Here is a 115,141-nt window from a genome sequence, read left to right as displayed (position 1 = left end):
AACTTGGTCTTTCCAATGTTATGAAAATGTTTCATCATCCATTATTTCAATCATAAATTACACTTAGCGGATAAAGTAAGGGAATAGGTCCCAAAACATTTAATTAGTGAAAGTTAAGTTCCTGATAATATTTTTAAAAAAATTAAGTTGAAAATATCAATCTGAATAATTATAAATTCAAGAGTTTTAATTATAAATAAGTATTTGAATATCAAATATAACTCTTATATTATAATAAGAATTTTTATTTGTAACAGTTTAAATTGAGATTTACAATTTATTTTGTAAAAATTCTTGTTGGGGATCTCAGTAATTCATGCTTTTAGGATTTAATTGTCATTCTACCATAAAGTAATATGTAATTTTAGACCAAATCTTTAGTGGAAAGAAAGATTTGTTGGCTGACGGAGGAAACATTGGGTTTTATGGAGAAATTTAAGGGATGAATAATTGAAAAGAAATGGATGATGTCTAAAAAATTATAATTCTTTCTTTTTTTTTCCTTAATAAGAAAAATTATATCTTTCTTTCATTGAGAAAACCAATGCATTAAAACCTGTATTAGTCATTGAATCAATTGAGATAATAATTTAAGGAGTTAGTGATCTAACTAGAGGTCAACCCAAATCAACCAAGTCACATTTTAAATAATATAATTTGATTAAATATATAAAAATATTCATATGAAAGACTATAATATTTAAATAGAAGTCTTTAATTTTGAGTACATAAAAAATTTATCCATAAAATCTTATGCATGTCTTGTAGAAATGATAATTATAAATTTTTGATAATAATAAAATACAATAGCATTAAAATTATTAATTAAAAAATTTATATTTGATTTAGGGTTCAATATCCAGAAGAAGCAAGAAAAAAACAAAGAAAAATAAAATTAATAAAACATGAGCTAGGTCAATCCAATAATTCATCGGGTTGGTTGGGTTTGTTTGGATTGAAACTGATTTGATTGGGTTGAAGTTGGGTCATAAATGATTGAATTTCTTAATCAATCAGATCAGTTAGGTGACCAATTCACTAGTTTATGTGTCAACTAAGCTGAATTGATTGGGGTTTACAAATAATGGAGAAAATGGTATTTTTAGAAATTTGTGATAAAATGAATTAGTGCTAAATCTCAGAAAATTCAATTATTTCATTTTTGGTTCTTTGTTTTCCTTTTTTAATACTGTTAATTAACCATAATGGCTACCTGAAATTAAATTAATTTATTCAATAATTATGACAATTTCATCATAGCAGCAATACAAAGAAAATATATTTAATGTTTCTTCTTTTCTTCAGCACCAAATTCATGAAACTAAACCAAAATGATATTCATTCTCCATTATTCTCATCACAAATTGCGCTTCAACTTTGTTGATAAAAACTTCATGTAAGTATTTATTATCATAAAAAAATTATAAAGTGATGATTTTTTTTGCATGAAATATAAAATTGAGAAGAAAGTAACAAATGTTTCTATGAAGTCAAAATGCAATAAAACCACTTACAGTAATCGATCCTTATGGTTGTCTCTATTAAACGTTACACTTTAAAATTAAATAGATTAGCATTCAATAGAATTATTGCCCTCATGCCGTGCTAATTTTTTGTGTTTGTGGGTTTTGCTTCTAATTAGATATAAAATGTTAGAATTAAAAAAATTAAGATAATATGCCACTTGAATAATAAATATTCATAATATTATGGAAAAACACTACTTTTAATTTTTACACTTTACTTGCATTAGTATAGGTTCATGTACTTTTTTCATGATATTCTAGATCTTTACATTTTTTTAACATTTGTAATGTTGGTCCTTATATTTTTATAGGAACACAAACGGTCTTAATAATCTTAACATGTCAATTAATACTATTAATATTGTACTGATATGTCTGATTGATGTTGATATGAACTTTTTAATGAGATTTTTTTTTTTGAAAAAACCTACATAAGATGAAATAAGGATGCTAACATAGATTTTTTAATAATCAAAAATTAAAAGAAAATGCTTACATCATATGAAATAAAGATGCTAACATGAAATTTTTAACAAGCAAAAATTTAAAGAGTCTAATTCAACCTTTTCTATTTTATTTGATGTTTTTTTTTAATTTTTTCTCATTAAAAAATCCATGTTAGTATTATTTTAACACATAAGCACAAAATTAAATGTTGTCAATTCAATATTATTAACATTTGTGTCATATCAACATTTTTTTGAAAATGTCAAAACCAACATTACAGATGAAAAAAAGTGTGGAGATCTGAAATATTAAAAAAAAAAGTAAAGACATATTTCAAAACTTAAGCAAAGTACAAGAATCAGAAGTAGTGTTTTTTTTACTATCATATAAAAAAATAATGACAGTAATTAATAAGTCAATTAAGTTTAAGTTCCATAAAATAAAACTCCTATAATCTACTCTCCTTCCCTTAATGATATACTTTTGTTTGATCTTTATTAACTTTGACCAATAACATTCTAAAACTAAAGATGATAATTAACAAACTAAATTAAATAAGTTCCATTCACATAACTCCTAAATAATAAATCTCTCTAATATTTATTAACTAATATATAATATTAATTGAGTTTATATCCTTTCTCTTTAAAGGCATCCTCTAGGTTGAAGTGATGGAGTGAGTTGGATAGATCCATCTAAGACTCTCTTAATGTCTTGTTTAAGTTCTTCTTCAGTGTATCCATGGCCCTTACATGCAGAATATTCACTTTTATCATTATTTGCATATTTCTGTTGATTCTTGTAACATTCTTTAATTAATTTCCTCTGCAGATTTTGCAGTGATTAAGTTTGTAAGCAAATCCAATTCACCTTACACGAACAGTTCTGGGTTTGAAACCATGGCTTCTTTAAACATCATGTTTTGATGGAGACTCCATTGATTATTCTCAGAGCTTGAGCTTCCAGCCATGAAGGAAATTATGGAATAAATTATTTAAGCAAAAAAAAAAGTATTATTTGTAATATCCTCACCGTAAAACATGCGATCTTATGAAAAATGCAAACTGCATGAGTTTGCTTTGACTGATGACGTACAACACGTACGGTGTTTACAGGGGGGAAAATGAAATTTATGATTCTGTGTTAAATAATGAAAATATCGTTTTTAGGAACTAATATATGTCATGCAATCAGTGATAAATTTAAATATTCCTCTTAAGCCTTAACAAGAGAATTTTTTTTGGGCATTTTATTCTCATTCTTGTAAATTCAAATAACGTTTTGAAAACTGCACGGGAACAGTTAGATTTAAAAAACAAAAAAAAACCTGAAAGAGTTAGATAATAATATTTATTAAATTAAATAATTTGTTAAGTCCAAAATTAAAACCATACAGACATATAAATTTAATTATTGAGTTACAGTAACTATAATTTAAAGTAAAAATGACAATAGCAACAACCACAACTTAAAATCAAGTGTACAATAATTATAGATGACCCAAGCTTTAAATACTATAGTGATAATAAAGCCATTGAATTACATAACTTAAGTGAATACTATATCGTTATGCTAAAAAAACATAAAATAAATAAAAAATATATACTTTGACCTATCTAAATAAATAGAGTATTAAATATTAACAAAAAATAAAAAAAATAATACATTTGGGATGTGATGAGATCTCTCAATAATAACCTGTCCATTCTGAATATATTTTTGTTCACAAAGTCTCATCCTATTTTTATGAGGACAAAACAAATTCATCTCAACATGATCAGAATGAAATCAAGCTGATTGAAACAAGATAAACATTAACATTTCTAATTTATATAAATTGGGACTTGAGATTTTACATACTTAAGTAATCATATCCCCTTTTGTTAGGACAACTATTGGTTACCAATTTTTGTAAAAGCTTATGTTTTGGAATCAACCTAAAATACCAACCTCCTCAAGATGTATTTGGCAAAAAAAAAAAAAAAACAGAGAGAATTACACATAAGTCTCAAGACAATTAGTTACTTTTCAATTTATTGATAACTGAATTCAGGAAAATAACAATAGACCTGAGAGTGATTAATTATCTTAAATAGGTCTTGAATGCAACTCTCCCAGAGAGAAAACCTCTTAAAGATTTAGAAACATTATTTTCTTTTCCGCAATTTTAAAATTAACAATGAAAAGTTTAGGAAAGTCAGCTTATCCTCTCAAAAATCCATTTAAATATTTGAAAAATTGGATACAAAAGATCTAATTTCGTTTTTTAAAACGTATAGCTAATCAAAATTTAAATTTTTATTTCAATATTATCTATCCATTACTTTATTTTAAAAAATTCTTGAATTACAACTATATTTTAATTTTATTTATTAAATATTAGCTATAATACGATAATTTAGCACTAACAAAATGAAAAATTGAATCAATACAGAATTCTCTTATTATTTACATGAGATTATTCAAAATTAAAATTATTCTAAATAAAAATAATTTCAAAATTAATCACAACTAAAAATTAAATTATCATTTGACCCAGGAAAGGGGGAAAAAAGTTCCGTTTGGACGGGAACATACAAATGTCGGCGTGCTGACTACGAACGCATCTCCGAACACTGCTGCTTTGCACATCACAGCCGCCGGAACTCCGATGCTAATATGTGATCAAACGGAGGAAGACGATTGTCCCTTGTTGAGTGGTGAGTTGTGACCCTCATAGCCCACAATTTCTCAGAATGGACGAAACAGGCGCGAAACCCAAAAGAAGCGGTGCTCGTTTGTGCTACACGTGCAACGAAAGAAGAGCAGCCCTCAAAAGACCCAAAACTCTCGAACAGGTCCCTAATTTATCCCACAAACATGTTTCCAGACCATTGTTTGGTTTTAGTTGGAAACTTGATTGATTTCTTTCTCTTTTCTTTTATGTAACTCTGCGATTGGATGATATGATTTCGGTTGTTTCAAACTTGGGAGGAGAGATACCCAATCAACTGCATCAGCCTTGTTATGGAACTGGCACTATTTAGTTTCAGTGGGGAATTTGAGTGATTTCTTGTTTGTTTCTGTTTTGCAATTACGCAATTGCATGCTTTATTTAAAAAAGTTTTTCGAAAGTGTATAAATTTAGCGAAAGGGTTGTATGGTGTTTTTTACCAATTCCGTTTTCTCAATTGTTGTTTTATACATCCTATGTTTACCAAAGAACATCTGGATCTCTTCAATTTATTCTGGGGAGGGCTGGGGACATTTTTGTCTTCTGGAATTAGATTACTGACACTTCTGATTTTACGAACCTTAAAGATTTGCAGGGAGTGTTTTTATGATGTTTTTGAGGAGGAGATTCATCAAGTTATTGTGACTAATCAGTTATTCAAGCCAGGTGAACGCGTCGCTCTTGGTGCTTCTGGTGGAAAAGGTAAATATCTATTTAGAACTCATTGTTGACAGTTTGCATAGATCAAACTTACACTGTTAAAGCTTCCCTTGATAAAATTTCACAGTGCCGTTTCCATTGTCACTTGAATGATTTCTTGGCTTTGGCTTCTCAAAGTTAGACTAGGAAAATCTTATCTTCACCAAAGCTGGTTTTTATAGATATTGGAATTCAGTTGGATCATGTTTGGTAGTTAGTACAAATGATTAGGCTTCTTATGGAAGTCATGCTTAACTTAAATAAAGGAAGAGGCTTCATTTGCTTAGGCTATGGAAAGGAGGTTTCTTTCTTTCTTTGTTTTTTTTTTTTTTGGTCTACCAGCATTTGAACCTTTGCCCAAGTGCTTCATGGTCAAGTAATGAACCACAAAGGCAAACTTCAGCTGGTTAAAGGAGGTTTCTTTCATGGAACCCGAAAGCAAGATTCCCATTTTATCCCAAGTTATCAATTATTATGACCATTTTGTCATTTATTGAGATGTAGAATGTGCGCGTGCGTGTGTGAGATGAGATGCAGAACAGTTTTTTTGATGAGATGAGATGCAAGACATTCCTTCAAAATATAGATTTGGTCAAGCAAATTAAGATACTTAGTTTTTTTATCCTCCTAAAACTTAAAAGGGTAAATATGTAATTTAATTATATACTTCTTCCTTTCCAGCCTTGAATGAACTTTTATCGTACACACTCACCCTTCTGCTGTTGCTTCATTGTTTGGCTGTTTTTTTTTTTAGAGTTGTTTATTCTGAGTTTCATATTTGATCTTTTTATATATTGGGTTTATCGTTTTGACCAAAGTGATGAAATTCTGCAGTCTATGGCAATGCAATATATAAATTCACAGATTTTCTATTTTCTTCTGTTTTTATTTCATTCAAAACTGTTTATTTCACCATATATTGTGAGTAGTTAATTACTTGTCATTAGATATTTAATATTCTCTTGTCACTTATTACAATGTACATGTTTTGCAGATTCAACAGTCCTGGCTTATGTATTGTCAAAACTAAATAAGAAACATGACTATGGCCTTGATCTTTTCCTCTTATCAGTAGATGAGGGCATCACTGGGTATCGAGATGACTCCCTTGAAACTGTTAAGAGAAATGAAATTCAGGTAAAAGAGTTTTTACTTTTGGCAGTTTACAGTAAGTTTTTCAGTCTAGTTGATGCCATTTTTCAACAGACAAGCTAAGCTACATTGTCATATTATTTGATGTCAAATAATTTTTGTCTTGTGTCCCATATGGTCAAATGTTTTTGACTTGATTATTTTGGAATACTGTTATTCTAGTGGTTTCTTAGATTTGTCTATGTTAGTGTTGATCTCCTGCTCATTTCTTTAGGTTCTAATCCTGTATCTTTAAGTCAACTGAACTACCCTGCATTTAAGTCAAGATATTAGATACATGCTTTTTTAAATATGTCAAAATATTTCTGTAATGTTTCTTTCTTTACATTATTAACCTTTGTGGCTATACTTTGTCGACCTGTTAACTCAACTCTGGCAGTACTTTTCCCCCATTTCAGTATGGATTGCCTTTGAAAATCATATCTTACAAGGACTTATATGGATGGACAATGGATGAAATAGTGAAGGTCATTGGTTTAAAGAACAATTGCACCTTCTGTGGAGTCTTTCGTCGGCAGGTATTTCTACAAATTCCTTTAAAATTATGTGACCAATTCGCAAGCATTAATAAGAATTGATATACTTCTACTGGAGCATTTGTCTTCATATAGCTCATACGTGGATAAATTCCCCGCCATTTGTCACCAAAAAGTAGATATGTAACCTCAACATTCATTCTGGACTCATAGTTCCATCTTTGTTTCTATGAGGGCATTTTCTTGCTTATGGGCATTTTCTTGCTTATGATCTTAAGTTACAGATGAAAGTGGTGGAGAAGGTAACCAAATATGCATGACAATGTGATGGAACCAAAGTAGTATTTGTTTACTGGAGTACTGTGGCTCAAATTTGATATTTTGCATAAAGAGTTTGGGCATCTGTAATAGATGATCTTTGCCACAATAGTCACCTGCAAATGCACATGCTTGTCAATTAATGAATTTTGATTCCTCTGGAATGGTGGAGGAATCACCCATCTCTGTTTTGGCTTTGCCAAATTAATTGGGGAGCTGGCAGAAAGCAATTGTAGTATATTATCAAGCGTGTTGGATTATTTCTATTTATGATTTCTTTTCAACAGGCTCTTGATCGAGGAGCTGCATTGCTGAAAGTTGATAAGCTTGTTACTGGCCATAATGCTGATGATATTGCTGAGACAGTTCTCCTGAACATATTACGAGGAGATATTGCTAGGTTATTTACTAAAATTCAAAGCTCCTTTATTTATTTATTTTTGGTACAGAATAGAGATTTTCAGTTTGGGAAAAAAATTGATCTTAGTTATTTTGGTCTTGCATAGGTTGAGTAGATGCACTTCAATAACCACGGGTGAAGATGGGCCCATTCCCAGATGTAAACCTTTTAAATATACATATGAAAAGGAGATCGTAATATATCCTTGTTGTTGAAAGTTGTCAATGATTTTTTCTTTAGCTATTTTTCTTGCGTTTTTCTGTCATCACTTTGATCTTGGTAGCTGCTAGTCCTTGACCACTTGACTACGTATGCATATTTCAAGCGGCTGGACTACTTTTCCACAGAATGTAATGTTTATCTTTCCACATCAAACAAGTGTCATGCATATTTGTTTCTTGAACTGTCTAACATAGCATTCTCTTCAAAATGGCAGGCATCTATTCTCCAAATGCATATCGTGGTTTTGCTCGTGAGTTCATCAAGGATTTGGAAAGAATTAGGTGGGTTTTTAAGATTTAGTTTTATGATACTATGTACCTATTTTCTTTTACATCAAACTATGCTTGTGAATATTTTGCATTTATGTATTCACAGCCATATCTTGAATTGCAGACCTAGAGCAATTCTTGACATAATCAAATCAGGGGAGAATTTCAGGATTTCCACTACTACGAAAATGCCAGAGCAGGGGACTTGCGAACGGTGTGGTTATATATCTAGTCAGGTACATTTTTTTTTTAATACACCCATTGAATGAATGTGAGCCTTGGGTTCATTTGCTTTTATATGTGGAATGGTGAATCTTTACCTAAGTTTTGGTTTGTGATAGATCCCCCATAATTAAAAAGGGGGGAAGCATGAAGTGGCTGATAAGGGCTGGGAGAAGAATTGGTACGGGGCGGGCAAGACAGAATCTGTTAAGAGGGATTGTGTAGAATAAGTTCGTCAGGAAATGGGAATAAAAAGGGCAAGGAGAGATTTTGGAGTTGGGATATAATTTGGTAAACTTGTGGGAGGTTCTAGCACTTAAAAGCATAAAGATCTTGGAATATATCATTTTCTTCTATTATACCATTTTCATCTTCAATTACAGAGGGAAGTTCTTCAAGCTCTATCATTTCCCCCCGCCAGTTGTCTAGAAGTTCTATTAGTCAAATGGACAAAGGGGGTATTAATTAAAATTTATACAAATGTAATTTTTGGCATTCAACTTTTCCTTTTAGTTGAGTTCATATTTTACTTTCACACAGGTCTTATATGCTAAGGCTTCTAAACTCTGAGATTTCATCATTTGTTACACGTGCAGAAATGGTGTAAAGCTTGTGTCCTTCTTGAGGGACTAAATCGCGGTTTGCCTAAGCTTGGAATTGGAAAGGGTCGGGTCAGTGTTAATGGTTCCGAGGATAGTAATGAAAGTGATAGAGAAAAGAGTATTGCCAGCAAACAATGTGGAACTTTAGACTTCTAACATGCCCTTTGAGCTTCATGTCAACTTCAACAGAATGCTAAGAATCTGTGCCTTTCATTACTCGGGCATTTACTATCAATCAGTAGATTCAATAGCAGTTATTGCAAGTGGAGCGAGAATCTTCAGTCTTGAAGGACCTGAACCTTGACCTTTGTCTGAGATTTGACAAGAGTAGCTTGAAAGCTAAAAGGAGTGATGTGGGGTCCTTGTTCATGAAATTGTCGTCATCACCTGATAGTGAATGAAGTAGCTAGTTACAGCACGCAGATGTTGCAACTTTTCATTTTTATTTATACTTCTCATAACGAGGGCAATATTTTAAGCCATTGTAACTGGTATTTATTGATGCAACCCCATTGGAGAACGTTAATGGTTCACTTATATGGTTGAATCATTCCATTGGGATTTTGGACAGCAATTCAACTAAGTGCCTAGTAGCTCAAATTTGATGCTATTAGACCCAAAAGATTGTCAAAAATAACTGGATTACATGCTTCCTATTTCTACCCTATTTAGTATGTATTTATAAGATGCTATGACTTAGAATCATTATGAAATGGTATGACTTTTATGATTATATTTGATGGAGCATTGAACGACTTTTTGTCATCTTTATGTGGTTATAAATTGTCGTTAGAATTTTGAATTGTTGGTTAATTGTGTGATCATAAACAATAATCAAAACCAAATTTCCATTTTTTTTATTTTTAGCAAGGAATTTATTAAATTTAATTGGAAATTTAGCCAAGGAATCAATTTCCTCACTAAATGGGAAATTTTTTGGATAATTTAGCAAGGACAATGTGAGGGATTGATTATTTGCTAAATTTAGTAAAGGATAGCTTCCTCACTAATGAGACAGATATAAACAAGGGATTGTATTCCTAGAAAGGGATTATGTATCTTGCTAATTTAGTTAGAAAACATCGTTCTTTAGTGGGATGTTATATAGTTATGAATTTTAATGTTTTCTTTTATAAAGAGAAATATGTTAAATTGAAGTTAGGCATGAATAGGCAAAAAATAGTGAAATTAAGTCCCTGGCTAAAATGTAGTTTTCTAGTGTCAATGTTCAAATCCAAATTAGTTAGTAATTTCAATGAAAAATCTGTTAAATCAAAATTAGTTATGGATAAGAAAAAAATTAGGAAGAAATTAGTTCATGTTTGGTTTTCAATTTACATATCCAAATGTTTATTTGGGAGAAGCAACCATTTGTTGGATTTGGATTCCTTGCTAAGTTGTAGGTTTTCAGTAGCAATGTTCAAATCTAAATTAGTCGGTAATTTTAATGAAAAATCCATTAAATCAAAGTTAATCATGCATAGGAAAAAATTAGTGAGAAACTAATTCCTAGCTAATATATAGTTCTCTAATTATAATATTAAAATCTAAATTAGTTATACTGAATATCAAATAATCGTATTAAAAAACAGGATGTTATAAATTTATATGGTTAAAGGACCTCAATGTATTTGGAATATACTTTCTCTATTTTTATTCACTCTAATTTTTCTTCTCTATCTCTTATTTTGAAAACAATTTACAAGATTTGAACTGGATTCAAATCCACTTCAGAGTTGTAACATGCAGAAGAGAGAGAGACATTCAAAGGATATTATACAAAAGAAGGAAGAGAAGAAAGAAGAGCAAAGAACCGAAGCCAAATCCATAGCCTCCTCCTTCATGATCATGGCTAGAGACACTGCAACGTGCATAATGATTCCTGAAACAAGAAGGAGAAGAAAAAGAAGACTTGCCAATGGAGAAATATACAGAGAGAGAGTGAATAAGCAGAAACAGAAGAATCACCAGAAGCACAATAATGAAATATGAAAAGAGAGTCGAAATGGAATCAAGCAAGTCCATTAGAGTTGACCAGTAGATTATCAACACTAATCCCACCACCATTAGAGAAGGTACTAGTGGTGATGGCCCTCTCTCCATCTCTTCTCTGTAACTTTCGTGACTGTTCACATTGTTGGGTATTAATATAGGAATGAGATAGTTTAGCTTGAGTTAGTTGATTGGAGAAGAATATGGTTTGTCAGAGTTTGAAGATACTGAAATTTTTAGTTCCTACTTCTTAAGTCCTTTAAAATAATTTAAAAAATCTATGGTTTTTCAATATAAAAAAATATTTAATTGAGAGGCACTGGTTGAAGGAGTCAAATAAGTTTATCATGGAATTTTGAATTCAAGTTCTGAAATATAAAGTTGCATTAAATAAAAAGGGTTAATGGGCAAATAAAATTTTAAACTCTTGCTCAAAAATCACCCTGAACCCTGAACCATTAAAATATGTAAAATAAACCTTTACTCTTAACTTTTGTAACACCGTTGTTGTCCACACAGGTATTGTGTAACATTCATGATTAAATTTTAGGAAAATAAATTCTAAATAGTATTTGCATGGACAATAACGGTGTTAAAAAATTAGCGGTCAAGATTTATTGTGTTATGAATTTAAAAGTTTAGAGTTTATTTTATAAATTTTAAAAGTTCAGGGTTCAGGGTGATTTTCAAGCAATAGTTTAGGGTCCTACTTGCTTATTAACCCAAATAAAAATGTTGAAATCTTGGGTACATGTAACTTTAAAACTGACATTGATAAAAACAGTTTCACATAACTAATGTTTAGATTAGTCTGTGCATAGTGGTAATACTCTCAAGTTTCACAAGATACCAAATGGTGGAATAAAAAAGTATTTTTTTCTAAAAAAAGCTACTTAAACTTATATTTAATGTTTTTTTAATCAAATAAAAAAAGTGAATTGTTTATGAAAAAATTTACTCTCATGTTCCAAACAAGCAATATAAATGAAGAAAAGTCTCAAAAAATCACAAAATTACTTTGAAGTCACATGTCCTTTACTGGGGTTGTTAATTTATTCTATTGAAGTTGTTAATTGCTGTTAGATAGTTGTTAGTGAAGTTATTTAGTTGACAACTTAGCAGTAATAATTAATAACTATCCCATGTTAATTAACAACTTGAGTTAAGAATAAAACTACAGAATAATTTTGCAATTTCATGGAATTTTTTGTTTTTATATTTTGATTGTTTGTATGGAACTTGAGAGTAATTTTTTTTAATTATACCCATCACTTGCTATGCAACTTACTCTTATTAATTAAAAATCTTAACTTATTTTTATTAAGAAAAAAACATATTAAATGCTTTTTTTTAGAAGAAAATATATGCATGCATGTTATTTGTCAGCGATTGAAACTAAATTTATGGGAAGAAAGTAAAAGCTACTTGGTGAATATTCTGGTCCAACCACTTTACTTTCCACTAGAATAAGGGAAAGAGACAATTAAAGAAGACGACCAATACTTGAACTCTTTTGTTTGGTGATGCATGTGAGATAGGAGATGACCAACCTCTCCTCTACTCTCTTCTTCATATCATTCTTCCATTTCTATAAACCTTAAGACACACTAAGCCCACCAAAAAGTTTGATCAAGTCAGACTTTGAATGCCAACCATTAAAAGCTTTGATTTTGTAGATAGACATGCATTCTCTTATTCATTTATTGTAAGAGATTTTGTTCGACATATAGTCGAGTATTAAAAATAAACATTTTTTTTAGTAGTAATGGAGATTCAAAATTTAATTTGTTACATTGCAAAGAAATTGTCATTTTCACAAGACCAAAGTCCTGTGAGTAATATCAATATACTAATATATGTAATAAAATTTCAAAGGAAGCATAATTAAAAAAGTCATGTACACTATTAAAAAACAAAGTCATGTACAATTAATTTATTTCTTCTATATACTTTAGGCCAAATTGACTGGAATATTAATTTAGCTAATATTTAGCTTTTTTTTAAATTATTATTGAACTTCAGTTTCAGGGATTGGGCCTAATCCAATTGGAAACTTTATAAAATTCAAATTACAAGATTCTGCTTGATTTGGGCTTACCTCACAAAAGATTCCCAAACCCAAAAAGAGCCGAAAGAAAAGAAAGTACCAGAAATGAACAACTTTCCAATAATAGCTGCACAGTAATGATGTTAGATTCGCAAATGCAAACACTATTAGTAACAATATTCACTTGAAGATCTAACTATAAAGGTAGTATTTCACATCACTATCTGCTAGATATCTGAAAAGAGAACATTGAAAGATTAAATTACATATGAAGCTAAATAGATTTATCTGCAGAATAATGCATGTCTTCTTAGTTTTTTCTCCACGCAGAGAAATGAAAACAATGTTTTAATTTTAAATATGGAAACATTTTTTAGTTTTTCTTCTGATTATTAGATGGTCTATAGAGAGTTTATATATTTGCATACTAGCTTTTGGTTATTCGTTCTCTTTCAAGAGCATGCTTATCATTCATAACGATCATATATACTAGAAAGAATGGGTCTGACGTATACTGAAAAGAAAATAATAAACAATTGTTTAAATGGTTTGAACGTATATGGGAGAATTGCAGTTAAAGACCCCAAGACTTAATTTTATGTGGGCCCAAATTGTTTTAAAAAAATTTTAGTTCAGTTAAAAGGAGAAAAGTCAAAAGAATTTTGACTGTAAAAAAATTAAAATATCTTTCACTTATTATACAAAATTACTAGTTATTAATTTTTTGACTCCATTTGTTACTTTATGAATATAAATTGTAAATTATATAAGTTAACATATTAACAATTATATAAGACTTAACATCATTTTTTTAATTATATATAATAACTTCAATTGTTATATTGCTAACTTTACACGTTAATTTACTAATATTAGTTGTAAATTACTAACAAGTTTTGTAATTTACTAACATCAATTATAAATTACTGACACGTATTGTAATTTACAATTAATGTTATAAATTAATAAGTAAATTTAGCAAATTAACAACTAATGTTACTGATTATCTAACAAATAGATATAATTTATAAGTGATATTGGTAACTTAACAAGTGTAGTAAAAAAAATTAGCAACTAGTGATTTTATATAACAAGTGAAGGGTATTTTGGTCTTTTCATCATTGAAATTCTTTCAACTTTTCTCCCCTAAACTGAATTAAAATTTCAGAATTTTTTTTTAGACTCACATAAAATTAAGTTTCTACTTTAGTTTTAAAGTCAAAAAAAAAATTGGCCAAAAAAACATGTATAAAAAAGATTATAGGAGGCATAAAGAGAACAGTCTAAAAATATTGAATAAAGCCTTTTAATTAATAATATATTTAAAAATTTGATTGTTAATGAAACGCAATAACATCGTGTAACATATAGCCAAACTGCCCCACATCCTTAGCAGACTTTGTTTCAAAACAAATGTCACTAAGTTTTCAAGAAAACAATAACTATTCTTTTTGACAATTTTACCCATCAGCAGTCCAAAATCTATATATATATATATATATAAATAAGTAGAACCACAAGCTTGTGTTTGAAGATGCCATGTGTCCTTTAAATTTTTTTGTTTTTTTCTTTTTGTTTTATTAAAAATAACTACACTACTTCTCTTCCATATATCTATCCAAATGATATCAGGTACATGTCACTTATGATTTCATGATTTATTGTTTATTTTAAAAAAAATAAAATTACCCCTCTCTCACATAACTATCCCAACTTAATTTCAAGATTATAATAATTAAAACAATAATAATCTAACCAAAAATCAATTTTCGAATCCAATTTTATAATTAAAAAAACCACCCTCTCACATATCTCTCCACTATCCCAACTTAATTTAAAATTATGATAATTAAAACAATAACAGTCTAATCAAAGATTATTAACCAAATTCAATTTTATAATTAAAAATTAAAAAATTTTGATTTAAAAAATAAAAGTAGAACGACAAGCAGCCTTATAAGCTTGACATGTGTCTATTTTACAAAATGCTGTGATTTTGGAGAGCCACATGAGATTTTAGTTGTTATATAAATATTGTAATTTATATATATTAATTTTAAATTTCCTTATATTTCTCCTCATTTTTAGATTCCACAATCTATCCACCATCATAACTTTCCAAGTGCTATTTAAATTTAATATTAATATTTTTAAATATAAAAAAGTCTCCACCATGAAAAATCATTAAAAGAATAAAAAAATTCAAACATTATATATTCCCACACTTAAAATTTCTCCTGATTCTTAGATTCCACAATCCATTCACTTTAATCATAACTTCCCAAATATTATTTAAATTTAATATTTTTAAATATAAAAAAGTCTTCACCATGAAAATTATTTAAAAATAATAATAATTCAAACATTATAACTCCTCGTACTCGAAAATTTCTCCATACTATCGTATTTTGCCAATTTCTCTTTCCCAATTTTAAAATTTAATTTAAATAATTAGAAGAAATTTCAATTTTCATAACTTTCACACCTAATGATCAAATACCGATTTCAAGCTATCCTTACTTTTAATTCTACTATAACTATCATTACACCACTCATGCCTTCATTTTTTTTTTTTGAAAGCTAACTCACTTTTTAATAGAAGACACAAAAGTTAAAGGCTAATTACTTTGTATCATCATTCTCATGCTTGCTCTCCCTACTTAGCGTAATTGCAAGCTCTAAAGGAATATGATTGACAAGATGAAAGCTACGAAGCACAAACAGCTCCTCTTTGGTCATATGGTCAGTAACTTGATTTTCATCCTCTGCTCTTTATGATTGAACAAGTCAAATATTGCTTAGTAAGTTTTTTTTACACCCATATTAGCAACTTGATTTAGTGGTGAAGAGGTTGAGAGAATAATGGACAAGAAAAATATTTCAATATGCAGATAAGGTGGACAAGTTGTTGATCTTGTTTGGGATGTTGGGAAGTTTTGGAGATGGCATTTACGTTCTTCTTATGATGTCCATTCTTAGTGACATGACTTATGCATATAAAGACCCAAATACCATTTTGATAGATCATGATGTAAATAAGGTTCGCTTCCTCAATGAAATATTCATTCTGTGCCATATACATTACATTTCTTATTTCTTAAGTATCCCCCCAATATATACTCATTGTAAGAGTAGTTTTGATATTGCTGTTCAATTTGTTTCTACAGTATGCTTTAAGGCTTTTATATGCTACAATAAGGCTATTGCAGAAGGAATTGTTGGGCAAGAATTGTAGAAAGACAAACTCTGTAAAAAAAATTGGAATACCCGACTGACAGGCGAATTCCTTGATACTCAAGCAGCATGTTCTTCAACAACTTACCAAGTTTGTTGCTCTCATTACGGCTGATGCCAACTGATCAATTCAAGATGCTTTGAGAGAAAATGTTTCATCTCATGAAATTTTTTCTATCAAAAGCGAAGCCAATTTATTTGATAAAAGTCATTTTTGCCTTGATATTGATTTTAACTCTTCTTAGATAGTGGCTCAAATAAAAAGTTCATAATGTTGAAAAGAAGATAAAGCATGAGAGGACGGATAGAATGAGAAGTAAATTCTTAACATGTTAAAAAACAAAATCCTTATAAATTTTATAATTTCATTATATATTTTGAATATATGAATTTGTCAATTGGGGAAGTATTGCTTTTAGATCACATAGATTTTTATTTTTGTTGCTGATAACAACACTAGAAATTGAGTTAGTTGAGATAAGAGATTAGTCACACTAATTATTGAATGATACATTAAACTTTTCTTTGTGACTTTTATTATGATGTATTGTGAATTTTTAAATTTCATGTTTTGTGGTATCTTTACATTTAATTTATGGGTTAATTATTTTTTTATGAATAATCATTTTAATTTAATAACAATTGATTTTAAAATTTAAGTAAATATCATTATTTATTTAAATTATTATTAAAATTTTCATATCCTGTGCATCCCATGGGCTACATATTAATTTATTTTAAAGCTTTATAATAAACAATGATACTTTAGAAAAAGAAAAATTATATATAGGTTCCATAAAATAAACTTATTAACAAATAAGTCTTGTGAAATTTAGAAATTATAATCAGGTCCCTTAAGACCTGAGTGTAATTTAAAATTAAGGTCAAAAGACAATAATGCCCTTATTCAAAATATATTATATCAATTAAATAATATATAACTACTTAATCAGTAATTTATAACTATCACTTTAATTTTTTACAACAATAATTTCACATATTTTAATAATTAAATCGATTATGCATTACTAACAAAGTTAATACTAATTGTTTAAAAATACTTCATTATTAATTTACAATTATAATTTTAACTTTTTACAACTATAACTTCTTATATTCAATAATTAAAATGTTTGAACATTTGATATAAAAAGTTAAAATTACAGCTGTAAAAAATTAAAATACTAATTATAAATTATTAATAAAGTAATTGTAAATTACTTAATTGATGTAATATATTTTTTATAAAGGCATTATTGTCCCTATACCCTAATTTCAAATCACATTCAAGTCCCAAAAGACCTAATTGTAATTTTTAAATTTCACAAAACTTATTTATAAATAAGTTTGTCTCTCAAGATCTATACATAATTTTACCTTTAAAAAAAAAAACCATTGAATTTTTTTTAATTTAGATAATGTATTAACTTTCTTAACCTTTGTGCATGACTTCAAAATAGCAATTGTTGCTAACTCTACTGAAGCTCTATCGCTAATCTACAATAAATTCTTTACTAATCACCCTCTCTCTACCACTATCAACGATATCAAAGATCTCATTATGTGAGATTGAACTGTCACTTTTGACCACCTGTTTAAAAAAGCAAATACTTGCACTGATTGGTTGTCACATTAAGCCTCTATTGATAATTTCAATGTACTTATTTTTAACACTGTGCCCCTAAGTTGTAGGGACCAATTATAAGGACCTTTTGTACACTGACATGACTCAATAAGTCCGTTAGCACGGTCGACCATTCAAAAAAATATATATATATAGCAATTGTTGTGAAACGGGTGGAGTACTTACTACTCAGACACACATCAAATTCCAAATGTCAAAGTTGGAATCTTCCTACAAAATTCAAGATTATAATTAGAAATTAACGTGAATAAAATCATCTTGCTCATAAGCATGCCCATTCATTGAGACAAATTCCAGAAGAATCAAAAGAGAACAAAACAGCAGCGAACCGAACTCCAGAAAATGCCAATCACATAGAACACAAGTTTTGGTCACTTGTACAGCACTATCATGTTAGATCTACAAATGTTATACATTACCACTAACAATGAACACACTATGATCTAACTACAAAAGTCAACATTCTAGACTACTAACTTAACACACACGAAGATTTGACTTCAAAAGACAAATCCTTCATTAAACCTGTCTGATCAAAAGGCCGGATTGAACCGGAGACGTTGTTCATAGAAGTTGATCAGCTGAGGGGAAAAAAAAACACCCGTTAGATCACAAGAAGAAGGCATATTTCGAAGTAAAGTGCTAATCCACCAACACGCACCAGAAGTGGATTGTCTGCCTTGAGATATTTGTTATCCACCTCAACTTCTGTTCCATCAGACCTGTAAAGCTAAACCATATTAGCTTTCATTATGTGAAGAACCATGCTATGTCCTTATTGGAAAATCTCTTTCACTTTATCGCCCCTAATTATCTATGAGCAAGAAAAAGTCACTACAACTGTAGCATTACAATTTTGAAATCTCATCTCATCGTGAAAGATAGCAAATATAAATAATTGCACTAGTAAGCAAAAAAAAAAAAAATTATATGCATCAACAAGAAACATACATGATTGACAAGTTCTGTAAATTAAATGAGTAAACCAACATGCATTCGTTAAGACACGTAATTAAACAATGCCAATCATAAGTCATCTCTCACAAGGTTAGTCAGCAAAATGATCTAATGGGGTTAAATCATGTCAGCTTCCAGAAGAAGCAAGCTTACGCTCTTAGCTCAAATAGGTTATTAAATTAAGGATACCAAGCAATAAACCAATAAACCAATAAACTGTCACATAAACACTAGCCAATCATAAAAGCACAAAACCTATAACCAAAAAACAACCAAGCCTTACATGATTTTGATTGCTATGGTTATATCTTTCGAGTAATAAATTCCTTCCTTCCTTCCTTCCTTCAATAATATGAAACAAAATGCTTATTGGAAGTGACCGAGGTTTGGCAAACTAATAACACCATTTGTTTAGTGTCCTGAAAATCAGTCTTAATTTTGCATCATGAATTAATGCTTGCTATTCAAGAGCTAAACATGCATCATTTGGAAATTAATATACTTCCTTTCCTTAAATAGACACACAAAAACTGAAGAAAGCTTAAATTCAGAAAATACACTGAGTAATGTAAGATGTTTCATCAAGTCAAAGGTATAGAATATGAAAGCAGGATTATAAAGTTGGATGCCTAACCTCATGGCCAAAAAGTTCACTATAATATCTGGTATTTCGCTGGATACAGAAGCTGAATAGCTTAGCGGCTTTATAATCTTGACAATATTACAGGATGTTTTAGCATCACCCATCTTGTGACTATTATTTCCCCCAAAACCAGTAATTTCTGACCATGCTTGTTCAACTATGATTGCTTGATTTTGAGTATCATCTGAGTCTTTCTTGAACCTCTTCACAGAACCAGATTTTCTCCTCTTGGCTCCTCTGCAACGGCCACCTTGATTCAATCCCATGCAATCCACCTTAGATTGACCATTCATTTGAGCATTGCCTATTGAAGCATTGGCTTCCTGGATATGTATTGCAAGCTTATTTGAATTGATCCCATTGGCTGTCATGAATGATGATGTAGCTTTAAGCTCGGTAAGCTTAGGATCATAATCACTTTCCCTTTCAACCCTAAGTTTTGAAACATTTAGGCCCCAATTTTCATCAGCTGGTCCAGCGTTTCCAAAACTGCCACCATTGCCATTTTCTTCAACTTCATCAGCAAAAATCACAGGTTGAGGATGAGCAGGAAGATCAGTTAGACTAGGATCATTGGTGGGAGCAGATTGACAATGGTTGTCAGCTACACTCTTTGCTGAAAACTGTCTAAGGCTATAAGAAGTGGTTGAACGATGCTGCCTTTTCTTGGGTAGAGTGTGATGAACTGCATGCTTGCGCTTCCTCTTTCGATGCTTTCCTGATCTCAAACTGCAAAGTACAAAGAAGAAACATACATTCACAAATAGAGGAACCAACAAGAGTCATCAATGTCTCTAAGTGAAATCAGACATATCTTTCCCCTTAAACTCTTGCTAATCCACACAAGCACCTTGCTACCTTTGTAAGTAAAAATTTGAAAATTGAGAGAGTATGCTTTTCATATTGTTCATATGTTAACATACGATCTCTTTATCTCTAGCTAAGAGAATACAACATAAATGTGTCTACACACACACACACACACACAAAAGACGAGCTGGTAGAGAGAGAAAGGGCATACCTCACTTCAAAAGCTTCAACAACATCGGGAACTGACTGTAAATTTTCTGGGGGCTCCCAAGTGTTCGCTGTCTCGGGCCAATCGCGCCTTTAGAGTTAAAAGAAATATCAAACACATTAACCAAGTTTCACTTCCTCCCTCCATTTTTTATAATGTAATAAGAACAAAAAGACAAAGGAGTAAGAGAAACACCCACCATTTTATAAGGTACTCAAGCTGACCCTAAAATAAAAGAAAAAGGAACCGAATAAAATCAGGAGGGAAATTTTCAATAGGCTCTGAAAAAAAAAAGGAAAAACTAGAATTGGCTTCAAATATGTACCTTACGAACCCTCCTACGACGTATTGCTTCGATTTCAAAGTATCCCTCATCAAGCTTAGGACGAACAACCTCTTGGGACACTTGATCCCCAACTTCTTCGTCTTCCTCATCAGCCTCAGCTTCTTCTGAAACTTGCCCTTGAGCTTCGTCTCCTTCCAAAATGTGAAACTGAGTCTGATCGTTTACAACAGAAGGAGTTAACGGGTCATCACCTCCATTGTTAGGAGCAACAGCAAGAACATCAGCAGCAGCAGAAAAAGTTGCAGAATCGTTCGGTGCCTCCAAATTGATTCTTCCTCCCTTCATTGTGGAGCATGAAAAAGCGAAACTCGAAGGAGAATTAGCCTAAGGAAAAAGAAAAAAGCACAGTAATTTGCGAGTGGGGTTCATTGAAACTGAACTATCTTGACTATTACTAGTGGTTTAATAATGAATGAATGGTTTCCTTTGGTTTCAACGGCGTTACTTTAGGGATGAGTGGAAAGTGAAAACACAGCACAGGTCATAAAACGCAAGCCAAACAAGGAAACGACAGTGTTTCATTCATTCCAAAACATGCCTTTCGCGTGTACGGTTCGCTAATCTCTGACTCTCCTTTAATGGGGGAAACAATTCATTTATAAATAGTTAAAAATTTACTAGGATATCTTTATTCCAGATACCTTCTTATGCTTGAGTATCATCTGATTAAGTTATAAGTATCTAGCAGCAAGATTATACTAAGATGTTCATATTCTTTTCAATTTTTTTAAATGAAAATATGTTAATATACGATTCCGTAAAAATAACAGGATAAATTCATTTTCTTTAAAGATAATGCATTTGTTATATTTTCATATGTTTTAATTTAATAGAAGTATAATATAGTATATAAAAGATATATAGAAATATAATATTTTTATTTACACGATTAAAAATTAGAATTTATATAAATAAATGTATATTAACTAATAGAAGTATGCATTAATGAAATTATTATTAAAAAATTAGACTGACATTAATAATAAAGTTTACAAATTTCGATAGATAATTAATTAGTAATCATTGCATAAAATTTTATACTTTATGCTTTTTTTTAATAATTTGTACGTCTATTTTGTCTCATAGTGATTTTTTTTTGGAGCCAAAATCATATTCAGAAACATGTGGCATGCCTAGGGCTATATAAAACTCCTCTAATCCGGGTCAATCTAATTTAATTTGAGATGATGCTGTCATGTTTGATATGTATAAATATTGGTCCTTTAAGACCAAAAAAGCTTAAAAGGTCAAACTATTTTTTTGAATTAAATTGAATAAGAGATTGAACATTTAGATTAGGGCTGTGCAAAAGTCTTCCAGTTCTGTCTGGTCCAGTTCAACCCGAGATGGTCTCAGTCTTGTTCGGTCTGTATAGTCACTGGTCCTTCAGGATCAAAAGGACTAAAAAGACCAGACTATTTTTTCGGGTTGGACTGGACAAGAGACCAGGCATCCGGACCACTTGGTCCAGTCCAGTCCTATTAATTTTTTTATTATAATTATAATTAATTTATTTTTGACAAATGTTTAAAGTGTAATTGATGCTAAGGAGATGATTGCATAAAGATTTATTAAGTTTGTTTCTAAATTGTTATTGTAATATAGTGTTGTTGAATTTTGTTGAGTACTGTTTTTGTTAAAGTTTATAAATTTAAATAATTTAGACTATAACAAAAATATTTTTTTTCTTATTGTTAAAAATTATTATGGATTTATTATTATTATAAGTGTTTTTACTATCTTAATTGAGTTTATTATGTTAGAATGGATTATTGCTTCTCATAGAATAAAAAGAGGGAAAAAAAGCTAAGTGAGTACTGGACTGACATGACCAGTCTCCCAGTCCTATGGACCAAGTCCGGTCCTGTTAATTTTCGGGTTATCACTGGACAAGACTGGACTACGGGTTGCCTAACTCAGTCTTTTTCATAACAGAGACCGGACTTCGGGTTAGGGTGAAGTCCAGTGCCGTCCTGTCTTTTGTACAGCCCTAATTTAGATCATTTGATCCAATCAAGCTCTATTAATTTATTTAATATAATTATAATTAATTTATTTTTGGTAAATACTTCAAGTATAATTAATGCTTAGGAGATGATTGCATAAAAATTTATTAAGTTTGTTTCTAAATTGTTATTGTAACGTAATGTTATTGAAATTTGTTGAGTGTTATTTTTGTTAAAGTTATAAATTTAAATTATTTAGACTGTAAATGAAATATTTTTTTTTTTGTTGTTAGAGATTATTATGGATTTATTATGATTATAAATGTTTTTACTTTTGAGTTTATTAGGTTGAAATCAATTATTGCTTTTCATAGAGAAAAAAGAAAAAACAAAATAACTAAGTAAGCACTGGACTAACAGGACCAGTTTTCTAATCCTATAAACTAAGTCTGATCTTGTTAATTGTTGGGTTATCACTGAACAAAACCGGATTAGAGTTTTCTAACTCAATCCTTTTCATGAAAGATATCAAACTTCGGGTTAGATCGAAATTTAATACTGTTCACTACTTTGTGTGGCCCACGTGCCCATATTTCACTATTTGACCTGGTGAAACAATATCATATTAAAGGAGAAAACGAATCAATCAATGGAAAACAAGGTCAAAGATCCTATGGAACGAGTGCCAGTTTATGGTCAAGTTTGTGTCAAATTAAGGAGACATTCACAAAACCAATGGTTGGTGGAATGGGCCATGGATTCATGTGATCGCCCATCTAAAAATGACTATTTCAATTAAGCCATTAACTAAAATTGTCAATTGTGTAGGAAATGACAATTACATGCAATTTTTTTTTATATTGGTCAAGGGCAAATGTTTATAGGTTATTGACTATTTCAAAGGTGAAAAATATTACTTTAAATGAGAAAATATTTAAAATTAAATAACAAATGACAACTAACTTTCTTTCTATTATTTTATAAAGTCTCACAAGAAAAAAAAATGCATCAAAGTAATTTCTTCATTTTGTAGGTTTTTTTGTTTTGGTCATATGTCTATTTGGAGAAGATTTATTCTTCCTAGAAAAATATGATAGATTAAATAAGGACTGAATGAAATATTGAATTAATTTTTTAAAGAATAAATTAAAATCACATGCATCCTATCAATAGTATCCTTTTGGTCTTGTCCTTCAAAGTGCATACAAAAGAAGGCCCACAATTTATACATTTGGATGTTTCAAGACCCTTTGATCAATAGACAACCTCAACCTAACCTTCAACAAAAGTTGAAAATTCTACTATAAAATTTGACATGAATGACTAAATTCATATTCACAAGAAAAGAACGGATTATATGGAGAGGGAATTGATTAAAAACGTTGTCAACTTACAACGTTAAACGCATTATTTAATTTGTTTAGAATTTCTTTTGTCTTATATCAACAATAATTGGGATGAATGGTAAGATTGTTAATAACCCTAAAATGCTGTCACGCAAACGCTAGCCAATCATTAAAGCACAAAACCTTTGAGTCTTTGTCCCAAACATGACCAAGCTTTGCATGATTTTGATTACTATGGTTACAACGTATGAGTGATCAATTACTTCTTTCAACAACGTGCAATAAAATGCTTATTGAAAGTGACTGAAGTTTGGGAGACTAAGGGTCTAATTGATTTCTGTTCTCATTTTTTTAAAAAAGAAAATTATTTCGTAATACAGTTTTTAGAATTATTTTAAAAATAAAATGAAAATCCATTTAGTTTTGTTAATTTAAAAATAATTTTAGAATTTAAAAATAAGATAATAGTAATGATTATTGGTGGCTAATGGTGATGATTTATGAAAGAAATAGGTCAAGTTAATTATATTTTCTAACAATCAAATTTTGTGTGTTTTAAAAATAAGAAAAATAAAATGAAAACAAATTTAAAATGTTTCCATTTTTATTTTTGAAAAAAATTAAATCCAAAACACTTATTCAAATGGGTTTTTTAATTTTTTTTAAACATAAAACGAAATTTGAAAACAGAAACTAAACAGGCTCTAATAACCTTATTTCTTTAATTTCCTGAAAATCAGTCTTTACTTTGCTTCATGAATTAATGCTTCCTATTCACAAGTGAAACAATTGGAAATATAATACTTCATTTTCTTAAATTGACACAAAATCTAAAGAAAGCTTAAACTTTGAGAAAATATACTGAACCATGCAATTACGGATGTTTCATCAAATCAAAGGTATAGAATATGAAAGCAGCATTAGTCAATTAAAAGCCTAACCTCATGACCAAAAAGTTCGATATAATATCTTGTATGCCACTTTATTTTGAGTGTCATCTAAGTCTTTCTTGAACCTCTTCACAGAACTAGATTTTCTCCTCATGGCTCCTCTGCAGGGACCACTTTGATTTAGTCACATGCAATCCACCTGAGATTGACACTTCTTTTGAGCATTGCATGTTGAAGCATTGGCTTTTTGGATATGTATTGCAAACTTATTTGAATTGGCTTCATTGGCTTCTTGGTTGTGAATTGCAAGCAAGACTAAGATCATTGGTTGGACCAGATTGACAACTGTTATCAACTACGTTCTTTTGCTGAAAATTGTCTAAGGATATAAGAAGTGGTTCTTGGGTAGGGTTTGATGAACTGCATGCTTGAGCTTTATCTTTCAATGCTTTACTGGTCTAAAGCTACAAAGTAGAAAGAAGAAACATAAATTTAAAAATAGAGTAACTAACATATTCATGTCCCTCAAATTTCTAAGTAAAATCAAGCACAAAATAACAATGTGCAATAAAATGTTTATTGGAACTGACCAAAGTTTGGAAGCCAAATAACCCTTATTTGTTTAATTCCTTGAAAATCAGTCGTTACATCCCATCATGAATTAATGCTTGTTATTCATAAGTCAATACTACAATAATAAAGCTTCCACCGTTGAGAACTTGATTTAGGTAGTGTTTGAATCAGTCAATAATACTAGATATCAGACAATTTGTTTTTTTTTTTTAAAAAAACTTGGCTTGTCAATCACTTTATCCAAAAACTCACAACCTGTATGTAGGGGATAAAGGGGGAAGCTTTTAGAAGTAGTAAACATAAAGTTCTTTGGTTCCTATTGTAACATCCTAAATTTTTAACTTGGAACTTTGAGTGTTTAAGAAGGGTAAATTGGTTAAAATATGTGATTGTTAAACTAATGGTGCTTTTGGGAACTAATAAAGTTATTTAGCCTTTGAGCAGCTTTGGAAATGAGCTAAGATGTTGTACAGGTCAATTGGACTCGAGAGGGTGGCCAAAATGGTATGTAGCACTTGCTGTGCTATGTGTTGTGGTGCACGCATAACATGTCGCAGTGCACTGCTAAATTCTAGCATAAACCAAACGCGAAATGCATCTAATTTCAGAAAGGAAAAAGAAAGAAAGCGAGAGAAGCAATGGAGGAAAAGTTTGTGGCTGCTAGGGCTTGACATTGTGAGTGATTTGGAAGGATTTGAAGTTTAAATCATCATTGGGTAAGTTTCATTTCCCCTCTCCTTCCATATTATGTGAATTTCTATGAATATAGGGCAATGTAGGGCTTTGATTCCGGTTTTCTTGGATTTAGACCAAACCTACTACTTTAGTTAAGGCCTTGGGGTGTTAATCAAGCTTCTATATCTAAGTTTATGGGTTTCTTGGGGTGTTAATCAAGCTTCTATATCTAAGTTTATGGGTTTTGTATTGATTTAGAATTTTTGGTTAGGGTTTGTACAGACCTTATGTGAAAATTTGGAGTTTTAAGACAACGTGGGTAAATGGTTAGTGATATTAGTGTATTTGGATGCTAAATAAGATTATTGGAGTGTGTTGAAAATGTTGATATTGATAAAATGAGGCTTTGGATATAATGTGTACCTGAAATTTAGTAATTTTAGGATATAATTAAAGTAATAATTGACAATTATCACTTAATCGTGTAGATTAATCATTGCTCGAGTACTGTTGCACGTGTGTGACAAAAGGGTTGAGGTAATAGAATAATTTACTCTATTTGATTAAATGCTTAATTGTTTGTGAGTAGATATGTAATTTTGCCTACATATGTTTTGAAAGCATTGCATACTGTGAAAGAAGGTTTTTGTGCATTTGAAATTTTAAAACAATGCAAACTGTGAAGGTTTCTTATATGAGTTAATTGTGGCTTTGACACATGTGGTATGTACGAGAAGTGTGAGCATGATCATGATAGGGGGTGGAATTCACTCGTAGGAGGAGTAGTAAAAGTCTATATGGCATGTATCTCCTTAGTATCCAGTAAGGTACGGTGTTAGAGATTATTTCTTTAGTATCCATGCGGGATACGGTGTTGGAGATCGACACTTCATAGTATCAGTGATACAATATTGGAGTAATGAACACCTTGATTCGTCTGTGATAGGGGGAGACCATAGTCCAAAAGTGGGATATGACACCTTTGGTTAGGTGATCCTACCACTAAAGGTGAGCTCGAGCCATTGTGTATGAGCATTTCATCCAATAGAGCCTTTGATTTCAGTCGGAGTTTTATGGAGGTTCGGATTATAAAAAGATCATGCTAAAGTGGAAATGACTTGTGTTTGTAGAAATGATATGTTGAATATGTTAAATGAGTATTTTTTCTTACCTATATGAGCTTTACTTGCTTATAGTTGTGCATGTTAATTAATAATGGTGAATTATTCTGTTATTGAAATGTTTTATCTTACCTTGTAGTTATATTTTATAGATGAGGACTCCGATAAGGGTAAAGGGAAGGAAGAGACTAACGAAAAATAGAGAGCTACGTTTGTATAGCTCTTTCCTTTGACGTATTGGTTTTATAATGAATATGTTATGAATTTTATACCAATGCCAACTTAGGATTTCATGCATATTTTGAGTCACTTGTGTAAGTAATTGTGAAATGTGTGTATCTCGACCCACAATTGATATGAATGTGAATGACCAAAGTACTAATACAAGTGATGATGTTGTAATGTTTTGTGTGTGTGAATGGCCATAGTGTGCTATTTGGAATTAAATTATCCCTCTTTAAATTCACTGTGGAATGGAGGATTTGATGGTTAAATTGTGTATGAACTATTATTGTTGTGTTATAATTGGCCTATTAGGTTGTGTGTGGTCCATTTGAATTGATTCAAGTGATTCCAAAGCTATTGGCACAAGGTTGTGAGATTTAGACACCTTTGAGTGTGTTGTGGGTTGAAAATGGATCATTTTGGGTTCAGATGTCTAACTTTTTAATGGATGAGTTTTTGGGTATAAGACTAGTATCAATAGCTAGAAGGCTTGAAAAGCTACGTATGAACACTTGAATCGCTCAAATCGAATGTTGGATGGCGAAATGAAGTGCTCTAAAAATTGGTCCAAAGTGTTGTCATGACAACAAGCTCGCGCTATAGCGCATGACAGTCGTGCCGCAGTTCAACGCACAGGGAGTGACGTAGTCCTTTTGTGCTATCCATCATGGCAAGTAAGGCCTGCACTATGGCAAATGGTGCCAATTTTCTAGTATTTTTCATATTGCTCTATTATTACTTTTAAGAGCTATTTTATATTCCTATACTTCCATTATCTTATATAACTTAATTTAAACCATGATTTGAGTTCAAATGGCTTTTTAAAAAGAATTTTTTGAAGATCCCAATATTTTAAACTATTTACTTTTAAACCCTTGGATTGTGATGACGTGTCTTAGAGATTTTAATTAATTCTAATTATCATAACGGTGTGTTAAAGTGTTATCCTGATAATATTAAGATAGACATTACACCTAGTATGATTTTGATGCGCTTTGGTCTTGAAGCTTAATTGATTCAAAGCATTCACATACATAAACAAAATGAAAGAACCTCTAAATCAAGAATTAACCTTTCTGTGTACATCAATTCTCTAATATAATGCGAATACTTTTCCTTTTCCCTTTTAGACGGAAGAAAAAATGGAGGGAAAACATACATATGGGAAAGCTATCAAATAAAGTCTAAACATTCATATATCTGATAAGGTTATGAAACCAAATATTGCTGCAAATGCTTGGTTCTTCTCTTGTTCTTAAGTTTCCTAAATGCACATGCCTCAATTTGTCTAATTCTTTCTCTACTCACACCCATCATTTCTCCTATCTCTTGCAAGGTCTTCATTCTTCCATCATCCATGCCGAATCTCCATCTTATCACCTGCTTCTCTCTCGGATTCAAACTGTCCAGTACAAGTTCAAGATCCTTCTTCATAAATTCCTTTATGAGCAATTCCTCAGCTGTTTCTGCATCTGGATCCGCGATTACTTCCTGATAAGAGATATACTCATGTCAACAATATGACAATCATATGACAGAAATGTGTAACATCTGAACGGGAAAGTTTGCATGAGATTAGGACAGACCGAGGGTTTAAGATTCTGGTTGATCCCAATCTTTTGTTCCAGTGATCTAGGAGCTTTTGGGGTCATAAATACAGCATTTAGCCTCTTCATGGAGAGTCCAGCCGCCTCAGCGATTTCTTCATTATCAGGTTGTCTTCCATTTTCACTATACAATTGTTTTCTTGCCTCCTTCACTCTGTAAGAGGCCTCCACCATGTGGAACTGTTAAGCCAAAAACAACCAAAATCAATTCATTTGAACATTTGGGGCTTTCAGTTTTATATGTAGAATAGGAAATACTTTGATGCAAGGTTAAGAAGAAAGTAATTATGAATCACAGATTACACACCGGTAAGCGGATTGTCCTTGACTGATCAGAAAGTGATTTCCGAACAGCTTGTTTAATCCACCAGTGAGCATAGGTGGAGAACTTGAAACCCTTTGACGCATCAAACTTCTCAACACCTCTCACAAGGCCTCGACATCCTTCCTGTGAATCATTAAGTGGGAGCTTAATATACTTGTCACTAGAAGCATCAAGGTCACCATTAACATGATTCACAAAATATCTTACTACTATTTTATTCCACTTAAGATGACCCAACTATTCAATTCACTACCTCAAAGAATTTGTGCATTGCTATAGTGCTCGAAAGTATGGTTGTATAAAATGATACTATACGCTATTTCAAGAACCAGATATTCCATGGAATAGAAACAAAAACAATCTTTCAGACCAAAAGTGGTGCAAAAAGTTATAGGGAGCCAATTGATACTTGAGAAATTCTTGAAGGACCAAAATGGGATTTACATCTGGTAATAATTATTTGCATAAGAGTATACTGGGGAGAAAAAAACCTGTACAAGATCTTGGAGATTCATTCCAGCCCCCTGATAATTTTTAGCAATTGATATGACAAGCCGTATATTACTTTTAATCATTTTGTCCTTGCAAAAGGTGCCATAATTCAAGCGCTTTCTCAAGGTTTTCTGATCAACTCCTGCTGCTGCAGCCCATTGAGCGAATGTTGGTGGACTGCCACATCTTTCTGCAAGATCCTCCTGGAGTTTTTCTAGCTTCAGTAGGTCCTAAATAGAAAAGAAAAGTAAGTTAGGCTATATAACAAATAGAGAAATTTACTACACAATGAAAAAGATGCTTTTCGTTCTCTAGTGATTCTTTATGACTTCAAATCTTGAAACCTCCTCACGGTTACAAAATTTTATGATGGTGATATTATATGTTTATATGAGTAGCTCTACTATTAGTAAATTAATAATAATTTGCCAACTTTTTTTAATCCCTTTCTGCTCTCAAGTTACAGAACACATTGCCAAAGGAAGAGCTTCCCAGCATCCTCAATTCATAATACCACGGGAAGTGATATGTAACCTCCATCTATAACTACAATTAAACCCAAAAAAAAAAAAAAAGAAAATTGAGAGAGCATTACATAGCTATGAGAACTTTATTCTCTAAGGCAATTCTAATAGGGGGGAAAAAAATCTTCCTATGAAGTGAAAATTTTAAGGTAAAAGTTTTCAAATATGTTAAATATCAGCAAAAGAAAAGGTAAAAGAACCAGAAAGAAATCAAATCAGCCTTACAACATAGGTACTCCTCTAAACTAAATCATTTGAAGCAACTGACTGCAAAATCTAGTTATTGGAAAATTTTAGATTGACAATTGATAGAGATGCATAAGATTCATTAAAAAAAAAAAATAAAGAAAAAGAAATAGCTTCATTAAGATTGTCTAATAAATATTAAGAGATTAGGACATCTTAGACATGATCATCGTCATATGCAAATCCCACCTGTATTCCTTCCGATAGCTCAAGTTCTTCAGTTGGACTAAGAAGTTTAGTAGTGCTGGTTGTTGCTCTTATATATCGCAATGGATCAGTATAGTCTACTTCTTGCACAGTAGCACGTTTTTTTCGGCTTGAAGAGCTAGTCTTGAAAGATAGAATGTTTGTGGAAGCCCTCTCAGCTGCTCTGGCTCTTCTAGCTTTTCGCTCAGGTTGGCGCCTTGATCTTACAGCTACGTTGCCAAGAAGCTGTTCCTCCAAACGCTCAAGTTCCTCATTTGTCGGATCCACATCATCAGATTCCTCTTCATTGTTATTTATGCTACCACCTTGCTTTGTCTCTTCTTCAGTGCCCGTGGATCCTCCCACTAGACCATCTTCTGCTTCCATACGTTGAACCCATTTAAGAAGTAAGTTATCAGGTTTGGAAGAAACGGATGGTTTATACTCCGGTTCTACTGGGGACTTATTTTTGGCTAGCATAGCTGCATCCTTTGCAACCTTTAAAGCTGCTTTAGCAAGGGCAACAGCTTCAGAAGCAGCAGCAGCTATTACGGCCTCTTCATTAGTAATAAGAGATTCTGTAGCTAGAGTAGCTTTAAAGCTTGCCTGATTAGTAGCATAAAGCTAATTAGCCACTGGAAAGTTAGATATATATATATATATATATTAAACATTTTGCAAGACTAAAATTTTGGAAATACTCCATAATTAAGAACTCGGTCACAACTCACAAATTAAATATCAACTCATCTGCATTTGAAGAAATCTAGAAAAGTTTACATTTCATAACAACACTGATTAACACAAACCAAAATGAAGACCAATTGAGAAAGCAATAGGAATTCTATTTACCAAGAAATCAAGCAAATAGTGACATTCAATTGCATGTGGCCCAAAAAAAAATTACTAAAAATCGTGCTTAATGTTTTTCAACATTATTAGAGTCTAGTTCTAATGCAACAGTACACAAGACAAATACAATCACAGTATATCATGCTGCACTTCAACATCAATAGGTGTGAACCCACAAATAACTTGAACTAGTTTGTCCATTAAAAACTTCAAATGCATAATTATAGGAACATATCAGTTTCAGCATACGTAACATTATGTGTTGATCAGACAATCATGGAATTGATTTAACAACTATGTCAAAATATAATTGTGTAATTTTACCTCTGTGGGTGGACCAGTTGTACCAATATATGTCCATGGTCGGTTTGGAGTGACTAAATCAGAATTAACATCTACAGGAGTTAACGCCAACTTTTCCAAACTAAGAACTGCTGCTGACCCAGTTGATAATGAGGTAGAAGGAGATGTGGCAGATAAAACACATTGTGCTTGGAAACACAGAGTTTCTCTATTTTTTGCTGCATATTTCAAATTCCAATCAAGAATCAGGTCAAAATCTAATTGCTGTAACTGTCGCAACAAACAGTGAAACAAAGAGGACCTTCCTGATCCACTAATTAAATTATGTCTGTAATCACTCTTCACACTAACCGCTTGTGAATAGTTTTGAAGCAATGCATGAATCTTGTCAATAGTATGTTCAAATGAAAGTATCACTTAAATTATAGAAGACCAGGTTTCTTCAAGGAAATTATTATCTGAATATGAAAAATGGAAGTGAACAAATGCTCAACTGAACCAATTTGGTCAGATCAATTCAATCAGTCAAAGAACAATAGCAGTAGCAAAGTGTCTAGCCATTACAAAATAGAATCAGTTGCGATTCAGCACATAAAATACAGCTAGAGAGGAAACTCGCAGTTTTCATCAAACTTTGTCGGATGAGTTATGCATGACCCTTCCCAATTACCATATATCAACTATTCAAGATTTAATCTATAACCAAAATTAATTCTGTTTTGTGCTTTCCTCATATTTTCTCTACAAATAACTAGAATCAAGCCCACAATAGCAATTTTGTTATAATAGTGTCCAGGCACAAGTAGATTCAAAATTAGAGGATGGAATTCTGAAACAAGACAAAGATCTTGCCTCGTTCAAGCTCTTCATCTTTTTCATTTTTTTCTTCAGAAGCAAAATTAAATGATTGAATTACTGATGATTCTTGAGAAAACATGTACAACATGAATAAACATACTTCACTTTCCTCTTTCAAACTCTCACCATTTTCATTTTTTCTTCAGAAACATAACTATATCATTAATGATTGTTAAGAAAACATAAACAAGATTAAGTTTCTTAGCAATATGGCTAATTGCTTATCCAATTTATCATAATTATTTTAATTTAGCTTTGAAGAAGCACAATTAAATTTAAAAAAACGTAACATAACGACTCAACTGCCAACACATCACACAAATTATGAGAAAAGACTAAACACAAATGCATAATCGTCATAATCCCCAATGGTAACTTTCGAATTATTTTCTGGTTGCATATCCCATGTACCAACTTCATGATTTAGTGACAGACAATATGCATTTAAATCCCAAATATTCAAAAAGCAACTAAGTGGGTTCTTTTCAATTAACTTTTTGCAGCACATATCAACAAGACGGGGAATGCAGACTACTCAAAACTAAAAGTCCTTAAAAAATAACAAAAACAAAGATAGATCCAGTTCAGCCTATATCGCTATAAGATCAAAAGTGTGGTCAAATGGAAAAGACAAGAAAAAACTTACAGAGATGGGAATGCGAATGAGAGTGAGTGGAGGGAAGAGCAACATGAGGATGAGTTCTGAAGTGGATAGAGAAAGTGTCGGGCTGGCACTTGAATTGTGGCAATAAACACGACATTCTACGACCCTCGTGCGGTTGTGCTCGACCACTACTATGAAGAGAAAACTGTAGCCAGCCTGTGAATGAAGCGCAATCGAGGGAGTGTCATGGGAAGAGGAAGAAGAAGGACACAGGGATAAAGGAGAAGACTTGTGTAGGGAATTGATGATAGAGAGACAGAAGATCGGATAAGGGAGTGCGAGCGTGAGCCGGTGTTTAGATGATGAGGATGAGAGAGAAACGAGCCGAGACGCGAGACACAGCCCAATTCATTTTTGCTCAGTTTTAACATTTACCCTTTTCAAGGATTACAAGAGATTTTAGATAATTAAAAAATAACTGTTATTCTTTCCTTGGAAGTGAAAAATGAAAACTGTTATTTTTTTAATAATTTTTAAAATTTGGGACAAAGGAGGCACTGCTGTATTATTAAATAGTATATATTTCTTTAGGTGATAAATTAAAAATATATTATAATAAATAATTTTATTATTGAAAATAATATAATTACCTTACCTTGTTATTCATGAATAATAAGCATTTTTATTAAAAATCAAAAAAATTCATTAAACAAGTCAAATTACTAGTTTAAAGGTTAGCGATTGATTGTATTTGAATCATAATCAAATTGTTTATAATTAAAATAATATAATTTAATTAAAATATATTATATTTAGGTGTGTATAGATGTTTGTATGACAATGAAAACAAGTAATATTTAAATAAAAGAAATAAAACATTAATGATCAAACAAATGTGACATCCAAACTTTTGATATATTATACAATATTAATTTAAAGATTACTTGAAATATCCATTTTTAAAGATTAAAATAACTTGCACGTACACAATATAATATACTCTCCGAAGTGATAATATAAGAACTTTTCTAAAAACTTTGCTTGTTTTTTTTTTGGCCTAAAAGGCTTTGTTTAATTTAAAATATAGGATATTTGGTAGATTTTAGTTTTTCAATAATATGCTTACCTTATTATATTCCATTTGAGTAATTACTGATGATATTTTATATAAATCTAATATTTTATTTATTCCACTTAATGATATAATTGAAAAGGAATAAAAATTTATAGAAACTCAAAATTTCAACTAATTTTTTTTAAAAACCTAATAATTAGTTATATTGAGTTTGGAGAAAGAAATTACAAATTCATCATTAATTCAGCACCAATTCTTACCATCATATTTAATAATTAAATTGCTAAAATGATGTTATTTCAACGTTCAAATAGGGAAAAAAATAATATAAATATCTCCAATCTGCTCGAATCCCAATCAAAATTTTAGATCAATCAAGTGATCAATTTATCGATCTGACCAGCCAGTTCAGTAAGGTTTTAACATGATCAAATGTAATATACCTTGTGGTTTTCTTAGTGGCTCTTCATTTTAATAGGGGTTTATTTTTCTTGACTTCACTTGGACTAAAAAACTCAACCAAAAGAATTATTTTGTGTCTCCTGCCATTTTTGTCTTTTTGACATGCTATCTTCATTTTTTTTTTTTGCAAATTTTTAATCAATTTCTTTTTGGGGGTTTCCCACTGGTTTCCCTCTTAATATATTGTTAATCTATTTCATCATTTCATCTCTTTTCGCACAGCTAAAAACATGAGAATAAAGGTCAGACATGTTTGATTATGACACCCATAATAATAATAATAAAATGGTCCGTTGAATGATTAGTCGATCCATCAATGACTCAAATCAATTTATACGATGTTTAAAGATAGAAATCTTAACAATAAAGTATAGCAGATACATTTCACAAGAGAGAAGGGGGGAGAGAGAGTTGTTTTTTTTTTTTTTAATTAAGCACTAGTGTAATTCAATTCAAAACACAGTTAAACATTAAATATAGATACTTTTCCTAGCGAAAATGCAAACCTTGATTCATTAATAGCCACGCTATAAGAGATGAGCCTTTTTAGCTACATCTAACTCCTGTTGGTTTTAAGAGAAGTGTTTTGTCTTGAAGCAACCACCCCATATAATTTAATTAAGCTAGAAAGCCTCATTAAATATTTGAGCCCGTCATGCAAAATTGAAAACAAAGTTTGTTTTCTCCTAGCATGGTGGGAAAGGCTCTAATTCTAGGTTGATGATTTTACACTTGATTATACTCATTGTAGTCTACATCTCAGAGTCAGAATAGTAAATACAACAAGAACAAATCTTATCATATTAGCATCCCACGATGTTCCTTGCTCTATCAACAACAAACTCTTCATATATATATATATATATATATATTAAAAAAAAGAATAATAAACAAGGCACATAAATGAAATTATGCTGATCCATTCAAGTCAATTGAGAAGGTGTTCAACCCATTGATCCAGAATAGCAGGGGAACCATACCAAGGTCTCAACTCATCATCTGAACCAACAGGTGAGTGATAAACTCCATCCAAGCTAATGTTGAGTGCACCCTCAAGATGGGCTGATACTTCCGGCACAACACCATCACCCCATACATCTGCCTGCCCACAAACCTGACAAAATCTCACGGCTTCAGTCGCCGATAATAGACCAGGCAGAACATGACAGTGAAGGATCCATAACTCATGTTAATGGCAGTTAAAGACTCAAGAAGTTATAGTTCTTGGTAAAGACTGTAAATTTAAATCAACTTGATCAACCAGATTTTAAGGGTGTTTCCATACAAAGATAGAAGCAAATTTAGACCATGCTTGTAATCCTGAAAGAAATCATGTTGTGACGTTAAGTAATATGATTGATATTTATGAAGAACCTATGGTAATTTATTTCTATGATCCTTAAGATAAATTTTAATTATTGGAGTCCTTAACTGTCGTTAAAATAAGTTACAGAGCCTTCATCGTGATTTTTCTTAACTGATTTATCAGTTGGATTGGAGGATGGAAATTCAAATACTTATAGCCACGAGTAAACAAATAAAACAATGGATAGAACTTAATTTCGGTCCTCCGCAAATAACCTCAAAATCAATTGACTCTGAAAGATATTATTATCTCACTTCGATACTCGAAATTTGGATTTAGTTCTAATTCCATCCTTCAAGAAGTAGTAAACTAATGACACTACCAAACTTTTCAAAGAGCAAATGATACTATACAATATTGGGAGGAGAAAATGTTTTATAGGGTTGAAACTAAATCAAACTTTCTAGTAATAATGTGATTAAGGGGCCAAAAAAATCAACTCGGAGGAAGCCAATTAATATTGGGATTATCACTGGAGAATGAAGATGAAATTTTACTTTAAAATTATTCAATCACCTGCTTGTACCCTTGTCCAACAAAGCGAGTTCGTAAAGTTGTTGTCATAGGTGGAGAATTGCCTGAAGCATTCATAACAACAGCTTCAGGAACTGGCTGAGAACCATTTATGGGAACCAGAGACTCAGTTTTTGCATCTGACTGGCCAAAAAACTGAGCCCCTTCAATATATCTGCAAATAGCTCTACTCAATTAAATCCATATTGCGAATCGCTCTTTGGGTTTGGACTATTGAAGTTACACTGAAGATAACGAAGATAATGAACTCTTTACAAATATTTTAGGTCCACAAATGTTACCAAAATAGAAGCCTTAAGATTTAATTCCCAACTAATACACAACAAATCAAGGTGTTACTAACACAGTCAAATACTTCAAGATTCATATGTATTGGAAAATCCATTAAGGCATATCTGTCTGAAGGATCACAAAGCTGAACATCTTTTTAGGGAGACATGACAACTCAATGAAAATATCTTAATAATCAACAGCTGTTAAAGCATTTAGCAATTGAAGGACCAAGCAGAGAAAATAACTTCAAACTCATCCAACATATAAATAACTCATTCAGCAAAGCACAAAGAATAAGTTTACCTTCCAGCTATACAAACGTACTTCATTTGAGGGGTGTAACGAGCTTTAGAGCAGTTTTGTTCAACATAATTCAGTAGACCCCGTGTTTGATCAATAACACCAGGCGTCCCCTTTGGAGGTGGGCTGAGAAAAATATTGAAGGAAACTTCATCAGAATTTTATGATCATGAACCAGGGTAAGTTAGAAAATTGTTTCCTTCATGTTTGAATAATTAAAGGAGTGGATGTAAATTTTACTAGTCAAAAAATACACCTTGTCCCATTTCATCTCTCACAGCTTTAACTTCTTTTATCAGTCCTCCAATCAATATCTTCTTTTTTCAAATTCATCTCTACATCAAGCTCACAGGCAGATAGTAAACAAAGAAGGTTCCTGTGGCCTAATGTGAAGTTAATGTTGTAGTTAAGTTTTCACTCGGCTCTAACACTATAAGCCAAGAAACTCAAAATGGCGCACTTGGTAATTAGCCAATCATTCAATGCTTCCACATTTTTAAGCCTAGTAACCACTTAAAATCACATCATCTTCGCAATAAGTTGTGTTACCATCTCTGTGAACTAACGAGCTTAAAGTTTAGGGGACCAAACTAGGAAAAGAAGAACCTTTTTAGAACTAAAAGATCACAATGCCAAATGTATTAATCATTGTTCAACTCCAAACAGTTTTAGGGGATCAAATATCAGCAAGCAAGGAAATTACAGGTGAGGAGTTCCAAGAGTCAATAACAAGGAAATGTGAGACATCCCAAATTCTTCCAAGTACACACGTGCAAGCCATCCTCCTGCTGAGTGTCCAACCAAAGATAAAGTTGCACCTGAAACAGGATTATTTATTGGGTTTCAGATTTGTAAATTGATGATGAGCAAAGAAGAGACGATGGGGAATTTAAATGTTCTGTAATACAGAAAAATCATAGGTGAGGAAGAGAATGAATAATTGCTCTAAATTTCATGGTTCACCTGGACTTAAGTTGGCAGAAAAATGATTATTTGCTAGATAGATTTAAAATAGTAGTTTGAAGTGTTTATCTTTCCATTCTAACTCTATCTGGCCTCATGCTTTCTCCACAGTTATAAGACATACTTGAGAGTTGTGCCATATGAAATATCACAAAAGATAAATCATTTCAGAATTTTGTGTATATACGTTATCATTTATAATTATTTTTTATGTTTTTACAATCAATCCAGCAGTGAAGTTTGTGAGTGGATGGCAGCACGCCCTAGTTGCAGATATACTTTCTGGATCTGGATAAAATGATCCGAAGCAAAAATTGCAAATGAAATTAAACAAGAAGAAATGCAGGAAGCAGAAATTATAAAGTAAAATTACATAAACGGTATATGTTTATAAGTATGTTACATGTTAACATTTACCATCCAAGAGATAAAAGCACCAAGCGGAGTAATAAACTCAACTAGTTGAGCAACCAAACAAATTAATCAATAATAAAAAAATCCTAGTTAGTTAATAAGGCTATGATTCTACAAGTCATTTATTCAACTCAAAGAACTATACGGAAAAACAAATTCAATATCAAATGCAAAAGGCCAGGTTATACATCAACCTTCCGCCAAATCCTTCGCCTCCTGAACAGCATCATGAACCCTCTTCAAATACCTACATAGGACAAAGAACAGTTTCACACCCAAATGATTAACTAATATTTATTGGCCTGCACATTATGAATCAGTTATGCTTCAAAACTAAAATCTGTGTCCGACACTCATTATAAACGTTCTATGCTTCACTCTTAGCTTGCATTGGAGAGAAAATTAACCTTACCAATCCAGCACAGGCCTAGGTTTAAGAGTGCCCCGCCAGTAATCGGGGTCCACCAAACCAGCGGCATTCCTTAGCCAATCAATCCTCGATACCTTAGCCACCACCGTGGGCACGCCATACTTATCATTCAGCGTCTGAACCAACTTCTGGTAGTCACCAGAATTGTTCCCTAAACCCTGAGAATCAATCAAGAAAACATCATCAGCACATTATTACCCACCAGATTGCCAAACGCTTAAGACATGAATTTAAGCTCAATAGTAGTAGAAAAGTATAGAAAGATCGATTTCGAATTCAAATAGAAATTCTTAAACCATAGAAAGAGGCGCAAAGAAGGACTAACAGGAAGAATAACGGCGGGGCGATAGCTGGAGGAAGAAGGTGAAGCTTGGGATAATGGGGTTGTGCAATGCGTTCTCTGAGGGGAGACAAAGATGGGGCCACCCATTTTGCTGAAGCGAGCAAAGCATGAGGAGGAAAGTGTCTTAATGCTCAAAAGAAGATAATTTGAATTCGAGGTCCAAAATTGCTAGCCAGAAGTTCAAAGACACAAGAAAGTTGCGAAGCACGTTTTGGTTTCGAGGCGCCCAGTGCAGTCAAAGAGATCACAGCCGCTCGTTTGATTCTGGTTTGCTGTCTCTCTTCGACCAACATAGTGGCCAAACGTGAATGGAAAAACATCATTTGGGACTGGGGAGAGAAGATTCTCTTAAATAATGTTCAAATTCTTTGGAGGATTAGTTGCAGGGTTACCATAACAGATGAAACCTTAGGCAATCATAAAAAATATATTGGCCCAGTGCCAATACGGGTCTGAGGCTCCCTATGTTATGTAAATTGTGACTTTGAGAGATCATTTATAAGAACATGGGGCTCCATGTTATGTAAAAAGATAAGACTTATATATTTATTTTTATATATTTAATATATTTTTATTTAATTAAATTAAGATATGTAAATTTTAATATGTTAATAATATTAATAACAAAAATTTATTATAAATATACATATTTTGATTTAATTAAAAATAAATATATTAAATATATAAGTTTAAATATATAAGTTTTTTTTCTTGAACTGTCCGAATTTGATCCAATAAGTGAGGAATAATTAGAGTTAGTTTTATTGTTTATTTTGTTGACTTGTAATCTTGTATTGTGTTAGTCCGCGGGCTACATAAACAGACCCAATATCACTTGCATTGTTGTCTCAATTGGATCGATAAAATATTTCGATTCTCTTTATGAGTCTGGGTTCATCAAAACTTTGCATGACATTAGAGCTTAGTTTGGTATCTTTCAAGCTTAAAGAATCACGTTGAGTCCAAGGTGGCCGTTCAAAAATGACGTCAAAAAAATACTCACACACAAACATTTAGCTTTTTTCCCCCCTTTTAAGCCAAACAATAGAAACTTATGTTAATAACCAAGCCCAAAGCTTACAAATCAAATCATAGATAATAATAAAAGAAAAAATATAGTTTTTAGTTCTTACATACTTTGCTCGTATTTTATTATAGGTTTTTAAACTTTTTTTTTATATTTTGAGTCCCTATACTTTTATTTTCTATTATTTTAGGCCCTTAAATAAAATTAAACAAAGTATAGGAACTTTAGATAAATATAAAACACTAAAAAATGAAAATATAGAGACCCAAAATATTAAAAAAAAAATACATAAACTTATAGTAAAATATGAGCAAAATATAAGGATTAAAAGATATGTTTTTTCGTAACAAAATAACCATGGACAACAATATCAACAAAAAGGAAATTGAGAAGCAAAGTACCACTAACATAGAGCAATCCTAGCCAACTTCAAACTACTTGCTAGTTGCCAAGAAAGTGGCAAGTAGGCAAGGACGAAAACAGGGGAGGATTAAGTAAAGTCACAGCTTCCCTAACTTTTTTTTTTTTTTCAATCCCCTTTATAAGATGAAGGAGTTATATATTTTTGGGCAAGTAGGAATGGGATCTTAAGCACCTAATCAACCAAGCACACCCACTTAAAAGCTATGTAGGATATGAAACCTATAGCTGAACAGAACTTGCATTTCACTTAAAACCATAAAGCCATAGGCCCCTTCTAAACATAATATAACCAGGAAAATAGGTTGTGCCAATGGAACGCAAACAGATTCTTCTAGCTCCCTCATACCTGTCATGACAATGACATGAACCGGCAGTTTATTTTCAAGAGGAATCTATTGGATATTTTAATTATTTAATGATATTTCAACATGAGTTGTCGTTTTGATTGTAGATATTAATTATACTATTTTAGTCTAATTATTTTACAACAAATCCCTTTAAGTTTGAATTTTGAAACTTCCTTTTATTATCGTTAGTTACCTTGCCAGAAACAGTCCTCCCTATTTAACTTCTGATTATTACATTTTAATGGGCCATTTAACTTTCTTCCAACGTCCGGGGCTGTTCACTTTAAATGGTTTTTTGTTATGTTCAAATGGTGGTGTGATTGTCCTTTATTTACTTAGCAATGGTGGGTCATTGGTGCTTCATTTTTTGTTCAAATGTATTGTCCAGATTGTTCCTATAAATACTAGTGTGTACACATGAGACAGGGCTTCACTATCCTAAGTTTTTGGGCGCTCTCCTCTCTTTTTTCCTAATACTTCTCTTGAGTTGTCCAATATTTTTGCTGTTTTGTCACCCTATTCATTCTGTATTAAGGTTTCACTTAATTCTAGAGAACTCCAACAATTATGTTGGAATTACTTTTAAGGATAGTGTATTATGACACAACTTGAATAGATTTTCTACACAGCATATAAGCCAATAGAATCTACTACAAAGTCATCATTTATTTTACCCCAATAAATCTAATGGTTCGTTTGGATTAATGAGGATTGAGATTTGGATTTGAATCAAATCCTTTATTTGGACACACAAAAAAATATGAATTTGAAAATTCATCTCTTATTATAATTTTTTTGTAATTTAAAATTCACTTTAATACCCTGATCATTTGATATTCTAATTTTAATCACTTTAAACATCCCATTCTTTTTGTGTTTTTACTATTATACTTTTATAACTCTCATATATTTTCTCATCTTTTGTCAATTAAAAAATAAAAATAAACTTGTCATTCTCGATTTTTCATTTTCATTTTGAATATTAACTTATTTCTCATCATTTAAAATTTTTGAAACTATCCAAACAAAATCTTTTAAATACATGAATTTTCAATGTGGGATTTGAAATGAAAATTTTCAAATGGAAAATATGAAATCAAATTCATCAATCCAAATGTTACCTAAATGAATTTGCCAAAACATAGTCAAGATCCCATACTACTCACAGCAAGAAGCACGCAGATACTTCTATGTGCACTAATATATGTCAGATCATGACGAAATGTGGAATTTGAGGGAAATACAACATTACCATCCACCTGAGATGTTAACGAAATCATTGTTGGAAGGCCTCTAATCCCTCAAGAGAGGACGACTTTATAATCTGGAGATTGTCTAAAAATATGCATCTCTTGTTCTCATTGAATGTTCTACAGACGAAAAACAAAAACCATATTCTCTTTTTACAAAGAGATGTAAAAGACAAAGTAGGAAGTTCGTGCACTGCTAGAGCTTTGGTCTATGTGGCCACATCGTTTTTACCAACACACAAAAAGTTGTGCATGGAAGGTCTGAGTATGAAGATATGAAGAGAGTTTCAAAGGTACATGAAATCTTAGTGGTCTTTTCTCATAAGAAGGTTAGGTCTAATCTGGATATGGATAGCTCAACATATCAACTAGTTAGAGCTGTTTGTAGAGAACTAATTAATTTGAAATAACAAAGAAATATGGATCTAGGTTAACCGACTATAGAAAACAAGATTAAAAAAAAAAGGTCATGATATATAATGATTCTGCTAAAACTTTGTCGATCTTTCATTATCAATGCGTAACACTCATGAAAATACCCGCTATGTGATGGACTTTATAAGAGAAATTATCATGCATGGCTTGTTAATGACTTGTAATTAAGTTTTCATGGAGATTAATGCCTATGCCAATTGGTTAGCACATAACTTACTAATGGACGATGAGTACACAATTTTTGACAAACCCATTGCCCTTGGACTGTAAATGTAATGATCTAAATCTCTTGAGAATGAGAAGTGATATACATAGGGAACATAATGCACAGCTATGCCATCCTCTTTTTTTAAAATACAAAGTAAAGGTTTAAAACTGAGCGGAAAAAACGAAAATATAAAGTAAGATCTTTTGACAATAAATATACACATCCAAGTGATCAGTCATTTAGAATATTAATATCAATATTATCCTGATGAGTGATGAGCAAGGCCACTTGGCAAAGCCTTCCCTTTTTATTTAAAGAATAAAAAATAAAAATAGTTATATTTGTCCTACCTTTCAATGTTGCAGAAGCCTTCACTGGTGATGATGTCAAACACAAATTTCTCATCTTTTTCTTGTTTAGTAATTATTGACTTTTTTGTAATTCAATCCATTTCCCTTTTTTATTTTTATGTATATCTTGTCATTAATCGAGAAATTCTAACTTGCTTTTTCCATTAAGATGCAAAAAATTGGGTCTCCCCGAGTTATTCACAACTTCTGTAATTGATCCGGTTTCACCGTGAATGTTCAAAAATCTTTAATGGTAGCTTATAGATGAAATGGGAATTGAACCTGTTGATTCTTTTAGAAAGTAACTTGGTACTTGGATTGATGCATCAAGAGATAAATCTCTTGTTTTTTTCCCCCTCAAATCATGGAATCTATTGAGAAGAGAATTGCTTCGTGGAAGCCCAAATTACTATCCCCATTTCTTTTACTAAACAGGATGATGTTTTAATTTGGGAATCTAGTTCTTATACTGTGAGTGATGGTTTTACTTGCTCCTCTTCTAGAGCTCACAAAAATCCTTTGTAACTTTCACATGGAAACTTAATCTTCCATACAAGACGCTCCTCTTCATTTGGAAACTAGTTCATGAGGCTCTACATACTGGGTATATTCTATGGAAACACCCTCTCAACTCTACTTTACAATGTGTTTTTGTACGTGACTCTCAGGATTCTTTACCTCACATTTTTTTTGTGATTGTCCCTACTCTATACCATTTGGTTTGGCTCCTTGCCCATTTGCTCTTCAAAGATCTCCAAGTGTGGTCTCATTCAATGGATTCTTCGGGCATATAAATCTCTGTATCAGAATCGAGGAATACAAGCTCTGGAATGCATTGATCTTCTAATTCACATGATTTGGTTCGATAGAAATCAGGCTTTACATTCAGGGAAGATAACTCCGGTTGAACAAGTCATTCGAAGCTTCCATGGTCAGTACCAGTTCCTCTCTAGTGCATGCAGTGGGGGAACTAAAGGAAAAATAAAGGAAAACTCACATTCCAGAAACACTGATAGAGAATATAAACTTCAGTCTCAGAGTTATAATCAATTTAATTTTCCCATTTAGGAAGCTAGTCTCAATCTTTTTAAGGAAAGAAAAAGAACTTACTGTGGTGCTTTTCTGTCAATCAATGGAGAGAGATTGATCGAGTTGCTGATATGTAGATATGAAGTTACTCCTTCTCATCTTTTCTTGTCCCATTGCATCCGTGGAATTTTGCTCTAGATTTTGAACTTTGCTCGGGCTCATCTTGAAGATTCGTCGAGCTTAGGGATTTTGAATGTCCTCCGTAACAAAGGAGCCTACAATTCTGCATGGAATTATCTCATTGATCAGGACATCTTCAATCTTTTACAGAGCTTTCACAGCTGGAGCATAAAACTTGCTTGTCCTGACATATCTTTTTTACCTACTTTTGTTTTTTCTTCTTGTTTAGTTAATCAGACTTTAACTTCCTGTAGACTTTTCCACTTTTGTTAATATTATTGTCTTTTTACCAACCAAAAAAAAAAACATGGTATCTGGTACCTCAGAAAATATATTTTTCGATGCTCTTATATATATGAACTTTAGTTTTAAATGTGATCTTGATTTACAATGCATCAGCTTATGTGACTTTGTGCATATATAAGGTCCTACATTATCATCAAATGTTTGGTTTAATTTGAAAGAATTATGCCAACTTATTCTTTAAAAACATACTAGTGGTAATTTATTCTTTTTATCCATGAAGAAAAAGTACTCTCTCTCTTTAAAAATAGAAGGCATTTTTAATTAAACTTCACCCCCAATAAAATACTTACTTACCTTCAAACTAACTTTATTTTTTTATATTTATCCCTATTAAATACTCGACAATAAATATAAAGTCATTCATCAATAGAGATACTTTTTTAAAAAAATACAATAATTATATTTCGAAAGATTAAAAATACCTTACATTTTTAACATACAACTCCTCCAAAAATGCCTTACATTTTTAACAGAGGAAGTGCTTTTTATGATTTTAAATTGTCAATTTCTTTAATTGAAAATCCCCACGTATTATATTTTCACGAATATTTTCTTTTTGACATACTATTTCAAGAATATATGCCTGACACGCTATAATATTTAATATTCAAAACAAAAGTAATATGGTGTCTTATATTCCAAATTGTATGGTGCATATTAAAAAGCTCTAGGAAAAACAAATTCCTACGCGTTAAAGCAACGCATATCGTTTCACATCATCAAGAGATAAAGAATAACCGAATACGAATCTCTATATAAATGACACACAATCAGAATATATAGCAATGCTTATAAATTATTTCACTGACTTCCCGACTTCGAAGACTCTCAGATAACACAGTGCCTCAATTTCGAAGAACCAATATTGTAAGCTTCTTCTTGCAATTTTAGTTTCCTTAATTTCCTTCATAGTTGTAATATTAGATCCGCATTATTGTTGCTGTGTTTTAATTTGGGTGTAAAAATATATATAACTTCGTAAAACGTGCTTTTAAAAATGTAACTTATACATGTTTTTTTATCTGCTTATAGTTTTAGAGATGATTGTTATCTGGCCATGAAGAACGAGCATACACATGCATGTCACATAGAATCGAGTTTGTCATAAACGGTGAGAGTCCATCTCAATCATTCATTTGTAACTTGGAAAAAAAATTAATGAAACATGACATTTTGATTCATACAATATGGGACATTTTTTTTTTTTTAATTTTGAGCTCTGGTATTCTAAGTCTTTGAAATAGACTAATTCGATTAGCACTGAAACTCAAGATTTTTGATTAAGTTGAATCAATAACTCCTTTACTGGTTGATCTAAGTACCTAGTTGTAATATCGAATGTATATTTAATAGCTCTTATTTAGTTATCGAAGAGTTATATGAGAATTGAAGAATATATTGTTTTTTTTTTCCCTTGTGTTGCTAATTGAGAATTAATGATTATATTCAGATAAGAAGTTAAAGGAAGATGAGTTACCAGTATCCGCCTCCAGGAGGGTATCCTCCACCACAAGGGGGCTATCCACCGCAGGGATACTCATATCCTCCTCCTCCTGCTTATCCTTCTTCTGGATATCCTCCGCCTAATTATGCTTATTCCGGTTCTTATCCATATCAACAAGGTATGCTTTCTCTTCCCATATTAGATTGTGTGTGTGTGAGAGAGAGAGAGAGAGAGCCAGTACATGCATAAAACCTTATTCTTTCCGTTTAAACGCATAAGGCATTTTGGGTTTTTTAATATACAATTAATAATTTTTTTAAAAAAAAAGCATAATAAGAAGTGTACTTAATAAAGTTTTCTAATCAAGACACCTTATTGAATAAAGATAAATATAAAAAGAATATAATGTTAAAAATAATTAACTAAATTAAAAATATCTTGTAATATTGAACGGGAGAGTATGATGCAAATTTAATAATATTTTCTTATTAGATTCTTTACCATCATACACACACACACGAACACACACAATAACAGATGAATATCTACAAACCATTTCATCTGCAATAACCATCCATGTACCATATCAATCTAGAAATATAGTAAATCTTACTGTTCATAAACAATTAACATAGGTGACAGATTTTTTATGCATTATATACATTTAAAAAATGAGCAGGTCGTTGTTTATGAATAATAAGACTTATTATAAGTTTTAGATCAAATGATTCTTTTAGTCCTTTAATTTCATATAAAGTTTTTTGTATTTTGAGTCCTCTAACTTTAATGCTATTAGTTTCCTTAACAAAAAAAAATGTCAGCATTGTTATGCCAAGAAACATGTCAACATTAAAAATTTAAATGTTGACATAGTAAGTTTAATGTTTTTTAAAAAAATAACAATAATTAATACAAAAATATTTATTTGAAACTAACAATATTAGGGTTGTTAGGGTTAGAAGACTAAAAAATATTTTATAAAATTAAAAAACTAAAATAAAATTTTATATAAAATTAGATGAATAAATGTACACTTTTGCCAACATATATATAAAAGATAAGTGACATATATCGATTCAAACCTTGCAAACAAAAATCTCATTTGCAATTGAGAGTTATGTTTAGAACTCAAATGTCTTATCTACAATTAAAACTTATAAACTTATAATTATTTGAATTGATATTTATAAATTATTTTTAGAAAATTTTATAAAAAAACATAACTAACATTAAGTCATTTGTTTAAGGTTTATCTATCATTCTCTCAAAAATTTAAGGTTAAAATTTAAAATACCAAACACCTCTTAAATCCATTTGACTCTGAAGGGTAGGTTGTGAGGGTAGATCAGAGAAATTTCCATTGAAGACTCTATAATGATCTTTCCAACACAAAAGCACCTCCTGATCACTTCTCCGCAACATACCGCAAGGATCCAAATCACAATTAATCGAGGTTTTCAAAAAAAATTACCCAAACAACATAAATGGGCTTCATAATTACTTTTCTGAGCTTAAATGAAATTTTTTTACTACTAAACCAAACAGGGTCTTACTCAACTAAGCAGATTACCCATGTTAATATACTCATCCTAAACCTCTACATCCTTACACATAACCCAAAAAGTGTGTTGGGATTGATATATTGAGAAATTAATGATATGAGATATAATTGAGTTTTTGAGTTGATATGAGGAAGTTGACCTTGTTCATACATGTGAAACAAACAGGGTATCATCATGGAGGCACTGGATACTATGGGGGTCAACACCGTTTGGGTCTCCATGGAAATGGTGGTTACTACAATCACGGTGGCTACTATGGCCATGGTCACGGTCATGGCAAGTTCAAGCATGGCAAGTTCGGAAAGCACGGTGGCAAGTTTAAGGGTTGGAAGTGAAACATTCATTAGAAATACCCACAAATGATCTGTATTACATAATGATAACAGTACTGGCCTGAGCTTTCACCCTCGTCTTCACTGTTTCATGCATCACCACCCTACCCTACTGATTGTTGCTTAATAAATTCTGTAAAATAAGCCACAACACACCTTTGTATGTGGCATGACATTTAGCTTCTTATTAATACAAATCGCTGTTTGCCGTAAGGAATGGTGTTTCTCATGTTTTGAATGGTATGTTTGAATGTGAACATGCTTTAAGAGACATATCAACAAACTCACTTTAATTCTTATTGTAAGATATATTTAACCGTTCACACATTTTAAGAGAAGTTAATTTTTTTACTATTATAAAAAAATGAGATATTATTTCATTATGATTCTTGACTTTAAATAATGATACAATTACATTAAATATTTTCACATTAAGCAAGAAAAGGTAAAATTGGAAAAGTTTATAAGGTGTCCTATATTTTGAATTAAAAATTGTTTTTAAAAAATGTCTTACAAATAGAACCGTACATGTGTAGCAACTCGCAAGTTACAAATTCTGAATGAAAGGAGGTAAATTTTGCATCAAAAACCAAATTGTATATTTCCTCTTGGAAGAAAATTTAATGACACAGGGCATGCCCTGAAGCTACTCATTCCTATCAATATTAATGAGCACTTCGGCTGGCCTACCCACAGATTCAATTTAAGAAATTGATCTTACAATGTCAAGAAGATCCCATTCCGCAAAATTTATTGAGAGGAAACCAAATGCCAGCCAACTAGCAAACAAAAGTAGGTACAATATAAAGCACGCCAACCACTTCATTCATCCAGAATAAAATTTGTGCACAATTTAATGATGTATAACCTAGAATCTTTGGTATTGGTGCTGCTTTGTTTTCTTTAATATATAATCCAGTATGGCTGAAATATAAAAGAGCAACACTCCATTTAGGGAATCCTATATTTATGACATACCAATCAATTTCAATTGAAAATATGTCAAGACTTTAATTAATCACAAACTAAAATAACTAAGCCCGTAGGCCTTGATTAACACAATTGAAGCTCAGCCAAAGTTAATATTTAAAACTTTTCAGCAAAATAATTGTTGTTATCTTGCAAGTACGCAGGCCAGGTAATATTTTTATCAGTAGGTCTGTAATTGTAATATAATAAAGTAACCATATTAAACATATTTTAACAAAACAGCAATATATTTTCATTAACAAAGCTTACATCCTCCTTGTACAACCTATTTGCCAGATCAAAACTCATCTCTAACTTAGAATGTCTGAATTGAGAATCAAGCATCTTTCCCGTGACTTGGGTCAGATAGGCCGCTGTGTGCAAATCCATAGCTACCATCTTGTTGCAAACTCATATCATAAACTTCAGACCCTGTATCTTTAGGTTCTGGTGAAGCATAGGGTGAAATCCCCCTGTTGTAGTCACGAATGCCACTATTAGGAAAGGAACTATGCCCTCTCTGCTTCCTTCCAGATTCAACTCTCCCTAGATATCCATTTGAACCATCTAGGTTTCTGGACACAGACTTTCTTCTATTCCCCCTCTTCCTAAATTTTCCATCAACCCCCTTATTAGCAAAAGAGTCTGAGTTCATTGAAGAACTCCCAGAATATGATCCATTTTCCTGATCAGATAACTCCCCTCTCTCAGTGTTCCTTTCTCCAAAGGACCTACCTCCAAATTTTCTTACAGATGATTTATGAGTTCTCTTCCTCACCTCATTACCTGAAAAATCCTTGTCAGCTTCTGATTCTGAACCCCCCTCAATGCTATCCAACTCATCAGGATCAATTCTCCTATAAGGTCTAATACTGTGGACAACCCCTTTGGGAAAAAATCTTGCAGAAGGCAACTCATCTGGGGTTTCAAACAATTGTGGTCCATCTCTCTCTGACCACATATCGAACCCACCGGGCTTTTGAAACCTATCAGCTAATACCTTCAATTGTTCATCTGCTTTGACTGAAAATAAGGTTGGGGCTCTCTCAACAACCTCCCATGGTCTCTCGAGCTCAGAAACCGCAGCCTTCAGCTCTGCCCTCTTGCGCATTTCATATATCTGTCGCTCACGGCATAGCCGAGCCTTTAGCAACTGTTTGGCTTTCTTGGCCTGCATTTTTTTCCACTGCCATTTTGATACACCTCCTGGGTAAGTCCTAGGCCCCCCACCCATACGAATGACTGTCCCTTTGGGTGTAACCATGGGTGAGCGAGAAAGGGAAAGATGGGAGAGCTTTTCTTGAAGGGAAAGGCAGCATGGACTTGCCAAAGATCCAGAGAAATTAAGCTGTTGTGGAAGATTAGGAATTAACAGGTTCATTAGGTATCCTTTCTGCGTCCTAAAATATATAGGGTTCCCAATGAAGACTCTGATAATGGACTTCCACTAGGGTTTTGATTCACAACTTTGGTAACCTCAAAATCTAACTCGAAATGAATAAATTGTCGTGAAGGATTTTAGTCCATCTTTTGCACAACCTGTCAGGAATAGAGACAGCATATTGTTTCAATCTGAACTACAATCCCACCATTGATGACATACGTTTGCAGAAAAGTAAGGCAGTTAATTTGCAGAGATAGAAGGCGCAAGCTGAACAATAATCGAGCAAATGGTTCAAACAAGTAGGGGAAAAAAAGAAACATCTGCACCACAGATGATAAATACCAGATAATAATCGAGCATACCCGAGATGAGAGATGAAAACACAGCTAGCGAAGTCGAATTCAACAAAGCAGTTCGTTATCGTACGCTCAGCGAATCAGTGGCTCTCAGCACTCAGCATGTGTGAAGGATTCTTTGTTCTCTCGACAACTCTCCTATCCGCCCTTCGGTTCGTTCACAAAAATTCTACAGTTTTCCTTTATATTTTTTTTTAGAAAAATAACAATAAAATTTTCCTAAATTATATAAATAATAATTTAATACATTTCATTAAAATTTTTAGTACTTCTATATTAATAATTTTTAAATTAAAAATTTAATTTTATTTTTATTGATAGGTTATAATTTTTTATTTAATTTTTATAATTTTTTAAAAAAAATTATTGTTCCTTAAATAAAAATTATAATTAGGATTTGTCATTTTCAGAGCTTGGTTTTTAATGATAGAAATTATACTTGAAGTTGTAATTTTTATTTAACTCTTACCATTCATAAAATAAAAGCTATTATTATTTGAGCAAAAGTTATGATTGAGACTTATTTTTTAATAATAAAATTTATATTTGATAAATTGTGATTTCTTATTTAAATCTTACGATTTAAAAAATAAAAGTTAGTATTCCTTAAGCAAAAGTTATAATTGAGACTTATTATTTTTAATAAAAATAAAATAATTTTTTTACTTTAAAATTTATTGACGGAGAATTTTCTAAAAATTCTATTGAAATTATGATATTTCAAGAAATTAAATTATTATTTATATAATTTTAAAAAAAATTATTATCTTTTTCTCTACATTTTATAAAAAGATCAAATATCTTTTTTTAAAAAAAAAAGTGAAAAGACATTTTGCAATCATATAAGCTCATGAACTATGTCCCATGAGAGAAGCTAAATTCAACAATAATAAATAAATAAATGAAATAAAATAAGAGCCTCTTTGGTTTTTGTTCCATTTTTTATTTTTAAAAATTTTTTTATAATATTATTTTTTAAATTATTTTTGAAAACAAAATAAAATGAAAATTTATATTGTTATATTAATTTAAAAATAGTTTTAAAATTAAAAAATAGATTGATAGTAATAATTGCAGATAGTTAATAGTGATAATTTATAATAGAAATTAATAAAACTAATTATATTTTATAATAATAAAATGAAATGTATTTTAAAAGGAGGCTTTTGCATATATAACTCATATTATAAGATTAAACCAAACAAACAGTCCAGTATTTATTATATTTTGCATTATAGTTAGTTTGTTATATTTGTTAATGATATTATTGTATATTATTGATAAATTTCTTGTAAATTTTTAATTTTTTAATGTAAATTTTTTATATATCAATGTGAACCAATTGAACTCTCAAATTTTTAAAAATTTGATTCATATTTTTTTGGTACAAAATTTTTTTCTGGCCAGTGAACCAATTTACATTTTAAAAACAAGAAAAATAAAAAAAACAAGCATAATATGTTTTCCATTTTTTTTAAATGAGAATAATTTTAAAAATAATTAAATCCGAAACATGAAAATAGAAACCAAGCATGTCTCGAGAAATTAACATTGTAATTATGAATATCCAAGATCAAGGATCATTGTTCAAGAGCCCGTACAAAAGTTTCTGACTATGGCAAATCATAAAGAAGAGTCACATATCCATGTTTCTTCAAGGAATTATTATCTGGATATGAAAAATGGAAGTGAACAAATGCTAAACTGAACCGAAGGTCAACATTTTTTACTCAACAAAGAAAAAAAAAAAAAAAAAGACTCCCCAGAAAGATGCAGACTAACGCCACTTGGCTCTCATTCTCCCTTTTTTTCCCCCTCCGAACAACTTGGCTTCCTTTATCATTTATTAAAAGTGAGAAATTGAAAATTCAATCAGTTGTTAAATTGGCTATGGTTAAAAATCAAATGTTTAACTTGATTGAACTAAGAGTCAAATTGAATCAAATTGATGATAATAAAATGATATAATTTAAATAAAAATACATTATCTAAGGGGAAAAAAAGTTTTAAAGGTTGTATTTTATTTTTTTTAGATATAAGGTCATGGTAAAAGTCGTACAAAGAGACCAATATTAGGTAATGTCTTAAGCCATAAGACTTTTATTATCAATGAGTGGATTGTCAAATAATCTAACATCAAAATTCTCTTTCAAAGCCTTGTGGGTAAAAAAATCAATGCATTCATTTACTTCTCATTAAACATAATTAAAAGTGATCTCACACTAAATGGTTTAAAACTAATTTTGCATTGTGAATTCCATTTCCACAAACTGAACAAATACTGTTAGATGCTGCACAATCAAGAATAACCGTTAGTTTTACCTCACCCCTAACTCCTATGGTAAGAATTGCTCACAGGATTATGTGTTTATATATATATATATATACTTTTTCCAAATCTTAATATAATCTTCTAAAAAAGTCTTGTTTAGTTTAAAATATAGTGCATCGAATAATTTTTATAATTTTTTAAACTATACCCCTATTTGTTTATTACTTTTTTTCAAAAAATAATACATTAAAATTTTAATTATTATTATCAAAGCAGTTATATAGGGTATTTAATAAAAGTAAAATTAAAAAAATGTAAACTTATTTGAGAAATTAAAGTTTCAACTAATATTTTTTTTGAAAGCTGTGAATTAATTGTTAATATCTTATATTTTAATTGAGAGAGTATATATACACACACACATATGTTTTCCCACTTTCACATGAAACTTATGAATATATCACTGTTGCCATCTGCTAGATCCATGGTATGCATTCATTCATCTATTTGGATTGACCCAGGTCAAGGTTTTGTACAGAACTCACAGAGCACAATTAATATAAGATAAATCAATAACACGAATAGAGGAATGACGTTTTCAAATCTATGGAATGGAGGAGGGAAGGAGGGAGGGGGATAAGAGGCCCATCAAGATGAAACAAATATCAAGACAAGTCATAAAATAAATTAAAAAAAATTGAGTGACTGTTTATAAAATAAGATGAAACAAACAAACCTATAATCTTAAATAAATGGGTCCTATATTTGGTTGTAGTTTAAAAATTTTATATTATTATATGTATAATAAGTTAATAAATAAAATTTAACATTAGAGAAAATAATTTTCTTGCCAGCAGGGAATAAAATAATTTACAATTATATTTTTATTTAATCAATAATATATAATTGAAATTATATAAATAATATGTTAAAATAATATTTAGTTTTATTATATGTAACTATTTTTTACAAATATTAAACTTATTATTATCTATATAAAATTAACAATTTTCTCATCTTTTGTGATTTCTTTTGCATAGCCAAGCATAATGTAAAAAAATCATGCCCCTTCCTCTCTTTTTTTTTTTCCACTTTCTCTCCTCTCGTTGTCTTTCTTCCTTCACTACCACAAAAAAGCTTCATATAGCAATTATTTTTAGCTATATATAGCTGTTTTTAACTGTTATACATTTTAGTGCTATATATTCTCTAAAATGATATATGGCAGTTAAACATTATACTTTACTTTTTGTTTCTTCCTCTTAAATTCTTGAGCTAAATAAAGTGAAAAAAAAACAGTTATTAGAGTAGTAAAAACAATATTCAAATTTAAAATTAATAACAATTAACACTAGGGTTTTCTATTTAATAATTTAAATGCAAAAAAAAAACAAAACTAGAGGTTTGGAAAATTAAAGAAGCATCATCATGAAAAATACAAACTCAAATCAGTACCACGCAAATCTAAAAAACTATATATATATAAAACCAAAGGTTACAAATATGGAACACCATTCTTCCATTTAACAATATAACCAAGGACAACGATGAGATAAAGTTGAGGGATAACGACATTGACAAGATTGGATACCACATAGACTAGACGATGGTGCATGATGTCATACATGCACATAGAATGGAGGAGAAGGAACATATGTTACGCCAAAGTGTTCACCCTTCCCTTCCATCAAGGGTAACCCCCAAATGTCCCTAGTGGAGTAAAGAGAGGGACCCTCTCGAGTCCATTTACTCCAGCAAGGGTATGTGGCAGTACATAATCCCCATACCTTTCCAATAATCAAATTCCTAAGGATTTAGCGTATCAAGTACCTTTGGGGTTCGATCTCACAATCTCTCCCACTTAACGAATAAGTAAGCAACATTGGTACCACAAAGATTATAGCCGAAGTTGATCATGTGAGTGTTGAAGATGAAGATTCAAAGTCTAGAGTGAGAAGTATGCTTGAATAACAGAGAGGGTTGAGTGTAGAGTTGAGGAGTGAGATTGCATGAGAGAAAGAGAAGGAGGGATAGAGTTGAGTGTCGTGAAGGTGAACTGTAAGGGATGGATTTGGATGTGAGAAATAACAATGAAAAAAAGAAAAGGTATGTGTGCTGTTAGAAAAAAAAAATCAATGGTTCATAGATAATAATACTATCAATCCGTGTGTTATATAAAACATAATTGTTTTAAAAGTTTTTGAAGCCAGAAAGCCATATAGTAATTCTTTCTAAATGATCAGGCTTTGTAGTCAATGACTATATAGATAGAAACAACCTCTATATAGTCTCTCTAAAGATAAATTAAAAAAGAATATAGACTATATATGGTTCTTTAAAATAAACGTAGAGTTGATAATATGAATTGAGCTTGTTAGCTCAAATTGCCAACCCCACAACAAAAAGTAGCGGGTTAGGTTAAAGAAAATGGGTTTAATTAGATGTAAAGCACTTTTGGCTAGCACCACATAACCTGAACTAGTAGCAGGCTAATTCACAGGTTGGTAGGTTAGCCCACCTATATTTTTTAAAAAAATAACAAAACATAAATGTATAAGATTGAATTTAAAGTAAAGCATTCAAAGTAAGCATAGACAGAATTGCATCTAAGTACTTGACACTTTTACATTTATTCAATTCAAGTTTAAATTATGGCAGAAAACAATAAAAACACACTACTCATATATTTAAGTGGTGATATAATATAATCTAAATGTGATCAAGACAAGATTAAATAAAATATTTTATTGTACTCTACTTCGTTATAACATCCTGATTTTTTCATTCTGAAACTAATTACTAATTAGGGAAAAATTAGTGAGTGATTAGAATTTTAGATGATAATTTGGTATTTTGACTCTTTGAAATGTTTAATGAGCAAATACAAGTGAAAGAATTGCATTTTGAAACAACACGAATGCACATGGTGAGCGTTTTCCTCGCTATGCTATGCGCTGTTATGCATGGCATAGAAATTAACTAATAAAAACGTGGAAGCTCATGAGTTTTAAAGGAAAAAGGAAGAGAAACATGAAAGGGAGAGGATAAGAAGGAGAACCTCTGCTAGGGCTTGAGTTTTTGGAGCCTCGGGAGACATTTTCAACCAATAGATTACCGGATAAGTTTCATATCGCTCTTAACCTCGATTCGTTCTTAATTTCTCTTAATATAAGTAATGAAACCCTTAAATTGCTTTAGGCCATCAATAAAAACTAGAATGTAGTTGCGAGCATTTTAGGTCATCTCCCAAAAGAGCAATGCATATAAATTTTTGGTTCAAATGCCAATAAGTTAAAGGAATGAAGATATGATTGATGAGATGAATGAATGAGATGATGAACTTAAGTTAGAATCTCTTGTGATAATCCTTGAATTTTAAATTTGCAACCACACATGTAAAAACAATTAGCTTAATGAAGAACACTCTAAAACTTTTAAAGTGTTGTGAATTATTGAATCTAATGATCACTAAAGAATTTAAGCCAAGTGAAGTGAAATTAATAATGTAATTCAGCCTTATTCATAGCCACTAAATTCAGACCAAATTAAGTGGTAGAAAAACATCTCAAACCAAATTCATATAAACATATATGGATCTAGCTTAAAATATAAAGAAATTTGAACAAGAACATATGAACACATTCATGAACATCAACTGAATTCATACATTCTAGAACTGAAATATAATATTAAATCTTAATTCAACATCCATAACTTCAATTTAATAAGGAAATGAAATCAAAAATCACTAACATAACAGCCACTAAAATTTGAATCCATAAGAAGAACAGAAGAAATTGTAAAATTGAAAATACAAGTGAGGAAAACAAATCTAAAAATCTCAAATCACAAGCTCATCTTACTTGAAGCTCAATGGAGAATCAGCCTCTCATGTTCTTCTTCTTCAAATGAATCAGACTTTAAACTTGAGATGCCATCTTGAATCTAGAAAATAAAGCTTGAAAAGGCGCGAATATATGGTGCTGGAATGATGAAGCATAAATTGAAATGATGATGGATGCAAATCTAGACTTGAGGAAGAGATGATGATCACGTGAAGATGAAGCTGAAGATGAGAGAAATGGATCTAGAAAAATGAAGGGAAAATATGGACAAAAATTGAGAAAATGAGAGAAAATGTGGGTGAAGAGAGAGAATGGAAAATGAAGAATGGGGCTCTAATATGAAAATATGATTTTTGTATGTATGATCCATGCGAGTCAAGGTGATAATTTCAAAGTTGGATGGTGATATAACTAAAGTCCAGATCTGAAATTAAATTTTCAGCTGGAGAAATTGAATTAAAAATTGAAGAATTAAAATTAAAAAATTGAGAAAAATATGGCACCTAAATGCTGAATGAAGGATCATGAGAAATGTGACTTGATTCATAGAAAACGTGACTCTCCAAGCTTTGCTTCAGCTTCCACATGAATTTATCTTCAAATTCAGCTTTAATTGTCATGCACAAATTGCACTTCTTAATCCTTATGATGATGTCATCCATTGCCTCTTCTTGCATCAGATTTAATTCACGTATATGTGCTCTTCCAAGGCTAATGATGATGTCATTATAAGCCCTTTTTAAAATCAGACTTCAATCACGCACCAAATGCTTCTTCATTTCTCATGATGATGTCATCCTATGCATGAATTAATTCCTTGGCTTTTTTATATTTAATTAATTCTTCAATTAATTCTGCCATTAGTCATATCAACTCAGCCAAGGTAAATCTAGAATTGTAACACCATCAAGGCCCTTTTCTATTGCACTTAGTTTCTTGAATGAAGTTGACTTGTCTTTGTCTCTTAACTTCAAATTTGCTTCTTCAAGAATTTAAAAATAAAAGATACAAAATTAAATAAATTTTTTAAAAAAATTAAAAAGGAAAGAAAAGAGAATTATGCCCAAAATCTCAATTAAGATCTAAAAGTGTCAAAACAATCATCAAATAGTATTTAAGATTCATAAAGTCAATATAAAAAACACAACTAAAAACCAAAAAATAAATCCTAATGTGCACTATTTGATGTCAAAAATCAAGTGTATAATATGTAAAATATTAGATAAATCAATAAGTTATAGAAAAATTGAATCGAAAAGTTTTAAGAGGTTTGTTTCTTATTCTTTAGTAACGAAAAAATTAAGATTTTATGTCTAGTTTAGAGTTAAAAAACAAAGCTTTGAGATCATAAGCTTAGGTAAACTCTAAAACTGTAAGAAAAAGGAATGGAAATTAGAGTAAGGTATGATGGGATTGGTAGAAGTGATAGAAAGAGGTGATTGGATTATAATGAATCCAAGTTGATCAAGTAAAAGGAAATAACCAGCTAAATGTGATTTTAAATGATAATTAGTACTTATGGTCAGTTTGATTATTTAATTAATAGTACTAATTTTATGTAGATTGTCATGTTGCGAGAGCACTTTGAGAAAAGGAAGCAAGTGGGTGTATTAATTGTTTTAAAAGTTCGCGAGTAGCCCTTTCTTGTGATAAAAAGATTGAGATAATCGAATAACTTCCTCTATTTAATTATTTATTGTAACTGTTTGTAAGTATTACAGCTATCGCATTAAATTGCTTTGAATTGTACATGTTTTGAGAAAACAAATATTTATTGCATGTAAAGGTTTTCAAAGAAAAGAGTTTGTGAAAATATATAATTTTATAACTATATATATTAATTTAAATACAAACTGCTTGTTGATATGTGAGCATAATCATAAAAAGTAGGAATTCACCTATAAGGGGAAGTACTGAGAAGTTCATATGGCATTATTTTTCTTAATACCTAACAAGGTGTGGTGTTAGGAATTTTATCTCCTTAACATCTAATGAGGTGTAGTGTTAGATATTATTTTCTTAGTACCTATATAGGTACGGTGTTGGAGATCTGAGCTCCTTAGCATCTATATGATGCAATATTGGAGTAACAACACCCCAATCATGGTGTATGATAAGAGGAAATTATAGTCCAGAGGTGAGATAAAATACTTTTTGATCGGGTGATTCTACTACTAAAAGTGCAATTAGGTCAACAAGTATATATTGGCTTAATAAATCCTATGGTTTCAGTTAGGGTAACATGAAAGCTCAAATGGTAGTTGTTTATGTTAGTAGTGATGATTTGTTGTGAAAATAATTTTATAAAGTGAAATTATATTATATATTTTATTTGATTATATATATGCAATACTTGTTTACAACTACCTGTGATAATCAATAGTAGCGAATTATTCTGTTACTAAGATTATTATCTCACCTTATAGTTATATTTTTATAAGTTAAAGTAGTCAGCCGAGCAAAGGAAAAGATTCAAGATTGATGTAGTAGTACTATTGCCACAGGACTCAAGATTGTGTAATGAATTTGTTTTGTTATACATTTATAGATGAATAAGTTGTCATATGATTCATGTGCATACTTGATTGTGAAATATGGTGATTTTGCAAGTATTAGCCCTATAAGTGTGAATGTGTTATATGTGAAAAATTATGTGAGAATGAGCTAAGATTTGAATGTAAATGTGTAAATAGTAATTGTGTGGCAAAAATATGAATCCTAACCCAATCGTGGTAAAAAGTGATTTGGTGTTAGGATTGTGTTATATGAAAACATGTATGAATGTAAGTATGTTTGTGGTAATAATTTTGTGGTAAAATGGTGAATTGATTGACCAAAAATACATTATTATGTATAATTGTGAAAAACAAGCCTATATTATGCTATATGGGCAATTTAATAGCCAAATTTCGATAGATGTGTTTGTACATTGACATTATTAGTCAATTAAGTATAAATGATCTTTTTAGATTTAGTTCTTAGCCCCAAGCAACCTAATAAGACAAAATGTAAGATGTAAACACTTTGGTGCATGATTTATATTGGACAGTTGGATCGTGTCCAAACTTGTCTCATTAGTTAACTTGTGAAATAAGTTTTATGTGGGCATGAATCACTTTGATCAAAGTCATATGAAAAAATGACGCACGCTAAAGGTTTACTTTTGTGAACTGTTATATGACAACACAATATGTCATGTGCACTGTGGCATATGGTGCCACATGCCGTAACACATGGCACAAACAGACAGCCCATGGCACATGTGGTGCACGCTATGGTGCGTAGCCCTTTTTCTTCCTTAATTTTGAATCATGCATTGGGAATGATGAATGCGAGAAATTATCTTCTATTATGCATTATTTGATAGGTGATTGATTTCAATTTTTTTAAAAAAAGAAGTCTTTGGTTCTGATTTCAATTTTTTTAAAAAAAATAAGTATTTAGTTCCCAAGCATTTTAAAATGATTGTTTCTATAATTGGTGTTTGAGGTGTTATGGTGATTTTGTTAATCCCTTGTGATACTAGTTTAGTACTTGATAACAAATTGGTATGGGGAGAGATTACATCATTCATATAATAGCTTATTTAGATTATCTTTTTTGCAAAATAGTACTACCCAAGCTAGCAACTAAAAAAAAGCTTAGTTGTCATTTTTATCTAAAAAAAAACATATTTATGAAGTTCTAAATATATATTACACTATCATCTTAATTTGAACATAAAAGGAAAAAGAAAGACACAGGGATCAGATCATTCATGTGATATAAATTGAATGTATTATGAATAATAATTTAATAATTAGAGTTTAAAGCATCATGATTTTTTTAAAATGAATTGGTATTTTAACTAAGGTATCAATTTTGGGGCAAAAATGCCAAAACAAAATGAAGAGAAGAGGGGATAGATAAAGTATTTCTAATAATTTGTATTTGTATAATACTAATCAATCATATAGAAGACTAGAGAATGAAATTATTACAAAACTAAATTAGTTTATATTTAAGTAATGATATAAGTATGTCTTGATTAGAAAGACTTTTATTATTATTTGGATAATTAGTTTTTAGGAGAACATATATTTTTTTGTTGTAAAAAAACAAAAAGAGGTAAATTTATAATTTTTGAAATAAAAATTATAAAAAATATATTTTTACTGGTAGGTTGGCCCGCCAACCTACTATGAGTTGTATGAGGCAGCAAAATTACAACCCACACAAAATACAGGTTATGCCAATCGACCCTACCAAATTCACAATCCACAAATTGGCTCATATTAAATAACCATTATATAGCCTTAAACTACTACATATTTTCAAGACTATATAACAATTATTTAAACAAATTACTATGTAGTCTCAAAATTTTTTTTAATAAAAACTATATAACAATTCTTTAAAATAACTGTTATATTGTCCTTAAAAAAATTCAAAAAAAAAAAGAAAAACTATATAGTGGTTATTCAAAATAACCACTATATAGTTTGTTTTTTTAAGTCCCGCCTCAATTATATAATAATTTTTTGATAATTTCTATGTAAAAGACTATATAACCTTCTGTTTTTTAAAATCCCGCCTCAACTATATGTATGAAAGTGTTGGAGGTGAGATACAATCATACATTGTATGGAGTTTTTATTGAAAGTCTCATAATATGCTGTGTGGAACCTGACAAATAGTACTTTTTATTTCTTTTCTTTTTTTATTATATATAAATTGTTTTGCTTGATTTTGAATTGTGGTTTGATTTTCAGTTATTTTAAACCAGTGAAAGTCTCATGATATCATGGTGCGTGCAACCTAACAAATAGTACTTTTTTTTTTTTATTTATTGCCAAACAACCTATCAAATGTTCAAGTACGCGTGCGCTCATGTAAATGTTCCTTTTTGTTTGTTTGTTTGTTTTTTTTAATATAAATTGGCCTGATGTGTATTTTGTCTTCGGTATCCCTATCTTCACATGACTCTTATCTGAATGTATCTTTTTTATTCAGATACGGACGATTTTTCTTCATTTTATTAATTTTTTAAATTATTTTTTTTATAAAATGTGGATTTAGATAAAGTGTGTGAGAACTGAGACGTACGCGACCATAGTTATCAGTTGAGAAACACAATTTTTGTGAACCATACAAGTCTTGTTGGACAATTTGGCTGGACTCTAGGTGACTAGATTATAGTTAAACAAAAGTTTTGTGGAAATTTTCATAAACTTATAACTTTTAATAACAATATGTATTTTGATAAATATTTTTCATAAATTTATCATTTAATCTGTATAATTTTAACTTAATTATAACTTAATTCTTAAAGTTTAAATATGTTCAACTCAATTTTTTAAGTATCAATTATTTAATCCATTGATTCTTGTATACTATGACTTTATTATAATTCAATCTTTAAAAGATAAGATTATTTTTATAAGTGTCAAAATTGATAGATTAAATATTTTTTGATCAATGGAACTGATAGATTAAATATTGAAATTTGAGGGATTCGGTTGGATGAGTTAAATTACAATTCTTTTATTTTTGTTTTTGAGTGACACCTCCCTTCTATTTTGTTAAAATTATAGAGATATCTATTTTTTTAAAAAAATCTATATTTTAATCCAATTTTACATACTGTTAAGAACATTCTATTAAAATTCTATAATACTTAATTTTTTTGATAAAGATAATTTTTTGGTATACTTTTGATAAAGATATTACTTAATTTTTAATTTATAATTATGTTAAATATTTTAAAATTATTAATTTTCCCTTATAATTTAATTGTCTACTCTCTCCCCCCTCCACTTTAAAGAACTTTAATAATTAAATTTGAAAATACTTAAATAAAAATTTTTAAAACATCTCATTAATGTTATAAAATTTGTTGAAAAATAAAAATAAATTATATTGACTTATTAATCTCTTATTATATTAAAGTTATATTTTTTTAATTTTTTTACCTAGGTGTTTGAAATAATATTTTACCCAACATATATATTTAAAAACTTTTAAAAAATTCAAACGTATCCATGAAAGTTTTTTTGGATAACTTAAACGATATTTAAATAACATTTATATTTGAAAGGAATATTTTGATTCAATATATATAAATTAATAGTTAATTAATAATTAAATGGATGGAAATAAAATTTTAAAAATATAAGAAAGATTTGTCTCTGATAACTATTGATTTAGGGGATCATTGTATTTGACCTTTTGTCCTTTTTGTACTTGAAAAGGGTTTGAACTTATGACATCTACCTATATTCTATCCCACCACATTTTTTACTGTCTCAAAAATATTTTATATATTAATGTAAACTTGGAACTTGAGATTTTGTGTTTAAACAGCAAAAAACCCTTTTTACTAATACAGCTATTAGTTAATCTAATCCAATTTATATATCAATTAAAAAAATAGTTTCAATATAAACTTATTCTGTGACATTCTACATCACTTGAAAACCAGAAAGTTTTTTTTTTCTTTTTCTTTTTTACCTTGAAAGAACCAAAAAGTTTTTTAAGCCTAGGAAGAAGAGTCATGTGAAGAATACTTTTTTAAAAAATGTCAAAAGTTTCTGCATTAATTTATTCATATTAAATTATACTTATTCACAAATTTTCCTTTGTTTGACGACCATGGTGAAGTATTTCGATTGATTAAACCCTTAATCATTATTCATTACCACACCTTGTCCTTTTGTTAATCACCTGAGTTAACCAGCGATAAAAGTTGAGAGCTTTTGAAAATGAAAAAAAAAAATACAATATTTTATATTTTAAATAATAACCATTCGGTATTATCAAATAATCTAAATTTAACTCATGGCAGCCTCTAAATGGGGAGAAACCATATGTGACGTGCAGGGTTTTTCATTTGTATAATGTTCTGATTCATTATTTAAGGAATATTGGTCTCTTTCTTCCTTTTTAATTTTTTTTGTGAACGAATATTGGTCTCTTTCTATTTGAATTATTCATAAGTTTTATATTTTGGATTCCGTTTAATTACGCAAAACCAATTTAACTTTATTAAATTTTTTGGCAATAAAACTTTATTAATTTGAGGGGAAAAATGTGCTTTCCGTATTTTTTTATCGTTTGATTATAATAAATAATTAGTATGGTCTCATGGGTTACGCCATTTGTAATCGATAAATAGTAGGTTTTGTTAAAGTTGTTACATTATATTATTTTGGATTAAAGGGTGAAAATATTCAACAATATTTTTCCAAAAATACATAATATCTCTAAGTAAATAAAGGTATAAGAATATTTATGAATTTATTATAATGAATACAATTTGATTAATGCTCGTTAACTTTGACCGTTAAAAAAAAGAAGAAGAAGAAGAAAACAAAAGGTGAAAAAATACTCTAAAACTTTTTCTCCAAGAGTTTTTGATATCCTTAAGTCAATAATGATATATAAGTACTTATTAACTTTATAAAAAAAATGGCATATAACCAAGCCCGATTCTAACAACTCGAGTTTTCAGGCTCATTCGTGTTGGGTTGAATATCCGGATTGTTAAATATTAATTTATTTTGTATTAGGGAGAATTACATTGAAGTCTCACACAAAAAATTAATTATTATAAGGTCCATTGACGATTAAACTAAACTGTATTGACAAATGTAATTTAGTTTAGTTGTCAATGGACCTTACAGTAATTAATTTTTTTATATGGGATCTTATTGCAATTCTACCTTATTTTATTTCTTTTCAATCAATTTCATTTTCATATTAAAAAATTAATATTTTTAATTTTATATAATTTAATAACAAAAAATTAAAGTGTTTAGGTCAAGCCCATTCAATTTTGGGCTTGGTCCAAATTTTTTCGAGATTATTTAGGTGATCTGAATAAACTCAAAGTAAAAAAAAAAAATTAAAACTGTCAAATTTACTCCTAAGATTTCTAAGTTGTTCGGGCTTACTCATCAAGCTTAATTGAAACTACTAACTCTCATCTTTCCTAATCCATTAAAATAATTTGATGTTGACTATAAAATTCTAATAACAAAATTTAACAAATTGGAGAATGTTGGCTTATTTTATAAAATTAATGAGTATCCATACACATTGTTAACTCTAGGATATCAAAAACTTTTAGATTAAAGTTTATACGTATTTGTGCACCTTATATTTGTTTCTTCTTTTTTTAAGGATCAACATTAATTGTTATTAGTTAAATTTAACAGAATGGGGATTATTGCACTAATTAAACAAATTCATGAATACCTTTGCATATTTGTTTTTTTAAGGATATCAGGTGTTCCTAAAAAAATTATTGAATATTTTAACCCTTTACCCTTATTATTTTTAAATCCTATTAATATAAATTTTTAACCAAGTTATATATACTTTCTCTCCTTGAAAAATTTTTGCATGGACTCAATACACTAGGTTATCCATGCCTTTTCCAATAAAAATATGTCATATTTTTTTCTCTTATCTTATATACAAATCATTTCTAACTAATTACCTTAACCAAGGGGAGAGAGTTAAATTTTTTATGTTGTCTGTAAAAGAAAGAAATTACTCAGCTTATCCTTATTAAATATATCATCTTTAAAAATAATTTACCTCTCACATGTAACCTTGTACTTTATTAGTAGAAAATTGAGAGAGAGTAAAATGAGAAGTGGTATCAATGAGTATTCCCTGCATTAAAAAATGTAAGGCATTTTTAGCTGAATCTCACTCCAATAAAGTAGTTATCTACTTTCAAATCAACCCTTTCTTTTCATATTTATCCCTATTAAATATCTCATAAAAAATTATAAAGTCATTATCAATAGGAACACTAAAAAAAACACTTCAAAAGATTAAAAATATCTTACATTTTTAAATAAAGGGAGTATGTTTTATACAAAATGACTTTATGATAAGGACTGTGAACTTTTTTAAAAGGTAACTTCTATATGTATAGGACTTGAGGAAGTAGCATTTATCAAGAAATTAGTTAAAATTAGTTTATGTTATTGATTTTATAAAAAATGTTGTAACATTCTAGTATCATTAAATTACCCTTCATTAAAATTCTTAATCTTTTTCCATGAATTTAATTGAAGTCCTTAACCTTTATCCTAAAATCAAATATTCTTCTTTCAAACTAGGGACAGAAGGTTATAATTATGAAGGACATGTTTGGAAAAAAAAAAGGCCTTCATTGATTTAATAAAACAATCTTACTGCATCTATTAAAAAAATGTGAGGCATTTTTAACTAAGTTATACTCTAATAAGTTAATTAATTATTTTTAAATTGATATCATCTTTTCATACTTACTTATATTTAATAAGATGTATCATTTAAAGGTAAAAGGTTGAGTAACTTATTTATTAAGGGTATTTTTTTTAAAAAAAAACTCATCAATTACGAATTGAAAGATTGAAAATATCTTATATTTTTTAATACCTAACCTTAAAAATTATCTTATATTTTTTTAATAGAGAGAGTATATTTATGGTCATAATTTTTTTGGGGAAAAACTCATGTAAATTAATTATCTTTAAATTGATATAATCTTTTTTATATTTACTCATATTAACAAGGTATACTATTTAAAGGTAAAATGTTGAGTGACTTATTTATTAAGGACATTTAAAAAAAAAAACTCATCAATTACATATTGAAAGATTAAAAATACTTTATATTTTTTAATAGCTAACCTAAAAAAATACCTTATATTTTTTAATAGAGAGAGTATATTTATAGTCATAATTTTTTTTGTGCAAAAACTCATGTAAATAATAGAATAGAGGCATACTCCCTCTCATCTGAAATATAAGTATTATCGGTTAGCTAATTTTGATTCAAAATATGTGCAAAAAAATTTCTCTCCATTTTGCCCCTTGTATTTATTAACCTGATTCTTATACAAAATTATCTCTCACTCAACCTTTTAGAAGTAATTTTTAATTTATAATGTACGACACTTTATAATAATTAAATTATTTTCTTTAGTTTTATTATTTTTTTAATTAGTGTGAAGGTATTTAATGTAATTATATTATACTTTAAATTAAAAAGTAAAAATAAAAGTACATATTATTTTTTATTATATAAAAAAACTAACGTTTTAAATACGTGAAATGATTGAAACTATTATATAATAAGAACTTGATGAACTACACTAGTAATTGAGACCAAAGATAAAAAGGAAAAAATAATATATATTTTTATGAGAAGGGAAACATAATTATCAGTCTCTATAATTTCATCATGTTTTGTTTTTAATCCATATAGTTTTTTTCAGTATTTTTTATCCCTATAATTTTAGATAGATTGAGTGACATTTATTTTTTAGATCCCTATTTTTCATTTTTTAATGTTTTTAGTTCCTATAAGGACTAAATACATTGAAAAAAAACTGTATGGATTGAAAGCAGAATCGATAAAATTATATGAATCAAAGATTATGCTTTTCCTTACAAGAATAATAACTTTATGAGTATGTGCATGTTTCTTAAAAACTAGTTATATCTAGGACAAAATATTTTATGAGATATTTTTACAGGTGATTTGAAATTTAAAAAAAAAATAAGATTTTGGTAATAACGATTATTTCAACATTACCTTTTAATATTTTACTTGTTAATGAAGGGCAACTTTGGTAGTTTATAGAAAAATTGATTTAAAAAATTACATATAAGTCTCACTAACAAAAATTAATTATAATAAAATTTATTAACAATTAAACTAACATCATTAACAACACAATTAATTTACACTTCCTTTAGTCTGCTTTGTTAGTCATGTTCTGCAAGCAACACAGAGTTCACAATATAAGTTATTGGCTCATGCTAACTTTGCATTTTAAATTAAACTTTTCAAAATACCCTTACTTGTTTTCCAAAGTATGGGAGTGAAATTTTTAAAAAAATATTATATTAACTGATTGTACTTTTTTAAAGTTAGTTTTAGAACTTTATAAATAATTATTTTTTATATTTTTTTATTGATATTGATGGAGATTGTTAAAAATAGGAAGAATTATAGTTAGCCTCTTCTTAAAAAAATTAATTACAGATAAAAATTAACAATAACTTTCATTTAAAAAAATAAGTTATCTTTCACATTATAATAATAATTTATTTTACATTAATTCTTATATGTAATTAATTTTTTTAAAAGAGGATTGATTGTAACTTTTCCTTAAAAAATAACTTGCAAAGGGAATAAGAGGGAGTACAAGATTTGCTTGCTTTCATTACGAAATTTAAAAAGAAAAGGGGAAAAAACAAAAAAGAGCATATGGATGAAGTCAGGCATATGTGTCTGATAGCGATTCTTTGCTTTGTTTCGTGGACCGTATTTTGGTTACAGCTGTATTCACGACCTCTCCTCTCTCTCTCTCTCTCTCTCTCTCTTGACTATGTTATGTTCCTTCCCCTTTTCAATCTCTCTCTTTCCCATTTCCATATTCCAACTCATAATTTCCACTTCCACATAAAAAAATAAATTCTTTATTAATTATGATTCCATCTACCACATGCTTCGCCTCAATCTCTCCCCCTCTTTCTCACTGTTCGTCTTCGTCAACAGACTTTTCCATGTTTTTTAATTAATGGAAATTATCCGAAATCTTTTTATATTTGTTTGTTTTCCTCCCTTCCTTTTGCAATTCGCCGCCTGTTTCGTGACAAAATAGTGCGTACCCCATAATTATTAATTCCTTCTTTCTTTCTTTCCCACACCGCAAGGAAAACACAAGTGTTCCCACAGAGAGAGAGACAGAGAGAGATTGCGCGAAGCATTCAGTGAATTTGGGAAGGGATCTTCTCGTGATCGGTGCACAATCTACGTAGTTATCATCAATAACTGTAGTTATGGGTTTTTTTTCTTGGGTTTTGGTCTTGTCCTCTCTTATCTTTTGATTTGTTCTTCAACTAATTCCTGCTAGAATCCCCAAATAAATTGCCCCGTTAGGAAGTTTTGTAGAGTGGGAAGTGGAACAAGTTTGAGAATTGGGTTTGGAAAGTCTCTCTCGCCTTATAACTCGGTTCCTTTCTGGGATTCCTTTTTCTTTCCTCTTTCTCTTTCAGGTGTTTGTTGTTTTTGTCTGTAAAGCAGAGCAAATTCTCACTGCCTTTTCAGTTCTGAATTGGGCCTTTTGCTTAACAGCTTGAAGAACCTTCGTACATTGCGCTCCAGTTCGGTGAGTTCTGTTTTTGCATTTTGTTGCTACATGTTATCAGAACTGACTTTGACTTTTGTTTCGTCCCCTTCTGAGTTTGGCTAACTACTTTTGTTCAATCTAATTATCGTTTATACACGTATTAGATGGAATCATCTAAACCTTTTCATTTGTGCTGTGTGATGATCATGACTGATTGCTTTCGTTCCAAACTTCTCTTGTGCTTGAAGTAATTGTAGATGGCTCGCTTGCTTTGAAACAGAACACTCTTAATCGCAATCACACACCATGTATGTTGTTTTTTGGATGATCAAAACACTATATATATATATATATTGTTTTGTCACAGTCTCTGTATCATGTCGTGTCCTAGTGTCTGGCTCTTAGTTTACCCGAAACAATTTTAATTCTGTGTCTTAACTCTTCTATTCTCCAATGTTAGCTGACTGTGTTGCTGTATGGTCAGTTTTCCAGTCAACATTTACGTCCAGTTTTCAGCAGGCCCTTTTATTGCAAATTGTTTTTGGGTCCCTAGAACAGCAAATTGTTACATAACATCAATTTTCAGTACCACTCGTGGTTTGGCGGGATGTTGGTAGTCTTGTACTCCTTAGACTGCCAACTAGTTGAGCAAACTAAATTGATTAATAAACGTTGTCATTTTGTTCCTCAACCGAAGATGTAATATATAAATCTAGCATTTGATCGAGGCTTTTGCCAAAGAGAAAGAGAACCCTTAAACTTTCAATCTATTTTGAGCAAATCCAACATGAAAGTTGAGCATGTCATTTTATTCTTCAAGAAGATATCACTTCCTCTGTTGTAAATGCTGTTTGATCTGCACTTTTATGTTTTTTCCTTCTTCTTTGTACTTCTCTCATATGCACCAGGAATGGGGGCTTGAATGTTATTTAAAGAGTTGCTACTCTTCTATGATACAATAGATGGCAGTTTGTGTTTTGAAAAATCTACATGCAATCTTACAAATTGAATTCCTTGAGTGTCTCTTCAAATATTTGTCAGTGTTTATTAAGGTCAATGCTATTTTGTATTGATTTTAGTGTTAAGTTGCTCTACTTATCTCATTGGAGATAGGACTATTGAGTCTTTGTGTTTGAAATAGTTTAATCGCCATTATACAGTACTGATTTTATTGCTGAAGTACAGCTTTCTGAATTTTCCCCAAGCACAGTGTTTTGTATGGAATATAATGGTTTTCTATATCCTATTTTAACAACACTACAGCTGTCATCTATCGAATTTTTGACAAATTTGATGTTCATATTTTATGATTATCATAATTGTTCACCCCGACTCTATTTTTGCTAGTATCTGCAACAGAGGGTTGCACTGCTTGTTCCCATTATTTGCCAAGCCCAACTTGTAGGAAAGTTTCTTTTCATTTTCTTGTTCATATACATCTCATTTGATGCAATCTGTCAAAATCCTCTTGACTGCTTTCTAATTCATGCTTTCACTTGAGCTAGCTTCACAAGAGCCATAGTCTTAGGGGTTTCTTTTTCCTTTCCTCTTTTTTAAGATAATTGTTCTTAGGCTCTTTACATTCTTATTTTTCTTTTCTCACTCAATTTTGTATAGAATGTTTGAAAGACTACAGTTAATGTCATGTGTTAATATGCCTTAGCTGTTTCTTTCTAATTCCACCCTTCCACTAACTGCAATCTTAAATTTCTGTTTGATCATGATTAAACTGCTATTTCTTGTCTCACAGAGCCTTTTAAAGTTGGGATTTAGACAAAATGGGGGAGAATTGTGACTAGTATGGATCCTCAGGCCTTCATCAGGTTGTCAATAGACTCACTGGGGCTGAGATTTAATGGGGGAGGTCTGAACACTGAGAAATATGCAATTCATAGACTCTCTTTGCCCTGTGTTGGTGAGATTCGACTTCGAGGTTTTCCTGTTCAGACAACATTGGTCCCCTTGATATCTTCTCCTGAAGTCATACCCGATACTCAGAGCAATGCTTCTAGCTTTTACCTTGAGGAATCTGATCTAAAAGCACTGTTGGCTCCTGGTTGCTTCTATAATCCTCATGCTTGTTTGGAGATTGCTGTTTTCACAGGCAGGAAGGAGTCACATTGTGGCGTTGGCATCAAGAGGCAGCAAATTGGAATATTTAGAATGCAGGTTGGCCCTGAATGGGGTGAAGGAAAGCCGGTGATTCTCTTTAACGGGTGGATAGGTATTGGCAAAAACAAACAGGAGATTGGAAAACGAGGGGCAGAGCTACATGTAAGAGTGAAACTAGATCCTGATCCAAGATACGTTTTCCAGTTTGAAGACGTAACCACATTGAGTCCTCAGATAGTTCAGCTCCGAGGATCAATTAAACAGCCAATCTTCAGTTGCAAGTTTGACAAAGACAGGTGATATGAAATTTGTGATCTAATATTGCATCCAATTTATGTCTTAATCTTTGATAGCTTCCTTAAAGTCATAGCCTATTCTTTCTGTATAAGATAGGTTTGTGCTTATGTAACTTCGTACAACCCCTAAAGTTGTCTGTTGGTGCTCTTACTAATATTATTACTTAAGAAAAACCTTCACTGCGCTGTTCTAGATGTTAGTAGAGTTTTCTTTTTTTAATCTTTATCAACATTCTGAAACACAGACAATTACAATCGTAACATCGGTGCCATAAATGTCCATGTAATGGTAGTTAAAGTAATCCTCCTCCTCCAAGGGAAGCCTAATCACATTGGCTGTTCCTACGTGTGAACTTAAAACCTGATTTTCCAAGCAGTGTTAGAGCATCCTCTTAGGTCAGTCTTTCAAGCGGAAACTACAAAGTTGTGTTGCTTCTTCTTCATTTCCTTTTGGCATTGGTGTTATTATCTGCTTTTCCTTTTTCTTAAAGGTAAAAAACTAGTTGTTAATGAAATTTTTGATAGTTATGAAATGACAGGGTATCCCACGTTGACCCGTTAAGTAATTACTGGTCTGGTTCCAGTGAGAGTTCAGATTTAGAGACAGAGAGGCGAGAGCGAAAGGGATGGAAGGTGAAGATACACGATCTTTCTGGGTCGGCTGTTGCAGCAGCCTTCATAACAACTCCCTTTGTGCCGTCAACAGGTTGTGATTGGGTTGCCAAATCAAATCCAGGAGCTTGGTTGATTATTCGTCCCGATGCTTGCAGGCCCGACAGCTGGCAGCCATGGGGAAAGCTCAAAGCATGGCGAGAGCGTGGCCTTAGAGACTCCATCTGCTTTCAATTCCGTCTTTTTTCTGAAGCGCAAGAAGGCGGTGAACATCTTATGCCTGAAATACATATAAATGCTGAAAAGGGTGGGGAATTTTACATCGACGAGGAAAAACAGTTGAAAAGTGTAGCTTCAACTGCTAGTCCAATTCCTAGCCCACAAAGCAGTGGAGATTTTGGTGCTCTAAGCCCCATAATAGGAGGCTTTGTGATGAGCTGTAGAGTTCAAGGTGAAGGTAAGCGCAGCAAGCCATTAGTTCAACTGGCCATGAGACATGTGACTTGTGTGGAGGATGCTGCCATGTTCATGGCACTTGCAGCCGCCGTAGACCTGAGTATCGAGGCATGCAGGCCGTTCCGTAGGAAGATGAAAAGAGGTTTTCGACATTCCGTTTGAAAAAGAAGTGAGAAGTTGCTGACATGAAAATGGTGAGATGCTTCACTCTCACTTTTAATTGCTGCAACAGTTGGAACAATGTACAGTTTATATTGCTGCTTTATACAATTAGAGCGCCCAAACTTTCCTGAAAGCTCCTACGTCTGATAGCTGTAATTATAAAGCTTAATATGCCTTTGGCATCAATTAACAGTATTTTATAGTCAACAATTCAACATGATGCTGAGTGCAGTAGCTTTACTTTTAAGATTACAAAGTCTTTCATACTTATGACGTTAGCTGAGGATCATTTGTTACTTTTGACCCCATTCCAGTAAGGTGAGACCAAGTGTTATCCCTTATAGCAGCTGGGTCACACTAAGTTTTTCCTCGAGAACAGAAGATATTTGCCAAATAATCAAGTACCGAAAATCAGACGGATTATTGAACTGTTTAAAGTATTAATTCAAAGGCAAATAGTTAAAATTGTGATTGAATCATGGTTACGTCAATTATAAATAAAATATTTTATTAAATCAATCAAAATATTAATTTAATAAATTAGGAGGTTTAATTGGTTAGATTGATATTATTACTTTTAATCTTTGGATTCATGGGTTAATATAGGATACAAAATAAATTGTGATTGGATCATGATTAGATCGATCATAAATAAAATATTTTATTAAATTAGTCAAGATATTAATTCAATGAATTATTAGGTTTAATTGGTTAGATTGACTTGATTTTACATAGATTATTACTTTTGATCTTTGGATCTATGGGTTAATATAGGATGCAAAATAATCTAGTGGGTTTTCCCCAGCATTCTCCTCTTTGGTTGGCATGTATGTCAATCTTATTCAGCATATTTCTTCATTACAACCAATTAAGTCTTAATGGAATCGTGCTAACGAAATTATGCTTCACAAATATTTTTCAAATTCATATTTATATATATTTAATAAATAGATCGGAAGTTGTACAGTTCCCTTTTTTGGGTGGAAGTTGTACTGTTCATGAACAGTAATTAATACAATTTGCTGTGTGGGATTTATACAATGCATGGATCTCACAGGCTAGCTTCGGAATTTAAAAAAAAAAAAGTTTAAATAAACATTTCTATATATACTTTAAAATATAAATGTCAAAAAATACTTTACAAATAATGCTAAAAAAAAAGACAAATGACACGTCTTTATTGTTTTGTACTTTTGTTCTCTATCTTGCTTTTCTTTATTTATTTCTTTCAAACCACTTTTCGGGGGGAGGGAAAGTAAAAAGGGAGACTTATCTCTTTTAAAAAAAAAAAAATCCTTTCTCCGTCCGTGCAAAATAAGATTTACACTACATCTACCTTTTCCACGTCACAACAAAGTGGCTTTAGACCAAAGAGTCGTTGGTCAAGTACAAAAGATTGAAGAGTCAAAGACACAGAAATGTGGGGAGATGGAATTATGGGGTGTTTGGATCCATGCAATGTTGTGAGAACTAACTGGATCGGATCCTATCGGTTCGACTATCACTTGTTAAGTAATTTGGTTCAATCAATTGAATTAAATTAATTTTTAGACTAGATTGAACTAGGCAATTTTTATAGAATTGAATTTAATCCAAAACTTAAAGTAGGTCAACCCAATTCAGGGTCAAAAAATTAAAAAAAGAAAAAAATTAGGCTATGTTACTTAGATTCATGTTTTCTCTTTTATAATCTCTAATTTTTTTTATCTTCTCTTCTCTAATATTTGATCTCTCCTTCATGACCTATGTTCAATCTTTTACTTCTCCTTTAATTTTTGCATCTAATTCTAGTGATCCAACCTTTGATATTGAGATTAAAAACTCATGAGTCGTGATATAACAGCGTGCCTTCAACTCTAGTGTTTTCCTTCATGATCGCAAGCTTATGCTAACATGCCTCTGCCTCCAGCTCTAGTAGTTCAAGTATCCAACCTTTGGCATCGAGATTCCAAACACCATCAACAAATTAGTATTTTATTTATATATTTATGTATATAAATATTATTTTTGCCGATCTAACCGGTTGAATCATAAAAACCACAACTCTTTGCTCTTTCCGATTCAACATTTGGTCAGGTTTCAAAACATTAGATCTATGGTACATGAGGGCCACCCACTTTATATACATACATACATACATACATATGATCTAGTATTGTTTATACAGCGGACAGAATTTTTTTTATCTTAATCATAAGTCCATGTCATGAAGTTTTTATCAAAAGTTTTTCTTTTTATTTCTCATTAAATGTTGATGAAATAAAATATTTTATTACTTTTGTCCCAAATTGTAAGACATCTCGATAACAATAAATTTTTTTTAATGATATTTTTTTAATATTACCCTTTATGGTATATTCTCTCTCTTTAATATTCTTTTATAAATTGAGTATTAAATGAAATATTTTTTTGAAAATTTATTTTTATTTTAAAAAAATAAAATTAAAAAGTGTATTTAATAAACTTTATTGGTATGTATAATTTTGCTTAAAAGTATATTATAATTTGAGGTGGAGGGAATATTAACATTTATATATTTAATTGAGATAAAATTGAAAACTTATTAAATTTTTAGATAGAACTAGTAAGTTTTAAAATTTTTATTGATTTTGATAAAACATGTTAGAAAAAGATTAAAGGGTGATTGAGCATAGGATGGGATTGGAGATTAGTATTTCTAAGAATTAATATAGAAATAATTTATCTATTAAGAGAATTAATGAAAAAGTATTGAAACTAAAGTAAAGATTTATACATGATTTTCGTTGATTTAAAAAAAGTTTATGAATGTGAATCGAGAGAATTACTTCAAAAAGTCTTAGAAAAGAAATGAGTTAGGATTTCCTATATTAGAGCTATACAAAATATTATGAAAGTACAATAACTAATATAAGAACGTCTAGCAGTGAAACAAAGGAATTTCTTAAAAGGATTAGACTACATGAGTGATAATCTTTGAGTATATATTTGTTTGACTTGATTTTAGATATTTTGATTGAACATATTTAAAAAAAATTCAAATGCATGCTTTTGTAGATTATATAGTTCTTATTATAAAAAAAAAGAGAATAGATTACTATAAATTTGAATTATGGAAGAGGACCTTAGAGTCAAAGAGTTTCCTCATGAGTAAGAATATAACTGAATAATTTCATTATAATTTTGATAAGAAGTTAGTTAGTAGTAATTTGAAAGTGAGATTGAAAGATTATAATATTAGACCTAGTAATTCAGGATAGCCAGGCTTATTTAAATTGGATTTAATTCGAGCTAGGCTTAAAATATTTTACCTCATATAAAAAATTCATATAGTCAAGCCCGACTATAATACCTTCAGGCTTCAGGCTTATTCGTCCTGGCTCAAATACCCAAAATTTTTTAAAAATGTTTTTCTCTATTTTTTAAACCAATTTTAATTTTTAAGTAACTCTGTTAAGTATAAAATATTATTTTAACTTTAAAATAATAAAATATAATATAATTTATTAACTTTATACTTAAGTAACTCTATTTCTATTATATTGTAGTATATGTAATTTATTCATGAGTTTTTTCTTTGCTTGTCAATTAATATCTTAGTGGTTTGTTCTTATCATATTCATATATAAATATTTTGTATATTTTAATTAAATTATATTATTTTAATTATGATCAAATTCACTTCAATTCAATCACAATTAGACTATTAAGTTAAAATTATTGCCTTGATTAGTTTAAATTTTTAATAACCTTTGAGTAAATTGTACTTTTTATTTTTAAAAATATGAGAAAAATAGTCATTATTATAGTATATAAAATAAAATTATTAAATTATGAGTAAAATGATGTGTTTTTTTGAAATTTTTTTTACTTTTTATATTGTTTAACTCTTACATAAAAAGAATATTTACTCTAATTTATTTTTAATTTTTAACTAAGTCTAGTGTAGATGATAATCAAAAAATTATTTAAATATATTATTTTATTTATTGTATTCATCTTGTAATAGAGTTGAGAATTTGTACATGCTTGAATTTTATTTTTAGAATTATTTTTAATTTAATTTTTTACTTTAAAATTAATTATCTTATTTTATAAAAATATAAAATATTTTTTAAATACTTAGACGCTGTATAGGAGTCAAAATGTTTTTTAAAAAATAAGTACATCTTAAAATATAAAAATCAAAATCAAAATATATTTTAAAATATTTTATTGATTAAAAATAATAAAAATATAAATATTTTAATTTTTTTAAAAAATTATAATAATACACTCAAATATGGTATTTTAATATAAAATAACATAAAATTTAAATAATTAATTAATATTTTGTTATATTTTATATATTTTAAAAAATATTTTTTAATTAAGCATTCAAGCCAAGTTCGAACATGATTGGGCTTGGCCCAAATTTTTAATATATTAAAAATTAAAATAAAATCAAAAGGAATGCATGTGTGTACTTGTGTGTGTGTGGGGAAGGGAGAAATTTATATATTTAACCTTATATATTTAAGATACTTATTTTTAGTTAAATAAAACATGTGATTTTATAAAGATTATTTATTTTAACAAATTATTGTTATTGATATTATTAATATATTAAAATTCACTTGTATTGATGTGATTAAACAAAAATATATTAAATATATAAGATTAAAAACTTAAGTTTTACCCTGTGTATGTCTCTCTCTTCTTACATAATGATGCTATTTGCAGGTGAGAGATAATATCAAAAGAAAAAACAGCACTTTGGGGCATGACGCTCTATTTTGATGCCAAAACAAAAGTATAACTCACTCTCTCTCTTTCTCTCTCTCATATTTGATGAGTATTGGTCAAAATATACAACCTTCCTCTTCTGTTAAACTTATTGGATAAGTCGTATTGTAGGAATCATGATAGAATGAAATTAATGAACATATTTTTTTTTTTAATTCAAGGTTAAGCATCAATTCTTTTAAAAAGAATCCCCTGGCTTTGGTCTCTATAATCTCTGGCATATATAATATGGGATTGAGCTGTATTTAAAATATAAACACTTCATTCAGATTATAAAATATAACATTTCCTAAAAGTTTTACTTGATTCAAAATATAATATATTAAGTAGTTTTTTTAATTATTTTTTCAGCTATATCCCAACTTCATTTATTACTTTGTTAGAGAAAATGATACATTAAGATTTCAAGTGTTATTATATAAGATAATTAATAAGGGTATGATTGAAAAAATATAAAAAAATTTTAGAGACTAAAGTTTCACCTCATTTTCTTTTTAAACCGTGAAGAAGTTACTAATGTCTTATATCATGATTAAGAGAAAATATTTATTAGTGTATTAGCATAGTTGAATTTGAAACCATGGGTTGAAAATGATGATTACGTTGATGGTAAAAAAATTGTGGACAAGTAGAAGCATAAATTCATTTTCCAATCCATTCCTGGCTAAGCCACATCTGCTGTAAATCATATTTTGCAAATGAACGAGTTGGAGTCTGTTGCTGGAAAGAATGATTAAAAAAAATGAATTTTAAGGAGTTATTTAAAAAAAAATACCTCAAATTTCAAAACTTAATGAAAGCAAAAGACCAACAGTTTAATTTTCAATTTTTTAGTAAAAACCATATTATCTGAAATTACTAATTCAAACTTGAGCATTGCTAGCTTCATCATCTATAAAAAATAAAAAATAACAAACTCAAACTAAAATTGTTACTTAAAAATTAATTCACTTGATTCAACTTATTCTGCTGAGACATTATTTTGACTCAGATGTAAATCTTTGACATCAGTAATTGTTACTCCAACAATTTTTGGATCAGGAATTGTTTTATTGTACACAAGTATTCTTATTGAACACAATCTTAGCCATGTAAGGTCAGATGCTAAATACAAGCATTAGCCCCTTGCCCTCTCCTACTATCCTATTGGTAGGACCACAAATTTTTAATGAAAACAAAACAGATCGCATCTCAATTCAGATTAGTTTACACAAACACAATCTCAAGACAGCAATGTTCATAGGTCCAAAGAGAGAGCTCTTAAATTTGTTCAAACAGAGTTTCATCTCAATAACAACAGCGCTTAATAAGGTTCATACATGGATTATCTCTAGGACGCCCACCACACACACACACACACAAAACAAACACACACATATATATATATATATATATAGAGAGAGAGAGAGAGAGAGAGAGAGAGATGAAATGAAAGAGTCCTAATGGGCTTCAAGTGGCACACCAGTTTTCAGAAAGCTTTGAAGATATTCCTTTCTGGCAGGGTGATCTTCCTGGGGCCGATTGTATGATGTCCATACTGGATCTCCCCTAAACAGCCTCATTAACTGCGCGCAAAACAAACACAAGGCGAATGACTAAAACCAAAGATAAATTAGTTAAAGCAATGGAGTTTTCTAAAATTTACATCACTTCCCATTTTTGGTTTTTGCTACTAACAAACACTGTCCTTTAATAGTTTCACAAAATTGGTAGTACGTGGTTAGGACTTAGGAGGGCATTTACAAAATAACTTGCTAAATGCTGCATCGAAAAGTCAGAAATGACTTATATTAAGGAACACCTTTTTTTTTTTTCCCTCTAAAAGATTTCTAATGTATAGGACCGGGGAGTAACATGTTGCGTATTTGTGTTATAAATTTTACATCCAACCAGAGTATAAAAATACCAAAAATCCATACCAAATTAAAAAGGAAGAGATGTATTGTGCAAATCATCCCAAAGGTGCAGGGTAGAAGATAGATTTTTACAAGTTGCACGTTTATAAGAAAACAAAAACTCATTAGATGACTAGCAAAAAATTAAGCAATTTGTTATATTTTGTATATAAAAAAAAGAAAAATATAATCCTTAATCCTTATAGTTTAATCAAGTTTTGTTTTAGTCCTTGTAGTTTTTTATTTTTAGTATTTTCAATCCTTATAGAGACTAAAATACTGAAAAACAGAAATTATAAGGACCTAAAAAATAAAAATTATCCAATATTTTTAAAATTATAGAAACTAAAAATACTTAAAAAATTAAAAGAAATAAAAACAAAACTTGATGAAACTATAAGCACCAATGATTATATTTTTTTCAAAAAAAAAATAGCAAGGAAGAATGCCACTTGGGTTCTAAAACTTGAATTGATGATAATTAGGTATCCTGTAAATTTTTCAAAAAATGAGTTATAAATACTGATTTAAATAATACAAACAAAAAACCTCAACTACAATTTAAGGGTTAAATTTGAATGTTTTACTTTACCTACAATTAAAATAACTAAATTTATAATTACCTCAATCTATAAATTTCAACATATTTTTCATATTAATAATTTTAATTTTTATCACTTAATTATCGTTAATTCAATTTCTTTAATTTAATAAGTATTGGAAGAAAATTCATACCTTCACATAGTTGCTAGTGTCAAGAGTGAAGCGATGGTAGATTCCAGCAGGCAAGATGATAAGATCACCTGGCTTGACCAAAATGCGGATCCAACGGTCTTGTTTGCCTCTCACATCAAAATATCCACTCCCTTCCAAGCAATATCGAATCTCTTCGTCCTGATGAATGTGCTCCGTATAGAAGATCTTCAACTTCTCCTTGTAATTTTCCACTTTTTCTGGGCATAAATCCAGCAGATCCTGCACCATGTTCAAGTAAGTTCTTAACTCTGTTCAATACAAAATAAGATTTGAGGGGCAAATTGACCAGCGTACTGCAAAAAAACAAATTTATTTATCAAAATACTACAAATTCAAAAATATTTACTAAAATGCTATATATTGAAAATCAATTCCAATGACACCAAATTCATATTTAACTTTTTCAGTGTGAGAATAATAGAAGTTGGGTTGGATGACACCGAGTTTCATACAATTAATATAAAAAAACAATGTGCCGAATATGACAAGATTGATTACTATTATCTTATTATCCCTCAGGCCAAACCTCTTTTCTACCTCCCTCTCTTCTCAATAAAACTAATTCCTCGTGCCCTCTTGCAAGCTCAAGCAACTCCCTTTATCTCATGCATATAATATGTAGTAATATATAACTATTATATGTAGTATGTAAAAAAAAATTATATACTTACATTTTATAATTTTTAAATGATTTATCTTTTTAATATAATTGTAAATATATTGAAATGAATTATATATATGTATTTAAATTTAAAACTGAAACTGATAAAATATAAAATGGATATTTATATTTTATCATAAAATTTAAATAGAAAGTTTTAAATTTTTTTCCTAAAATTATACAAGGTTTTTCAGAAATCAATGTTATCATTTTTTTTAAATATATGATAAAATAATGAGATGTTTTTAAGAAAATGAAAAGACTTAAATATATTAAACTTTGTTATTGGATAAAAGTTTTACTTTGTCATTTACTAAGCTAGCCATTCACAACTTTTTCTTACTATTTTTTTCTTTCAATTAGCAAAATGTATAAAGTTTTTTTATTCACAATTTTAGTTTTAAAATTTACAAGTCTAATTCAATAAATGAATAAAATGATTTACGAATTTGCAACTTTCTCTCACTATTATTTTTCACTTTTTAAAATTAAGTAATATTTTTATTATTTTATCAGAAACTTTAGTGGCAGTTAGGTCCCTTAAGACTTAAAAGACATTATCATATTTCAAAGGACTAAATTATTATTTTTCTATTTTAGAGATATTTATTTTTCCTTCTTCCTATTATTTATCTCATAGCAAACTATCATTATGAATATTAGATATATAATGTTAATTACATAAATATTTTTATTTTCTTAAAAGAATCTCATTATTTTATCATATATTTTTTTTAAAAAAAAAGTGACAGCACTGATTTTTGAAAAACCTTGTACAATTCCTGAAAAAAATTAAAACATTCTATTTAAATTTCATGATAAAATATAAATATCCATTTTATAATTTATCATTTTTAGTTTTAAATTATTTAAAAATTAAAAAAATGTAAATATATAATTTTTTTTACATACTATATATAATATCTATATATTACTATATACTATATGCATGAGATAAAGAGAGTTGTTTTAACTTGCAAGAAGGCACGAGGAGTTAATTTTATTGAGGAGAGAGAGGGAGGAAGAAAAGAGGTTTGACTTTAGGAATATTGAGACCATGATAATCAATCTTATTGCACCTAACACAATTTTTTTTATACTAAATGTACGAAACTTAATGTCACCCAATCCAACTTCTATTCTTCTCACACTAAAAAGGTGAAATTTAAACTTTGTGTCATTGAAACCAATTTTTAATTTATAGCATTTTAATAAATATTTTTGAATTTATAGTATTTTTATAAATAAATTTGTTTTTTTGCAGTACGCTGGTCAATTTGCCGATTTGAGGAAATTAATCAAATAATACAATAATAAAGATATATTACCATGTAATTGTATCCCCTCGTCTCTCGAATCTTCCGCAACTCTTCATCGTTCTCGTAGTCGTTTGGATTCAGCTTCCAGTGCAGCACTCCCAATTCTGTAGATTCACCAGTTTCAGCAACAATCACTCCTAAATTAAGAACTATACTCTCTCTCTCTCTCTCTCTCTCTCTCTCTCTCTCTCTCTAGACAGGCCAAAAAGAAAAACAAAGAAATAGGGACCTGCCAATTGGTCCATAGACACAAATTCATCGGGGTTTCGATAGTGAGGAAGCCTTGGATCTTCATCGAAATCGTCCTTGAACCAAGCCTGCCACAATTTAATGGACTTTTAAAATTAGAGCCATTATCGTATCTCTGGCGGCCCAACAAGAGAACCACAATCTTATCGCTCCTCCTTCTTATTATATGATTGGTTCACAAAAAATGAAAATTAGTTCAGTGAAAGAGAGAGATGAAGAAGAACTCACCTGGACCGCCATGGATGAGTAGTAAATGAACGCTTCTGTCACTATGCCTCTTATGTTTTGTGAGTCAGGAGAGTACATAAATTAACTATTTATATATCCCAGAAAAAAATGAGTTTTTTTTTTCCTTTTTTGCCATCCGAAAAATTTGAGGTTTAAAATACAACGTAATATATGTGGCAATAATTTTTTTTTTTAATTCAAAGGAAGCAATAATGTGTTATCGGTTCTAGTGGCGGTTTCACCAGTATGTGGTGGGTGTCTCGACGTAATGAAATATCGTTTTCTGTTGTTTTATCTGATTTTTCTAGGAGCCTCTGTTTTGTTATTATTACATTACTCTTTATAATTTATCTGTGATTTGGAATTTGTTTATATGGTTGTCATCAGTTTTTAATGTTTTATTTGGCTATTATTCCCATGATATAAATAAAGAGGAAAAAAAAAGGATAAAAAGAGTAGATAAAATTCCCCTCTTGCCTTAAAATTCCTCCAACCAAACTTGTGATAAGGGTTTTCAGATTTTGAAAGATAGCAGCATAGTTACGTAGTGCATTGGAACTCGATTCTACTTCACTATTTTCTGTGTATCGCGCCAAATATCATGGGCCTGGCCTGCCCAACTTGAGCTAAAGGACTTAATGAGGCTCACATTAATTTGGATCAAGCACTCGTAGAACCCTTTTAAGCAGCAAGCTCTTCCATTGCGTTATTTAATGTGACTACAATCCTAAATATCGAACTCAATACTTCTAGTTAAATTGATACAACTCCCTGATCGATGGAACCAAACGCTTGGTGGTATACTGCTCCACAGTTTACTCAGCCATGCTACCTGCAACCTGTTTGGATCAAGTGTAAAACCAATTTTACAGGCCAAATAATTAATTTTAGTAAAAATTATCCAAACAGTCAATTTTTTTATAATTAATTATTAATTATTGAGTTAAAAACATGTTTTAAAATAAACTCTGAGAGATTACTTATAAATTTAATTTACCATTAAATAATATATTTTATTTCTTAAATAAAATTTAATAACTTTAATAATATTAAATATAACTTTATTAATTTAATTTTGAAAAGCAATATCTTTTACGATCATTTACACAATTGAAATCAATTTCAAAAAAATAATATCTAAACAAATTGCGTTATAACATAATCAATTATAATCAAAATCAATCATATTAATTATTTTATAATCAATTATACACAACTGAAATTCAAATGGGCCCATAATCAATGGGTCAAAAGAAGATTCTTATTCTCACCAAGCCTACCCACTTGCAAATAAATTTCTACAAGGACAAAGGAATGCCAGATTGTCATTCATAATTATCAAGTACATGTTATAAGAGATTATGTCTTTTTCCAAGCCTTGAACCATCTAAGTGAAGAGGGAAAAAAAGTGGGAGATTTGACATGTGAAACCACCATCATGTATGCATCTTTAACAAGTTACATCATCATCTAACTATGTGGAATTAAAATTCAGTATGAATGTAACGGCTAATTATGGTTTAGCAGGACATAGATTGCTTACGGACACATGCTGCCAACGATTAGAACATAAAAACACAGAAGAATTGAAACTGAAACCTCCTGTTGCTACACTAAATTGTTGCCTTCCGAGGAGAGAAACAAAATTCCTCAATAAACAATATGTTGTTGGCCGAATGAGTAAAACTAGGTTGTGACCAGTTACTGCACAAAACTTGATATCATGTATCTGTTCCCCAAGCAAGATTATGCTGCACCAGCAGATGATCTTCGTGACTTTAATCCGAACAAATCTCCAAAAAGTTTAGGAACCATAGTTGGAAGATTCATGGACTCGGGGGCCATAAAGTTCACAATATTTTCATGAACATTATACCTTCAACACCACATTGCAGAATAGCAACAGCAAATTAGCCTCTCTTTCTCAGTTCTGGAGAAGAGATCTACACACACACACACACACACGATCGACAATTGTACCAAACAAGGAAATGCCATCTTCAGCTAACCTTATCTTGCGACTTTTTGAGGCCCGACGATCGACAATTTTTCTTTTCTTTTGTTGTGTCTTCTTCAGAGCATAAACTGCTTTCTCTAAATAATTCACAACAGCAGAAAATTAGAAACTGGCTTCCACTTGCACAACATAAGGTTAAATCTATGATTTTTAGGGAAAACAACTCATGCTAATGCTAGGCTCAACAAAATGTGATATATAACTATTCAGTCACCACGAAGAAGAAATACCAGCCTTTAGCTAGGAAAACATTCAAACTATAAACCTAACATCAGTCACTCCTAATTGCCAAAATATATTATAAATAAAACATGAATGTCCTGATTAGTCTAATACTCCAATGACATCAGAAGTAAAAATATAAATACAATACATAAAGAATGTTTATTCAGCCAAAAAGAAAACCATTATTGTTTACCAGATGATGTAGGATCAACTGTCTCAAAAAACTCTTTTAGTAATTGCTGATAAAATTCAGAGTCATCCAGAAGTTCGGGATCACCATCAGTATGAGTTTCCTGGAAAAATTAAACTTCGTAACAGTCATGTAAAATATGAGTTCAAAGAAGGCGGCAAGGAGTAAATGGAAGCATTGATCTATGTTGCTAAGCACCACCATACAGGTAAAAAGGAGATTAAAATAATAATCAATACTAAAGATGCCAACCAATGAATATGAAGACTTAACCTATGGTTGAAAACACTTGAATGACTTCCTTTAAAAATATTACTTAGTACATACAAAAATGACTCAATTTTGTCTGCACAGACATGGAGAAAATCGAAAAGGTTCTGGTTTAACTCAATTAGCAATGAATTTGACTAACCTCTTCCTTAGAGTTATCATTGGCCTCCACAATCTGAAGACAATGCCAGTGATGGCACATGCAGAAAGGAGAGAAAAGATTAGCAGTTATGTTAACATACTCTGGAAGCCACTACACATAAACTGAGAGGCACTCAAAAATTAAAGACAAGAACCAAAAAAGCAAGTATAAGTCTCTCTTTATGGCTACATGAGAAAACTCTAAAACCGCATCATGTTTTTAAAATAAAAATTGACAACAGTGACTTACATTTCCAAATATACTAACAGCAGATCTTCTCAGCCGCATTTGCTTGATCATTCTGCTGGGATCCCTCATATAAGTAGCAACTTGGTCACTTATATCCTGTGATGGGGCAACATACTAAGAGTAAAACAGCCTGCATATCACACTGCAGAATCCTCAGCGAAGTTACAAAGCCAGACCTGATTAAAAGCCTGTAATTTGCCTTTAAAGGCAGCAGCACCAGTTGTCACTTGTGTCATCCTCTGCCATTTGTTGATTGACCTGTCTCTGAAAGGTGCTACTCTACAAAATACAATCATGAACAGCATCAATTAGGTCATAGTGTCGAGATGATCAATTTTATTCACACGTGAATAAATATAAAAAATTTAAATTGTCAAAAGGGTTTGGTGACGACCAATTATTGGCTTTATTAATATTTCTAACAAATACCCTAACACAAAAGCCCTTGGGCTATAAGTGTGGAAACAGGAAAAGGCACAAGATCACGATATTAATCCATTTTGAAGTCAGTAAGGACTCACCAATAGATCGCTTCATCATAAAGACCAATATTGTATCAAAAACCACTTCAACCCAAAAGGTTTAAACAGTTTGGTGAAGACACGTAATTTAGGGTTGCTCACAAGTTGGGTCAGCTTTGTGTGGGGCCAAAAAACCTCAGCAAGATAGAAAATAAAGAAAAAGCAACCAAATACATAACAAGGTAGGTTTCAAATATTACTGCTATCGATTGGATTCAAGCACAAAACTTAGGAGCCTCGATGAAGGAGTACTGTGGGGAAATGAATGTCTAACAAAATAAGAGCGCACCAAGAAAATGAGGGGAAAAAAATTACCTCTTTTGCATCTGAGAAATCTGTGACCACTCGTCATCAAAATTGCCATCCAAATCCTTAGAAACGTTTAAATGTTTTGATGACCTTTCTGAACCTTTTAGAAGAGAAAACAAATTCATGTTACTAATAAACATTTCTGGAATGAAATAAAGCCAAAGCAAGTTTTCTTCTTCCCTAACTAAAAAACAAGGGTTCTGACAGGTTTCAATACCCAAAACCCAACTTCTCCTTCTTGCAATTTTATCAATCATTTTCAACTCAGGTGTCTTCATTTCTGGAATGTACTAAATCCAAGGCAGAGATAATTCTATCTTGAATCTAACATCTATTGCTCACAGAATCACCAGCAATTGAGAAAATCTCTATTACTGTTATACAGAATTTCAATTACTAGGGAAGTTAAATTGCTAGAATAATTGCTTCTTACTGGAAATGTTTTATGCAACACCCAAAAGAAATTCCAAGCATTTAATTTAATTTACAAGAAGAAGAAACAGAAAACAACAACAACAATAAGCCTTATCCCACTAGGTGGGATCAAAACAAAAGACAAGAAGAAATAAATTACCATCTGTGGCTTGGGCAATAGATGGATTCTGGGCAAGCAGAGCCTAACATAAAGGATACAACTATCAGTGCATAACAAACTTAGAGAATTAAAGACATAATATTATAGCTAAGTACTTCATAGTTTCCATAGGCATGAAATGTAAAAGAACAGTTCTACTTTCTCTTCCATATCTTCAGACAATTATACCTCTTGCAGTTCCAATATAGAATCTAAAGTCTCCTTGGAGGAAGTCACAAGATCTGAATATGCTGCACTAACGCTCTCATCAGAACCATGTAACGAAGACCTGACTGGTTCCTGCAAAAAGTTTATCTCTTTGGGACAAAATTCTCACATGATAAATAAAAGTCTTGGTAGTCTCAAAAGTGGAATAGGACAGTACCTGGGGTAACCTATTTGAACTTGAGTATGGCTTCTGAAGTAAGACTCTAAGCTCAAGGATCTTGTACCAAAGTGCCTTCAGGGAAAACAAAAATAATATGATTACTAACTAAGCAGTGGAGGCAAATATGAATAACAACTACTCCCTCTAGTCCAAAATATAGGATACTTTTAACTTCTTCATAAGGATTAAGAAAAGTAGTTTAAAATGGTTTGTACCATTAAAATGGTAAGAAGTTATCACTACTTTCCAAGATTACCATTCAATTAAAATCAATCTATCATAATTATTTAAATCTCCTTCTTATATAATCTCTCTACAATACAATTAATAAAGGCATTTATAGAAAAGAAGAATTTAATCCTATTGACTCTTTGCCAGTGCCTACATTTTGGACCAAAACTGGCCGATAGAAAATGTCCTATTTTTTGGACCAAAAGAAGTATAATTGAAAGCACAACAACAATACAATAACAAGCCTTATCCCACTATGTGAGGTTGTTTGTATAGATTTCATGATGCCATTGTGCTCTATCATCAACCAAACTTTTAAACATATTGTTAATTAAGTTCAACGTCAATAAGTTTTCTCTTTAGTCTTCCCCTACCATTCTTTATAAGGTTCAAGATCATCCGCTTCACTCTCCTCACCAATACCTCCCATGACCTTCTCTGTACATATCTTAACAACGTCAAACGATTTTCTACCATCTTCCTCTTAATATATATGCGACGCCCTTTATATATATATATATATATGCTTATTTTAGATATTATCTTTTTGTGTATACCTGCACATTCATCTCAACATTCTCATCTCTGCTACTCCAACTTTATATTCATATTGTCAATTTAAAGTCTAACATTCACTGCCATATAATATGGATGATCTTATAGTAGTTCGATAACACTTCTCTTTAAGTTAATTAGGTATTTTTCAATTACAAATAACTCCTTCAGGTTTTTTTCCATTTAAACCACCCAATTTACATCCTACGCACAACATCCCTATTATATTAAATAATTGCTCTCAAATATTTAAATTTTTCCACTTGTGGTATAATGTGATCTCTCAATTTTATTTCTAAATCACTACTAACTAATCTCTTATCAAAACTGTAATGCAAATATTCCGTCTTACTCCTACTCAAACAAAAACCCTACGACTCCAAGGCTTCCATAATTCAACTTTGTAGTTAATATCATTTATTGACTTCACCATAAAACTATATCACCTGCAAAAAGCACGCAATTGGAGATTTCCTCTTGAATATGCTCAGTTAAAACATCTAAAACCAGGTCAAAAAGGTAAGAGCTCAAAAATGATCCCTAATGTAAGCCAATCCTCACAAGAAAGTCTTTTGTCTCCTAGCCAGATGTTCTTAAACTAGTTTTTGCCCTCTCATGCATATCTTGTATAGCTCTAATATAAGCAACCCAATTGTATGCATTTTTCAAATCAATGAAAATCATGTGTAATTTTCTATCTTTGCTTTGATACTTTTCCATTAGTCCCCTTAGTAGATAAATTGCTCCTACCGTAGTCCTTCCCAACATCAAACCAAATTCGTTCTCAGACATACCAATCTCCAACCTCAACCTACATTTAATCATTCTTTTCCATAATTTCATTTTATGACTCGTACACTTAATCACTTTGTAGTTTACACAATTCTGAATATCTTTTTTATTTTTGAAAATATGAACTAAGTGCTTCTCTATTCATTAGACATTTTCTTGGATCATAAGATCTTATTAAATAACTTAATTAGTTACAACACCCCTCTTCACCTAAACATTTCCACACTTCAATAGGGATATAGTCAAGTCTAATGGCTCTACCATTTAAAGCACATACAAAAATTTTCCAATTATCATAATAAGAAAGAAATGGATCATTCACAAGAAAAGATCAAATAATTGGAAATAATTAATCATTACTCAATGAAATAATTTATATCGATTTAAAACCGAAAAATAAATCATCAAGATATGAGTTAGTTAACATCATACCTTCTGGTTTTTCACAGCTTGACCTTTAAGAAGATCTTCATCTTTATGACGCTTCAAATTCTGTAAAGTATCTCTAAAGGTAGAAAAAGAATTTTCCATGCATCAGAATTTATGCACTCTTAAAGATAAAATAGGAAAAACAAAAAAGTTCCATCATAACCGAAGTCAAATATAGAGATCACTATTGCTTAGAAGAAAGACTCGTGCATTATCAAGTTTCTCGCTGACAAGAATTTCACAAATGCAAAGTCAATGAGAAATGTTTGCTCTATTTCTTGGCCATATCCAAGCTCATAAATATAGGACAAAACACATTTGCTGAAAAGGTACATTTTCAAAGAACACTCATAAAAGCAGCAAAGCAAACAATCATCCCCAATTCCTTGCAGTTTTTTTCTTTTAGAAATGCACATAGTAGCAAAGCCAGAACTCTCAAAGAAGAAAGAGATATTGGTAAATAATACTTCCTCTGTTTCTATCTGTAAGTCATTTTTAATTACTTTACACAGAAAAAAGAAATGTGTTAAAATTAGTTTGAGTTCTTGAACTTTTCAAAAATTACCAAAAATCTTCAAAATTATCCTCATCAAATAACAAACCTATGTTAATTATATCTCCCTTAATTCCTCTCTCCACCATTTTAATTGTAGATTATCATAAAGAGGGGTAAATTATTAATATATACATATATATATTGCTATCTAGGTTTTGTAAAATGACTTGTATTATGAATAATTAAAATCTTTTAAGATGTACCTTATATTTAATGCTACCTAGAGACAGAATGAGTAATACACTACAAGTGTAGTTGCCCAAAAACAGAAGGGAAAAAAAAAAACAGTACAAGTGTACATCATTATAGAAAAGGCAATACTTCACAAGGTCTAGTTATTTTTGTGTATGTGTCGTTCGTGAGGGGGTGTGTAATGTAACATTAAACATTTAAACTTCAGACAGATACACACAAGACCATCAATAGTAGAGAACACTATAGCATACCAAAATAACAACTGCAAAGAAAAGTCTCCAACACAGGAAAATCATTTAGCAACTTCAAGTCTAGCAAGATAGATCATATTACATCCATAAAAAGGGAAATCTTACTGCTCCTGTTGATGGAGTTCCCTATACTCTTTCTCAAGCTGTTCCATCTCGTCATTATTCCATTTATCTTCCTCTACCATACCATCTTCCTCATCATAGGTTCCCTCCTTGTCATCTTCATCCTCCATCTCATCATCATCATAATCCTCTGCATCAGACTCCACCTACATCAGAAAATAATCCTCAAGCACCAAAAAAAAATCACAAAGATTACATAGAAGATGATGAAACTTTCCAACCAATACTTACCCGTTCACTCTCCATATCACTGTAGTCATCCGAATCAAGGTCACTGTTTGGTGCTTTTCTAGATCTCTTGGCAGATAACCCCATCCTACACCTAAGCGGAAAAAATCCAACATCACCAAACAGGCAGACCTGTACTACACTCAGTGGGGGCATCTGCCCGGACTGAAATCTTTGAAATATGCGCAGTTGATATAATGTCCTTTTAATTTTTGTTCCAGATACTTTGACACAACTTGAGCCAAGTCATTTACAAGATCATGCATCACAAGTACCTTGAGAATTTCAAAATTTGATGACAATATAAAAAGACTAATAAACAGAATGCCAAAACACGTCATACAAGTCAAAAACTAGTAACCAAAATGACAAGGGAAGAAGTATAATGGCCAAGTACACGTCACTCAAGCAAAAACTAGTACAAAAAAATAAACTCAATATGTAATTATTCCCAAATCCAAAGGTGTCAATATTCAACGATTACACGACCAGATTCAAAGCCAAAATTAAAATGAAAAGCTTAAAACAGAGCAGGAACAGCGGGAACAGATGACGAGGGGAAAAATTCAAATCTAGATTCAAAACACCAGATTGAACAAGTCAATCACACCGGATTTTTGGAGTAGAAAAAGCCCTAGGGTTCGAACCTCCTTCACCGCTTGCCCGAGAACAACCACGCGGGGCTGACAACAGTGGACGGCGTCCGACTGAGTATGGGATGCTTGTTCGTCTACTAAGAGAACTGGATCTGCTACTCACAAGGAAGGGTTTTATCGGAGTTTATTAATTAGAAAACAATTAATTCAACCACCTCCTCATTATAGAGGCGCTCACGAGTCAGCCAACACCATAGATTACACCCAATGCTAAATAATGCTCATTCCAAAATTGTTATAGCTTTTCACAAGTCCACAAAACATACAGGCAACAACTAAAATTATTAAAACCGTTCATGCTGCGTGCTAATCTATTCTGACAACATATTTGCAACGGGATTTTACTAGAATTCAATCATTCAAGTCACAGTTAAAGCACAAGTTCATTCATTTTTTCCACGAACGTCATCAACATAGTTTCCCTCAATTTCCTTCCTGGCTTATTCTTAGTTAGCAGCAGATTGACTCCATAAAAAGAGCCTACATGTGAATATTATACATGCTAGTATGGATACTGGATACTAACCTGATTGAAAGGCTGAAAGAAAACTGTGGAGTTAGCTTAAGAAGCGAGGCCGCGTACCCAGCAACAAAGAAGCAGACAACCGCTTTGAAGACGACGTAAAAACTTGAGCTTCGTGAAGTAGCAGCCTAGCAGAGCAGGCCTTGAACGCTCAGCCTCGAACGGATACTGGTTGTTCTTTTTTCTCTATGGTAGTGACTCGGGTTTGCGGGTTATGTCGTCTGGGATTGGGCCTGAAATACAGTAAGGCTTGAATTGACCGGAAAATTGTGAAATCATCGTTCGGGTTTGATGAACGAGTTCATTTTAATTTGGGATTGGGTAAAATTATTTTAAATTAAAATATATTTAAAATTAAAATAATACAGAAATTAAATTTACCGTCCTTCTATTTAAAATAACTAGCTCAAATTTGAAGAAAATAGCATAGAGCACGTAGAAAATAGCTCTTCTGAGACTCTGTAGGGGTTTCCGATGCTTAGAACTAAATGGGCCGTGTTTATAGGCCGGGACGGGTTGGACCGACCCACAACATGTGGCCTGTCCTAAAAATAATGGGTGATCAAGCGTGCACAAAACAAAATTGACACATAATCGTTTATGCATGAAACTAGTTTTTAATATATTTTTTTTTTACACTTAAAATCATATGGCAAGGCTAAACATAATTTTTTTACTCTCTTTTTTCTTTCATATTTCAACTCTGAGTCACATTCCCGATTTTATTTTTCATGAATGAAAATAAATATCATATCCAAAATAAAAATATCCAAATTCTATTATAAAAAACACCAAAGTATATGCATTTGTAAGTAAAACAAGTTAAATTTCATTATAAATTGTCTTCATATCTATAATAAAAAAGTAACTCTTTTAAAATCAAGAAAGGAAAAATTTTATAAAATATCATTATGAATATAAAATTGACTCTCTAATAGCAAAATTGAGAGGGGAAGAAAAGGATGAGGGATTCTATTAAAGTATTTTGAACATAGACTGGACTTCAGTTGAAGTTACTTAAAATTAAAAAAACCATAATAGTCTAATATTAATTATAATAAATACATTTAAAAATATAAAAGGTATGGTTCAAAGTTGGTTAAGGTTTTTAAAAAAAAATCAAAAACTCAACCAAACCATTCAATTTTTAAATTTATAAAACCAAACCAAAGCAAGCTTCACCAATGATTAGTTTTATTTAGTTTTTATTAAATTAGTTTGGTATGGTCAGTTTTGTTTGGTTTTGCTTACAAAAGAAACATTTGGAGGGAATGACATTAAAATCCCAAAATAGTAAATTTAGGTCACAAAAGTTTCTAAAAAATTAGTTGTAAATATTTATTTAGATAGTTATAAATTAAGAAGTTCTAGTTGCCAATGAGGTATTTAAATTGTAAGTATAACTTTTAATTTGCAATTGAAATTTTTATTTATAATTATTTAAATTAATATTTGCAACTTAGGTTTTAGAATATTTTGTTTGAGAACTAACTGCCATAGATTTCTTATTATAGGACTTTATTGTCATTCTTCCTAGCCTTTGTAATTTTTGGCTAGTTCTTATTTTTTGGGTCATAGATGCAAATTAAGGGAGTGTAGGATTACACATTTTTTTTCGAAAATGTTTTCTTTGGGAGCTCATCAATATAATGATGAATCCTTGAAAAAATTTAATATCTAACAAGGATATGGACTAATAAAATACTTGCTGTTAAAACAATAATTAACTTCACTTGTTAATTTGTGTAATACTTACTTGTTAGAAATTCTTTAAAGATATTAAATTTCTTCTAGCATCCTTTATTGATATTCTTCCATGTTTTTTCTTAGTTCTATTATATTGTACTTGGATTAATAAATTTAGATTTGAATTTTGAATTTAAAATCTCATGTCTAAAAATAATGTATTTAATAGTGCAAGATATTCTAAAGAAAGAAGGAAAAAGGAACTAAGATTCAAAGTAAAAACATAATATTAGAAATGACAGGCTACATCCATTATTCAATCAACAAATATTCAACTACCAAAATACAAAAATGAGAAATGAGACGAGATGAGAGTGAAAGGGACAATAATAATAAAAATACCAAGAGAACAAAAAAAGTTAAATGATTAAAATTTTAAATAACTAGGATATAAAATGAATTTGAAATTATAAAAAAATTATAATAAAAATATGAATATGACTTAAATTAAAATCATCATTAATCTAAACACAACATATGAAAATTACAAGAAATTTCCGTCTTTTTAGAGTTAAAATACCGTCCCTAGTCGCTACAGTCAAATAATCACGAGTGGAAAGCTGCAAAGGTTTACAACATATTTTTTTATTCACGTGTCTGCTTCATTAATGTTTCCAAGAACAACTTCTCCGACAATTTTTCAGTCAAATTTTAGTATTTTTCCACGGTTCACCAACAAAGGATAAAAAAGAAAAATAATATCAAAGCAGACGCTGAGAATAGCCAGAAGATCTCAAACACGAAGGAGGAAGAAGAAATGACTCGGTTCTTAGCCATGAAGAAGAAGCAGATTTGTTGAGCTTGGGCACGTGTACTTTTTGTGTTAAGATGAAAAAATAATCATAAATTTTGTTTTCTCAAAAATTTCTGATATCTTTAAGTCAACAATGAAATAGAGGTATCAATTAACTTTTTCTAAAAAAAAAAAACAGCCAACATTTTCCAGTTTATTAAAATACCCACCCTCCAAATAAGCATCTTGATACAGTGTAGGTCGGAAATCACCTCAATGAAAGCCCAGTTAGAGCCTAGGGGATGATAGAGCTTGGTACTTTTGAATTTGTATTAGCATGGATTCAGTAAGCTTGATGGGTTCTTCCCTATGAGAAAAATATCCATTGGGCTTTTAACTACTTGTATTATGATTTTTGTTTGACTTCATTAAAAAAAAATGTCTAGATTTCTTCTTCTTGTCTATATTGTTGTTCTTCTTGTTGGAGGCAGCACGAATTGTAGCCGGCGCTTGAGTAATACTCTTGAACATGCATTTTGTTTGTGGGAATTATGAGAATAATAAATAATTTGATTTGGCATTTGAGTAATAATTTCATGCTCTTGATAACATATCTTCTAATTCTATTTATAGAAAATAGCCGGCGCCTACCATGTTACATGTTTGTGGGAATTCAATATCATTCCGTCACGTCTCTTCTCATCCATACTCTTGAAACACATCATGTTTTTCTCATGATCAATGACGGTTCATGAATTGAGAGATTATGGTTTTCATTACTATCTAAAAATCAACTTTCATTTTTTTAGGCTACATCTCTTTGCTAGTCGTATTAGGCCGCTTTTCACGCCCTTCCCTAGTTTAGGACCCCACCAATATTATCATTGTTGTTGTTGTTATTCATTTTGTTTTCATTTTATGTTATTGATTTAGTTAAAATTTAATTTTTAAATTTTAACTTAGCTGCTAGTAGCTTCTGTAGTTTTGAATGAGTCAAAATTTAGTTCCTATATTTTGTCTCAATTTAAACCATTTAAAATATTGATCCTAGTGTTTTAGAAAATAAAAATACAAAGATTTAAGTTATTTTTTAAAACTCAGGAACTAATATTTTAAATTACTAAAATATAAGAATTGAATCACACTGAATTAAATTTTAAAAACTAAATTTAAATGAGTTAAAATTATAAAGTCTAAATTGTACCGAATTAAAATTTAAAAACCTTTATAATTAAGTTAAAATTATAGCATCCATTTAGAGTTATTTCCTCATTATTTTAAAGGTTGCATTATGAAAGCCCTCCTATTTGAACATTTGGACGGATCACGTGGGACGCACACGTTAGCCCGAACGATCCTGAGAGGATCGCACACGAGCGAGGCCATTTTTTTATTTTTTAATTAAAATAAATATGGCGAAACTTAGATTTTATTATTATTATTATTATTATTTTCTTTTTTAACGACAAGCTAGATTTTGTTCCCCAAACCTTCCTGGATGGATCATGTCATGTGCCTCTCCAGTGACACTTGAACGTTTTATTTTGCAGTTGACTTCTCTCCAATTAACTTTTATTCTTTTTTTCCCACTCAAAAGCACATTTTAATTTTAAGATTAAATTTTAAGTGGCCTAGATTAAATATTTACAATATTTTTTAAAATTTCTTCATTAAAATTTTAAATTATTCAGATTAAGTTTTAACAGCTTAGAATTATTTATTTATTAAAATGTTTATATTTTACTCCCATTGTTTTTAAGGTGTTAAATATTAAAAAATATACGACATTTTTAACATTTTAAGATATAATTATTATATTTTTTCAGGTGTCTCTTGATGAATAAATCACTTTATATCTATTTTAGAGTGAAAAACTCTATTAAATAAGAGTAAATATAAAAATATGATGTTAGTTTGAAACAAATGACCATTTTATTAGGGTGAGATTTCATTAAAAATGCCTCATATTTTTTAATAAAAAAAGTAATACTTTTTTAAATGCTAAAACAGGATTATTCAAAATTTGATTTAATAGTTGAGATGTACAATAAAAATGAAGGGAAGGAAAAGTTAAATGAAGAGAGGGAAGATTCACAAACCATGTCTAATCCAAATTATGTAATGATTACCATTTCAATTTGACGTTGTTGTTTAAGCAAATGGCAGAGAATTTAAAAATGTCTATTATTGCCAAGTTTACTTATTGTGGTATCCGCACACCAAAAAATAATGCATTTATTGCACAACATAATCCTATTTCGCTTCTTCATTGCTTTATAATTCTTATAGTAATACATATTTTCTAATCAGTACTTTTAAACGAATTTTAGTAATAAACCGTCATACACTTCATCCCATTTTCAGCAAGTTGTTAAATTTACGAGTTTAAATAAACTTATAATAATAACATAAACTCATATTATAAACTTATAGCTTTTAAAATACATAATTAAATAATTAAAATATAAAATGTAATCATAATTTAATTTAAATATATTTTAAATATAAATTTTTGAAATTAAATCCATTTACATTCACAAATCATTTATCAACACAGAAATTTTAAAATGAGATAACTTATTTTTAGTATTTTTATTTTCTTTTTTATTAATATTAATTTATTTTAATTCTATTTTTCATTAAACCGGATCCTGCTGTTTTTATGAGTTTAATTTTATATATACAGTATATACATATCTTATTTAATGATTTTATAAGCTAAAAAACATAAAAATGACAAATTAAGAGAGTCAATTCACTAGTTTAACGAAGTTTTATCTAATTTAAGTTTATGAATGAGGTAACATAATTTTATAAGTTAAAAATGTTAAAATGATAAATTCGAAAAGTCAACTTAAAAGTTTGGCAACAATTATTTTTATTTTAAAACACTTTTAACTACCTCACTGTAACTAAAAAAAATGGTTAAGCTATTAATTTTATGAAAAAATATAATAAAATTTTAATTTTATCTTTATTTAAATAAAAATTTTAAATTTATATTACATCCTCTCTTATAATTAAGAAATTTAAACAGGTATAATATTAGAAAAATATAATTTATATCTCCTCAAATACATTATATTAATAGCAAAATTTTTTTAAAAAAGACACCGTATAACAAATTAACAAGGCATGAGAAAGTATAATTATATACGCCTTCTATTTAAAAATATAAGTCATTTTTAATTGAATCTCACCTCTCAATAAATTAATTATTTATTTTTAAATTAACTCTATCTTTTCATATTCACTCTTATTAAATATCCTATAATAAATATAAAGTCACTATCTATAAAAATATTTTTAAAAATAATAATAATTATATTTTAAAAAATTAAAAATATTTTATATTTTTTAACATGTGTCTGGGACAATGTTGAGCCGGTGGGGGCCTGTTCCACGGCACGTGACGGCAATTGGCCACCGCCTCAGCCCTCTTCGCTGTCGATTCATATCCTCCTAAGCGCGTGAAGGGGAGCGCACCTATGGCCAAAAAGAATCCAGATTTTCTAAAAGTGGGCGTATTTTAAATTGAAGCTTGTGAAATTTAGTGATAAAAGTACTTATATTTTATATTTACTTCCTTTATTTAAAAATTATAGCTTTTAATTGAATTACGTTACACAATCAATTTATTAATTATTATTAAATTAATATTATCTTTTTATATATCCTTATTTAATAATATATTGTATAGAAAAAAGAATGATAAGGTGGTCTATTTATTAAGGTTATTTAAAAAAATCATTTAATTACATATTGAAAATTAAAAATACTTTACATTTGTTAACATCAATCATAAAAAATAAAAAAATTATATACTTACTATTATGTATTTAATTTTTTTATTTTTAATTAAATTAAGATACATAAATCTTTTATAGATTATTTATTCTATAACAAATTCTTGTTATTAATATTATTAATACATTAAAATTCACTTGTTTCAATTTAATTGAATAAAAATATGTTAGTTAAGTATGTAAAATTAAGTACACAAGTCTTGCCTCTTAAAATTTTTTTATATTTTTCAACAAAGTGAGATTTCTTTTTCAATTTACTGTGTGCCCTTTCTATGCGTTTTATCAAGGTGGAGGCAAAGATTTTAATTACTAGGACGCTATAATTAAAATCATACTCCTTTCTTTTCCTATTGCATGGTACTATATGAAAAAATTTCTTGATCTTTAATATATGTCGCATAAAGAATTGCCTCAATGGGGTTAGATGGAAGGAATTAGTCCCTTATAATTTCATGCCAGTCAACTCTTAATTTTTAAGTAAGATATCAAATTATATTAGGACAAACATAAAAATATGTTGTTATTAATTTTAAAATAATTAACTAATTTATTGATGATTTGATCTAATAAAAATGTTATATATTTTTTAATGGATGTAGTAAGATACTTTTATATAAAATTATAGATACCAATAAAACTCGATAAATACATTTTCAAACCTTATTTTTTTAAGATAATAATATAAACTTTTAAAAATATCATTCATTCAATATTTTGTGGGAGATCTTCCCACTTCAATTAAACTTCTTCACCATGTTTATATAAAGCTAAGAGCCTGATTTGATCTCTTGATACTGGTTTTCGATTTTAGCAGTTTTTATTATGTTTTTGATGGTTTTGTTGTTGGCCTTTTTAACGCTTGAGGGCTAGTCCTTAATTGTATGTCGATTTTTTTTTTAATGAAATTCATTTTTCAATTGAAAAAAGCTGATAGTAACTTTTTTCAAATAAAAATGTAAAAATAAAAAGAACTAAATGAGTCTATATAATTATACTAATATTTCCTGACGAATCAATCACTAATTGTTAATAAATGAATAATCAATTTATAAAAAAAAATGAGGAATTAAAAGAAAAACTCACCGCAAGACAGTTGAACGAACTTCACACTTTAATATGCAAGTTTTTATAATTTTTTTCAATTTTAAATGAAGTCGATATACTTTATTTTATTTTAAGTAAACTCTTTATAATTTGATTTATTATATTAACCTGAAGGTTAAAATTAATAATAAATTTTCAAATTTTACAAAACAAAAATACTCTTGAAATTTACAAAAAAATTAATTTAATACAGTATTTACATTTTTATATGAAAATTATATATATACTATTTAAAAAAACTAATTATATATTTTAGTTATAAAAATTATATAATTGATTTTAAAGTTATATATTCATTTAATAAAAATTTAAAAGTTTTTAATTGTGTTTTTAAATAAAAATTTAAGGATTTTAAGTTTTAGGGATTAAAAATTTTAATTGATCAAACTATGAGGGTTCAATTAAAATAAAATAAATTGTAAAAAATTAATTCAAAATTAAGTGAAATTGTAAGGGCTGAAAATATATTTTTCCTAAAAAAAATTATCTCAAAAAATTTATTGTACAGATTTTATATATCTTAGGTCTCATATCATTATTTATTATTTTTATACTTCCTCTGGTTAAAAATATAAGGCATTTTTAACTGAATTTTTTCCTCAATAAAATAACTACCTACTTTTAAATTAATTCTATCTTTTTATATTTACTCCTATTAAACATCCTATAATAAATATAAAGTTACTATTAATAGGGGTACTTTAAAAAAAACAGTGATTATATCTCAAAATATTAAAAATGCCTTGTATTTTTTAAATATCTAACTTTTCAAAAAATGCCTTACATTTTTTAATGGAGGGAGTATAAATTTTGAATATAATTATATATATGATATTAATTTAATTCTTGATAACTCAACTAGGATTAATTTAATAATGGTCTAACTAGTATTTGAATTTAAATTAAATTAAAATTTGTATAAAATTAAACTTATTTCAAAATGGTGCTGAAAATATTTACAGATCATTTCAGAGCAAATAAGTGAGGAATAAAAAGATAGTACTACAAACTATTATTTCAGATAAAAAGTTGTACTATGCTGATAAGAAGATACGCCGGAGAATATGTTAGTAGTTTTTATCCTTATATGCTCATGCTAGTATATTCATAATAATGATTTGATGTTTTAAAATTTAGGGTCCTTATATATAAGATTAAAAATAAATAATTTTTAGATGCTGTAGAAATTTTATAAAAAATATTTATTTTGTTGAGATTTTATAAAAATAGAATTTATTTTATGTTTAGTTATTATAATAAATGAAGTGATTATTAGTTATTCATTTTTAAATATGATTATATTTTTATTTATTTTTAGTTTATAAAAATGATTTATAATATTATTTTAAATTTTTTAATAATTTTTTGTATTTCATCTCTTTAAAATATCCTCTCACATTTACAGCATTAAATTATTTTTAAAAGATACTTAAATTAGCTTATTAAAATAATAATAAATATTTCATCCATTTAAAAATGTAAGACATTTTTTGAAGAGTTGGATGTTAAAAATATAATGCATTTTTAATTTTTTGAGGTGTAATCATTATTTTTTTCAAAAGTGCATCTATTGATAACAAATTTATATTTATTGTTGAGTATTTAATAGGTGTAAGTATGGAAAGATATGGTTATTTGAAAAGTAGGTAATTACTTTATTGAAAATGAGATTCTGTTAAAAATATCTTATATTTTTTAACAGAGGGATTATATATTTTTTAAATTTTGATTATTTTAAAAAGTTTAAATAAATGTCATAAAAACTTACAAAATGAATTATTTTTAAAATTAAGTGATTTTTTATAAAATAAGCTAAAACAAATAAGCCCTCAAGCTATTTTTAATAATATTGTTTCATTAACAATAATTATTCTAATATTACCTTTTATCATTCCATTCCTTACATAAACTATACTTCTCTCTCTTACCAATAAAAAGTGTTTTTGAAAAATTATAAAAAGATATAAATTATAAATTTTATTTAATAAATTTTATTGATTATATGAGACAGAATAAATAATAAATACTCTCTTCCTTAAACAATGTAGGATATTTTTTGAGAGATTGAGTTTTAAAAAATATAAAATATTTTTAATATTTAAAGATATAATTATTACAATTTTTTAAATGCACTTTTAATAAATAAATTATTTTATACTTATTTAAAATAAAAAATATTTATTAAATACAAGTAAATATAAAAATAGTGTTACTTTAAATACGGATAATTAGATGAAATTTATTCAGTTTAAAAGTGACTTGAAAGCAAAGAATAATAATTAATCTCCTGTTTATAGTATGAATTTTTTTAAAAGGGGAATCCATGAAAGAAGCAAATGATTGTGGAGATATGGGTGTCTGCTAAGAGAGAGACAAAGTGACATGCACGAGTGCAATCATGGGACCACGTGTTGCCACGTGGCGTATCATGACACGATGCTGCACGTGAACTCACGCATGTTCCCCACGTGACCCCCTTCCCCCCTTGTCCCCGCAAATCTCTCCCAACGTCCGCCTTTTCTTCCTTATTCGGTTTTTTTTTTTTTTTGAGCAAATTCCTTATTCGGTTATTCCTCATTCTTTTTAATTCATCATTTTAAAACTTTTAATTAACTCAAAATTAACTGACAATTTTTGTTTTGGCTCCAAAAAATAAAAATGAATACAGCGAAATACCCTCAAAATATTAAAAAAAAAGAAGAATGAAAGAGGAGGAAAAAATGTAGTTGTCCAAATGAAAATTCACATAAATAAGAATGAGAGGCAGATTAGTTTTGTGTTCTCAAAAATATTCCAAATTTTTGAAAGACATCCCCCTTTTCTCAGAAATTAGCAAAAAATCCAGGAATTTTATCATGAAATAATGGATGATCACTTTAAAGTTTTCAATCATGTATTTAAAAAATCAAATAAATGCTTCAATTTGTTTGCCCATCAAATATTCTGAAATAATATAGATATTATGATTTTCGATCATCCATCACTAAAGTGAAAAAATTTTATATGTTTTGACATGACTTGAGAATAGGTTTTCCGTCGCTTCATGTTAAAAAAATTCAAAATCAGAAAATCTAAATAGAATAATTTTCCTTTTTTATTAGAATTTGTAATTAAAAAATAAACAAACAAAATGCATGTTTAATATACGAAAAAATATTTTTAAATAAATTAAAAATATATTCCTAGAAAAATATAATATGTGTATTTTCTATTTTATTTGTAAAAAAAACATCTGTTTCGCACTAATCATTTCATAAATGTGTGAGTAAAATTTTGATTACAAAGAAATGGGTCTAAGTGATTAAATCAAATGGAGTTTTAGATTAGTTAAATTTTTAAGATTCATAAGATGTCAGAAAAATATTTATAAAAGCACTTACTTTGTTTGTACATTCTTTATTTTAGCAACACAGAAATCTGAATTCTCACAATCACACCTCGTGTTGTGTATAAATTAAATCTTAACCATTATTTTATTTATATAGATACACACACCATGGCGTTTATGGACAGTGAATTGAAATTTTACTGTTTGGACAAGAATCTAGTGAGCAACTCATAACTTGAGAACAATTTAGCAGAGCGATTGATTGTGGGGGCCTACTTGAAGCATAAGCATAAAATTTGAAGTGGGCCCACGATAATTCCATGAGGGGAATAAAAAATGGAGAGAGTATTAGCCGCTAATTAAGAAACCTCAAGCTGTCTTATCAAAACATAGTTAAATTATTAATTTTGTGTAAAAATAAAAGAAATTTTTAATTTTACCCCAATACAAATAAAAAATTTTCAAATGTGCATTACATTTTCTTTCTTAATCAATGAGTTTAATTGTTTAAATATGGGGAATATAAAAAAAGTAATTTTACTGTTTTAAATTATAAGATACTTTTAGACATTATATATACTAATAATAGTCTATTTAAAAAAAATATTAAAGAAAGAAAATATAATGAGAAGGGTAAATTTAAAAAGTATAACAATACTCTTATTCTCAAGTTGACATTAAGAGTTAAGGCAAAAAGATTAAAAAAATATTTGGTTAAAATTGATATAAGGTGTTAAATGATCTATTTTTTTAACAGTAAAAATCACCCAATGCTCTTTAAAAAATAGTTTGTAGTTAAATTCATACCTTTACACTAGCTAGCATGGAGTGCCACATATCATTGTAGGCTTCACATAATATTCGCTAATTGAATTTAACGTGTGGCTTATTGGATGTTTCATTTTTTAAAATTAACAATTTATTTCACATCATTTAATAGTTTAAGCTATAATATACTCTTGAAAAAATATTATGGCTAAATTTGCACCTTATAATAGTTACTTCGCTTTTGTTCTTGGATTCCTACTCATTTCTAGCAATTGAAATATATTTTTTTAAAACAAACAAAAATTTAACTTACAAATAAAAAAGTGTGAAGTTTGGTGAGTCCATTAAGCCATAACTACAAGGATATAACCATTTTGACCCCCTTGAATTTTAATTTGACCATTTCTATTTTTTTTGGATTAAATGACACTTTTTATTTACAAAACCACAAGAAAAATCTTGTATAGATCAAAAGTACCACCATATGTATCCTTTATCTAATAAAATCATAACAATTAAATTATAAAAAAAAATTATGTGTTATCACTTTTAATTATTTTTTTAATAGAGTATTTTTTTTAATTTCTTGCATTTTCTCTCTCCATCAACATCATAAATGAGGGGAGAGATAAAAGACAAGAATTGAAAATCATTCAAGTTGACATAGATGAAAGATAACATATGCCCCCTTTGTTAAAAAATGAAAGATATTTTTTGAGAAGTTGGATGTTAAAACATGTAAGACATTTTTAATATTTTAAGATATAATTATTGTTTTTTTTAAAAGTGTCTCTATTGATGAATGACTCTATATATATTTATTGCAGAGTGTTTGATGGGATAAATGTGAAAAAATAATGTTAATTTAAAAATAAGTAACTATTTTATTAAAATGTGAGATTTAGTTAAAAATATTTTATATTTTTTAACAGAAGTAGTATATGATTTGTTAAGAGTTCAAACATTCCAAATTCAAGGGGAAAAAAATCATTTTTAGTGTGAAGTTGAAGAAGATCGCATTCTTATCATATTTTTTTTCCCAGGCCAAGAAAACCTATTTTTCAAATGTTTAGCATATATTATTTAGGAAAATATTTAAATATTTTTTATTGAAATTTTATATTTATTTAAATTTTAAAACATATTATTCGCTCACTTGGAAGTAGAAATAATCAATTCCGTTAATTTTTTTTATTTTTGTACTAAAAAAATCCATTTACATATTACACTTTGCAAACTTTGTAAACATCAATTAGCTAATATAGTTCCATGAGAAATTACTTGTTTAAGATTTATCCTTTCTATGTAAGTTTGCTTCTTGACTCCGTTGTTATTATAGATAATGAAATGTTTAATCTTTCAAATTTATTTTAATTATTAATTTGATCTTTTAAATTTAATTTTTATTGATTTGTTGTTGTTATTTAAATAGAAGATAACACTGTTATTTGTTAAAATCCGTTAACATGGATGACAAAATATTAAAAATAACCATGTAGCTTAATAAAAAAGTCTAATTATCTTGGAAAAATAAAAATAGAAGAACAAAATGCTGTGTAAGGGACTGAACTAATAAAATCAAACTGATTTGATGATTAATTTATTCTCATTTAATTACCTATATTTGCTAAGTCATTGATGTACTTTACACATTAGATTAATTTGAGAGTAAATTTGTATTTCAAAACTTAAGAGACAAACATGATAACTTAAAAAATAAAATAAAAATCAAATCAATAGAAATTAGACTTAAATGATAGGCCAATAACCAAAGTAAATTTGATAAATTAAAATTTTTATTATAACTTCTAGCAACCAAGAACTACTGATTAACACACACCATATAACTTTGGCCAAATCCCCCCCCCCCAAAATATAACCACTAATTAATGGGTATTAATTTTTTATTTATAGTTTCTTTTTTCCCCCAGAAAATTCATTGTCTTGTTCACTCGGTTACGTTATTGAATAAGGGAAGAAGAACTTTAAATCCTCTGACTCATTCCAGAGTGACTCTGTCATTAGTCTAATTAATATATTCGAACTACTTGTGGAAAAAGCTAAAAAGAGTGGGGCAAGAAAAGTAAAAGAGAAAGCTGACCCGAAGACAAAAGATCACCACAACATTAAAAATTTTCAATTTCCTACTTTTGGTAATTAATGTGAAATGGAAAGGAAAGATAAAGAGAGAGATCTTGAGGGGAATATTTTTGGTTTGTTAAAATCCAACTCAAAACTTGGGTCTTTAGGCACAAAATATGATAAAATAAAATAAATAATAATCGTATGTTTATATTTTCCATAAAGGATGCGGCTTATTATAAGTTATGTAAATTTATATAAAAATAAAAAACTAAATAAAAATTAACTACATAAGTTAAGATTGGGTGATCATGAGGTGGACCAAGTGTAAAAGTATGCTTGTCAGAAGCACATTTGATAAAAGACAATCAATTAAAAATAAGTTTGTCAAAAATTTATTTGTGTTTAAATATATTTTTAAAAAATTTAATTTCATAAATTGAAACTTGTTTGTATGAATAATTAAAACAGTCAGGCCAAAAAAAATTTAAAAAAAAAACAGGTTTAGATATATAGTAATTGCAAAGGACATGACTTTTATGTCTCTCACACACACATATTATAAGTATGCAATTTGATAAAATTAAAAATAAAATATTAAATTAAAATTGTAATTATAAAAATAAAAAGGAGTTCAAATTTCAAAAGAAAATGGAAGGATAAATGAGTCATTCAATATTTTTTAAATGCATTAAATGTCACTAACGATTATTTTAATGTAACTAATATAACAGCTTTTGACTTAATTATAGTTAGGAAGGAAAAGCTCATTTGCCAACAATTCTTATCCAACGACCACACTTTTAACTAGTTTTTAGACCTACAAACTACAATTTGAGCCAATTAAATGGCATAACAAACGAACACAAAAGCCATTCAAAATTGTGTTTGGCCATGAACTTCCAGTTAAATTTTACATGAACTTTGATAATGTTTGGATTGATAGATTTAAATTTTAAAATCTTAAACTTAAAATCTCATTAAAAATTCATGTATTTAAAATCATTTATTTTAAATAGTATAAGAAATTGTAATGGTAATAAAAGGGAGACAAGCTGAGTTTCCGATGCAAAAATGAAAGATTGGGAGCATCAAACTTACCTCAATTCTTAATTTGTCAAAGATGAGGACAAGAGTTGAGAGGAGAGGAAAGAGTAATAGAAATATCAATAATAAAAATGTAAAGAAATTGAAAGGTTATAATAATGAAAATTTTAAATAACTATAGTCTCAAAGAAATTTGAAATGATAAAATAGTTACAATAAAACATATGAATTTGAATTAAATCTAAATTCAGAATTTTTATATATTCAAAATAAAAAATTTGATTCAAATATAAATCTAAATTCTCATAAATACAAACATGGTACAATAAAAATCTAAACAACATTCATATTAAAAAATGTATGCAAATAAAAAGTTAAGAAAATCACATTTAAAGACAATTCAAGCAAATTAATTATAGATAGAGACTAATAACAAGTTTCATTTTAAAAAAAACAAGTCTACGTTTATATTTTAATAATAATCTATTCTATAGTAATAATTATTTGTAAATAATTTGCTTGAGTGATATTTGAATATAATTCTCTTTAAAAAGTTTCCATCAACCTATAAAAATACCTTTAGCAGTAAAATACAGCCGAGTCCTTGCCATTTGCCAATCCAAGGATGACTTGGAACTCAGGCCATACTCAAGCCAAATCATCAAAATATTAAAAAAAATTAAAAATAAAAAAAATTAATTTCATTCAAAATATATATTGCATATTGTTGGATTATTTTAGGCATGAATAATCCAGACATTGTTTCGTCAATGGGTTTTCTTCTATAACAAGGTTTAAATTTTGATTCTTCTGTCACTTTTTTTTAATGGGAGAAAATCAATCTAACTAACCAAAAGCAACATAAATTGTAAGAGCTCTTGTTATTTAAGTAAATAATTGAGAATTCAAATCTAAGCTCATATGTGTGTGTGTTAGCAACTTAATTTGAGAGAAGTTTATCCTTTACTTTTAGTTTTTTGAGAGAAGTTTACTTAATATGCCATTTCCCAAATAAAATAAGCTCCATGCCTACAATGAAGAATTACTTCGTTCAAAATATGGTTTCAATCTTCTCCGATTGACTTCACGCCTCCACTCGCAGGTCCAGCTGGCAATGACAGTGTTCACTTCTATTCTACTTTCGTTGTTTTGTCTCCTTCAGCAGCAAATGTGAATATGTACACTCCATTTTGTCTTCTCATTTGTAAGATACGAACTTGTCGTTTTTAACCCACTTGAATTGGTTCTAGTAATAAAAAGGTTCATGTGATTTCAAAAAGTCCTGGCTAAAATTCATATGAATATACAACGTATTACTTTCACTATTTAAAAATATAAAATATTTTTAATTAAATTTTACCATCACAATAAAATAAATTTACTTTCAAACTAATCCTATCTTTTCATATTTATTCCTATTAAACACCTTACAATAACTATAAAGTCATTTATCAATAGAAATACTTTAAAAAAAAAGACAATAATTACACATCAAAAGATTAAAAGTGCCTTACATTTTTAAACATCTAACTCTTCAAAAAATGCTTATATTTTTGAACGAAGAGAGTATTTTTTTAAGAGTGGTCCATTCAATTTGAGCTTGATAATATTCAAATTTATTCTAATGAAATATAATTATATACTTCTTCTGAATTATTATATAGAGCATTTCTAAAAGCTTTGTTTTGTAAAAAATATAAGATATTGAGTAATTTTTATAATTGTTTTTAACTATGCCTTTCTTTTCTTTTCTTTTTTTAATGATGCATTAAAATCTCAATTGTTATTATTAAAATATTCTATATAGAGATTTAATAAAGGTATAATTAAAAAGACATAAATTTTTATGTGATTAGGGTTTAACCTAATTTTTTTAATTGTGAAATAATTACTAATTATTGTCCTATATTGAGGTAAGGACTTCTACCATTCAGTATTATAAGAAACTTTTAACTAATTTACACTTAAGTTAGTAATAATATTTAAAATTACACATTTTTATTTAATAGTTTGTCTCAATTAACAAACTTTATTAATTATATCCCTAATCAAGGGAATTTTTGAGGAAAAAAAAAAGTCATATTAACTACATTTCAAAATATCCAAAATGTCTTATATTTTTGGGTTAAGGGTCTAAACCCTCAACTAAGCAAAAATTGTTGGATAGGTTGGCACTCAGGGGAGGAATGAATTGGATGACACAAAATTTTTTTGAAAAACTTAAAACGTGAGGAAGGTAGGAGCAAGAAAAGAAGAGATAAGACATATTAGATTTATCTTAATTCAGCCCAAAACTTAGCTTACATCCAGTATTTAAGATCACACTTGAGATTTTTAACTAAACTCATAAGCTTCAATGGATGCTTGCTATCATAGTATAACTTTCAATACTTAATTTGTCTTGATTTAATAACAAACCTTGCTGCAACCATCAAGTTGTTATAAATTACTTGAAAAAATCCTTTTCAAGATTTCAATTGAAGAATAAAAACTTTCACATAAAAACTTCTTAAAGAGTAGATAAATTACAAATGAAAGCCTATAAACTTGTGAGAGCTTTTTTACAAACTTTATTAAGGATGATAAATGAATGCTAAACTTTAATGCATAGTTGAAAATTTTTTAGAATGCTCAAAAGATAAATAGTTCACTCTTAGATCAAAATTATTGTTCCAGACTTGAATTGTAGCACATATGTAGTTTTGGTAATTGACAGATTGTTGGAATAATGTTTCTAGCTGTTGGTGACATTTCTTGTGTGCAATTAGACATTTCACACGTGAAATGGAGCTATTCAAGTTCTAGACATGCATATGTGACAATTCAAGTGTGAACATCTAGGCATCTCACGTGTGTTTTGGAGGATAAGAATATATAAATCATTTTATGTGACAAAACAAGCGTGTGACCCTCAGGTTCTCACGCGTGAATTGACTAGCAGAATACTAAGCTTAATTCTGTGAGATAAATCAAACATGAAACTAACTCTGTGTGGTTGATTCTAAAACCAAGGCCATTCAGGAAGGCAGATCACACATGGAGCACTCTAAGACTAACACGTGAAATGGCTAGTTACAAAATTAAGCCATTTTGAAAGACAAATCATGCATGAAACCAATGTGCATTCAAGCAAAAATTGCATGACTGAAAGCATATAGAATAATGGATGACAAATTACGTTAGTATACAAGTTGAACCAAGCTTGAAATAACTTAAGACTCAGTTAGACAAAATGTATTCAAGAGACTTGTGACAAATCACACATGGATACCTTATAATTCAGACATGAAATAACACTTCATAATATGCAATGGAACACAATATAACAATTTAAGTATGCATACCCAAGGGTAGCTTACATGAAATGGAGCACATAAGTTTTGTCAAGACATCACACAAACACAAGTGACAAATTACGCATGGATCACTTCTGATTCAAGCCTGAAACATCAATTGGTGTGCGTAACATGACAAATCACACGTGTAACCATACCGAATCATGCATGAATTATTAGATAATGAAAAGCTTAACTTCTATGACCCACTATAAGCCAAATTGGCATAGCTCACAAGCTTGAATATACTAAGATGAGTCTTAAGATGCACAAATAAAACTTATGAGCTAAGAATTATGTATTCATTTTAAGGATAATAATGTGTGGTTAAGCTCTTAAAGTTTTCATATTGAATATAAGAGATTTAAATAACTTATTTTATAAATTTTCATCTTCTCTTGATTCTTGATGCTTTTGAGTTTTTGTCTTCATTCATGATTCTTTATATATTTGCACACATAGCAAACACCTCTTTTCTTAGTTTTGTAATCATCAAAACATGTGATCCAATAGAAATGATCAGGATTGCCACTAAAATCAAAAAATGGTCATTTATATTCCTCAATCACTAATATTTTCAATGTTGTCCATCCTGTCAAATTTCACTAATATTTTTAGTAGGTCCAACCATTTTTTTATTAGAATTAAGGGTCTAAAATGCCCCTCAATTAAGTGAAAATGGCCAAGGTCATCCCTAAAGTCAAGAAAGGATCATTTATATCCTTCAACTTTTAAGATTTTTGATTCCAACACCTTGCCGTCTATTCCGTCAAATTTCACCTTTAGTGTGGCACTGTATTTAAATTTGTTAATATTTTTAATGGGTCCCATTGTTTTTTTATATTTTTAGTAGGTCTCCTCAGAGACAAGCCATACCTTTGAGTGAGTATTTATTTAAGCTCGTAAAAATTTAAACTTCACACTATGCCTCTCCAATGGCTTCAAGCCTCATTTGTTTACTGTAATTCCTAACCTTGCCCTCAAATCTACTATTGCTAAATGGTGCCAGAATTCTACTAGCCATTATAGGAACATACTTTTGGTGTACTCTTTAGCCTAGCCATTCATAACAATAACAAGATTGTAATCGGCGTGCTGGGTGCTCTGTTGCTGCTACTCTACTTGCTTCATTCCAAGAACAAGCGAATGAGAGGGAATAGAAGGGGGGGTGAAGGGAGGGAGAAGAGGGAGGGTATCTTTTTAAAAATTATAAAAATATTTAAAAATGATGGGACCCATTAAAAATATTAAAAAGTTCAAATGTGGGTCCCATTAATGATGAAAATTGACATAATAAACATTACTAATGGAATAAAAAATTTTAGTAGTTGAGAGATATAAATGACCTTTATTGATTTTAGGAATAATTCTGACCCTTTTCACTTAGTTGAGGGGCATTTAGACCCTTAACCTCAAAAAATATAATAAAAGGATATAAAATGGGTCCCATTATTATATTTTATTATTAAAAAATATTAAAAAATTTCATGTGGGCCTCACTAACGGATAATTAAAACTAAGGGTACAGGAAAAGTGAAATTTTGAGGTTGAAGCATAAAATTAATCTCGAGTTGAGTTTAGAATGACTTGTGAATTTTTGTACACAATTTAAGGACAAAATGACCCTTAACCGTATATTTTTAATATGATATTTTAGAAAACAATGCTTTATAATATTGAATGAAAGGACAATAAACAACAAGCAACTTATATTGAAAAAATGGGATGTATATTTGTATACTCATAAAGAATTTTTTTTTGTCATGCTTACTTAATAACTAAACTTACTTATGTTAATTCATTTTATTAATAATTAGATTGACTTATTTTTTTTACTCATAATAAATAATTATCTAAATATTCAAATAATTATTTTATTATTAATTATACTTTCATAATACAATTAAATATCATAAAATTTATTGATAAATGACAATAACAAGATGTGTTATGTTTGACTGTCAATGTGTTATATTTTGTTGTTCATAAACTCTGTGATATTTAATTATGCTTTATGGATTTGGATATAATTTCTTCAACCGTTATGTATCAAATCATAATTCAATCCATCACAAATCATTTTTATCAAATCATATACTCCTTGTTAAAAATATATAACATTTTTTTATATAATATGTTAAAAAAATATAAAGTATTTCTAATTTTTTAATGTGAAATTAATACTTTTTTGAAATAATTCTTAATAAATAAATTACCCGACCCATCATCTTGAAGTGAGATCCATATTACATAAAGGCAGGTATGAAAACGTAATATTAATTTTAAAATAATTAGCTAAGTTATTAAGGATTGATTAAAAATGTCTTATATTTTTTGATAGATATGTATACACTGCTTTTGTTATATTTATAAGATAGATAAGATTTTCTTAGTCTTACTTATAAGTTAGGTTATTAAATTTTTGTCATGAATTTTCATTTTACCCTACATTAAATGTAGACGAGAGAAAATATATTATTAAAATATATTGAGGCAAAAAATGGGTAAAGCTTAAAAAATTTGATTACCTAAAAATTTTATCATTTGCAAAGTCTAGCCCTTAAGCTCAGGCCAGTTTTGAGGACTTTGGGCCCTATTAACTTTTTTGAATTTTTTAAAATAAACATATGAAAATAAAAGAAAAAATGACAATAAAATTCTTTTAAAATATATAAATAATAAGTTGGTCTCTCAAAATTCATAACTCCCCTGAAATCCCTAGAGGCTTTTTTTAATTAATAAATTTATATAAATTATTAAATTATTCTTATTGAAAATAAATGATTTACAAATTTTGTTTAAATATTCAAAACTTTCCTTCTTATATTCACAATCATACAACAAAAAATAAAGAATTTAATATGTGAAGTTGTGATTTGATTTATTTTCCTGGCTTTAAAAGCATGTATTTTTAATAGGATTAAAATTGAGAATTATTAAATTTTTAGATAAAATTACTAAGTTTTAATGTTTTTTTATTCTAGTTAAACATGTTTGAAATAATTTATAACTAGGACTAGAGGTGCATATTTATATTTTTTCATAAAATCATTTATTTTTAAAAATAGACTTCATCTGATTCCTATTACAAGGCATCTAACTATTTCAACAAAATTAGGGAGAAATAATCAAGTCATTAATTTTAGTTAAAAATATAATAAACTTTCAATCTCAACAGACCCACATGTTTTTACTTCAAACTTTGCTCTTGAAATCAATATTTTAAAAGTTAGATCGAATGTTGAACTAAAAAATTCAACAATTCTCAATTTTTATGATATAATTGATTAGACTAGTGATTGGATCGATGATATAATAATTAAATAAAAATAATATTAAATATATAAAATAAATATAAGAAACAAATCTATAATATGTTAATAAAATAACATAATATCATCATAAATTAACAATAATATGAATTATAATTTTATAAGTTGTCAAATATAGATAGATTTTGATTAAATTATATATAAGTAGATTTAAAAGTATTTATATTTGCACCTATAATTATTAATATCTTTACAAAAAATGATTTTAAATTATATTTTATACATGTAAATTATCCAAAAATAATGCTAGCTTTTAGCAGGGATCTAATTTTTGATTTTTTTTTAAAATTTTTAGGATTTTTTAAAAATTATGTTTAAAACCATCATGCTTTCTAAAAACTACTCTTGTTCTCAGTTTAATTTTAGTTTTCAATTTAATAGCGACTCAATTCTGATTCAATTTGGTTCAATTATCAAAATAATTTTTTTGTCCAAACCTAGCTGTTAAAGGATCCGGTTCGATTTGATTTTTTAAACAGTGCCTAAAATATAGGAAGATTTTAAAGAGAAAATTTTATTTTCAAATTTATCAACTAATTTTATTGCTTGTCTCTTGCTTCCCTCCATTTTTATCATGATATTTGTCATGTAGTTACATTTTGATTATGAAACTTTGTTGAACAAGCCGCATATTTAATTTTTAGATTAATCAAACAAATACTAAATTTGCTAATTCTAAATTTTCAAGTTAATTTTTTAATTAAATACCTCATATTTGTCAGTATTAGATAAAATAATTTTTAATTAGTTTTTGTTCAATCAATAATATATGATAAAAATTATTATATATAATATGTTAAAATATTTAATATTATTATATAAATAATAATTTTATTATTGTTCATATACAATTAATAATTTTTTTATTTTCTCTTACTCAATTATGTATAATTAGAGAAAATTGCTTTACTTTTTACTTTTCTTTATGTTTTCTTCTCCAATTTTCTTCTTTCCCCTTTTGTCATACAAGCCAAGCACACACAAACCTCGTTAAGTCTACTTTATAATTTAATAATTTTTTATCTATATCTATTAATAATAATAAAATTAATCTTATTTTTTATCTTATATCTATTAATAATTTTTTAATATTAATAAAAGTAAAAAATTAAAAATAAGCATAACAAATAATGAAATGTACTATAAATAAAATTAAAATTATTATTTTTATCTTATAATTATATATATATATATATATCTATATATCTGAATAAGGGATCCATTTTTT

At 29.5% G+C, this 115,141-nt stretch overlaps 9 protein-coding genes across 14 annotated transcripts; 3 read left to right on the top strand and 6 right to left on the bottom strand.

The window, feature by feature from the left end:
- Positions 1 to 4,527: 4,527 nt before the first annotated feature.
- On the top strand, positions 4,528 to 9,779 carry LOC129287770 (cytoplasmic tRNA 2-thiolation protein 1). 2 transcript variants are annotated; one of them, XM_054924002.1, is made up of 11 exons: positions 4,528 to 4,810; positions 5,274 to 5,388; positions 6,380 to 6,522; positions 6,936 to 7,055; positions 7,619 to 7,731; positions 7,838 to 7,930; positions 8,041 to 8,081; positions 8,168 to 8,234; positions 8,347 to 8,458; positions 8,828 to 8,926; positions 9,041 to 9,779. In XM_054924002.1, exons 1-11 carry the CDS (start codon positions 4,709 to 4,711, stop codon positions 9,200 to 9,202), a joined length of 1,167 nt encoding a protein of 388 aa, XP_054779977.1. In that variant the 5' UTR covers positions 4,528 to 4,708; the 3' UTR covers positions 9,203 to 9,779. The 2 variants fall into 2 exon arrangements, with proteins under 2 accessions (XP_054779977.1, XP_054779978.1); XM_054924003.1 differs by lacking the exon at positions 8,828 to 8,926 and having other exon boundaries at positions 4,530 to 4,810.
- Positions 9,780 to 18,298: 8,519 nt separating this feature from the next.
- On the bottom strand, positions 18,299 to 21,372 carry LOC129288500 (chromo domain-containing protein LHP1). Its single transcript, XM_054925115.1, has 6 exons — positions 20,908 to 21,372; positions 20,782 to 20,807; positions 20,586 to 20,672; positions 19,556 to 20,293; positions 18,626 to 18,686; positions 18,299 to 18,545 (listed from the first exon to the last, which is right to left on the bottom strand). The coding sequence occupies exons 1-6, from the start codon at positions 21,211 to 21,213 to the stop codon at positions 18,498 to 18,500; spliced, it is 1,266 nt and encodes a 421-aa protein (XP_054781090.1). The 5' UTR covers positions 21,214 to 21,372; the 3' UTR covers positions 18,299 to 18,497.
- Positions 21,373 to 28,739: 7,367 nt separating this feature from the next.
- On the bottom strand, positions 28,740 to 34,087 carry LOC129287763 (RNA polymerase sigma factor sigB). The gene is made up of 7 exons (XM_054923994.1): positions 33,744 to 34,087; positions 32,261 to 32,457; positions 31,088 to 31,690; positions 30,128 to 30,358; positions 29,619 to 29,759; positions 29,291 to 29,491; positions 28,740 to 29,195 (listed from the first exon to the last, which is right to left on the bottom strand). Exons 1-7 carry the CDS (start codon positions 33,856 to 33,858, stop codon positions 28,914 to 28,916), a joined length of 1,770 nt encoding a protein of 589 aa, XP_054779969.1. The 5' UTR covers positions 33,859 to 34,087; the 3' UTR covers positions 28,740 to 28,913.
- Positions 34,088 to 36,012: 1,925 nt separating this feature from the next.
- Positions 36,013 to 40,149, bottom strand: LOC129287942 (uncharacterized). Of its 3 annotated transcripts, XM_054924233.1 has the most exons (8): positions 40,035 to 40,149; positions 39,844 to 39,952; positions 39,501 to 39,676; positions 39,283 to 39,335; positions 38,415 to 38,529; positions 37,715 to 37,837; positions 37,121 to 37,292; positions 36,013 to 36,352 (listed from the first exon to the last, which is right to left on the bottom strand). In XM_054924233.1, exons 2-8 carry the CDS (start codon positions 39,946 to 39,948, stop codon positions 36,167 to 36,169), a joined length of 930 nt encoding a protein of 309 aa, XP_054780208.1. In that variant the 5' UTR covers positions 39,949 to 39,952; positions 40,035 to 40,149; the 3' UTR covers positions 36,013 to 36,166. The 3 variants fall into 3 exon arrangements, with proteins under 3 accessions (XP_054780208.1, XP_054780209.1, XP_054780207.1); XM_054924234.1 differs by having other exon boundaries at positions 37,736 to 37,837; positions 39,844 to 40,143; XM_054924232.1 differs by having other exon boundaries at positions 39,844 to 40,137.
- A 5,994-nt stretch (positions 40,150 to 46,143) lies between these two features.
- On the top strand, positions 46,144 to 48,967 carry LOC129288771 (glycine-rich protein A3-like). 2 transcript variants are annotated; one of them, XM_054925506.1, is made up of 4 exons: positions 46,241 to 46,283; positions 46,449 to 46,527; positions 46,867 to 47,038; positions 48,588 to 48,967. In XM_054925506.1, the coding sequence occupies exons 3-4, from the start codon at positions 46,885 to 46,887 to the stop codon at positions 48,755 to 48,757; spliced, it is 324 nt and encodes a 107-aa protein (XP_054781481.1). In that variant the 5' UTR covers positions 46,241 to 46,283; positions 46,449 to 46,527; positions 46,867 to 46,884; the 3' UTR covers positions 48,758 to 48,967. The 2 variants fall into 2 exon arrangements, with proteins under 2 accessions (XP_054781480.1, XP_054781481.1); XM_054925505.1 differs by lacking the exon at positions 46,449 to 46,527 and having other exon boundaries at positions 46,144 to 46,283.
- An 856-nt stretch (positions 48,968 to 49,823) lies between these two features.
- On the bottom strand, positions 49,824 to 51,615 carry LOC129288677 (putative DEAD-box ATP-dependent RNA helicase 33). The gene is made up of 2 exons (XM_054925387.1): positions 51,470 to 51,615; positions 49,824 to 51,262 (listed from the first exon to the last, which is right to left on the bottom strand). Exon 2 carries the CDS (start codon positions 51,102 to 51,104, stop codon positions 50,061 to 50,063), a length of 1,044 nt encoding a protein of 347 aa, XP_054781362.1. The 5' UTR covers positions 51,105 to 51,262; positions 51,470 to 51,615; the 3' UTR covers positions 49,824 to 50,060.
- A 17,522-nt stretch (positions 51,616 to 69,137) lies between these two features.
- Positions 69,138 to 73,583, top strand: LOC129288522 (uncharacterized). Its single transcript, XM_054925139.1, has 3 exons — positions 69,138 to 69,737; positions 71,449 to 72,106; positions 72,646 to 73,583. The coding sequence occupies exons 2-3, from the start codon at positions 71,499 to 71,501 to the stop codon at positions 73,334 to 73,336; spliced, it is 1,299 nt and encodes a 432-aa protein (XP_054781114.1). The 5' UTR covers positions 69,138 to 69,737; positions 71,449 to 71,498; the 3' UTR covers positions 73,337 to 73,583.
- A 5,701-nt stretch (positions 73,584 to 79,284) lies between these two features.
- LOC129287989 (acireductone dioxygenase 1) lies at positions 79,285 to 83,279 on the bottom strand. Its single transcript, XM_054924290.1, has 5 exons — positions 83,209 to 83,279; positions 82,961 to 83,048; positions 82,741 to 82,835; positions 80,731 to 80,970; positions 79,285 to 79,665 (listed from the first exon to the last, which is right to left on the bottom strand). The coding sequence occupies exons 1-5, from the start codon at positions 83,218 to 83,220 to the stop codon at positions 79,540 to 79,542; spliced, it is 561 nt and encodes a 186-aa protein (XP_054780265.1). The 5' UTR covers positions 83,221 to 83,279; the 3' UTR covers positions 79,285 to 79,539.
- Positions 83,280 to 84,503: 1,224 nt separating this feature from the next.
- On the bottom strand, positions 84,504 to 92,815 carry LOC129287504 (uncharacterized). Of its 2 annotated transcripts, none has more exons than XM_054923689.1 (14): positions 92,636 to 92,815; positions 91,457 to 91,547; positions 91,208 to 91,371; positions 90,104 to 90,176; positions 88,091 to 88,165; positions 87,895 to 88,005; positions 87,706 to 87,748; positions 87,138 to 87,231; positions 86,478 to 86,580; positions 86,302 to 86,397; positions 86,053 to 86,085; positions 85,644 to 85,743; positions 85,218 to 85,302; positions 84,504 to 85,084 (listed from the first exon to the last, which is right to left on the bottom strand). In XM_054923689.1, the coding sequence occupies exons 2-14, from the start codon at positions 91,538 to 91,540 to the stop codon at positions 84,955 to 84,957; spliced, it is 1,191 nt and encodes a 396-aa protein (XP_054779664.1). In that variant the 5' UTR covers positions 91,541 to 91,547; positions 92,636 to 92,815; the 3' UTR covers positions 84,504 to 84,954. The 2 variants fall into 2 exon arrangements, with proteins under 2 accessions (XP_054779664.1, XP_054779665.1); XM_054923690.1 differs by having other exon boundaries at positions 91,457 to 91,541.
- Between the last annotated feature and the right edge of the window lie 22,326 nt (positions 92,816 to 115,141).

The sequence above is a fragment of the Prosopis cineraria genome, unplaced genomic scaffold (assembly GCF_029017545.1).
Source record: "Prosopis cineraria cultivar Desert tree isolate PC_DT_omini unplaced genomic scaffold, ASM2901754v1 PC12, whole genome shotgun sequence".
NCBI classification, from domain to species: domain Eukaryota; kingdom Viridiplantae; phylum Streptophyta; class Magnoliopsida; order Fabales; family Fabaceae; genus Prosopis; species Prosopis cineraria.
Note: the sequence above shows the minus strand (reverse complement) of the source record. Positions and strands in the feature narration are given on the sequence as shown.

What these genes read in the sequence shown, in the direction of transcription:
- LOC129287504 (XM_054923689.1), bottom strand. Translation starts at nt 91,540, where the DNA reads ATGGGGTTATCTGCCAAGAGATCTAGAAAAGCACCAAACAGTGACCTT. An exon ending in GTGATATGGAGAGTGAACGG is followed by an intron (nt 91,372 to 91,456) that starts GTAAGTATTGGT and finishes TTTCTGATGTAG; the next exon opens with GTGGAGTCTGATGCAGAGGA. An exon ending in AATTACAGGCTTTTAATCAG is followed by an intron (nt 86,398 to 86,477) that starts GTCTGGCTTTGT and finishes GCCCCATCACAG; the next exon opens with GATATAAGTGACCAAGTTGC.
- LOC129288677 (XM_054925387.1), bottom strand. Translation starts at nt 51,104, where the DNA reads ATGAACCTGTTAATTCCTAATCTTCCACAACAGCTTAATTTCTCTGGA.
- LOC129287942 (XM_054924233.1), bottom strand. Translation starts at nt 39,948, where the DNA reads ATGGGTGGCCCCATCTTTGTCTCCCCTCAGAGAACGCATTGCACAACC. An exon ending in GGCGAAGGATTTGGCGGAAG is followed by an intron (nt 38,530 to 39,282) that starts GTTGATGTATAA and finishes ATCCTGTTTCAG; the next exon opens with GTGCAACTTTATCTTTGGTT. An exon ending in TACGTTTGTATAGCTGGAAG is followed by an intron (nt 37,293 to 37,714) that starts GTAAACTTATTC and finishes AGCTATTTGCAG; the next exon opens with ATATATTGAAGGGGCTCAGT.
- LOC129287763 (XM_054923994.1), bottom strand. Translation starts at nt 33,858, where the DNA reads ATGTCGTGTTTATTGCCACAATTCAAGTGCCAGCCCGACACTTTCTCT. An exon ending in CAACTGGTCCACCCACAGAG is followed by an intron (nt 31,691 to 32,260) that starts GTAAAATTACAC and finishes GCTACTAATCAG; the next exon opens with GCAAGCTTTAAAGCTACTCT. An exon ending in AGCTATCGGAAGGAATACAG is followed by an intron (nt 30,359 to 31,087) that starts GTGGGATTTGCA and finishes TTTTCTATTTAG; the next exon opens with GACCTACTGAAGCTAGAAAA.
- LOC129288522 (XM_054925139.1), top strand. Translation starts at nt 71,499, where the DNA reads ATGGATCCTCAGGCCTTCATCAGGTTGTCAATAGACTCACTGGGGCTG. An exon ending in TGCAAGTTTGACAAAGACAG is followed by an intron (nt 72,107 to 72,645) that starts GTGATATGAAAT and finishes ATGAAATGACAG; the next exon opens with GGTATCCCACGTTGACCCGT.
- LOC129288500 (XM_054925115.1), bottom strand. Translation starts at nt 21,213, where the DNA reads ATGAAGGGAGGAAGAATCAATTTGGAGGCACCGAACGATTCTGCAACT. An exon ending in GTGAACTTTTTGGCCATGAG is followed by an intron (nt 18,687 to 19,555) that starts GTTAGGCATCCA and finishes TTAGCTTTACAG; the next exon opens with GTCTGATGGAACAGAAGTTG. An exon ending in AGGCAGACAATCCACTTCTG is followed by an intron (nt 18,546 to 18,625) that starts GTGCGTGTTGGT and finishes TTTTCCCCTCAG; the next exon opens with CTGATCAACTTCTATGAACA.
- LOC129287770 (XM_054924002.1), top strand. Translation starts at nt 4,709, where the DNA reads ATGGACGAAACAGGCGCGAAACCCAAAAGAAGCGGTGCTCGTTTGTGC. An exon ending in TATGAAAAGGAGATCGTAAT is followed by an intron (nt 7,931 to 8,040) that starts ATATCCTTGTTG and finishes CCACTTGACTAC; the next exon opens with GTATGCATATTTCAAGCGGC. An exon ending in GGACTACTTTTCCACAGAAT is followed by an intron (nt 8,082 to 8,167) that starts GTAATGTTTATC and finishes TCAAAATGGCAG; the next exon opens with GCATCTATTCTCCAAATGCA.
- LOC129287989 (XM_054924290.1), bottom strand. An exon ending in GTCTATGGACCAATTGGCAG is followed by an intron (nt 82,836 to 82,960) that starts GTCCCTATTTCT and finishes GTGAATCTACAG; the next exon opens with AATTGGGAGTGCTGCACTGG. An exon ending in ACACTAGCAACTATGTGAAG is followed by an intron (nt 79,666 to 80,730) that starts GTATGAATTTTC and finishes TTTTGCGCGCAG; the next exon opens with TTAATGAGGCTGTTTAGGGG.
- LOC129288771 (XM_054925505.1), top strand. Translation starts at nt 46,885, where the DNA reads ATGAGTTACCAGTATCCGCCTCCAGGAGGGTATCCTCCACCACAAGGG. An exon ending in TTCTTATCCATATCAACAAG is followed by an intron (nt 47,039 to 48,587) that starts GTATGCTTTCTC and finishes TGAAACAAACAG; the next exon opens with GGTATCATCATGGAGGCACT.